The following is a 144,179-nucleotide window of genomic DNA, read 5'->3' on the forward strand; positions in this document are numbered from 1 at the left end:
GTTCCCATTGAACATAACTGTTCAAAATGAAATTCAGTCAACTCAATAGTAATCTTAATAATTTCCTGTGAAATGGATATACTTTTCAGGATAACCCATAGGAGCCACTTGGATATGTGTCAACTTCAGGGCTCTCAAGGGTACAGTTAGAATGGCTTTGTTTACCAAGGGGCTCCTCATTAATGAGGGATTATGTGGAAGAGTCTTTTTTTAGAATAGATGTACTGGAAGAAGTATGGATTATTTTAGATACAAGACATTTGTGACAGTCTTAAACCTCAGCTATGTCATGCTGTCTTCATGGGTCTTGATCTGTTCAGACCGTTGCTGATAGGTAAACTCTAAAATGTTAATAAGTATGGCTGCGAGATTATACGGAAAGAGCCTGAAAAATTGTGCATAATATTTTTAGTAAGATGATATTTTAAACTATAAAAAAGATTGGTGTCTTTAGATTAATGTCAGCTCTCATTTACAGCCAATTCTAGTGCAAGGACTGGTGTAGTACTTGCAGACTATTTGTAACATGCAAATACATTCACAAATACTGTTCCTGTTGTCATGACTGAAAGTGATTTGCACCACAACTTTAATTCAAGACATTTGCCTGACACTGTGCCAAGACTAGTGGGGTTTTTTTGTTGTCGTTGTTGCTTTTTCCCCTAATACTTTTTAGTAATATTATTGGAAGTGGTGTATGTCTCTTTGTGGTACTCTCTTATGTTATATATAATAGTCTTAGGTGATTATTAATATTTGTTTTGAAACTGTGATTGATTTTTCTAACAGTAACAGGTTAACAAAAAACAGAGTAAAAGTTTGCAAGAAGAGATTCTTGCAAACCAAACCAACCAAAATTACACTGATCCTATCCAAAACAAACAAACAAACAAACAAAAAATAAACAGGCACATGTTTGACTTTCTACATAGAAATGTGCTCTGGGTTCCAATTCTCATTTAATCCTGGGAAAGGACGACTAACCTAATCAAAGTAATCGCAAGAGTGTGGAGCAAGATCTTAAAGATGTTCTTGCTTTTTAAGGCCTCTTTAACTGCAGTTGACCTATAAGTAGAACTAACAGAGTAACTTTCAACATCTATATGCCACTAATGTTCATCTTAGTTTTGGGCTACAGGAAAAAAAAAACAGGAACACATCTTTCTTTGGATGTTATTTATAATCTGATGCTTCAAAGACCAAATTATGATAGCTTCTTTTCTGAAATAGATACAGATGAAGTCCAGATATTCAAACCTAAATGAAAACATTCTTTTTATTAATAACATAGAAGCTTCCATCTTGCCAAATATTGTCACTTAAAATGCTGAAGATACAAGATGTTTTCATTATTGAGAATGGCAGTCTTACAGAGAGATAGTGTTGCATGTAAAAATGAATAAACCATTGCTTTTTAGCTCAGTAACTGTTTTACAGTGATTAAAGTTTTTGTGGCAATGACTGTTGCTGTTTGAATGTTGAATACAGGCAGTAATGTTATTCTAGTAAAAGAAATAACTACTTTTAGATTAGAATGGAAAATTATTAATGTGAAAAATTGGAAACAATTGTTTTTTCAGAATGGGATAGACAGTGTTTATAGCACAATTTCAGACATCTTCCCTGCTTCAGGTGTGGTCTGATGAAACACTAGTCACCTCACGTTGCTGTATCAATCTGCTATCTTGAGTAGCGGTATTCTTGTGGAAGACACTGTTATTCTTAGGATATGAGGGTGGACAGGGGGAAGAAAAGGTTGTTTCTAATGCTGTACTTATTAATAGCAGCCATATTCTAAGCATACAAAGTAGTGCCTCATTCTGCAGCCTTCTCAAGGGGATGTTGAAAGATACACTTCCAACAAGATACTTCTTGTACACTTCATTGCAGTATTTTTCAAGCATTTCCAAAAAAATATATTTATTTTAGAATTGATATCTGAGGAGGAAAAACTGAGAAATCTGAGCATATGAAAGATTCATCAAAGAATATATTTTTCCTGAAACTGTGAAGCTTCGTAATTATTTTAGTGTGGGACCTTTCCAATTTTTTATCAGAAATATATGTAGAAATTACTTGTTATCTTTTATATGAATGCATTGATTAGTACTGATTCATTCAAAGTCAGACTTTTGTGTTTGAAGGTGATAAAATGAAAAATCATGCCAAGACTTTTTCTTCTTTGCACCCACATATGCAAGTCTTTCAAATCACTGCTTTCCTGGACAAATCTAAACCTCACAGCAGCATCCCACCTGTGTGCTTAATGAAAGGTTTGGCAGTGCAAAAAAAAAAGAAAATGCCTCATTTATTCTTAATTTGATTTAATTTAAAATTCCTCTAAATTATGTTGCTGCTATTTCAACATTACATTATTTCAACACTAAACCATAGTCATAAATATAAATTATGAAAGTATAGTAGTATCGTTTTTCCAATCAGATGTACTAGAAATTTGTAATTATATTTTAATTGAAACTTTACTTGGAAACTATGCTGCTGAGTTATTTTTAAAGTATGGAAGGGGAAAAATTTATTTAGGTATTCAGTAAAAAAAAAAAAAGTATCTCTCAGGAGATCAATTGCTCCTGCTTTTTTACTTTTATTTCTCATCTTAAAACTTCTGGAGTGTCAGGCCACTTAGTCCACTCCCCACCCCCTCCCCCGCAATGAGCCGAGACATCTTCAACTAGATCAGGTTGCTCAGAGCCCCATCCAACCTGGCCTTGAATGTTTCCAAGGGTGAGGCATCCACCACCACTTTGGGCAAGCTGTTCCAGCATTTCACCACCCTCATAAAAAATCCACTCTCTTATATCTAAATCTAAATCAACCCTTCTTCAGTTTAAAACCATTACCCCTTGTCCTATTACTACATGCCCTTGGAAAAATGACCATCAATTGGTCAGGAGATACCTGGAATAAAATCAGGAACAGCTGAACTAACTGAGGTGACTAATCCTGATTTTACTTTTTTTTCTTGACCATAAACCACTCAAATTTTGGTACCATGTGGAAATAACTTCCCATGCACAGGAATCTTCAAATTTAGAGCCTATTTTTACAACCTACTCAGCTGATATTTCTGCTTTTTGGGAAACAGGAGTAGTTCTGCCAAACTGAGGCTTGTTGAAGTATACTTATCTATAATGAGCAATCCATTTTCAGGTGTTACATGTTAATTTTCACTAAAGAGTGTAATGAAAAACAGAGAGTTAAGTTTATATTTACAGAGAATCTTTAAGCACGTAAGTAGTTTCACCACAACTTTGCTTACGACATATTTGCTACTGCAATCCGAGCTGAAAAATATTAATAGCTCAACATCAGCCAAATGCAATATGTATTTTTTCCTGTTTCACTTCTAATAAGCAGAGAAGTTCAATCAGCAGCATGAATCTGTACAGGATAAATTGTTTACATTAATCTGCTATCCCTGTTTGCACCCATGAATTGATCTAACTTGCACAAGCGAAGTCAGAATTGAAAACTGAGAAGCTGAGCAAACTATTACCTCTGGACAAACTTCTTCCTGTTATACTTTATCACTGTGCTAGAATAAAAGTAAGAATTTTTTTAAGACGTTACTGTTTGATGTTGCTTTTAAGAAAGTTATTTAGCTAGGTTTGAGGTGTTACATGCATAAGTGGTTTTATTAATGATATCCTGTTACGTCTGTGTGTAACCTGTTGTTGTGGATTAACCCTGGCTGGACATCAGGTGCTAAAACCACTGTATCACTCCCCTCTTCAGCTGGACAGGCGAAAGAAAAAACAATGAAAGACTCATGAATTGAGACAGGGACAGAGAGAGATCTCTCAGCAATTACCATCGGGGTAAAAGAGAAAACTCAGGGAAATTATTTTAATTTCTTACCAACCCAGTCAGAGTAGGGTAATGAGAAATTAAACTAAATTTTAAAAACACCTTCTCCCCACCCCTCCCTTCTTCTCAGGATTAAGTTTATTCCTGAATTCTTTACGTCCTTCCCCCAAGCAGCACAGCAGGACAGGAAATGGGGGCTACAGTCAGTTCATCACATTTATCTCTCCTGCTCCTTCCTCCTTGGGGGAAGGACTCCTCACATTCTTCCCATGCTCCAATGTGGGGTCCCTCCCATGGGAGACATGAAGTCTGCATGGACTCCTAAATGAACTTCTCTAACTTGAGTCTCTCCCACAGGCAGCAGTTCTTGATTAATTGCTCCACCCTTTCTAACGGGTGTAGTCCTTCAGGAGCAGACTGCTCCAGCATGAGTTCCCATAGGGTCACAAATCCTGTCAGCAAACCTGCTCCAATGTGGACTCCTCTCTCCAGAGGGTCACATGTCCTGTCAGGAGACTGCTCCAGTGTGGGCTTCCCACAGGGTCACAGCATCCCTCAGGCATCCCACCTACTCCAGCATGGGCTGGAGGTATGTCTCTGGTCCCTCGTGGACCTCAATGGGCTGCAGAAGACAGCCTGGCTCACCATGGTCTTTACCACAGACTGCAGGGGAAACTGCTCCACTGATTGGAGCACTTCCTGCCTCTCCTTCTACTGACCTTGGAGTCTGCAGGGCTGTTTTTCTCACATATTCTCACTCCTCTCCCTGGGTGCAATCACCGTTGTGCAGAGCGCACTTTTTCCCCCTTAACTACAATTATCACAGAGGGGTACCACCATCAGTGATGGACTCGCCCTTGGCCAGCATTGTGTCCATCCTGGAGCTGGTTGGCATTGGCTCTGTCAGACATGGGTGAAGTTTCTGGCAGCTTCCCACAGAAGCCATTCCTGTATCCCCCTCCCTCCACTCCCCCATCTAAACCTTGTGAAAGCAAAGCTTTGCTGGGTTTACTTGTTTAGTACGTGCCAGCACTTGGAAGAAAATGAGAGAAATATGTTATCCCTTTTTTGCATTTCTAATTTTATGGAGAAATTCTAGAAAATATTTAGCCTGTGTCTTTTTCCTAGTCTGTGTATCAAACAGAACTGCGCTATGTTTTCTTACACAGAGTAGTCTGCGTAAGACTCATGAATTGAGATTTTGGTGGTTTTGTTTAACTGTTTTATCCTTTCTGTAACTAACTATATCTTCATAGGTTTGCTTTTTTGTTATATAAGTTTGGGCTTCACTTTTGCTGCTGGAGAGATGGGATTCAAAATCACATGACATTTTTTGTCCCCATTTTCTTCTTCAGGCCTTGGAAGTACCTTCTGTGTCAAATTGTCTTCTATGTGTTTTCATCATCTAAGGAAGCATGTCTGGGTTGAGGTACGGTAAGGGATGACCTCCTATCCTTATACTTTCAAAAGCATTGTGGTGTTTATTGTTTCACTTGTCTGAAATTGTGTGGAATAATATGAAATAGTAAAACTAAAAGTTAGTCTCCTGAACAGACAACTGAGTATTTATATGTGTTTTGAGAACACTTGAGGAAACTCAACTTCAAAATGTTACAATTCAAAAGGTTACAATTTTAGTGCTTCATACCCCTCTCAATTTTCCAATTCCCCTAATAGGAATGTTGCCATTTATTGCCATTTGTACTTGAAGTACTTTATTGCTTTTGGCTTTAATAGTAATGTAATTTAATTTCTTGTATCTGCTAAGGAAATTGCATCAATGCAGTAAATATTCTATGTTTTGAAAAAGACTTGCTCTAGCTTTTTCCTCTGAGACAAATTATTTAATCTTCTTCATTGGCTCAATAATCCTAAAAAGGATCTGGTCTCTTCCTTTGTGACCCCAAAGGGATGAGTCTTGACATTTAAAAATTCGGAATTTGGCTTTCATGTTCTCTTAATGCTTCTCTATGGATCTTGAAAAAAGCAGGTCAGGCATGCTGCCAAAGTTCAAATGTACTCAAAGTGAAGGGATACTAACCCACTCTAAACAGGGGTGCAACACTAGAGTTTACAACTAAAGCCATGTATGAAAACACATGTTCTAGATTTTTGGTGCTATCTATAGTATTTTTCATGTTTTCTCAGTAAAATTTTCTTACAAAAATAGTGACCAGAGTCTCATTCTCTTGATGAACGTATGAATGTTCTTAGTATGAACTAAGAATTGTTTACATACTCAGAGACTTCTAGGAAGACAATTCAGTTCCCTAAGTGGAGGACAAGTGTTAGCAAGCTTGCTTTTGGCAATGTCTTTTCCACAATTATTACGGTGACCCAAAGCAAGGTCAGTGGTCAAATGAGACTGAAAAGGAAGAATATATTTCCAAGTAAAAATACAAAAATACCTAACTATTCCACTTATTTTTTTCAATAAACATTTACAATTGCTTATCAAATGTAGCACCATAGGTGTGTCAGGTTCCTTCCTGCCTTTCCCTAATAGTATCTCAGAGTAATTTCCCTGGTAATTCCCTGGATTCATGGAGGGAATTCAGATACTTACTTAGTTTGGAAAGCTTTTGAGTTTGCTGAGTTTTGATTTTTACTTTTTTTTTTTAATTTGATTCTCTCATCAAAGTCAATGATAGTTTTTATCAAAGTTTAGAAAACCCAATTCATATAGTAACTTCCCAAACTGACAGTATAATTTTTTAATTAAATTTGAATGTATCTTTTACAATGATACAAAATAAAGATTCCTCCAAGAATTGGTGATGACTACAGAATGTAACAGAATAGAAGCTGATTTTTGGTTCACAGAGTCACAGAATATGCTGAGTTAGAAGGGATCCACAAGGGTCATGGAGTCCAACCCTTAACCCTGCACAGGACCATCCCCAAGAGTCATACTATGTGCCTGAGAGTATTATCCAAATGCTTCTTGAGCTCTGTCGGGCTTGGTGCTCTGACAACTTCCCTGGGGAGCCTGTTCTAGGCCAACTACCCTCTGCATTCAGAGATTGTAGTAAGTGAAAAATGGTGGAAAGTGAATGCCATGGATGAGTTTAAATGTGAATAGTTACAAGTGAATAACATAATGGCTAAGTTATGATGTGTGTATAATTTGATTTCTAAAATGTGAAGAGATTTCCTAAAGTAGGGATAATGGAATGTAGCCAGAGAGTATTCTGGTGGGAGATGAAATCTATGTAGTTGCTAAAGAAGCCATGGAAGAGGCATAAAACAGCTATTGCTTTATTTTAATTTTTGGATTTGGGTTTTGTTGGATTGAGGTTTTTTTTTTTGTTTCTTTTTAATTTGATACAGACTTGTGGTTTGGTTTTATTGTGGGGTTTAGGTTGGGTTTGGTTTTTTTTTTTTGCTTTAGTTTGGGGTTGTTTTGTGTGGAGTCATTTTTTCCTCAGGCTTTTGGGGGATTTTTGCTTTGTTTTGGGGCTTTTGGTTTTTGGGGTATTTTTAATATATGTCTGGGTGGGTTTGGGTTTAGTTTTTTTGTTTTGTTTTGTTTTACCTATTTTAATGAATGTCTTTTGTCTCCTGGGAGTGGAATAGATTTTGTGAGTCATGGAACTCACAGAATACCCGTGTAATTGATGAGAGTGAGAGGATTTGCTTGTTCATTTCCTGAAAATAAATTTAAAAAAAATTTAAAAAGTCTAAGTATCAAACAAGAGAAGAGTCCTGTAGCTATAGCTACTATTCATGATGAAAAGACTACCTGCTATATTGCTGCTAAAAGTGTTGTGATGTTAATACAGAAGTAGAGCTATGTCCGTTAAAGCTAGGAGAAAGGAAATCTGGCTTCTCCGAGATTGTGACATAGGAGCTGTCAGTGTTCTGTATATTATGAGGGCTTTTTTGTTTTAATGAGAAATATTTAGCTTTTCACACCTATGGCAAATCATTTCAGCTGTGTCTAACTAGATCAGTTTTATGTCTTGAGGACCTACTGTTTTGGTGGCCTGTGATATCAGCCTTGGGACAGTGGTGTCATATGTTGTCATGTCAGTTACAAAAATCTTGAAGCTTGTATTCTGGAAGGAAACATTCCTTACCTTCTATTTTAATATGTAACCATAAATTTTATTGCAAAATGAGCTTTTCAAAGTCTATATTTTTTTCAAGTTTCCTCACCATGGTCTTTTCGTATCTCTCATAATCTAGAGTTTTTCATAATAATGTCCAACAGCCCCTGGCTAATTGCTGAGTTAATTATGAAAATGCATGTATTTGCAGGACCATATATCATCTAGCTGACTAAAAACTTAGTCTTATAATAAGATATTGAAAACTCAGGAGGTATACTAAGAGCAAGTAGTGGTTTAAGAATCCACTCAATTTGGTTGGGTACTAATACCTCTGCTTAAGTACTGTGATTCAAATAACTAATTTCATTTTATACATAATATTTGGGGGACTCAGTTCACAGTCTTCAGTTTAGAAAGGGAAGGGGGGGGCAAAAAAAATAAATATGTAATGCTCAGTGAAGAACAGTATGTCAAAAAGTTTTATTTTCTGTAAATTACTTTACTTAAAAGAAAAATGTGGTTTTAGTTTTGATAATGTCTGACCAATGAGAATCTTTTTCAAGTTACTGTGGAATGGCCTTAATGCTGTAAATAATCCAATTGGCCAAGTCCCAGTACAGTGCAGATGAGAAAAGGATGCAGGAAATTCAGTTGTTTACACATGTGTCTGTAACACTGAGAAGCAAGAGGAGCCCAGAAAACTCAGAGGGTAAGGGGTCTTAAGCTTGTGGGTTTAATGTTTAATTTCTATATTTCTCTTCAGGGACAAAGCATGAGTTACTATCAGGTTGATGGTAAGGAGGAAAATAATCTGAAATACCCAGCAAAAGTACTGAAGATCAGAAAGCAGTATTGGAAGTATGTGGCTAAGTTATATCTAACTAGATTTTTCTCTTCTGTCTATTAGATAGTATTAGTATTAACACCCCATTAAATATAGCTTGTTCTTCAAATCCTTACTTAATCAGGTAATTTTTCAAATTTTTCATAGTTATTTCTTATTTTTCATTTATAAATTAGTATAAATGCAGAAATTTCAAGGATTATACTCTTTTAATACTAAAACCCTTTTTTAAATTACTTTGTGAAATGAAATCTTTGTTACCTTTTAATAAGTATCAGTATTATGGATAGAAGTGTAGTGAGAATACTGTTAGGAGTTTGCAGAAGTTCATACTGCAATTTTTATTTAGAAGGCAGTGTTTACACAGTGTTTCTATTTTCATAAGTTATAAAACTCAATAATGAGTTGTAAAATCCTGACTTCCTTCAGAAAATATCTGAAGATGGGATAAGAAAGAAGTGCATTCTTAGCTATATGATACTATTCTAATGCAATGAAACATGTTTATTCATACTCTGATTTGTTGATATTGGACAGAGATATTTAGTTCGTCATTTTTTTCAAAGTCAAGTAACGGAGATGGTATGAGAGTGTGGATGATCCATCACCAATGAGAACAAGGGTCAAATTCCAAAATTAATGTTGATGAGTTCAGTAAGTATATATAACAAGTAGTACGAATAGGTTTCCTATGGACTATGTAGATAGTTGCATTTTGTTTATCATAGTTCTCACTGATTCTTAAAACCCTTTTATGAAGCAGACTCTGTTATAAATAGTCCTATGGCTAGAATCCTAGCTTTGTTTTAGACTACCTATGCTAGAAAAATTACTTTTGAGTTTCTGAATGCAGTTCTTTGAGTAATAAAATGAAGATAGATGGATTTCCAAAATATGTTAGGCGTCATTTATAGAACTAGTTGTATCGCTTCCAGAGATATCTACAAAAAACTAGTGAAAAATGTGAAATTAGTTGTCAGTCTTTTTTTATGTATTTGTATGTAGAAATTTTGAATTGAGGCCACTCTTTCACCTTAAATATAAAGTACTAATATCAATCTTGGGTAGATTTGAAGAATAAATCACTTGAAAATGAATACACTAAAACAGCTGGTAATGAACAGACTTAAAACACTGTCATTGACTTCAACACCAAGAGGGGTAGATCTTGGTATTGTTTAAAGTGTATCAATTGACATTGATGGAATCATAGATTCACAGAATGGTTTGGGTCGGAAGAGACCTTAAAGATCATCTACTTCCAACCCTCGTGATACAGGCAGAGACAATTCCCAGTAGTTGGGGCTGCTCAGGGCCCCATCCAACCTGACCTTGAACATTTCCAGGGATGGGGCATTCACAGCTTCTCAAGGCAACCTGTTCCAGTTCCTCATCACCCTCAAATAAAGAATTTTTTCTTATATATTCTACTAGCTGACTCTTCTGTGAGTTGAAGAGACAAGCGTTACCCACAATAACAATTCTATATTGATAGCCTTTATTCCATTAGAATCTGCTAAATTTAACAAAAAGAAAATAATTTTTTCTTTTCCAAATAGTTTTTCAGAATAAAAAAGCATATCTATTTCCACTTTTATTAAACAAGTTTTATTTTAACCTTTTCCTATATATATAGTTAACAAGAACATATGGACATTTAAGGCAACATGCTATCAGGAAAAAATTCTAGTGCAAATATAGATTTTTGTTGCCCATAAAATGTTCTTACAATGAAGTATGTATTATTTTTATTTAAATACCACTTTCTTCTTATATTCCTGTAAACTCTTGGTGTCCATCCTCTTTAATGATTTTCTATTCACTAGCTTCCTTGCTCTTACTCTTCACTTCTTTCTCAGCTTTGAATCTTCCACTCCCCTTAAATCAGTGAGTTACAGTGCTAATTGAAAACTGAACATTAATCTCACAATTTCATAAGGGCTACTTTAATGTCAAAGATTTTCCTGCATCCCCAAACAAAGAGATATTTATTGCAGTTACAATGATGTCTGTTAAGTTTTCTATATAACTAAAAAATTAGGCAAATTAGCTTCTAAATAATAGTTTTACTGTTATTAATAGTCCACTTCATTTGTAAAGACCCTTATTTGGCTTTTTTTCCACATAGTTAGAAACCCCATTTTCTTCCCCCTGGGTATTTTAATGTGGTATTAATATAATTGTACAACAGAGGTTTACTTTTTATTTAACTGGGATAACATACAGGAATATCAATATATAGTAACCACATTATCTTGGTATTAATATCCTGTTAAATCTGCTAGAAACAATATTCATCTTTCCTTTGAAAAAGCAGGTCTCTAAGCAAAGGCTGCTTTCGCTGCTATTCCCTTATTAATTCAACCAATAATCTTCAATAGACTGGTTTATTGTGAAAATGATCCTCCCTGAACAGCTTGATTCTCTGCTCATGCTGATTTGAGTAATCTTGGTCTGATTTACATCGGGTTAAATGAGACTCTGTTTATGCCAAATCCAGTCTTATTTATTGTCAATCACATTACTGGAGGAATACCAGAGAGGAAATGCCATGAAAGTTCCTATTGTTTTGATTATTTTTTTTAAAATGTATTTTCAGTTGACTTGAAGTTTTCTCCATAACTTTTGTAGGTATCCATGTTGGCAAAAGGATACCAGCTTCCCTTCTGTCTAAAGGACAATATTCAAAAGAATGTATACTGAAAGAGTCAGGCTGAATAACCACCACTTATACAATTAATTTCTTCACTTTTATTGGGAGTACTCGTTGCCCTACAGTGAGTGGTCACTGAGAGAAAAAAATAGAGATTCTTCTCTATGCATTTAAGTGACCTCTAGGATGCAACAGAAGGTACTTTGTGATTTATTTTATGTGACTAGTCTAACAACTCTGGAATCATGGTTAGAGCGACAATATGAATTATTTCTTAAGTTTTTTTTCCCTCAGAGAAGACTTACTGAATTTGGAGTCAACACAGGATGGTATCTTGCAGTATTAAAGGAGTCCTTGAGCTGTTGAAAGACATAAGATGGTGTTAAAATACTAAAATATTTAAGAAAAATCAAGAATAATTACATTTAAATGTCCAAGTAACAATCTATTTGTAAAGAATATTCTTCAGAGACATAATTATAGAAAAGATTGCTTCTAAAATTGTTCTGATAAAACTGAGAACATCTCTGCAGAACAGAATTGTTAATTCTGATGCAACTATATCAGAGTAGTTGAACAAATCAAAGGGATATGCTCTGACCCAGGGAAAGCATGATATTCATCAGCATTCTTACTTGTCTGCTTATGTGGGTGGGAAAATCACTTGTTTCCAGATTGAGCAGTGTTTTGAAGAAAAAATGTTTTGTGTCCTAATAAGCATTGGAATGTTTTATGTTGTCATCTGAGACAAAGTTTCAGATATCTGTGATTAGTTTCCCCAACTCCCAGTGTTATGAAATTTCTTTTTGAAAGTAGGTCATGTTTTGAATAAGAAAGTATCATAAATGATTTCAACTCTAACAAGACAGTTCCTGATCTCTCATACCATAAAGCATATGGTTTTAAGATACTGTCAAGAGTTTTAAAAGCCTGAAGAATTTCTCAATGTATGAGCAAGGACTAGAAACTTAACTTTTTCAGGGATATACTATTACATCTTCACACTTTGGAAAAAAAACAAACCATCCACCTCAGTGTTGTTTTGTTAGTAAGTAAAAAAGCACCTGTAAATGAAAGTGAAGCTATCCAATCCAAACAATCTTTCCAACTGAGTAACATAAAAGAAGTTGTTAGAAATGTGATATAAACTCTAGAAAATAAAATTGTCATCATTTTTGTCTAAATTATGAAGCTTCTCTGCATTTAAGTGACCTCTACTGTTTGGATTGACAGGTTTTAATATTGCATCTGAACATTTACCTGTTCAGTAAAATGCTCTTCAGACTGGATAACGTTTGTCTTCAGTTGCCTTTTTCAACTTCATTTTGAGAATGAAAGAAGAACAGCTGACCTGATCTGTAGCTCAATCTGAAAAATGTGAGAAAAAAACCCCACAGATCTGTGAAGTCCTCAGCACCATTTGGAGGTAGCTGAGCCTCCTCAACTATACCCAATAAGAACTTACAGTTGTTCTCACAAAGAGATTAATTTGGCTTTTAAACATAAATAAATAAAACAGTAAATAGTAGAATGCTAATATTATCAATAATTGGGAAAGGAATTTTATCATTGGGAATGCAACATGATAAAATTGTCTTTGGTCTAAATAGTGTGTTGTAAGCTTATTTATAGCTTACTTGCAAATATTGATATCTAATGTATCTTAAATTTTTTAACAAACACCCTGGATGAAAATGACCAGCTGAATGAGATGTTTTTAGATTTCTTGTCTTCTTTCACTTTTAACTTACAACTGGCTTTAATGCTTGCAAATTTTAAAGTCTTCTAAAACCAATTATGAATCACATGCTCAAAGGCAGGTCTAACCTTGTGGAGGATGTATGTCTTGAATATTATTTCCCTGCATTTCTGGAGTCTTCCCTCTTTCTGAAAAGCTCAGAGCAAATCTACGAAAGATGCTCTTCTATGTCATGTTGAAGGGCCGTCTGTCAGTTTAAGCCAGATAGTGCATGTGTGTGCTGACTGAATTGCATATTCTGTGATAACATACTGACAACTTGGATTGTGTGGAGACTTTTCAGATTCTCTGTTGTTGACTGATAACTGGCTCTGTTGTAACTGAGCTGAGTGGTGCAAAAAGTTACCTTTCTTAGCTTCCTTGTTCCCTGTAAAGGGTCTATGACCCCTTTAGCACTGCAGTTCATTTCAATATGGGTAAAAAATTGTCACGTTAACACTCACTGAAACTAACTTACTCTGCTTTCTATGGAAACAGAGGAGTAAGACTCATGCACTTGGTTATTCTTTACCTTAGCTGTGGAACTTCTGAAAACCAAAACCAAACCAAACAAAAAAACAGATACCATTTTAATGTGATTAAGAGCAACTCTCATTGTGCCTGAAAAATAGGATACCTACAGGTGTTTTCATAAATCACACAGAGTTCACTTGCATCTTTAGCCATAAGCATTAAAAAGGTGTGTTTCAGTATAGTGAAATAGTATTAACTAATATGAACACTATTCTTCTGAAGCAATATCTATTTCAAGTTTGAGTACAAATACTATTGTTCTAAAGAAATCTCTCTATGCTATTCAGGAGACTCCTATTAGACCAGATATTTAACTGATATGAATTAATTTGTATGAATTACCATAGTCTTATATTAAATACACTCTGAATTCGTTATCAGTTGAAGTTATTATTCAGATTATTATTCATAGCTTGTCATTCCTAATAGTCACACAGAGCATCATTCAGGCAATATATTCCATACGAAAACCAATCTCCACATAGAATCAATGAGACTAGATTGGAATTTAGGGGACTTGGCTACTTGTTTAGTTCAGAAGTTTACACTAGGTTTTGTAGACCTGTTTGTAAGTTGGTTACCCTGAAAAAATCTAAAAATTTGACAGTTCATACTTATCCTAATTACCTAGGAAATTTATTTTGCCTCTTTTTTTTATTGATCATATCCTAATTAAAGGTGATAAACAATCTCAAAGGGCAGCTAGCCAAGAAAACTGTTGTGTCTCAAAAGCCATAGCTACATAATTAAATCAGATTAAGCTTGGTTTAGCTTTTGCTTAGTACTTAATTCTGTTTGAGACTGTCTGGGAAAATTGTTCATTTCATACACACTCCCATCCCTTCCTGTGTAGTCTGATTATACAATATATTTTTTCATATGTAGTGACTGAGGAATGAGTATCAATTCTACAGACTCAAATGTATAAAAATTATAGTTGATCTATTATGAAAGTTTGTAATCAAATGAAAAATTCTTGAGGAAATGAAGTTACTATAAATTATGTTTAAATAAGTACTTCAGAACTTCTTTTGGCTTTGTGGGTATTAAATGACAACATCTCTATGTATAAATATTTATATTACTCATATTTAACCCTAAGGATTTGAATACAACTTCAAAGATGTGAAAAAATATCAACTTGTCTCTGCAAAAGATTTGAAAGATGTTGCAAGGATACGTAATAGCTTGTATTAACGAATAGACCTAAATCAGAGTAAGTATATAATACTGGTTCTCATCCTGAAGAAATAGTATCTGAACTGGTTAGAGTTTATTGAAAGCGGCAGACAAAAAAAGGAAAGAAAGAGTAACATCTGTTTACATTTACTGGAATCTGACTACCTTCCAAGTTGTCTTTTTTATGAATGTGTATGTCTACAGTATGTATATATAGTATGTACACAGTGTATATAGTCTGTATAATATTATGTAAGATATTCATGGCTGGGCTTCGCGAACAAAGATTTGGGAAGGGTTCTACCCGCGTTTGTCACAAGCGCATTGGTGACTAAAAAGGTCAATCCGAGATAGGCATGACTGGTTGCAAAAGGCACAGCAGAAAGACTCCTTAGATGACATATTCTGCAAGGCACGATTCTTTCTGTGTTGTCTTTTCTCCTCAAGGGTGATCCTATGTGCTTTCTCAAAAGCATCCGCAGTGTTATAGATGGTGTGTCTCCAGGCCTCCCGATTTGAGGCCAGAGTAGACCAGTTATGATGTTGATCAATATGGCCAAGGCTGAGATGTTGTTTCGGGGAGTCCTTGTATCTTCTCTTTGGGGCTCCCCTCTTGCAGCAGCTGTGGCAAGTTCACCATAAAGCAAGATCTTAGGGAGGCGGTGGTCCTTCATCCTGGAGACGTGTCCTGCCCAACGCAGCTGTGTTCTCAGCAACATGGCCTCAATACTTGTGACTGCTGCCTGTGTTTTAAAACTAATTGAAACAGTGAAGAGGATTTTACCTTAAAGTGAATTTTGAGACATGGGGGAGAAAATGGTCAAAATGAAAAAGAAAAAAACAATACATAGGACCACAGACAAGTGGACCAAGTTCTTTTCTGGTGCATCCCTTTTCAAAGAGAATTACAGCATTTCATTTTGAGCAAGAACCTTTAAGACCACCCACCATTGGCAACAATAATGTAAGATTTGCTGTGGAAGAATTCTTGTCCTAATTTACTGCTTTTAATTGTTGGTACCTTATGTCTTAATGTAACTCAGTAGAACAAATTCTCTTTACCTAGGGGTGTTTTTGTTCAGTGGAAAGAAAAAAAATGGTCAGTCTTAAAAGCTTTTAACCATGCTAGTTTTACCTCTTCTGTGGTCAAGTTCTATTAGCATAGAAAGTTGCCACTATATTTTACAGAAGCAACTCACACATTGAGAGAAATATATAATATCTCATGGTTAGATGAGTTACAGTAAAGGTATTCATTTCAATAAAGGCATCAGTCCAAATACAAAATTTTTCATGGAGAAGTAAACGCTTCCTGCAAGTCACTAATAGTTGCTGTTACAGGCATATTTTTTTCTGGATTGTTTCCACCTGTGCATAGAACTGACCATCAGCCTGGGAAGTATCTGAAAATACTTGATTATCTTGTTCACCCTTTTCTTTCACACACAGTGCTCTCATGTTCTCAGTGTCTGTTGGCAGAACAGATTTACGGGGATAAAGCCTTCTTTCTTCTTTTTCCATGTGCCTTACAGCTGGTTCTTGACAACAGTGCACAATTGCTGCTTCTAGGCAGTTCAGTATTGTTTCAAAACTGGTTTATTTCTTATGGCCTTCTCTACTTACACGGTGTTTTGTGAACCATTTGGCTAAAAGTTATATATTCTGAGATTCACAATTTATTATCTTCATTTCCTCTCAATTCCTGATTGTTATGGCAACAACTGGAAGTAACAGGCAGAACTCCTCAGAAATCACACTGCTCAGAGAATCATGGAACGGCTGAGGTTAGAGGGGACCTCTGAGATCATCTGATCCATCCACCTTGCTCAGAGCATCTTACTCAAGACTTCTACGTAGCATGCCTTTGATTCAAAAGAATTTCTGTAACACTAGAGATTTTATTTTCTCTGAAATGAACAAGACTACTTACGTTTGGAATTGTAAATCTTATTTCAAAGGAGTAAGTTATGGGAAAGGATAGCAAATGAGAATAAACTGGCAATGGGACTATCATGGCCACCCTCAGGGTCACTTTTTTTTCTACTTGAAAAAAGGCTACTTCATATTTCTTTTTGTAAAATTATAAATGATAGATATGTACTTTTAACCTACATGTCTTCATGTGAATTATTAAAACCTTCAGGAGAAGCAAACTATGTTAGTAGTAGAAAGAATTCTTCCTCTGGAGTCAGAGAATTTTTGTTTATTACAATGAATACTGGAATATCAGGTAGCAGTATACTTAGTACTGTTGTATAGTGTAAAATGCTTATTTCAACATTATGGTAATTGCTTTCTTTTCCTTTGGTTTCTGGATAGTCTGACTAAACCAGAAAAAAAAAGATTAAGCCATTTCTGAGTCCTCGTTTCACTTATTACTCCGTCTGTGGTTTATTGTCTTTCAGTACTATCTTTACTATGCTCATCCTTTGCCTCTTCTCCTGGGAATTTAGCTATACATGGACAGCTAATATAATAATGTACTTTCTGGGGGTACTTCAGAAACACCTTGTCTGTCACAAAGTTTTATATGATAGTAAAATGCAATTTTCCCTGCAGAAATGCCACTTTCCTGAAGTTACTTTCTGGTATTGAACTTTTTAGGTCTGATAGAGCAGTTAACAAGCCTTATTTATGGATTTTTCAATAGAAAGACAAGTTGAAATGTGGGTCTCATTTTTGCCTTCTCTCTCTCAGTCACATTATTCTCTCTCATCATTTAGTGTTGATCAATTCAAACATGAAGTCTGACTCCATTTACTCCATTTTTTGCATAGATTCTACTATTGAGTGCTTACTGATATTTGATCCTACTCTTTTTACTGCCTCTGGACTTTTTAACATCTCCTGAGATTTATTTATTTGTTTTAAAGGCAAAGGTGTTTATAGCATAATGAAATAAGGAGGAAAATAGTGAAATTCACTTTTCCCAATATTATATATTTGGTCCTATAGGAAACATAGAAGACTACTCAGCACTCCTCTCTTTACTGCTTCCTCTCAACCGGTCTAAATATTTTGGTTTTTTTTCTCTTTCAGTTCTATCATTTTTTTGATTAAAACATTCCTGTTCTTTAGGAACTTTGAAAACTAAAGAACTTGGAAATTAGGATTTAGGCCTCCCATTGTCTCTTACACTTCAAAAATTCAGGCTGAGGATACATTACAGAAGGAAGACATGGTTGCATAATTTTAATTGTGTGTATCAGGGTATTAATGAATCGTGATTTCATTTGATCTCATAGATTCACTTAACAATCCATACTGTCTGAACTGATGTGGTAAGAAAACCATTTTCTTTCAGACACTTCTAAGATTTCATGTTTGGACAAAAAAACCCAAAAAAACCCTCACTGAAACAAAACCTCAGAAACCCATAAATATTTATCTTTGGGAAGTTAGAAACATAACTTTATTTTTTATTATTTTCATAGCATAAGTGTTTTTAGTTACTGGACATGAGAAGTAAATAAAGCAGGATTTGGAAATAAATTAGGTTTGTATTGATATTTTGATATTAAAAGGAAGCTAGAGAAATATAAATAGGAGGAAAAAATTATCACATAACTTCCAACAGGAAGTAAATAATTTGCATTATTTGTCTCTTCAGGCCATTTTTGACTTATTTTTAGTTATGACACATGTAAGGAATACAGTGTTTGGAAACAATATAAACAGCTTAAAAATATAACATATGGTTTAATATTGTTATGATTTATAACTGTGGAAAAAAATAAACAGAATCATCTTTGGCTGTGCATTGAAAAGTCTTGAAATCACTATCTTTTCATTTTCATGGAATTGTGATAATCTGCATACGATAATCTGCATGGTCTCTTTGGATCTTCCAAATTTACGGCACAGTGTACTTTGTGAATTAAAATTAATTTTATGAGCTTATGACCTCATTAGAAAAAAAAACATAAAAAAATATGAAATACTCTGCCTCAGAAAACCCCACCAAAACATGCAAAGACATCAAACAGTGGTGGAATCATCTTTGTACAGACTGGTACAACACATGAACTCACTAATTTATTATTTCACTAATTCACAAACTCTCTAACTTATGAGTTCTCTAAATCATATTTTCTCAAATTGGTTACCAAACTGTTGGTGAGAGTGCTCATTTTGTCTTCTCCATCATGGTGTGAGTGCCCCTCATATCACACCGACAAGCGCAAAAGTCTCAAAAGTCTGCCTGCTGTTGGGTCTGCTTCAAAAACTTTAGGAATAAGCTTAGGCATTTACACTTTCCAGGTCAGAAGTTTAGTCTATAGCGTTTCCATGAGTTAGCAGATTCTAAAGAGACTGTCAAGTAGTTACATTTTGAAGATGCAGGAGATGATGGCTGCAGGTGATAGCCCTTATCTGTCCCTATCCACTGTGTTCTATATACATGCTGCTCTCCCATTGACCTAGTGACACTGCTCTCAGCATATGTCAGACTTTAACATGAGCAGTGTGATCATTATTACCATATTTTTACTTTTCTTTCCTTTAAGCATTTTCCAAGTCATTCTAGTTATCCTGACTTCAGTTTCTCTTAATACCGACAATTTTTTTGCTAGGGTTTCAGTAATAAATTAATTCAATTCATATACCAATTACAACCAACAGAGTTTGAATAATATCTCTTTGGTCATTGCCCTATTGGTCAATGACTTTGTAGCCACCACCACAGAGATGGTCACTGTTGTCAGTACCAGTTTTCTGCCATGCAGGAGTGTATAAATTGGTAATGTTCAATGTACGATCATTGTCGTTAATTTTGGAACCATAATCATAGGCTCTTGTCCATCATGCAATTGCATTAAGTGAAAGGAACTTTTATTAATAAATTGTCCAGATTGTTTTTTAAGATTACGTAATCAGGAACAGTTGGTAGCTTAATTTTGTCCATTTACATTGACTTGCACAGCGATTTTTCGGAATGTTTATGAAAAAACTGACATGTATTGTTTTCTCATTGTGAACAGTTGCCATAATTTTTGTGGTCCACTAGTGCATGATTACTTGCCTTACATGCCAGCAGTGCCCATTTCACTCTGTTGTTGTCACAGCCACGTACAGCTTCACATCCAGTATTACTACATATAGTTAAATTCAGGTTAAATTTAGAATTTAGGATTAATGTAATATTATTACCTGCTGTCAGTACTCACCCTTGTGGTGTTGCAGATGATATTCCTTCTGTAGCTGGTTTCGAAGTTGAGTTATGACTGATCTGCGGTACCTGAGTTGTGCCATGGGCAACGTTAAAAGGCAGGATCTGTTAGAGACAATTTTTGGGTATATGTTCCAATTAACAGTGTTGTCATGGTGATGTGGTAAGGACAGTGAGATCTTGGACATAATCCAAATCTCAGTTGTAGTTAACTTGTTCCCTTTTTCATTGTAAAAGGAGAGGGACACAGATAACCCTTGAGGTGGATATTTAACTGCAATATCATTTTACAGATTTCAAGAGAGTTTTACTTCTGTTTGAACAAGAATTTGAGCAGCTACTGATATGAATCCCTTATCTATGGTTCTTCTTGGGGGGGGTTGTCACTTGTGTAGCCATCTTAGACGTTTTCACAGATAGGATCTCCACATACAGTATTAACAGATTCATTCTTGTGTAGCTGCTGGTTTAGTAGTTCATTCCATCTATCTACTGTCATGTTATTTTGAGGTTGATACAGTAGGCAGAAAATCCATGGTACAACATTTGAAACACACCAAGCTTGTCCTACTTTATTCTTAAAATGTTATTCATTATAAGATTGTGTTTCTCTGGATAAGGGAAAAGTAGCAAACCACTGACTTAAAGCAGTAACAGTTGTGAGACCAGTAGTAGCTTAGGCAGGGAACACATTCCCTACACCACTATTTCTGCTCTTTTAAGGATGTGTTTCCACCATCCAGGTGTTTGTTCTAAAGGATCGATATAATACACATGAGAAGTTTCCCAGATTAAATTACCTTCCCTGAAGATGGTAGAATGCTTGTAATGTACCACTGTTTGACAAAAAATGGCACGAATATACAATTTGTTTTCCCAGAACTTTTGCTACTGGGTATTCTTTCCTATTGAAATGACCTTGATAGCCTGTTGAAATGAATCCTAAATCCCAGTGTGTCTAAGCCATTCCTGTAAACAGGTAGTCATTCTGCCTCAAAGTTTTGTGTAAAATTTTTCTGCACAAATGATAAGCCACTTGATTATGTGTTGCCAGGATTTTTAGGGATTTGGTAATTAGATACATTTTTATGGATATGTTCTTAGGTTGAGCTATATCATAAATCGCTTTCCAGTGTGATGGTTTCTTTCTGCCATAAATTTCAGTCACTTACTTAGCAATATTTTTTCATCTCATTCTCTAGCCACTGGTTGGAACCCTTAAGGGTTACTAATTAAAACCAGCTTTACAACAGGAACAACCATGCATAATTTGATCTCCATTTCTTGAATCGATAGCTTGGTAGTTAGCAGCCCTCAGTAAAGAGCCAAGCTTTTTGACTGACTCTCACTCCCTTTGTTTTTCCATAATGACCCTGTCATCCCTGGCCATTTTCTCTAAGCCTTTGTCAGGCTTTTTGATTGAATGGTGAACTGCAGCAATACTATGGAAAGTTCTGACTTTCTAGTATCACTTAAAAAAGAACACATACAGTGTCTACATTTCATTTTGTCCTATTAAATTTATAGATTAGACAAAAGAAAACTAACTGGCTCACTCTGAAGCAGACATTTTCTTTAAAGACAGAATGCCTTTAAAAAAAGGTTGGCTGAGGCCTTAATAATTAAGAGACATGTAACTAAGGGTTAGGTCATGCAATTAGTAAAAGGGTGTTGAAAAATTATCCTCAAGCTGCTGCCCTAGCTACTGAACTAACTGAAAAAGCTTAGTTCAGTGAGCAGGTATTAACATGGGGAAAGTGCACTAATACTTTTGTCTCATGGTAATTTTGTTAACTGTGCTACCAAGGGTTAATATGCTTCTGTTTGCCTACAACAATAGCTGGCAATAATAAATCAAGAGCTCTTCTTTTTCTTACTGGTGTTCAGAATCATTAAATGAATAAGGAGAGGTTTCAATACAGTGAAATGTGGTTTAGAATTATGTTCCTTATCTTGTTCAACAAATGTTTGTCTTTTCTTTTTCTGTGAGAACTATCAGTGCTCTCACACATTGTCCCCACCCCACTCACATGGTACAAGGAATGTTGCTTCACATATTTTGTTCATACTTATTTTAAATTATTCAGTTAAGAAAAACTACTCTAAAAGGGAATTTGTGTTCCTTCAGTTAAGAAAAACTACTCTAAAAGGGAAGAGAAAACTCCCACTTTCATCCAATTCTTTAACTTTATCTTGTCTTTCCATCCAATTATCTTTTATTAAGTAATTAAGCTCACTGAGCTCCATATGTTGTGCTAGCTAGTCTGGTGCTGCAAACTCAAGCTAACAACTTTAAAACTAGCTGCACACAGGTTTCTTTTTGTCAGTTTTCAGACTTATGGAATTTCTGATGTTTAGGCATCTTTGTCTAATAACATTAACATATAACTTTCGTCTTTTAATTATCTTTAACATACAAGTTAGAAATTATTCTTGTTCTCTCCTGGAACATATATGGATATTTTATAGATGAGACCTTTTTGAGTTCAATGTAGATATATGAAATTTTACAATTAAATACTTTTCTATAAGCTGACCATATACCAGAGAAGAGAGGGAGTTTTTTTTAAAATATGATAACTACAGGGATGATTAAAGATTCAGTGTCAACTGATTCAGTATTACAAGAGTCTTCAGTTAGCTGGACTACTTTTACATATTATTGAATAGCGCAATATTTTTTAAGAACATGAAAGAGCAAATAGATATGAAGCGCAAATAAAATAAAACAAAAAATATATTCTAATCATCCCATTGGAACAGTGAGATTTTTGACCATTTCAGAACTTTTGTAAAGATTAACACATTTTTCTAATTTCTAAATCTTTTCTTTCTTTCAAGAAATATATTTTAGACTACTTCTTTAAAAACAGATATGAGCACAAATCTCAATAATTCATAGTTGTAAGAAAATTCCTGTTAACAACAATATTTCTATTATTTTATGTTTTAGTCTTGACTCAGCCAGCCACTTAAATGGGTTATGTTGAGATCTGTGTCTTGTAGTGAAACAATTATATCATTCTACCTCTAGTAATCTTAAAGAGGATTGCTACAAAATAGTTTGGATTAGATTTTCTGAAAAGCACATAGGGAAGTTAAGACTCCTAGAAACTTCTCATTTTCCTTATCACCTTGGACTGAGCCAGTACTTCTGTTTTCTGGAGGAGGAGCAACTTATTTTAATTCCTAATTTTTTTTTAATTTTAGGTATGGAGTTGGAATCATCTATCCATGATGAAAAGTGCAGTCAAAGTTCAAACTATTAGAAGGCTAAGAGACTACTAGCTTGTACAAGCCTACTTCAAATATCACACCTGCAAGTTTGATCCGACTGGCAGTGTCCCAGTCTTGATAGCACTTGAGCCATCACAGTGGAGAAGAGCAAGAATTCATGACCAGTGACTCTTTTTTTCAGTAGGTTACAATTAAGTTTCTTCACACCCATAATGAAACCATGGTACGAAGATATTCTGATTCATGAAGATTTCCCAGGTCTTTCAGAGTTTCAGCCACAGAAAAATATTTCCATTCTTATCTCTCCAAATATTTGTAAACTGGGCATTCCCCAAGGTCTCCCTTCTTTTAGTGAATACGCAAAGCTGCTAACAAGATCCATTAAAAAATCTACTGATTATGAAGAGTGTAATAAACATTTCTGTAGATAGAGATAGTTTGGTACAGAAAAAAATAAGATAAAATTTACAACCTCAAAAGTTTCAACTACTTCATTATATATTTATTATATTATGTAATATATTTATATATATTATTATATATCTAAAATTTACTGTAATTTTGTTTGAGTTTTTTTTCATTAAAGCTTTAGGAAACAAAGGCTTTATCACAACCCAAAAGTTAAATTAACAGCTTATTGCAAGAGTTTAATATGTAGTTATTTTAGCTCTACTGAGCCTCATACGAAATTGTGGGTGGCAATATCTTTGTATTTTGGATAAGATATATTCAAATTAAGTTGCTGGAAGTAGGTCAAGAAACATAAAAAAGACTTAACCTTGATGAAGCCTTGGCAGCAGCTGTGTTACATCTGTGTAGAGTTGCTCTGGGGGTTGGTGCTGAAGGGAGTTTGGAGTGTTTTACTGTCCTTTTCCTTCTTTCATATCCATACTTCACTACAACAGTTCTCCATAAGCTTCTAACAAATGGTAAATAAATGTCCTGGAAATCATGTAAAAGTTGAAAACAGCTGGAAAACTGGAACACAACCTGCAAAAACATCTATTTAGCTGAAGTGAAACGACTGAATCTCAATGCCAAAACTGCTTTTCAGAATTTTGTTTGCAGCATTGACCTTCTACATTTCAAATGCAGGTGCTAATACTAACTGCAGTAACAGATAAACATTATATTTTTTACAAATGGATATTGGAATATAAGAGCAATTTCTTTTCTACTTTAAATAACTTGGTCTTCTATTGAAATAGTAAGATTTTTAGGTTTATTTATTTGTTTGTATTTTGTTTGCTTTGTTGGTTTGTTTTGTTTTTAAGATAAACAAGAGGAAAAAACTCAAGGAGGTGTAAGTGATTAGTCTCTACAGACTGTCCACATCAGCATTTTCTCAGCACAGGAGTAGGAAAGAAATTTCTGAGATAATTTTTTTCCTCTGGCCAAATGAGTAATAAATAATGAAAAGATAAATAATGAATAGGAAAGCAACAAGATTTACTAGCAGAGTCGTATCATCAAGAGGAAGGCCGTACAGTACAGTAGGATAGCGCTACACTTTCAAGAATATTGTAAGAATATGCTGCCTGTACGTCTTCTGTAATGTAGACAACAAAATAAAGCCCCCTGTAAAAAAGCTTGATTTTTCTCATGAAACAAAGCAAATGCAAAGGCTGGGGGGGGTTGATCACATTTTTTCCTTAGGTATGCAAATCACAGGGTACGTTTTCCTAGCATGAAATTCCACAGTTTGGGGAAGAACGGAAATGAATTGTGATTGTAGTTCTAGGCAAATAATCTCCTCTTACTATATATGTATAATATATATTGATTCAATTTAATCTTGTCTTGAAGGATGAAAGCTTTTGTCTGGTTTCTTTGGACTAAAAAAATTTTTGACAGAACTATGATTGTTTAATGACGCTTCCTTTGCTAGCAATTCCTAGCCAAGTAATAGGTATGTCTGTTTATGCTGTACTAGAAAAGTATTACACAAAAGATATTTTAATAGCTGTTTCTTGTTGATTAAGCACATTTCTAAAACATGAACAGCATTATTAAAATTAACCCATTATTATAGCAGTAAAAAACCCATTCTGTTGGAGGTTATTCCTACAATCTAATTGAGTAAAGCTAAATTATTCTCTGTCTTTGTCTTTTTTAGAAGTGAAATTAGATGATGAATCAAAGCATGAACTTGGGCTCCATTCAGAAACAAATGGAAGAGACATACATTTTTGGGACCCAACCAAGACAACCTTATACATTAGGTGGAGATTGCCAACCAGATGACCATCTATGTAATTCAAATCTGCCATCTCAAAGTTTCTACCCATGTTCATCTCATTATACATATATGCATATGAATTACAGCAGTGATTGGGAAATTTTTGAAGCAGTAAAAATTCAGGAATTGGAAGAAGTCAAAGCCAGAGCTGCCCAAATGGAGAAGACCATGCGCTGGTGGTCAGATTGTACTGCTAACTGGCGGGAGAAATGGAGCAAAGTTAGAGGAGAAAGAAATAAAGCCCGAGAGGAAGCAAGACAACTGAGAATCAAATTAGACAGTGCTATAAAAGAAATAAGTATGCTTAAAAAAATAAATCAAAATTTAATAAGTGAGAAGGAAAACTTAGAAAACGGAACTGCCTGGAAAACAGAATGCAGTTGCTCAGAAATATATTATGGTAAAAAAGACCGAAACCTGTTAACATTTCTGGAACCAGAACCTGTGAAAGAACTGAACAAAATCATCAAAATTCCTGGGGCAGAAGACACAAAGAAGGTAAAGAATGGGGAATCTTTTTTTAGTTCATGAAGAAGCAGCAGAATATGGGATTTTTCAAGCATTAGCAAAACCATTTTTCTTCAGCCATCTAAATATTCCTAATATAGAGAAATACAGAAAATAATTCATACCCATGCACTATGGCTAAATATTTAAGTAACAGAGGCAGACTATTCTATCCAATAACTTACAGTATTGCTCTGACTCTCACGTTTTAAGATAACAGATTACCTCTGTAATCTGAATTCATCATGTTCTGTGTACTCACTTTTTCTTTTCCCCCCCAAAAAGAAGCAAACTAGATTCTTAGCTTTTAAAATAAAACCATTTAATTCTCTCCGAACTTCAGAAATATGGGAATAGATGAGGCAAAGTCTTCTGCAAATTTGCAAGAATTTTTGTTTGATAAGGAGGGCAACTAAATCCTGACTTAGAATTAAACAATCAGGCATCATTTAATCAGCTCCCAGTTCTATACAAAAGATCCAGTTATATTCATCAAAAATGGAACTACTTACGCATGTTTCACCACCTTTAATTCTGTGCCTTGGTATGCATTGTATAATCTTCATAGACAGCATCATGTCAAAACTGTATTTGTTGTCTGATAGATAGTAGTCATTGTAGATATAGGTAATTTTTTCATACATTGCAGAAAAATGGTTCTCCCTACATTGTAGTACATAGGAAATTTTTTACTTCAAGGGAAATCGTTGAGATTTTAGATCTGAATATGTTCTGTTCAGAATTTTCATTCACTCTCTAATGTATATGAATTATACTAAATTCCTGTGAAATCTGAAAAAAAATATAGTGTTAGTATGGAGAATAAATTTTGCCAAAAAATGCTTGCCTTTTATATTTTTGGGCAGACAAATATGCCACATGAAGGAAATAACACTAAACATATTTTAACTATTTCTCTTTAATATAAAGTAATTTCTACTTAAAAATTGAAACGTTATATGTGAGTGGGAAACAGTGGTTTCTAGTATTTTCTGATGTAAATTTTGGGCATCTACTCTAAAAAATCAAAAGAACAGAGTGGTATGAAATCGAACTTTCGGTAATCTGCTAAAATGACATTAGCTTTTAAACACTATTCCTCAGAAGTGGTAAAACAATAACATTTATAAAGGAAACTTGTTTATAAGAGACATTCAGTCTTCCTACTGATTATGTATTTTACTTTTTAGTTATTTTTCCTAGTTGTTGTTAGTGTTGCTCATTTTTTCATGTGAAACATTTGTCTTCAAAATAGATATTTATATACTTTGCTCCTTATGAAAAACTTGTATGACCCTATCACCTGCTTCAACACAATTTACATTAAAAGTTTAAGAGTTCATAAAGTAGAATTTCTTTATATATTGTTTATATGCATTACTTACATTCTAGGTTTTATTAGTTCCAGGATTCCGTCTTCACCATAGTTATAGCCAACAAATGATAAATGAAATCTATTTCTTTAGTAAAGACACATTAGAAATATTTTGGATACGAAGTCATAACAGAAGGTGTGAGACATGTCACAAAATTACAGTGATTCAACTTTTTCTTCCTATGTGACTTCACTGTCTAGAAGAGCCTTGGTAGGCTCTGCAGGAATTATCTCAGACTTTCCCTTTCATTTGTGTTTTTCTCAGATGCCATATTTTTGTTTTCTCAGGATGTAGAGGTAAATAAAGTCCAGAGCAATCACAATAAAAAATTCTCTCCAAAGTCCCCTGATTTCTTCCCTGATGGACTTCCCAGTATCTATTTGGAGGAAGCTAAAAAAAGTTTGGACACTACAGCTAAGACAACTGAGAATGACTTAATACATGTTTCAGTCTTACATTTGCATTTGGCTGAGATTAAGAAAATCTTACAGAAGGAAAGAGAGTAAGTACAAAATATATCCTACTTGGGGAAATCTCTATTAAAAATAAAGGGGTTTAAGACACTTTCTAGTATAGATATGGTAATTTTTGCGTTTATATCTCACATGCTCTCATTTCTAAGCTTTAATCATTGCTATTTACAAGGCTCTGATAAAAATTTAGAGAAAGAATTCAGCATAGTGACTATGTGACTGTAATTTCAAAATCAGTTGAAGTTAATCAGAAAATCAAAATGAAGGAAACCTCAACCCTGTCTATTGCAAATATATGCAACCATGTCCATTCAGAGAGTGTGATGGTAAACTGTTTTGAAGAATTTCTTTACTGTCAGTTCATTTCACAATTGTCCTGTAGATAGCACAAACCTGAGTAAAAAAAAAAAAAAAAATCTTTAAATTCCCAAGTAGTCTTTAATGTGTTTTGTTATATGAAATAGATAGCTGTAGAAAGTATACAATAATTCTTTACTTGAATCATGTCATGGAAGATTACCAGAAGTATGTTCTCTCTCCTTAAAAAGTGCTTAGGTTTTTTGTGGTAGCAATATGTATATGTGTGTGAGGTAGGAGACTGATGCTGCACAAATTTAATTTTACTCCAGTTGAAATATTTAGGGTCTTAGGTACTTTATCTTTCAATAGCAATCAAGGATACATACATGAGTAGGTATGTATAATAATTTTGTTTTAGAAACATGATGATTTTTCAACTCTTGTTTTTAGTCACTTTTTAGGCAAAACTTTTATAACCCATGCTTTTGCTGACTGGTTTTGGTTTTGGTTTTGGTTTGTTTGTTTGTTCACATGCTTCTCTAGCTGATTTGTAACTGTATTTCAGAGAGACAGATTTTACCATTTATGCCTGGATGTATACTGACTGGCACAAAGTAACAAATTTACTGGCACAGGGTAAGAATTGAGGCATATCTAAAACATGCAATATGTGGCTGTGACAACCTCAGGCAGCAAATGCTCACAGAGCAGTGATTTCCACATAACAGCAGGCATTGATATAACAACTCCCTCTCTAGGTCAGTTTGGGCAGCATTTCCTCTGTGTAAAGATGCTATATTAGCAGAATATACACAACTTCACAGTATGAAGCAGTTTTATTTAACAAAGCACACAATGAATAGCTAGGAATAACATTACTGGGAAAAGTGATATCATAGCCACTGGTCTCTTGAGATAGCTGGTGAATCTTCATTGGGCTGGCTGTCATCTGCTGGCTCAGAAAGGGTTGGTCTCTGCTGCTTAGTGGAATTGACTGATTTTGCTGAGTTTCCATCTTCAGATTCCCAGTTTTCCCTTTTAGGTTTTGTTCTTGTTCATAACAGTAATTTTGCTTCTGGATTCTGGAACAGTTAATAATGTCTATCTCAACAATCTCACCTCTGCATTTTTACTTCCCTTATCTTGCATGGCTCTAGCTTCAGTACTTTCTCACAGCTTCTTCCTCACAACTTAGCAATTTTCTCAGTGAACTTGAGCCAAGGACACACACAGCTGTGCTTCATCCAAAGCAAGCAGATCACAGACAGCTTGAACCCCAAGGCCAAAGGTTACTTTGGTAGTCAGTATGATCTTACTCATAGACTAGAGGACTTCTCAGTAGTTTTCTGGTTTACATGCAGTACTCTGAACTGTGGCTGCATTTTTTCCAGAGCAAAGTTAGCTTAAGCAGATCCGGTGTTTGGACTTGCCCTTGTTAGCTATCTAATTTTCCTACAAGATGTTTTGTGTCTTCACTCTGAGACGACCTATGCCTATTGCATTTTGTTTAGAGCTATCATCAGTAGTGCTGGTGTACCCTTACACACACAGATCAGGCTTTGCAAAAAACAGAAAGAAAAAAGATCTAAAAAAAATAATAAATAAAAGAAAGAGATGAAAGTTTATATTTCGCCTTTCAAAACATATCAGGGTTGGATTTGCAATGTAAAATCACACACCATCATCCTCTACTAGGTACTAATAGCTCATATCAAATACACATTTGAGGTCCTATTGACATAAATGGAAATTAAAAACCTTATGAGTTGTTCAACACATTAAATAATAATTTGCCTAAAATAGTTATCTTTGGTCATTTTTTGGATCAGTGATCTCATCTAAATGTCTTCTAGTTTTAAGATTGTAGCTTGTTTCATTTTGGACTTAAAAATATTTCTTTCCTCTAAAACCAAAAACCCACAAACTACACTCATAGTTAATAATATCAAAGAGGAATTTCTTAGAGCTGGATGGGTAGAGTTAGATAGTGGATACAGAAGGCTCTGTCTGAATATCAAGAAGTGCTTTTTAATTTTTTTTCCCATGAGAGTGACTGAACACTAGCACAGATTCCCCAGAGAGGTTGTTGTGTCTGCATCCTTGGAGACCTTCAAAAGCCATCTGAACGTGTATCTGAGCAACTAGCTCTAGGCAACCCTTCTTGAGCAGTTATAGCTGGTTACAAGAGCCATTAAAATGCTATGACCTTGATCTTTTTACCTAGTAGTAAGCTGCTTCACTTATTGTTGTTATAGTCTTTTTTCCACTCTTTGTTTTCTTTATTTAAATAGTAAACTTTATGTAGTCAGGATCAGTTGTTTCATTTAGTAGTATCAGAGGGACCTGATCGCACTTAAGAGGTACTGTAACATAAAATAAAGCTATTGTCTTCTAAATAAGCTCCTCATACTGGACCTTCCTCTTTTACTTTTCAGATTATATCATTTCTAAGAACTTTCACTGCATTCAATAAAGTCAATAGGCTATTATTCAAAGTATTAAGCTGTCATCTTCCATGGTTTCCCTTTCTACTGTATTAAATGTCCCACTTAATTATTCTTTTAGTTCCCCCATGAAGTCATGATATCATTCCAATGAGATATTCCATTACTTTAGAAGAAAAAATGTTGAGTTGAATTGCATGACATACATCTTGCTCCACTTTGCTTTGTGAGTGATGGTGTTTATTTTATTATTATAATCTTATGGGAGCTCTAGGTGTTTGCTAAGAGAAGATGTATGATATGCTAAATCTAGGCAGAAAAAGGAGATCCTTGGTTCAAGACCAAGAAGATTTTTCACTGAAGTGGATTGCTTCATTAATGTAGTTAACATTGCTTCCAGGACCTGAGCCAGTCCAGTTAGTGGTAACTCTTGCTATCTTTGTGCAAGCCTGCAGTGTGCTGCATAGAAATGCCCCAGACAAATCCCATCAATACACTTTGCTTTAACAGATGGATTTTAAACCAAATGTTCTCAGAATATAGTTCTAGGCTGGCCTGGCAATAGCATGTTTAGTAAAAAGGCTGACAAATTCCATTAGCCTCAGAATGGAAAATAACTACAATCTGGTAAAACAATTTCTTTAATTCCAGTATTGGAATTTTTGTTTAAACTGTTTCAATATTTTTTTTCATTCTACAGGCATAGTACTTCTGAGCTAAATAGTCCATTTTCCTAAAATTCTTCTAGTATTTTCTTTCAAGAACAATTATTTATTGAAACATGAAATATACATATTTTAAAACTTTTTTAACATCTAAAGTCAATCAACTTTGATTTATGTTATGTCTTCATGCTGTATATTTTCCCCTGTATATGTATGTTTAAACTAATCTTCTGTCTATACCAAAAAAAAGGATGGAATACCCTTTCTCTGAGGATCTTCACTACCCTGATATAAACTAGGTGATCTGAATCACTAATTGAAGTCAAAGTTCAAATTTCTTCAGTTTATCCCAAAATTTTATTTTATTAAAATTTTAATTCTGTACTACTGGATTTCTTTTTTTCTCTGTAGCTATTAATTTTGGTAAATCTCTTGGAATAATTATGTGATGATAAGCTTTTAATAAAATCAAGATATATCATTGATAAAGGCAGCAAAATATAACAAGCTATGGAAAGGATATTCAAAGTAATTTGTCTTTTGTCAACTTAAAAATGGTACAATGCTGAATTTTAAAATACTTTTTCAGAATGAATGCATTTCTGGAAAAAGAAATGGAAAAGATGGAAAATGAATTATTTCTTTATAAATGGAAATATGAAGAACTGAGGCAAACCAAACTGGAAAGCCTGAAACAGGTATGTTGGCAGTATGTCATTATCACATGGAATAAGAAAGAGAATTTAGACCTCTGATTTCCTGTGTTATAACTAAGAGTAACTGACAAGGAGGGGTGGCAGCACTCTCAGAGGTGGTGGGGACACTTTGAGATCCAGGCTGTGGCCAAGAGAGGTAACTCCTGCCTAGGGAGAGCTGAGTGCCAGTTCAGGCGCAGTTGGCAAGCCCAGCACATGACCCGGGTCTTTGGGGAGTGGTGGTTTCTCCAGCAGTTTGCATGTGGGAGGGAGCTGATGGCAGTACGAGACACAGCAGCAGCTGTAGCAGCACAGCCTGGAGCATGGTCTGCAGCACCAGCTGGAAGAACTGCTGTTGGCACGGCAGAGACCTCAGCTCAGAGCTGCTGAGGGAGGATGCAGGTTCCCAGGCCTTGAGCTGCAGACAGCTAATGAGGAGAGCTTTGAACTAGGAAAGGAGGCAATGAGAGATTACAGACCATAGTTAAATGAAGAACTGGTGGTCATGTGGAAAGTTTGGGGCACAGGTTGATAAGAGCAAGAAAGACTTCAGGAATGATAAAAGAGTGTGAAGTGACACCTGTCTCAAGCATTGGTGAAGAAATGTACACATTCTGGAAACAAGCAGGAAAAATTAGAGCTGTATGGGGTTACAGGACTGCAACATAGTTGGAACAATTCAAATACTGTGTGAAGTTCATGCAGCTGGAGTATTATGAAGGACTGCCAGAAACACTGGCAAGGAAGGGCTGAGGGGGTGGATCTATAGGGGATCTATAAGCAGCACAGATCTTTTGAGATCTCCAGTAGAATGGAGGTTAATCACATTTGTGACTCAGGATCAGAGGAAAAGCTAATAATGATGTCATTATGGTAGGAGTTTGTTACAGACTACCTGATGGTGAAGCAAATAAAGTGTTTAAGGAACCCAAAACTCTTGAGTTGTAGACTCCAGTTCTCACGAGTGACTGACTAGAGCTGCTAGAAAGACAACATGGCTGTTGCAATCAAAGAGATTTCTGGAGGGTTTCAAAAATAAATTCTTCCTGAAGATATTAAAAGGATCAACCAGTGGTGATGCATAGCTGAATCTACTGTTGACTAATATGAAGGAAACTAGTTAGGGTTGTGATGATGAATAATTTCCTTGTCTGTGGTAACTTTGAAATAGCAGTGTTGGTGGTCCTGAAGGAAGTCAGAAAGATGAGCAGCAGAGTACAGACCCTGAACCTAAGGAAAACAGGATATTGGCTTACTCAGGGAACTATTGGAATCATTGGAGGCAGCTCCAACAGGTAAACAAAGGAGTCCACCAAAGCTGGCAGGTCTTGAAGTACAGAATCTTCCAAGTGCAACAAATGTTTGTCCTAGTGCTCAGGAGAACTGGTAGATTTGTCAGGAGATTGATTTAGCTTATAAGGGCTCTCTTGGTAGAGTTCTGATGCCATAAAGCAATATGTTTTTATAAAGAACATCAGCCTTCAAAGGAGTAATTTAAGAACATTGCCTGGTTATGTAAGATTGGTGTTAGGAAAGAAATGTTCATTTCAATCTGAGTTCGTGAGTAGAAGAATAAGAAATATTTGTGTTGCAGTTTACAGGATTTAGCTTTCTGAACAATGAATTGAGGACCTCTTAGATCCAACAAAACTCAAAATGTGTGTCTATATAACTAAACATAGATAGTGAATTTAAAATTTCCTATGAATTTAACATCTTAGATTTGGAATAATGCAGGGAATTCAGCTTTCTTTCATGTTTTGGAAAAGATTTCAAGAAGTCTATTAAATCCCAAGTTCTAGTTAAAAACTGGTGCATCTGTAAATAGAATTTCCTTCGTAGATGAACATATGCAGGAACAAATCAACATCTATCTCTCATATTTGAGTTCCTTCAGATTTTAGTTCTCTATTTTCTGCTTGCTCATTAAGTAGAATTCTAGCTTGTTATTTCTACACAATAGAGGAAGTCTAGATTTAGATAATTATAATTTAGAAATGTAATCTTTGTATTTTATGGTGCTGTCAGCAGGAATAACACAAAAAGTAGTAAAAATTTACTGAGAATTTGTTGGAAATTGATAGATAGCAATTTTTATGCATGTGCATGCACACATACATGTGTTGTTGCTTTTTTTTAGAAACATGTTCAATTGCTTTAATTGCTAACAGGAGATGATATTTTGAGCATTCTATTAATTTTCTGAGATTTATAAGACATATCTCTAATTTTTAAATTATAGAAGAACATTGGTCTTGATGAATCTGACTAATGAATGAAATCTGACTGTGAATGAAATTACTTATATTAGTAGAGTTTTTGCAAGTGAAAACCCTTCCTTTACTGAAAAAACCCAAATCTTGTTTGTTGACAACACATCTGTGAATATCATTCACTATATATTACTGGTGAGAAATGGCTGCTGGAACACCATACAAGACTTTGACAGTGAAAAATTTGAAAGTGAAATAAAGGCTAAATGAAATGCTCAGCCTAGTACATGCAGACATGTACTAGGCTAAGCATGAAATCTGATTCCTATACACACTTGCAATATTAAATCACAAAGAAATTTCTGGATTAATAACAGATCAATCACTACATCTGGATTATTCTCATGCCCTTGACTAAGAATTTTTGGTTTTAGTTATGCCTAAATTAATCTGCTATTTCCTTTGGTAGATTGCCTAATGGTCCCACTGGGAATGTGAAAAAAGTGCTTGGTTTGCAAGTGACAGTGCCATAGTAAATTACACCATTTTTAAGAATGTACAGCTCTACTAGCCTTTTGGAAGTTTGAGAGATTTTGTGGAATGATAGAAATTTCACAGCTGCCGAGACTTGATTATTAGTGCTGCCAGTAACTAATTAATTTCTGTTAAAAGATGAATATTTACTTTCCTTGGAACAAACTAAATACAGAAAGCCTTGGTGATCTTGATGATCATCTTTTTAAAAAATTATGCATTCTGCATAAGCTTGTAAATTGTAAATAAGTTTTCAATGTATTGAGTTAACTAAAAAAAAGTAGTAAAATGGCAATTTATGTTCATAGTAACCATGAGCACTATCGAGAGCTTTGTGTGACACTAGCATTGAATTTGTTTGGAGTCATAAATTAGATCATTTTAACAGATATATCAGAAGACTGCATTTAGTGTTACAATTGATAATTTCCTATTCTGTTATAAGAATTCTGTTGTCCCATTAAGTAATAAAATAAAAAGTTAAGACTAACACTAAGAAGTTCATTGTTCAAATCTTGATTATGTTTGACAGGCCTCTTTATTTTCAAGCAGTCAGATATCATCTGTTTTTACTGCATATCATTTTGTCTGTTTCTCCAAGGACACTCAGAATTTCTCATTCATTTTGCTTTCTCTAGCCCATCCTTAATTTCAAGTATACTTTCATTATGACAGTTTCAAACTGAGTCTTAATTGGTTATTCTTAAAATTAACTCCTCACTACCGACTAGGGCTTAAGTTTTCCCTTACTCGTCTAAAAAACTGAAAATTGTGTCTTGGCTTTCTTTAAAGAGCCAGTGAATGAAGACTTTATGTCTGCCAAATATTTTTCCAGGAAGGAAAATGGAAATTGAGTATACCTTCCTTATACTTTGTATTTATCCCAGGGAAAATGTATTCTACCATATGGAGACTACCTTAAAAATTATTGTGAATTTGTGGCCTAAGATTGCTATCAGTATCAGAGATTGCTAGATACCTTTGCAGCTTTTGAAGAGACTTATTTATGAGCTTGTTAAACAATATTCAGTCCATAAAATCACATCTTAAACTGAGATTTATGTGTCTATATTTCTTAGCTGTAAAAGACATTTTGTATGTACTGTCTAGTTAATAAGCTTCACTTATACTCCTAGAGGAACTTTTAGCTCTTAGTGGGATACTAAATCAACTAATATTTTCTATGCCTTGCTTTCCACATATATTAAAAATAACATATTAACAGCTGTAAAACACTGACATTTTAAAAAAGGGGAAAGCAATTACTCAGTATAAAATTACATTTATTGTTGTGTTTGCATGAAACTCCACAGAAGGGCAAAAATCAAGTTTGTAAAACTATAAAATAAATGGTGTTGACATTAGATATATTTGGGGTTAAACTACACTTTATTGGAAAAACCAAGAATCTAAGTTCTCTGAAGAACATGAACATTTCTACATCAATAACATTATTTGTTGAACGTTCCCAGAAATGGACTGCTCAATTTTGTCAGATAGTTTATTTTCCAATCAATTAACCAAAAGTCTGAGAAACACAAAAAGTGTATCTGAGTCTGATTACTTAGCTGTTTGGATTCCTTGTTAAACAGAGCAAATCCTTAGTGTGTTGCCCTGATGTTTGTAAACACAGAATTGTAGTTAGCAATTAGAAAGGTCACTTAATCTTACAACATGCACAATAAAATGTTCTTGTTTATACTCATTGTAAGTCTTCCTCAAAATTTTATATCTGTCTTTAAAATTCCTGTAGGAGATGATTTTCTGGTCATTTGAAAATTAAATAAGATGGAATATTTACAAAGCAATTTTATATTAGACTGAAAAGAGTAAAAAAATGCATGTACTACTGTATTCCACTGGTGTGCACTGTAGACTTACAAATGCCACTGTAGGCAGCAACTTCTGTGTTGCTTAAAGTAATTTTCAGCTAGCTGAAGTGAAGAATGTGCTCTTACTCTGCATTATCCAGTGTTTTGGTAGTTAATGAGGGAAATTCATATTCCAGGTTGTGGGACATGAGACAAAAATTACTCTAATTGGTACTTAAAGCTTATCAGAACATCAGTAATGAGAAAAGTATCCCTATATAAAAAGGAAACCAGGCTAAATTAATATTTTGTATCTTTGGTAGAGACATTTCTATTGTTCCTCTTTTTTATACTGTTGAAGGTAAGTCACCAGCTATTGATTTTGCACTACAGCAACAAAAATAATCTTTAAACATCTTTTAAAACAAATGTTTTCTGTTCTCTTCCTCAGTATACAGACGTTTTGCATTGTATATTACAGCAATCTATGTATTGTTACTTAGAAGCATTATTTTCTTTAAGAGATCATGAATGGTTCCCTACCCGTTGTTTTGCAGGTGGAGGAAGCTCCACTGATGTGAGTGAGGCTTCTGAATAAATCGAGTCTTCTACTATCACTGTAAACATTTAAACGCTCTTTAAAACGGAATGGTCTTTTTGGAAGCTCAGGTTGTTAACAACTGTGTCCTGTTGAAGATTCTCTGTGATTTCTACCTTCTCCAGAAATCTTTATTCTGAAATTACCTTATAGTGAGAAGATGCCAGAGTTGCTTACCTATAATTGCTTTTTTTCATTCACTTAGTATATATCTGAAATAGAAATAGTGATACTCTGATAATCTTATGGGAAATTTAGATACATGTAGAACAGTCATCTATTCTGTCCCATACTCTTCACCTGACTCAAAAAATGTCTTCTGATTGTCCTCTGAATCCTGCAAAAAACATAATAATCAGGCATAACTCAGTAGCCTGAATGGCTATACTGGTTACTGTGAATTTTTCTGTTTAATTTCTCACTTAAAATGCACAGAAGTATTGTGTATTTTGCATGGCTATCATAGGAATAAGTGTCCCAAAAATTAATTTTGTGGTGCTTTTATATATTACAGAAGAGCCAGTAATCTGTTTTAGCATGTTAAAGGGGTTTTTATAAAGTTTGATATCAGAAGCCTCAAGGTTGAGCTTTAAAATATCAATAGGTAATTTTGTGAAAACAACATCTGAATTATTTGAGAACTCAAATGACTTTATAGAGTGGAAACTCGTGTAGGTAATTTTCCTATGATAAAATCTCATTAGTTTTAGACTAGATCTAGAATTTCCAGTGTTCCTTACTGGTCTCAATCCTTCATTAGTTTGAGAGGCTGTTGCAATTTTCAGACTGAGTGAAATGGGATGGTAATGGTGCCACACATCTGATTTGTACTTTGATAAAAGTATTTTAAAATTACTTTTGATAGACATATTTTTTTTCCTGTCCAAATTAAAATAATTGACAGGTAGTTAGAGAGTAAGGAAAGAATCTGCATTATTACTTAAGCAGCAACTGTCATGAAGTCTTAACTATTCTTTCCACTGTTTTCATAAATCAAGTCCCAGTTCATATGTAGTCTTATCTCTAGAAATTATGTACTTAATGTGAATGTTCTTACTGTCCAATATGAAGTATAATTTTTCATGCTGCATAACATCAAGGTTCCATTTGATGTTTATTTTCCTAGAAATCTAATTTGGAAAGTGCAGGAAAAGTCTACTGTTTTGTTGACATTTTTCCCCCATACTGGCTTCCAATAAGATATTTAAACTCTATTGAGTTGCACTTGCCAATGTTTTCTCTGTTTACAAGTTTTGCAATGAACATAACGAGAAAGAACATGATTTTTTAATTTTTTTTCAATTACTATTTATTTAAGGACATTCTGTTGCAACTGAAGGATGAAAACAGTTTTATAAGTATGTCTGTGCATATTGAAACATATCTGTGCATACTGATTTCTGTGAAAGGAATACCATGCCAATATGGCATCATTTTAGATGTTTATTTACCTGTTTTTCTGCTACTGGCAGAAAGTATAACCTAGTGAGGAAATGAGTTGAAGATGAAGGATAAATATGCACGTGCATACATTTAAAAAAACAGTTTTTCATAGTTAAGATTGAAACCCCCCAAATTAAGACAAAGTTACTTCTTTATAATGTGTTAGTGTGGTTAGTTAACCATTTGGTTCTGTACCAGAAATTAATACTTTGCTGTGTATAGCTTTAAAAAACACCCTCAAAAAGGCTTTTTAATATTTAATTTTTTCAATATATGTTTAAATATCCTGAATTTACCTTTCAGTATTATATTTTAGCATTCTCTCAGTTTCTTGTTTAAGTAAATATTTCTGCTAGTATGCTTATTATTCATTCACATAAAATCAACTTGGGCTAAATTTTTTTTAAAAATAACAAACCACTGAAGAATTAAATCTAACAACAGATAGAATGTACAAAATTGTATTTAAAGTCTGACATTAAACATATTAAATTAAAGATACAAGCATTTTGCACTTGATGTAGTCTTTTTCTTTCTATCCTTAACTAGATACGGATAGCAATGGGTCATTTAAAAACTAACAATCTAATTTGGGGAGAGGGAGAATAGCCTTAGATCATTCTCTTTCATTGTTTTTGAAAATAAAATGCTCTTTTTTAGATGTGAAAAATCATAAGTGGTCCTCTATTTATCCAGGATCTAATACCTTTGTGATTATGAACAGTTTCTATTGCAGACTCAGCAAGACTGCTAGGAATCACTGCTTATGCTAAGGCACAAGTCTGTGCAAGCCTTGAAGGCTTGTGAAATCCATTGCTGTGTAGTAATCTAGAGTTTCAGGTTTATTATATGGTAAATGGATTAAGTAATTTTTTCGCATGCCTTTGAAGGGAAAACACATGAGAAACTGGAATTAAGTTTCTTGGATTTAAATATTCTTGTCACATTCTACCAGTAAAGAAGGTGCCTAAAACATCTAGTGTTAGAATTATTGTAGCTTCATGCCTACTGTCTAGGATACAGTTATATTCATACAGCTTGCAAGATGGTTAGGTACTTTTGCTTCCTAACTTATATGTGTGAAATAAAAGGTTTCGCTGTGGCTGCTGAGATGGAATTTTCTTTTTGACTCAGTTGTAACATACAAGATAGCTGTATTACTTCTGGAACAGAGAAGTAGTGCTTTCACAGGAGGTAGGAAGAGAACCCATGCTTCCCCCTCACCACTCCCTACTTTTTCTCTCTTTTTTCCTGCTTTCTTTTTTCTTTCTGTTTAATGTGTAATAGGAATTTCCTCTGATCTTGTATAGAGAGAACTGTCTGGCACAGTAAGTGCTGTTCCACTGAAGCATTGCATTTTCAGATTACTTTCAAACAAAGGATTCAATCTTAGGAAAAATTAATGAGTGTCTTTTTTGGTTACAATCACAAAACTTTCCTTGCTTACATTAGTGAAGTACTGTCTCTAACAGCATGTGTGATACCCTGAAGTCAATGAGAAATCTGCTTTGGGTCAGTTTCTGAATTAAATTCTGTAGTAACAGGTTATTAAGAACTGTACCAGAAGATTCTTCAGGAATGTTTGTAACTTCAAAATACCAAGATAATGTGTTATGATGGGTATGGCTCAGATAAAACAGAAGAGGTGCCGTGTAAGCTGTACTGAAAACAGTAGAACTATTGCTACAGGCACTTGCCACCAGACCACTCTGCTATAGAAATTATCTTACATAATTTCTTACCTAGGTCAAGTGACTAAAGCTGCATATTTCAAGTTCTTACTCTGAAAGGAGAGTTTTATTTAGACAATGTTTTATACTATATTTACCTGAAGTCTAAGCATCACAACACTTTAAAATTTCTTTCACTTTTAAAACGGTGTGGAGTGTTTTGACTACAGGAAAGTAATGATTACGAATTCTAGTGTGGACTCACACTATTTAGTATTCTAGTAGTCTTAGATATACTTATTTGTAGAGACCTACAGTTACAGGAAACATCCTATTACCAGCATCCCTTGTCTATTAATCTGAAAAGTCAACAGACTTCATCTGTAAGATAAGTGAAGTAGTGAAGTTTCCAAGTTAAATGTAGAAGGCTTTGAATGCTGCTCTCAGTTTTGATGTATTTTTGGTACAATTCGCTAGCTATTACATCAAAAAATATACTGTAAACTGAAACAATTTTAGTTAGCATTTTATTTTCCAATTTATCAATTAGAATTCTTCTTATATTGCTAATATTATTAATTTAATAATTTCTTATCAATTAGATGGAACAGTGCTCTGATCTGCAGCATGTAATACTAATACTGTACAGGAAATTCTTGAGACTGATGACAATTTGAACTTGCTTTGAGTGTTTCCAATCATGCTGACCACTATTGATTTTTCTGTTTCCTGACAGTTCCTTATTTAGTTATATATTTGTCTCAATTTGGTGGTATAAAGTGAGGATGGAAAATTAGATTAGAAATCGGTTGGAAACAAGAGTTATTGACCTTCTGTACAGCAAATAAAACTAATAAAAAAAAAAAAGGAAAGATTTTCCATCGCACTATTTACTTTTGTATGTTTGTTTGTTTGTTTTTTTCAGAACATTTCTGCATGTCTGCATTCATCTTGTGAAAAATCCCTGTATTTCTAGATGAAAGGTTATCATCTTCTTCTTACAGTGCTTATTAGAAAGGCTTATGGCTTATTCTAGTCCCTGAATCAATTACTAATAATAAATAACGGTTTTATTAAACACACAGCAATAGATAACTACTTGCAGTAAAGGGAGGCAAGTTGTTAAAGTCTGAACTAAAATTAAATTTATATGCTAGTTATCTGTAAAGTACCAAATTTTAAAATTATCTTTGGTAAATGATAGATAAATTGTCATTGCTCTGAGACTTAAGAATAAAAATTTAATTTGCTATTCCTATCCATAGAATAGAAGCTTATTTTTCCTTTCAATTAAGTCTGTATGTGAATTTCTACTCATAGGCATACCAACCAACAAATCTATTCTTTATCATGATATTAAAAAAACGTTTTGCATTAATCAGTCTCATCTCTCTCAGGGGATAGTCTGTGCTCCTTGTTTTGGGAAGGAGATTGTTCTATTAGGTTTAGGTAGGAAAAAAAACCAAAAAGCCACACGCACACATGATCCCCACCCCCAGATAAGAGAAGTATAACAAAAGTAAACTAACTTCAGATCATTAAAACTCTTAAACTGGGCAACTTCAGTCTTGCAACAACACTTGGATGAAAAGGAGATTAAGCGGAGTTTAGTAAGAAGATTCAAGAGTCACTAAAAATAAAAAAAAAAAAGAGGTTCTCAGCAGAGGCCTATTACAACTTTTTTTGAAACATCAGCCAAAATGTCTGGAATTGAACCTTTAAACACATAGTGAGCAGTCTTTCATTTCCCCCTTCCCTCCACCTCCACCCACCATAGAACTAAGATGTCACTGAGGCAAATTAAGGGATGAAAGTTCATGGTTTGCTTCAGATCATTTTGTTTAAGAATGCTCCAAACCAGCTGCCTGTTGAGATTTCAAATTAAATTAGGAAAAATAATTGCTGTAATCCCTCTGTCTAAAACAATCTTTGCCATTTACCTAGGTTTTTTAACACAGTTTGTTTAATCTATTACCTCTGTCACCTCTGCTGTGTTCTGTCATAATCCAATCAACTGCAAGAAAAGCATGCTACTGTTTGTAAAGCAAACAAAGCAAACCCTTCGGTGTAAATGTCAAGAGCTCTAGCTTTCCCTTGCTTGGTAGTGAAACAGAAATATTAAGGTATGATTTTTTATTTTTTTTTCTTTAATAAATGGATTTGAGCTACATTTCTTAGACCAGTTGATTGTTAGGCAGTATGGGAATTTTTATTTGTTCATTTCATGTATTAAAAATTCAACCTCTCCATGTGTAGTAGCAAAAGCGACGAGGCATTTGTTAGCACATTGGAATTTTCATTCACCACATGAGTGATGGCTTGTCAAGTTTTGAGAGTTTTGGTTGATGTGTGTCCCTTATAAATTTCAAGCAGTATTCTTCAAGGGATTAGCTGAAATGTGAATTCTTTCCTTGACTGAGATTAGAGAACACTTTAAATTCACCTAAACCATTGTATAATGTTCATTTAGATTAAACTTGATTGGAACTCTAATTACGAAGTTCATCTCTAGGCAAAAAAGGAAATACGGTTTGAGAAATAATATTAATCCCATCTCAAATATCACTTGCATTTAAGAATATAGCAAATGGGCATATTGTACATGCCATTTTTATGTACGGTCATACTTATCTAGGCACCAATATTTTGCTAAGCATAACAAAAAAATGATAATTTGAAGAGCTTGCAGTAGGGGGGATGTTGCAAAAAGATGTCCAGTGCATTCAGATGAGTTTAGATTCAGTCTCTCTGTAATTACAGGAAGCACAGAAAGCACTTGAATCTGGTTGTTTTTGTCTTTACCTTTATTAATAAAACAGCCTTCAAGTCAAAGGCTACTTAAAGGTTGCCTAATATTAAGGTTATGAGCAAATAGTTGTTGAATTAAGTTGGAACCAATGCTTCAACATTTTTTTTCTGTAATCAGGAATTAATCAGAGTTGCTCTCTTCAGATTTGTACAAGGAGAAATGAAAAGTATTTGACTTATGAGCAATATCAAGGAACCAGGAAACTTTTGGAAGTGGTTAGTATGAAGAAGTAGGCTAGAATGGAACCCAAATAGAAAGCTGATATTAGATGGTCTGAAAGACCACAGGAAAAGGGGACTTTCTTAAGCCATATAGTATATTTGCAGAGTCAAATTACTAAAGTAAGCTAACGAAGCATCTTTTTGGGGCAGCTGGGTAAGTGACCTTTGATGTAGACGTTGGCGTATTTCATAGCATGAGCATTTGTTAGTGTTTGGACCTGGCTCCCTGCCAAGTCCCTGAGACTGTAGCAAAAACCTCCAACTCCCTTCCCCTTTGGGCAAAGGAAAAACTACAGAAACTGAAACAAAACCAAACCCAACTGAATTATATCAAAATATATATATATTTACATATATCACGGTTATATACAGTTAAAATACTGTGTACATATAAAAAGGAATCCCAAACACCTCCGAAAGGGAAAGGAAAAGGGAAAAGGGACAAAAAGGAAACCAAAACAGTTATGCACAATCGAAATCCGGGAACAATCAATAAAGAACTAGCAAAGAAAATCTTACTACTCTCCTTGAGACAGCAGAATCACACCAAATGACCACCCGCACCCTCCGTCTCCCAAGGCTTCCAAGGCCCCACTAGACATCACTCCCCCACATGAGCAGGACTGACAGCAGAGAACCTGTGCCTTCAGACCCACCAGAAGGGAAGAGGGAAGAGGCATACGTAAAAATCGTATGGAATACCGGGAACATGGCCACTTCCTTGGTTACAAACTAGTCACCAAGGAAGGCCTAGACCAAAACTACCACAGCATTGCTTTTAAAACATGGCAAAGCCACAGAAGTAGGAGGGCAATATGTCTGAACAGCTTCTAAAATAGGAAACGTAGAGCAGGCAAGGTTGTGAGTTATGCTGACAGAAATTCTGGAGATGCAGTTAGTTGCCCCAGCCTGAGACAGAATTTTGGGGTAGGGTTAAGCAAAAGAGAAAGCTTAGAAGTGTTGTTGGAATGGGGCTAGAATAAGGGGAGCGGGAGTCCAAGGAAAGTTAGGAAAACCAAGAGATCTGTACTGTGAGGGCCTTTATGGTGTGAGCCAGAGGTGAGGGTCTTAGTCCCAGACAGAGCTGGAAAATACTGTTGCTCATATTGTAATATAGTTATAACGTCTGCATAAAATTATCTATGTGTATATGCATTGGGTATATATAAAATGAGAGAATATGAGTATTTTTTCCTAAAAAAACAGTAAAAATTTTAAACAAAAAATTACTTGATGGACCATTTATTATTGGTAATTTAATTATAATTAATTTTTTTCAGTAAGTAAATAGCTCGCACTTATCACATTCATCTTATGGAGGAAAAGAGGAAATTTTCAGGATGTTTCCCAGTATCTTGATAGACAAGATATTTGTAACTTTTAAGTAGCTTTAAAAAAAAAATTATTATGGCAAATTTTTCAAAATGTAGGAGGAATAGTTATAGATTTCATACCTTTTTTTCTAATTTAGAAATCTTGTGGGGCCATTTGTTCTGAGATTCTGCAAACAGCAAACCTTCCTCTGGCAATTTGTATCAGCAGATGGATGTCCCCATTCCCCACAGTAGGGAGTTTTCTGTTGCTATTATTCACCACTTCCTCCTAGTGATCCTGAGTGGCTCAGCCTCATTCACCAGAGAGACTTCTCATCAACTTCAAGGGCAGTGAACCTGTTCTGAAGGGACAAGTTATCAGGTGAGGCATAAACCTAGTGCAAGAAGCCACCAGTTTCCAATCTTCATCATGAGAGTTTCCACTTTCCAAATTCATAAGCATAGGTTCTTCCTACTGCTCCCCTAAAGCTGGGGGTTCAGACTCTTGAAGCTGCAAGATCTCAGAGAAGATCTAGTCCATCTGTTTCTCATCCTCTCTGATTCTGTGCAGTTTGGTGGCCCCTTCCCATATGTCTTTCACCGTATGAAGGAAGGAGAGCCCCTTGACAGCTACACATCTCCTGCAGGGTATGAGTGAGAGGCTCAAGAGGCTCATAGGACTCCCTGCAGCCTGACACTTTCTGTGTCCTCCTTCTGAAGCTTTCTGGTAGTGAAGGAGCAGTTACTTCAGTCATTCTTTATGTGACAGCAGCAGAAACCCACAAGTACCTTATGGGGTTCCCATGAGTTCCTCAGTGATCTCTGAGAAAATGCCCAGAAAGTCAAGAAGAGACTTAAATCTTTCAACTTCACCTTGGAGAATGTACTCACAGTGCTTATTTCATCTACTTAGAAATTCAGTCAATATCAATAATAATGACAAAACTGAGGAATGGTTCTTACCCAAATATTTTATTTTGAGGTATGCAAATATATGGCCTGCTACCTTTTTGGCAATATGGGAGCTTCCCAACCAGAAATGGTGATAAAATATTGATATATTAGCAAATATCAGAGAAAGCTGCATCAAGAATGGAAACTGAGATGAGGTTGATATTCTGTTCTATTCTGAAAGGTACGAGAAGATGGTCATGTTTAGTTTTTATTATTTTTATTGTTTTCTTAATTAAATTTGCATATAGAAGATACGTTAGTGCTCATAATAATCAAGCGTATGTTTTCCTGTGACCGGGGAATCCTTTTTTTCTGTGTTTCTCTCAGCTGAAACACACTTTACTCATAACAACACTTACAGGTATTTGTATGGACTAGTAATGTATGAAGTTTGCATCTTGAAATACAGATTGATAGTGTTCTGAAAGATAATAAGGTATGTGGTTCATTTTTCATATGCATTAGTAATTTGGTTGATCAGGACTCACGGAAAAGATTGATATATTACCTGGCTATAAAAATGAATAAAGCATTTATGCATTTTTTTAAGCCATATGTGAAAGCCCTGCAGTTTCCAAGACAGCCTACAAATGGTTTAGCATTTGGATTATATCTCAGTAGAACTGCTTTCTTATGTAAGAAGACTTCATTCTTCAGTATTCTTGTCTGGAAAAATCCTTATTGCTATGTAGCTCTCAAAATACATGTCATCAACCCTTTTCCCTGGATAAACTCTAAACACTAAAATAAACTACATGAGATGTATGACTTTTTCCACATAGTGTGAATGTGAATATTAATTTCAGAATTTCAATAATGTCTTGTATCAGATTGCTATATAAATATATATATATATATGTAAGTATATCTCAAAACAAAAAAATTGAATAGAAACCTGTCTTGTTTGGTAGTCTTTTTGCTTGTTGTTTTGCTTTTTAATTTAATATATGATTGATATCTCCTTTCAGTACCATTTGGTCTGCTGGAAAACTGATTTTCATATTGATTTAGGGTTAAGTATTCAGGTGCTTGTATAATTCTTTTTTGATCTGTAGCTTCTGATTATGTACACTAATGAATTGACAGCACCACTACATAAAGCTTATTTATGTGAGAAAAAAGTTATATTACTTTTGTATTTAAAAAACAATTTCTGTTACTACTACACTGTTGCATAGTTTATTCCTATACTGAGCACCAGCTACTAGAGAAAGAATAAATAGATGCTATTGCTAAACAGATACTACTTGCTAAAAAGGAGTAATGTATTTCAGGATCCTAATTTCAGACTCTTACAAATAGGGCTGTAGAGTCAAGGACCAAAGTATTATGGAGCTACTATGTCTTGGAGAGATTGTAGAAGTTTTTCAGGGGATCTAGTTTTGTTAAGGCTCATTGAGTTGAGTTTAGTCTCAAAATGAAATATACTTGTAACAAACCTCTTAACCACTAATTGTAATTATCAAACAGTGCAGTGTATTGCCTGTGTAAAATGTATTTTCAGTTTCTTATAGGAGCACCTTTCAGTCAGTCTGGTTCCCACCAGGTTTTGTGCACTGGCAGTTATTGTTCTTGTAGACTGTTTCTGGCCTGAAGATAGTAAAAGTGCAGACTTCTTTCTCCTGCAGGTGTAATTAAGGAAGATTTTTTGTCTTTTAATTTTATTTGATGGATGTAGATTTCAGAAGGAAAGTAACTACTTCCCTTCAGTTTTAAATCCTAATTGTCAGCCAGGTCACAGTTTACCTGGTAGATTAACTGTTCTCTCTCCATCAACAGTAGAATCTACTTTGGGGGCCAATGGGAATACAGCATTTTTTATTTACTTTATGTTATAATAAATCAGGGGAAATCTGAGACAGTGAGGCTCTAAGAAAGTTCCTGTAAATATGAAAACAGGCATTATGTGGGAGAAGAGATAGCTAAAATAGCACAAGATTTATCAGACAAAAATAATCATGCTCTTACTTTCCAACTCAGAATATTCTGTGATTTGTTTTTAAATATTCATTCAAATATTCCCATTTTTCTGGCATGCCTATAGGAATATCTACTTGACAGAATTGTCCTTACATCTTTTGACTATCAGATATTTTTTTTACTATCAGATTTTTTTTTATCTTCATTTTAACAGTCCTTTCTAGTTCTAACTGGTTTCCTAGATAATTTTTGTAATAGCTCATAATTCATGAAAAAATGTTGAATAAATAATCAACACTTTATAACCTGGGTAGACAATGACAGTTTGGACATTCCTCTAGTGTCAATATTGTTATGAATTACGGATCATGGTATTACTTAATTCACTGAATACAGTGGAGAAGGCTCGAGTGGGGAGGTTGGACCAGATGGCCAACTGTGGTCCCTTCTAACCTTACCCATCCTGTGATTGTGATACTGCAAGAAACTTTCAGTATTTGCTTAGTCATCTTGACTAATTTTTTCACCTGAAAAATGTAAATATCTCTTGTTTAAAATGAGATAAAACACAAAAACACTCCATAACTTTAAAGTAAAAATGAATGCATGATGTGCTGATAATCTCTTTACTGATCTCAACAGTTTAGAGAGTTAAAAGTAGTTTCTCTGAAGTTTTTAACTATTTTCAGATAATTAGTGAAAGCAGAATTTTGATCAGGTATTATGGATAATTTTTTCTGATAGTCATTGACAGAAAATGTGTTTTCCTTGAATGCATAGTAGATTCTCCTGAACCTGGGGGTGTTAATTTTAATGAAATACATAGTCCATATGAAATTGAACTTACAAGAAACTGATAAAAAGCTGTGCCAGAATCTACACGGAAAGAAAGATCTCTGAGATCAAGGGTAGTTTTCCCCACCTCGTTCCCAGCATTTTCCAATTTTTGAACTTATTTATGCCTCTCCGCATATATTATTCACAATTGTTGTAAAATTTCAGGTTTAAAGTTTTTTATGTATCTACGGACAACTTATATTCCTTCATAAATCACTTCTGGTAAATTAGTCATACGCACAAAAGAGTCTTCTCTGTGTGCAGATGAGGGAAAGGAAAATAAGCGCTGGTAAATCAGCCACTTTTCTTTTAGTGTCAACACAGTGCAATGATATCAGCTTGCAGCAGAGTTAAGCAACTGAGTAGCACCAGAAGGAAGAAATATTTGATTACTAAATATCCTGGTGCTCAGCATTGTTATGAATATAAGCATTCATTAAAAAAAGTTGAATTTGTTGCAGGGCTTGGTGTCTCAAGATATTGTCAGGCACATAAACATTTATCATGCTTTCAGTATAGTTTCTGGTGGACTAAATGGTGTTTTTGGCAGACTTGCTCACAGTAAGAGAAAAAGCAGAGTAAATTTTTTTTCCCCTATATTGAATATTGAAGTACTTGTCAAATAAAAATGTAGCCAACATTTGTCTTCCCTTTCCTGTGGAAGGACTGCTATGGATTCTGGTAATCTCTGATTGCACCTTTTAGATGAAGAAGGAAAAGAATTCTAGAAAAGGTCAGATATACTGCAAATAGTCACTGCAAAACTGCCCAGTGTCACACATGCTAAGTAATAATTTGCTTGCCAGCAAACATCACAGCTGCATACAGCAGTGCAGGTTTTGGAAGCAGGAAAGTCGATGGTTTCCTTTCAGACTTTAGGAGCTTTTGCAGTTATCATGTTCTTACAGACTTCTAGCAAAAGAAATCTCAAAACAAACAAAATAAATATAATTTAAAAAAAAAAAAAAGGCAAAAAACCCCCAAACACAGCCATCCCATATCCCAACAAAATAGAGGTTACTTTGCAAGTAATGAAGATTCCTGTCTGAGTTGCAGAAAAGGAAAATGTACTTCCTGTGCTGAATTTTTTTACTAACTGTGGGGAAAAAGATCCATAAGAATCAAATTTACTAATTTCTTAATGAAGTTTTATAGTTATTTCAGTAAGTTTTCTTTATTAGGAGGGTGACATGATCCTTAATTCATAATCAACCTGTGGCTTATTAAATTTTCAGTTCAATATCTGCCTTGCTTAAAATGTGTAGAATAATTTGTAGCATTAGGTAAATGGAAATTACTTCCATGCACAAAACAATGAGGATATTAAGAATCTTGAAAAAGTGTATTCATTCATCCTGCTTTGAAATATGAAAAAGACTGCACAGTTATTTAAAGCACAAAAAAAGCATATTGATTTAAAATCATCATTTTTGATCTGTGCAAACTGAAACATATTTTACGTCTGCAATTGAGTGAGTCTGCCAGAGTTTTCTAATCATTAGTTTAAACAGGAATTCTTGTCTCTCTGGGTCACAAGTCCATAGGCCATATTTGGCTTGCCTGTAGATTCCTGGTATAAAGACAGATAGCATTAGAATTTATTTTTTGGTGTGGTAGTGTAAGGTTCAGATTGTAAATAAATAAATCAATAAAACTCTACTAGTTTTAGTCAATTTGGCTGTGGCAAATGCCATCCATGAAATGTGAAGTATCTTGTATAGACAGCTTTTATTTAAGATGTTGCAGGATCTTTCTCAGAAAATGCTGTTGGCAAAAAATGGTAGTTTTGTAGAAGAAAAACTTTTGCAGGGAGAATTTCTGGTTGAATTGTCCTTTTTTTTTTTTTTTCTGATATCACTGCCAGTCAGATCAGATCAAAATGATAGGTTTTTTTAACCATAATACTTGTGCTCTGTCCAGTTCTATTTTAAGCGCTTTTTTTATAAAGCTGAGGATCATAACTCTCTAAATACATTTTCCTACCATTTCTGAAGTTTTATAGGAAGCAAACAAATTTTTGTGCTAAAACAAACAAAAAAATAAATTGCTGATGTCTTAATCTCCCTTTCTCCTGAAGGATGTGTGGAAATTCTGTTTTCTGTCTGAAATCATATTGACTATGTTTCTTCTTCATCATCTTTCTTTTTGCTGTCATTACACCTTAACTGTTGTCCTCCATCCTTCTCTATCTTCTCTTGACTAAGGGGAAGGAGAAAAATGTTGTTTCAATAAAAATTTCTGAGCTTCAACCACTGTTATGCTGCCTTAAACTGAACTAGGGCATTAAGATTTTCCTGCTAATGAACTGTACAAAGTAGAGTTCCTTTTTCTGTGTCTGGCTTTTTTTCAGGGTTCTGCCTTTCATGGTAGTCATAAAAGGGTGTAGGTTAGCTCTAAGATGTAATTTTCCAGTTTCAAAAGGTCAATACACTCTACTTCATTTCCACTACTCACCTTTGCAATTATTCACTTCACTGACAGTATCTTGACCTCTCTCTATACTTCCACCATTATTCGCATCTTCGTATTAAAAGGTAAAATTCAGTGGAGAAAAGGTAAAAAATCCATGGAGACATTTCATGGAGTGAAAATATTCACATTTGAAGGGAAAATTAAAGATCTCAAGATTTTTTTCCAATGTTGCAAATAGTTTCTTATCTTTTGCTTCCTTTATAAATTGAATTCTGGAGTTCCGCATGAGAGCATCTAAAATACTTATTCTCTGTACAAATATGACAATGTATATTTTCTGGGGGAAAAAAACCCCTGAAATTCTTTTCAGTGGAGATGTGAGAGAGGTATCACTGCTGTTCAGTCAATTTGCGTTTTTAAACTGAAGTTTCAGTAATACATTTCAAAATGAAAAATAGGTATTACTTTTCCAGTGAAGTATTTTTCTGTGAAAAGTAAAAGCAAAGAGCTGAATTTAAGGCAGCAATAGATTCATTTAAAGCATGTTTGTTTGTTTGTTTCTTTGTTTGTTTTTCATGTAATGAAGTACGGGAAAAAAATTAAAAATGCCAGGTTCCATTTAAAGTAGCACAGGGACATAGAATCAGAGACATAGAATCATTTTCAATTGAAAAACAAGCAACATTTCAGATCATGTTTCTGCAGATAAACAGATAAGCTTCTTTTTTTTTTTTTTTTGCTTCTTTTGTTTTGCCTTGTTTTAATGAGAAGAATACATTCTCAAAAATCTAGTTAACACCTAGCATTGCCTTTGGTAATTGCACTTAATCTTTCCTGAAAGATAAAACACACATTATATAAAGAACCTTCTTACAACATATCAAAGAGGACTGAACAAACTTGGATGTGTTCTGAAAGACCATAGCCCTACAAGATTTTTTACAGAAAATTACATTAAAGAGATCACAAATTATCTATTTTTGTTTGTTCTTCCTAACTTAATTCCAGACTTGTTTTTTTGCTTTGCTATAATTTCCCTACTCATTTGGAAGACTGACATGAGTGACTGAGAAGTAAGGTAGATTTTATTTTTCCTACTTTATTCTGGAGTTCTTTATATGTTTGGTACATACACAGGTAGGGAGCTAAACACCACACAAGCGTTCACTCAGTCCCCTCCAGTGTGATGAGGGAGAGAATCATAAAAAAAAGTAAATCTTGTGGGTCGAGATAAAGACAGTTTGATAGGACAGAAAAGGAAGAGAAATTAAATAACATACAAAACAAGTGATGCACATAGCACCAGGTGACTGATGACCAGACTCTGAGAAGCAGTCAGCCCCTCCCAGCCAACTACCCCTACGTGTCTTTTTTTCAACATGGCATCATATAGAATAGAATATCCCTTTGGCTAGTTTGGATCAGCTGTCCCCTCCCAGCTTCTTGTGCAGTCTCGGCCTGCACAAGAGAGAAGCTGAAAAGACTGACTTAGTGTAAGCACTGCTCAGTAACAATTAAAGCATTCCTGTGTTATCAATATTATTCTCATACTAAATTCAAAACACAGCACTGTACCAGCTACTAGGAAGAAAATGAACTCTATCCCAGCTGAAATCAAGACAATTAAATATGTAAATTTATCATTATTGGACTCATAAACATCTTGAGTGAAATGAATTGAAATTTTACGGACACAGAGGTAAGTAAATTTATCTTTGACATCAGATCTTGGTTTGGTAGTCATCTTCTGCTTAATTGCCTGATGGAAATTCAACCTTGGATGGTTTAGTGATTTCTCTCTCTTTGATTCTGCCAAAAATGAATTTGTATTGATTAGTGTCAACACTGGGAAAAGGTGATCTTTCAGGCTTACAATTTTAGCTTGGTATTTTGGCAGATGCTTTGTAAGAACGCAGGGTTTCTCATGTCCCAGAACTTTCATGGATACTTGTAAGACATTATGTCTGCATATTTATTTAGGAAAAAATATAAGATTTGTGATCATAGTCCAATAGACAGTATTTGAACAACTATAAACCTACATAATTTTGGTAGGGAAGAAACAATATTTGGTGCCTAACAGAGGTATGTGACTCCTTCATTTCCAGCTATTGTACAGAAATTCAGTGATCGGAGTTTAAAGACCTGATTGGGAACATGTGAACGTCAAACAACGTTGTATGCATTGGAGTTAACACCTTGTAGTCTATCACCAGCTGCTACACCATGCCAAAAGAAAAACCAAGCCCAAAAGCAACAGTACAAAATTATCCTTCCCTAATTCCCTGCTTAGAATCACAGTATCACAGAATATTGTGAGTTGCAAGGGACCCACAAGGATCATTGAGTCCAACTCTTAAGTGAACAGCCCATACAGGGATCAAACCCATGACCTTGGTGTTATTAGCATCATGCTGTAACCAACTGAGTTAATATCACAGTTTAATCCAAGTACAGATGTTTATCATATTCTAAGGAATTTAACTTGGTAAATAACCTATAAAACTTATGAAGTAGCATGAATCTAAAATACATAGACCTCTCACTCTGTTGCATTTTAATCAGGTGGACCAGCCCCCAGAACTAGTAGTTTTGTAGCTGCATTAGGTCTTTTCATACAAGAACAAATACATAATGCAAAGAAAACTACTGAATACTGTAACTGTTTAAAAAGTTAAATTAGTTCCCAGTTATTCAGCCAATACCATACAGAATATGAAAACAATGTATTATTTTCTTTCTATCTTGTTGTTTTCCTTAAACTTAGATCAAAAGCTTTAAGAACTGCTTCAGATTTATCTCCAAATACTACCCTCCAACAGTGTATCATGATGTTAAGACTTGCCAAGGTTTTAGGAATACTATTGGGGTGCGGGGGAAGAGTTGTACACATGTTGTTGTTTTGTTTGTTAAGGGGAGCACATAATCCATGCTGAGAAGGAACAACCTGTGGAAATATCTGTTGGTGATAGAATAAAATGCCTTTAAACATAATCCATTCACTTTTTAAGTCTTTGAAAATTTAGTTTTCTGAGCGAAGTAGCTGGTAGTTAGAATCAAAGAATCTCTCAATTGGAAGTGACCAATAAGAATCATTGAGTCCAACTACCTGCTACTTGAAGGACTACCTAAAGTAAATCATGTGACTAGGAGCATTGTCTAGACACTCCTTGAACTCTGGCAGGTTTGGTGCTGTGACCACTTTCCTGGGGAACTTTTTCCAGTCACCAACCACCCTCTCAGTGAAGAACCTTTTCCTAACATCCAACCTGAACTTTCCCTGATGTCACCTCATGCCATTTTGAGTTCTTATCATGTGTCACCAGAGAGAGAAGATCAGCACCTCCCTTCAAGGATGTTGTAGGCTATGATGAGGTCACCCCTCATCTTTCTTTTCTCCCAGCTGAACAAACCAAGTATCCTCAGCCACTCCTCAAAAGCGTTGCCATCATGACCTTCCAACATTTGGTCATTCTCCTCTGGACCCAATCTAATAGTCCAACGACCTTCTTATATTGTAGTAGCCAAAACTGCACACAGTGCTCGAGGCGAGGATGCACCAGCACAGAGTAGAGTAGAATAATCTCTTTTACTGTCCTCTAAAAACCTGTAGGAACCTCTTTAACTTTACAGAGTTTTTAATTGTTTTTATTTACTCAGAAATAAGGTGGTAACAGACAAGTTTGCAGTTTGATTCAGCTAGATAATCACTGTTACTATTCACAAGGTCTAAATTATGTTTCTCTGATGCTGTAACAACTCATTCTCTTTGCCTCACATTCAGTAGCTTTTCATTGTTTGCCAGAAATTAATTTTAGAATAAAAGTAACCAATGTCTTAAAAAGTACACCTCTGTGGCTCTTTCTAAAGCACAGATATTCTGTTTCTTTAATGAAGAAGTGCCTCACAGTGTTATCAGTCTCTATTTTTATCAAACAATTGATTTTAGTTCTTACAAAACTGAAAAATTGTAAAATGTTCTTAAAATTCTGAGGTTTATGTATTAACATTTCTGGTGTTTTTTTTCATCTCAGTTGAAAGAACTGGAACCTTTTATTTTCACAGTTTTTAATCTATCTTAATCCCTTTTAATCTATTTTAAGAACCAGTTAATAATGACTTGTTAATAATAATACTTAGCAATAACAATCTTCTGTTCAATATGTATTAGCACCTGATAAGTACCTGTTTTGTGCTATAAAAACAAATTCATTTTACTATTTTTCTTTTGAAATGTGAGGAACATTTAATGCAGTCTTGACAAAACCTCTATGTACTTGTCTCTGAAGTATAACTCAGTTCTTAAATAATTACTTTATATGACTTAGGAACATGGCTTTTTGTTGATATATATAATTCTTTCTATATATGGATCTGATGAATGAATTCATAAAGTTATCCTAAATTAAGGTCACAGCATTGGCCATAAAAGATAATATTTCCCTTAAGCTATTAACTGCGACCACAAGAAACAGATTAGTGTGAAAATTTAAAAAACTTCTTTTCTCTAATTATGAGGTTAGCAGTATGCAATACTGAAGACATACTTTAGAACTTCTTCAGTTTAATGAATATTCATTATCATCCTTCTAAAGTGTAAACAGAGTAAAAACATGCTGATTTTTCATCTTTTGGAGAATAAAAAGTGAACTTTGACAGTGTCAAGCCAAAATCAGTCTAAATGTTACTTAAAAAATTTCATTATTTTCTTTAAACTCTTTATTCCATAAATAGCAGGAAAAGAATAAGATTTTGTTACCAGTTGCTATATTAAAAAATTATTTATACTTTACTTTTGTAGAGGTACAGTTGATGAAAAACTGACTGTCTTTGTTATTTTCTCTTCAAATTCAGATATTTAACTTTATGAAACATGGAAAACTTACAGCTTGGACTGATTTCTAAGACACTGACCTTACTTTGAGGTGAAACCATTAGACTCACTCAGTGAAGAACAGGAATTTTTAATTTTGTTATTCCTCTTTCTTTTTTTCCTTTTTTGGTTATTCCTCCTCCCATTCCAACCCTTCCCAGCTGGAAAGAATGCAGTGGGAGAATACTTCTGAATGGGGAAAGAGAGAACGACCTGAAGCAGAAAAGCACAGTTTAGAAGAAGAGACTAGAAAACTGAAATTACAGGTAAAATAAATAGAGGGACATCTGGAGATGAAAAAATAAACCAGCAAAAACTAAACTGAGTTGTGATCATAAACACACACAAAATAAGCTGTTGGTTAAAAATAAGGTATGCGTAATACTTTGATTTTCTGGGGAGAACTCGCTCCCAAAATTACTGTTTCACAATGTTCAAATATGTCCCTAAAACAAGGATTATACAAGACAGAACAGCCCATTCTCAGACCTGGAAAATTGGAACTCAGTGACTTGGAATTTCCATAGGGTACAGAAGCAGAATTAAATATCTTTTCTTTTCTAAAAGGAGCAGGGAGACATGACAAGTCTAACAAGACTAGGAAACAAAAGTGAAGACTAGGAAGAACAGAAGAGATTAAGTAAACTTTGGTAGCTACAGAGTCCTGATAAAGGTCAAAGCAAAAAAAAGCTCTTAGACAAAACATTTCTCTGTCTTATTGAACATTGAAACACTTCTTAGGGCAGGGGGAACAGAAGGAAGTCTTACTGCTTTTTTCCATATTCCTCTAAAGATCTGTTCACTTTTAAACCTTATTGTACTGCTAAAAATGATGTGATAAATTATTCAAAGACTCTTAGCTGAGCATATTTCCTTTATTTTATGCTTTTCTATGCCAATAGCTAAGCAGTAATCCAGAAGGCTCCTACTTTCATTAACACTCTGAAAGCTGTGTAAGAGAAAGCAAAAAAAACCAAAAACCACCAACAAATCAGCAAGTGTGCATACGTTCGAGTTGGGCGGTGAGAAACAGTAACATTTTTTTTACTTACCTAAATAACAAATAATTTAATCTAATTTATGTGCATTTATTGTTGAATAATTGATCCTGAGTAACTAGATTTAGGGTTTAGTTACAATAGATAACTCCTCTTGGGAAAGACTGAGATCTCTACTTGATGTCTGCTTTTAAATGTAATTTTATGATTTTTCTATATTTCTGTGGTGGGTAAGGAACAGCAAATTGAAGTTCATGCATATAACATACCTTTCTAAAATATCTCACATAGCACCAGGTATGGACTTTTCTTTACTAGTATTTATTTTATCATAATATATCATACATGTCAGATAACATCATAACATACCACATCAATGTTTTTTTGATTTCTGTGTAATGCAAGTTATTTGACGTTGGAGATACGGCCAGAAAGATGCTCACCTGCTAAGGCATGCTACTGTTTTTCAAATATCTTATATGACTGTGCTAGTTTATTTATTTGATTGTTTTTTTAAAAAACAGTTGCTTGCATAGACTATTAGGCATCTGTGAGCAACTCCATTAGTATCAGCACTATCTGTCAGCATCACACCTCTATATTTGATATACAAGAAATGCAAAACATGGAATCACAGAATAAGCCAGACTGGAATGGACCTCAGGAGATCTTCAGCGCTACTTCCTGCTCCAAGCATGGTCAGCTCCGAAGTCAGAATTGGTTACTCATGGTTTTGTCCAGTGAGGTCTCAAAAACCTCCAGGACTGCACAACCTCTCTGGACATCATGTTTATGATGGGTTGACCCCAGCTGGCAGTTAAGCATCCACCCAACCCTCATTCACTCTGCAGCAGTGAGGTGCAGGACAGAATTGGAAGGGCAAAATTGAGAAAAAAAACTTGTGGATTGAGATAAGGAGAGATTAATAGTTGGTGAAGGGGAGTGAGGAAAAGCAAAAAAAGAAAAGAAAAGGGATGCAAAAGTAATCACACACCACCAGCAGACTGACTGCCTAGCCAGTCTCTAAGCAACAGTTACTTTGGAAAAGCCATAACCCCTCTGTTGTTGCAAGGGACTCTTCTACCCATGGTGAAGGACTTAGTCATTACTCAATTTCAAAAGGTTCCTGTTGGCCCCTTCTTTCAGATTGGCAACAGAACTTTTTGATCCCATCTACAGGCAAGAATATTGCCTCTGCCTACCCAGCCTCAGAGGGAGATAACAAGACCTTTATGGGACATCTGTTGCAATTCTCCATTTTGGGCTGAGAAGCATGCCCTGGGGTGCATCATCACCAAGGCTGAGTGGTCTTGTAGTCTTCAGTAGCGCTACCAGCCAGGACATCTTGCCAGGGCCTGCCATAGTTTCCTAAGCATACTTGCTCACTGTGTCCAGGGCTCCTGGCCTCTAGCTGCAGGGAGATCAAAAAGTATCACCATAAAACAGTTTTCTGTGACACTGAGCACCCATTGACAACATGGGCAAAACAAAGGTCAAGAGTGTTAGAGGAAAGGACTGTGGTGAACCCTTAATGACAAAATTAACTCTTCACAACTGGAAAAAGTAAGGTAGAAACAGTCTTATGAGGAAACTGCTCTAGCAATGAGTTCACGTCCAAATCAGTCATGGCACTGGGGGCTTGGCCAGTCATATGTGGAGAAGGCAGAGATTTGTAGAGTTAGTTAGCATACTTTTTAAAGTTGCTGCTGCTGTTAAATGAAAAATGAGAGTTAAGGAAGGACAGAGTTTCTTTTTCAAGGATTTCAGCATAATTTATATCTTAGATGGAACCTCTCTATTCCTATGTAGACACATCCTGATATCACCACTGGACCTTTCTAAACTCTGAGACTGTTTTTCTCTAAATTGCCCTAATACTGTAAATAACCTGAAAAGAATGGCTTTAACTTCTAATTCAGGAACCTTTTATTTCTGGGGTGGTAGCCTGAGTCCAAATAAAATATCACATCATATGTAGGGTTAGAAGAGTACAAAAGGATGATTTCTGTAATATGGGTTATGGTTAGGTGTTTAAATTAGCAAAGATTGAAATTACACATGCCTAAAGGTCTTTGTCCATACTGATCTCTATGATTATGGCTTTATTTAACAAGTAGACAAAAGAAATACACATAAGGTGTTATAGAATGAATTCCAGAGCAAAACACAGTTACCTAATGTCCTAGCTTTTCCAAAACCTGTATCTGGGAGATTATTTGGGAGATTCATTGTAGTTGTATAGAACAAATAGTGGTATTAACCTATAAGTGGCTGATTCATACTTGTAGAAGGTATAAGCAAACAATGGCAACATTTTTTTTTTAATAACAGATTTAATAAGATCAAAACCATGGTATCAAAATACAGAAATTAAATCCTTACATCCTTTTCTAAATGATTTCAAGTTGACAATTATCTTGTTCTTTAATATCTATGTCTCCACAGAACACAGAATTTGTGCCATCTCTTGCCATTTTTGCAGACTGAAGTTCTGAACCAGCAGTATGTTAGTTTAAAAAATTTCCAAATGTAGTTTTTGAAGGTTGATTTCAGTTGTACAAGATGAGCTGAATTGATGAAACAATTGAGATCAGACATTGTTATTATGCAGTTTTATCGACTGTACTTCTTGGAATGGAAAATACAGTTTGAATTAATAGCTATATTATTTGACAAATAGCATGGTGACAAATATTAAATGGATCTAACTGGTTCATCTAGGAAGGGATAAAATGAAGGAAAAAAGATCCTTGTTGGTGGTACAATTCAATACCCAAAACATACTGTTTATGGAAAAATACTTTCTATTTCATCTGTGACTATGACCATTAAACAAACTCATAAATTAATTTTCAGGAATAATAACTGGCTTTTTGTATTATATCTAATGATTATGGTAAATAGCTAGTTATGGAATACTGGATTAACTGAATATGTTTTGCAGTGGACTTGTGCAGAATGCTGAACTGTGGAGCTTGTAGATGCATAGACTAATTTTTTTTTCTAAGTTTAATTTCTAAATTTACTATGATAAGATTATCTTATAGACCTCATAGATCTTAAAATGGATTGATGAACAACATGTATTTTTAAGAGTAACCCAATTTATGTTAACATTAGCTAGCAAGATATTTTTTAAATCATCAATATTTTAGACTTAAATTTTCAAAAGTAGGAAACACTCAATTTCTTTCTGTAAATTATTTGAAAAACTATCTGTGTCTGGTTTACACAGAAAGGTTTTGGTAGCAGGGGTGACCTCTATGAGAAGAGATTCAGGAGCTACCCCATGCCAGCCACAACTAGCTCCAACTTGTTCCAAAAGGAACCCACCACTGGCCAAAGCTGAGCCTTTGTGAGAGAAACAGTCCTGCTGACACTGAAGTCAGTGAAGGAGAAGGAGGAGGAAGTGCTCTGGGCACCAGATTAGAGATTCCTCCTCAGTCCGTAGTGCAGACCATGGTGAGACAGACCGTCCCCTTGAAGCCCATGGCAGTCCATGGTGTAGCAAATAGCCATAGCACAGTCCACGGATGACCTTTTACTGGAGCAAGTGGACTTGCTCTGAAGGAAGGTGTAGCCTTTGGAAAGTATATGCAGGAGGCAGACTCCTGGCAGGAGTTGCAGTCTGTTCCTAAAAGACTTGCTGCATGGAAAGGTTCCATTCTTGACCAACTCTTGAAGAACTGTGGCCTGTGGGAAAAAACCATGTTTGATCATTTGATGGAGGAGTTGTGTGCATACTTAATTCCTTTTTTAACGGAACAATGTAGGAAGTTCTGGTTTAGGTATTTACTGTCCTTGTTCCAAGCCCTAAGAGAGGGGATGGGGCTGGACCACTGACAGTTTTTGAGGTGGTGTTTTACTACACGTGGATTAAGGGCCATAGGAGAAGCAAAGTCTAGACTCTTGTGTTTGTGCATGGGCCTCAGCACCTGCTGCTGTCATCTGCTTACCAACCTCTGCTCTCCTGACTTACTGGTGTGAATGGGCCAAATGCAAAAGGAGATGGAAACTGCTTCCTTGTCAACAGTGACCACAGTAAACAGTGATCTGCCTATCCACTATCTGAATGCCTGTGGACTGCCAGATGTACTTGAGGAGGCAGCAGAGTGTGGAGTAGGAGTTATATAAATTGCCTGGATGATAAGAAAGGAGTTTGTATAATACGGTCTTATACTAGTTGACACGTGTTTCATTCCTGGTTTTGTGTCACAGATCTCTTGGACTGAGTTTTTAATATATTTTTTACTCTTCATCAGAACAAAGTTCAAGAAAAGATATATTTATGGCATTGTACTTAAACCCTTTGATCTTCATCTAGCACTATTCATCCAATGGAGAATTGTACTTATTACAATGTAAACCTCTGGGGCTGATTGTTGCAACGATAAAGCAGGCTGCATGGTTTGCTCCCTTAACAGATTTCTAAAACACAATATATCTTGTCAGAATTATGACTTGGGCTACAGTTGTTTCTATATGATTTTTTTTTCTAATTATTTTCTGGTGAAATGCTCATTTCAATTCCTAAGAAAACCCACTTAACTGTAAAGTTAAAGCCAAATAAAAAGAGAGTTTTACAGATGTGTTCATTTCCTCTAGCAAGTTATGCATATAGTTAATAAAAAGGAGAAAAAAATTACTGGATTACAATCTGCTATGAATCAACTCTCAACACTGTACTTTTCTCACCAAATTATTTCCAGTTTCAAAAATATTTTATTCAGAACTCTTGACAAGAAAAGCTAAAAGTCCAGGAACAGATTTAAAAATTAATCTCATTTGCATCTGCCTAGTGGTATAATTTAATATGCTTCAAATTTTTCATTTAAGTTTAGTATTTAGATCTTTAATTCTGTTTTTCCCTATTTTATTCACTCCTGAAATATGTTCTTTATATTTTTGCTGTTGATACAAGGTCAGGAATTTTCCCTTTGGTGTTTTTGGTGAGGGTTTTTTGTTGTTTGGTTTTTTTTTTGTCTGGTGATTAAGTTGTCAGTTGGTAAAGGGGGGATATATGTATGTTGATATAAAGTGTGTTGATGCTCAGTTCAAGTATCATTCCTTTAAATTCATCCTGTCAAATGTGACAGTTCCAGTGATTAATCTTTCCAGTTAAAAACTTTGCCCCTATGTGGAATATCTGTAAGCTTGTCTCAGTTGGCAAGGTAATTCTTACGCTAACTGAATATTTGAAAAGAGTTCTTCTGATTAACATCAGACTTTGAAGTAGCAAACTTTCAAATTCACTTGTTGCAGGAACAGGAGTTGGACTTTGATGATCCCTGTGGGTGCCTTCCAACTCAGGATATCCTATGATTCACGTTCCTTTTCAAGAAAAATAAAATAAATTAAAAAAAATTAGAGAGAGGTTAACTCAGCCTTCAGTTTTGGGTATCTTTTAACAGTCTTGGAAAAAAAGTAGAAGGCATTGTTCCTCAGCAGCATTCCTCTTAAGAATGCATACTCATGGATTTGAACTCTGTTTTGTGATATTTCTTATCAACTTTGGAAATTTCAGTTCTTTAAACAGTCAGCAGTAGGTGCTCGGAATACCTTGAGCTATGCCTTGCTGTGCTATGCATACTGCATTGCTTGCTTCCTTCCTTCCTTTCCCTCTTTCTTTCTCATCTATTTATCCCAGTATATTACACTTGAGAAATGAGCCAGTGGAAATCTCACAAAGTTTAACAAGACCAAGTGCAAGGGGATTGGGCCATCTCCTGCTATCAACACAAGCTGGGGAATGAGCAGATTGAGAGCAGCCCTGCCAAGAAGGACTTGGGGGTGCTGGTGGATGAGAGGCTGGACACGACCTGGCAGTGTGCACTTGCACACTTGCAGACCAGAAAGCCAATTGTAACCTGGGCTGCATCAAAAGCAGTGTGACCAGCAGGTCAAGGGGAGGGTATCCTGCTCCTGTACTCTGTTCTGGTGAGAACTCACTTTGAGTCCAGGTCTTGGATTCCCAGCACAGGAGTGACATCAACCTGTTACAGCGAGTCCAGAAGAGGGCCACCAAGATGATTAAAGGAATGGAACACTTATCCTAGGAGAAAAGACTTAGAGAAATGGGATTGTTCAGCCTGGAAAAGAGAAGGTTTAGGGAGGGCCTGGTTGTGGCCTTGTAGTACCTGAAGGGAACTTACAAGAAAGACCAAGAGGGGGTTTTTACAAGGGTGTGTAGTGACAAGACAAGGGGGAATGGCTTCAAACTGAGAGTAGGTTTAGATTAGATATTAGGAAAAAATTCTTTACTGAAAGTGTGGTGAGACACTTGAATAAATTTCCAAAGAAGTTGCGGATACCCCATCCCTGGAAGTGTTCTAGGCCAGGTTGGATGGGGCCCTGAGCAACCTGGTCTAGGGGAAGGTGTCCCTGCCCATGACAGGGGGGTTGTAACTAAATGATCTTTAAGGTCCCTTCCAACCCAGACCATTCTATTATTCTATATGGAAAGAGTAATCTAATTGGAAATAACCTGGTTTTTCTTCATTGGACCTTATAAGAAAAAAAAAAAAAAAGAGCAGTGCAGCACACCACCTTCAAGGATTAAGAACTGCATAAAAATTAAGTCTTGTGCCAAAGAGATAACAGCAATAACAGCCTTTATTTTGTTATTAGATAAAGTAATTTTGTGTAAAGATTTCTTAAAAACACCAGTTGTTGTTTGTGTACTTTGGAGACAGACAGTTGCCAAATGGCATGAATACTTATCTATAGATCTGAACACCTCTTGTCTGACCCCATCTGTTCCCATATGCTTTGCTTTTCTCAGTTTAGGAATATTGACCTCTCTGTCTTTCTTCATTCCAGAATATTTGTGATGAAGAAAAATGATAGGTTATGTAAGGTAACCAAAATTATTTCTCTATCTGAAGTTAAAATTCCCTTTTTTTTCATTTTTTTTCTTTTTTTTTTAAGATGCTATGAGCAAAATTTTATTTTTACTTGATGATGATAAAGGTGTTCCTTAAAAGACAGTGTTGTACCCTACAACTGCCCTTCTAAATGCAGAAATATTGTGAATGAAATTACACTTTTTTTCTTTTTGTAAAGTGAAGTATATTTAATATTTCTGGTCTCTTTGTTTAGATATAGTTGAAAAGTGAATATCAAAGAAAAATTCAAGATATTCTCAATATGTTGTTGTCATATAAGAGGTAAAAGACTGGAAACAAATTGCAAAGGAAAACAAATAATCTTCAACGTTATTGCACTTTTTATCTGCAAGCAGAAATATCAAACAAGAAGTCATTTAGCAGGAATGCTTAGATACCATAATAAATCCTTACTTCAAACCATACATTTTACCAAGGATATTTATTTACACATTACCAAATGTGGCAACCATGTTGGAAGATGCAATTTCTTTAGTACCAAATAGTGTACTATATTTAATACACTATTGTACACCTTACTTAAGCAAGTTTATAGACATCTTTCCAAATGTGGTCTAGAAAATATTTTTTTGTCACTATAGAGTTAGGGGTCCTTGTAACTTAGTAGGTGATTAGTCAGTGGGGACTACTTTTTGTGCCAGTATTGTATGGATACATTGTGTCTGTAAGTATTTGGAATCCAGAACTCCTCTTACGTTGTACTACTGTAATTCTGGTATCAGCGTCAAAACCAGTATGCTAACGTCTACCCTAACATGTCAGAGGGACTGGACACCTGTTCCCCAAGGGAAGGAAAGCCAGGAGCTGAGCAGCGCTTGCTTTTGATTTCCAGTAGAGCTTTCTGGAAGAGCCTTACTTAAGGTCCTTTCTGAAAAGGGAGCAGGGGCATGCCCTCAGCTAAACTGTCTCTAAATTGACCCAGAGCTCAGGTAGCCAAATCTCTGCCCTTGGAGTCCTATTGCTCCTCACGTAGTATCAAATGACAGTATCTGTATTAAAACACAGCTAAGACGCTACAAAGCCGTAGAAGAGGGAGAGTGTCTAGCCTAATTCACCAAAATGTTAAGTTCCTTCTGCTCAGAATAATTAAATATGAGCTGAGTTTTTTGGGAGCTTTTTTGTTTGTTCTTTTTTTTTTTTTTTAGTATGGTTTTGTGATTATTGGTTGCTCTGGTAAATTCATCAATTAACAACCTTTATGTCATGTTGAAGGTCAACACTAGTGATTGCTGACCTTCAAATGGAAATGACTGTAATGGGTTTCTGTATAGTTGAGTGGAAATACCTTTTACCAAGCCTAATGGCCTAGAACTGATAAGTTTAAATCAATTACTCTACATTCACACTCTTGTGGTTTTATGATTACTAGGTGTAAAGGTATCTGCAGTTCTGAATTGTCTTAGTCATTTACAACTCATCACACAACATATAGAAGCCACATACCATGATTTAAGAAGGTGCTTTTTCATGAAAACTTATATTTCTAGCTAACTGAGTGGAAGTGAATGCTTTTGGCAGTTCTGCATCCCTGGCTCCCATGGTATAAGGTGGATCAATTTACATGAAGAATATTGTTGGTAAAATCTGAAAGGTCATGGTACTCAGACATACATAATAGTCTGCCTTCTGAAAAATCAATCTGTCTGAATTGATTAGGTGAAGAAAGCTATTGATGTTTCTGTTTGTTTCAGAAACTGATGGTTGTGTTGAGAGTGAACTTTATTTCCGTTGACCTTATTGGGACTTCTTAAATCTAATAAATAGAGGTTTTTGGATTTAAATACAAGAATAATCTTTATGGTTTAGAAAATATCAATTCCATAAATCTAAAGTTTTTAGGAAATTGTGCTATAAAGACAAAGAACATAAGGTCTTAGAATAAAATAATGAGAAATAGGAAAACTAGTCTATAATCTACTCTGGGGTAGATCCTCTTAAAACTATTTCAGTGATGCTCTTTCACATAATAATAAATCACTGCAGATGTGATTGAGGTGTTCAGTTCTCATCCAGCCTAAAGTCTAAGCTGCTATGAAGACCATATTATTTTTGTTCATCTTTCATTCTATAGCTTTTCATACTGAGAAGCATATAAGCAACACTCCACTCAAGTCTCTGGACTTATTCCAGCATAAGTGGGCAAGTTTTTGTCTTTCAGTCTCCTGGGCTGTTAATGCTCAATTCCAACACTGCCAAGCTCCTCAGAGAAATATTTTAATCTTACAGATTTGAAAACAACATTAACATGAAACATAATAAATAATTTGTGAAAAGAGGCAGTCAGTGTTTGGGATCAAGGAGATTTATTTTCATTCTCTATGTTTACTTGAACTTTTCAGAAAATAAGAGTTTAGATTCTTGAGAGACATTGCATTCCAACTTGAAAATTAGTCTTTTGCCTTAAAGACATGCTTTAAAGTTTTGACTGTAAAGGGTTCAAACTGGATTGAGGTGTAAAATTAATTTGTAGTGACAATGATAGACTCTTGACTTCCACATTTAGAACTTTTTTTTAATTAAAGAAGACAGAGTGATTGTTAACGCCGAAAGTTGGACTGTTTAGATCAATAGGTGTTCATCTCAACTGTTACCAATAGAACAGAGGCAATTGTATAATTTTTTAGCAGTACTTGGAACATAAGCTTAGTGTTACTGTTCAATTTATGAAAATATTTTTTGTTATTTTATACTGCATTAAGATACTTCAGTACTTTATTTATTTAGTTCTGTTCTGATGTTTTTGTATATAATAGTGGAATGTTTTAAAATGTATTTGTCACAGCAAGATTTAATGAGAGGATTATTTTTTATCTCATTGAGATTTTGTGAATTTGCATAGCTGTCCTGTTGTGGTTGTACTAGTCACTAGTTACCTTCGTGTATAACAGTACATACTACTACAGTACCCCAACTTTTATACTTCATCTCAAAATAAATGGCCTTAAACTTGTATCATACTAAGACACCTGAATCTGCCAGTATGACCTCTGAGTGCAGTTATCCAAAACATGAGAAATTATCTAGTTATCCTACCAGCTTCTTCAAGGTGAAAAAAACCAGAAAGTCTTTGCTAACCGTGTCTCAGACTATCAACCTTTGTATGATAGGGACTATACATACTGTTTTTATTTGGAACATTATTGTATTTGAAAAATTGGTGTGGATTCATACGGATACAATTAATTACAACAATAGTATTATAGTCAGGTCTGTTAGATGAAGACTTGATTGTATTAGGTCTTTGAATAGGGTTTAATCCTGTAGCTTGTGCATCACTAGAGTTTGAGCATTAAATCATATAAAAAAAAGTCTGTGCAAATGTATTGTTGCCATAGCATGGTACTAAACAATCAGTGTTCTGTAACAAAGGACACCAAGAATAAATGTATTTTTAGCACTGTACAGAGCATAAAAACAACCTGGGCACTTTGGGTTTGATGTTCATCGACAGTTCCAAGGTTCCCTTTTTTTTGAAATAAGGTATTGATTATTTGATGAGTTCTGTGGACTCTCTGAAACTCTGCTGGAATTCTCAGTATTACTCTTTACGTTCATACAAACTGTGAGAATAAGCTGTATTTTCTTATATATTTTTCATATGTCTCAATGTCTGCTGTCTCAATTTCTTCAGATTCGTGTGTTAGTAGTAATCACTCAAGTCTTAAGATTATATACTTTTAATAGGAAGATGTAGGTATGCCTAAGTCTGTATACATACTGTGTGTTTCTGCTCATCTGCATATTTATATAAAAATATGGGCCATGTATTGTCACTTTAAACTATAAATCATAAGTATCTTGCTTTTCCTTGGAAGGCAGTACAATTTAGCATTTTACACATTGTTCATATTGAAAGAATTTTTATTTTCATTTCCACATGAGTGCAGTGAATGCAGACCTCAAAAATCAAATCAAATCAAATCAAATCAGAGGCAGTACTCAGATATATTCTATTTAAAGGTTTATAGATTTATAACACATCTTAATCTAATCTTTGACAGTGAACAGTCCTTTTTCTTCATTTTCAGCTATGAAGGAGGTAGAGAAGGCATGTTGGAGGTATTAAACTCTTTGAATTTTATGGGATTTTTTTAGAAACAATACCAAAGAAGTTATACTTCAGACTTACGATAATACAGTGATATGACAGAAGTAACACCATTGAGATGCTCTGCTCTAGAATAAAATATTTCAAATAATTTTTATCAAAAATAGTTCATTACATGACAGCAAAATCCAATGGTTTTGTTGGTGTAAGAAAAAATTATACTAAAGGTATAACTATAAATCTGCATGCTTTTAAGAGATAAAATAGTCAAATGTTTTCACTTGAAATTGAAAATTGAGCTCTTACAATTTAATGAAACAAAAGGAGTCATATTGTCAAAAATAAGTGTTCTGTCACTATAGAAATTGACAATTTAAATTGGGATGACAAATAAATTTTCTTTCAGTTTTTCATACAACTGAAACTTTTAAGTCACTTTAGCACCATTTCCCTCATCATTCAATATTATATTCTGAACTAACTCAGTTAAATATTTTACTTAGGTGGTTATGTCATTAATTTCTTTTTCACTAATAAATTTAATTCAGACCTATATTCTTAGTAAGTGTGTATGTGGAAAAAGTTGTGTTATCTGGCTTCATTCCAATGTTTCACTGTTTAACTGAAACATTATTAAAAAGATTAAGTAAAAATTATTTACACCAAAAGTAACTAGGGTAGCTTTTAAAAAGTAGAAAAAAATCAGATATTTTAGCGTGTTTGGACATGTGTTGGAAGGAAAGAAAATTGAAGGGAAGGGAAGTGTAAAAAGAATAAATGGGTACTCTTATCAAGTACTCTGACAAAAGACATGACATAAATTACTCTATTGAAACGTATTTAAATATTTTCCAGTGGTGTTACAATCTGTGGAAGCACACATACTATAGTATAGAATGCCTCAAATTTTGCCATAGGAAGGAATAAAGAATAGCAGATGGTTAACACTCTTTGAGATATATGTCCCATTTTATTAAACTCTAAACTTCATTCATTTAATGAATTTTTATTAAACTTTGAAAATTCATTAATGTCTTTTTTTCACAGGTAATGAGGTTTAATTTAGGAAGAACTCTAGGTTCTTAAAAGTGTTTCTGTGTATTGTTCTGAAGTGTAAAAAAAAAGATCAATGTAGGATAAATTAAAAGAAGTCTGGTTTGCAGTGTCTGTAATGTGATTCTGGACAAATGCAGTAGCTGTAACTGTTACGAATTGTTTTCTACTCCACATGTGTTTGATTCAGTGAAAATAGAGCGTGTTGTTTTGCTACAGAAAAAAGAAAAACATACAATAAGATGTGTGTAGCTATAGCACAGTGCCTACAAGGTAATTAATTCTCTCGCAGATATTCAGAGTTGTTTACGATACCACCGTTGGTCCCTAGTAGGTAATGGACGGTAACTGATTTTTTATATTGTGTCTTACTGTAACCTCAAGTCATCTCTTGAGTGGCAACTCCTGTAGAAAAATGAGGAGAAAGCATTTGTTCCTGTTGATCTATAAAAAAAAAAAAAATTGAGTTATGGGCTCATACAGCTGTCTTGTTTTGTCATTTCTGCATTTGTGGCTACATGTGGTTGCTTTTTCATCCTAAAACAATAAATCCCAGTGTTTCTGCACTGCTTTCTTCCTAGTTAAGAGAAATGTATTTGCAGCCCTATATGTATAAGAAATCACCTCTGTCATATATAAGTACTGTAGAAGAAAAAATCCAGCTTGGCCATACCTTACATCATAATTTATTCTAATTCAATTGAAGTGATGGTGGTGATATTCAGGAAACAGACAATAACAGAATTCAAGATATTGATCTAAGGAAAGGAAAGATGTGGTTTTGAGATTTGGAGGGGGATTGTTTATTTGTTTGTTCAAACAAAGAAATTGTTAACCCCCAAATAATCTAGCATCACTCATCTTTCTGCACAAAAATAAATAAGTACAACAAACTCATAAATCAAATTTGCCAAATTCAAACCCAACAGATGCTATTCCATCACTGTTATTAGTGAAAAATATTTTAACATTCTTCAATACCAAAATTTGTTTTACTTGTATTTCTATAACTATGCTATCCTCAATTACTTTATAGCACTGCATAACACTTTAATGTGGCCTTCAAATGCTTAAGAAAGAAGATATTATTCTTTCTTGGATCAGGGTTTATTGTTATGATAATGAAAAATTATAGAATCATAGAATCAGCTGGGTTGGAAGGGACTTCTGAGATCATCAAGTCCAACCCTTGATCCACTACCGCCGTTGTTACTAGACCATGGCACTAAGTGCCACATCCAGTCTCATCTTAAAAGCCTCCAGGGACGGAGAATCCCCCCCTGGGTAGCCCATTCCAATGCCTGATTACCGTTTCTGTAGAGAATTTCTTCCTAAATAAGTATGGATTGGATGTAACGTAAACAACAGTACACAGGCCATGGTACTAGAAATAACTTGACAATGGAACTATATTTTTGTAAGGATCTTTGTGATTCTCTTACTATTTTGCAGGAGAGTAGTGAAAATCTGAACTAATGACCATAGTGCTTTAGAAACAATTGTTTTTCAAACGTGAGTCATTGATTTTTTTTTTTTTTTAAAGAAAAGACTTTTAAATGTGGGAAAAAAATCCCACAATTTCAACAAAAGTTAATTTTATTCTGGTCCTCTTTTCTGATTTCAAAACGTTCCACAAAAAACTTGCAGCTTATAAACTGTTAAGTTTGTTTCCATCAGGATGTATTGAATGCTTCAATAATGTAAAAAAAATTGTGGTGTTCACACTAAAAGATGAAGGATATTGAAGACAATTAAAAGCCTTGAATGTTTATAGTTTTTTGATAAATGTATGCATTCTCTGAATTAGGAAGAAATAAATTTTCATGAAATTATATGCCCTAACCCTATTGTGACTCCAATTTAGCAATCTGTTACTAATTAATTAGGTAATGAAGGATTAGAAATCACATTTTATGAATTTCTAGGCCTATTTTTCACTGTCCTAGTTAGTTCTTATCCAATACCAAATTATTTTATTTTTTCCAAGTGCTTTTTTTTTCCAAAATGTTTCATGTCATGAAATTCAGCTTATAATTTATTTATAAAGAATTTATTCTTAGTGACCCAAATATATGATGACAACTCGCAAGAGGTTTTCAAGGAGATCTTTCAGAGTGTGTGGTGCTTACTAGGTTCTAAATGCAGATAGGTTAATTTCATTGAACAGTGGACACAACTCACACAGAAATGTTAAATCAAATGCTTCAGGATATGCTTATATTAAATTTCATAAGAACAAATCAGGCTTGTGTGCATGAAGCAGAAGTTTTGCACTCTGGAATGCTGAAGGTCATATGCCAATCAACAGAAGTTGTGAAAACAACTGGAGTTTATGAAGAGCAATGACTAGAAATGTTTTAAATTCCATTTTTTCCTCCTATAGAGGAAAAAAATGTTTTTCTTCTTAATGAAAACAAGATTTGTCTCCAAATCTTGGACATGTTTCCCTAACTTACATATATTACTTTGGAATATTAGAGTATGTCCTATATCATCTTTTATAATTTTCTGAATAGGTATATTCATACCATGCATTTGTGTTTTGTCCATTATAAAGATGTGTTCACATAAGGAAATAATAAAATAGAATGAGTTGATGAAAAAACCCAACATATCTATAATCAAAACAATACAATATTTGAAAAGGAGTTTTAAAAATATTGGTATTCAATACTGTAAGCTAAGATTTCATTTGTTCTTTATGTTAAATACAGTACAGTAAGCGATTTTTCCTTATGCTGAAAATAACTTCTCTGAATACGGTGAGACATGGAGAGTACAGAACTTTGGGACTTTTTTTTAACCTACAACATTGATATCAATGACAAGGCAATTTATAAAACACAGCTATGTTACATAATCCTAAGTAGTATATGTAGAATGACAGAATAATAGAATCATAAAATGGTTTAGGTTAGAAGGGACCTTAAAGATCACTTAGTTCCAATCCCTCTGCTATGTGCAGTGACACCTTGTCCTCGACCACGTTGTTCAGAGCTCCATCCAACCTGGCCTAGAACACTTCCAGAGATGGTGCATCCACAACTTCTCTGGGAAACCTGTTCCAGTGCCTCATCACCTTCACAGTAAAGAATCTTTTTCCTAGTATCTAGTCTAAACCTGCTCTCTTTTAGTTTGAAGCCATTCCCTCTTGTCCTGCCACTACATGCTCTTGTAAAAATTCCCTCTCCAGATCTCTTGTAGGCTCCCTTCAGGTACTGGAATTAGATCACCCTTCTATTAGGTCATGCCTTCTATTTTCCAGGCTAAACAAACCCAATTCTTTCAGCCTTTCCTTGTACTAGAGCCGCTCTATCCCTCTAATCATCTTGGTGGTCCTCCTCTGGACTTCTCCCAACAGATCAATGTCCTTTCTGTGCTGGAGACCTCAGAGCTGAATGCAGCACTCCAAGTGGAATCTCACCAGCACAGAGTAGAGGGGCAAAATCCCCTCTCTTGCCCTTCTGGCCACACTGCTTTTGATGCAGCCCAGGACACAACTGGCTTTCTGGGCAGCAAGTGCACATTGCCAGGTCATGTCCAGCCTCTCATCCACCAGCTCCCCCAAGTCCTTCTCGGCAGGGTTACTCTCAATCTCTTCATCTCCCAGTCTTTATACCGGGGATTGCCCCACCCCAGGTGCAGCACCTTGCACTTGGTCTTGTTAAAACTCATGAGATTCCCATGTGCTCACTTCTCAAGCTTGTCCGGGTCCCTCTGGATGACATGCCAGCCTTCAGGTGTGTCAACAGCACCATTCAGCTTGGTGCCATCTGCTTATTTCTGTGGCTGCACTTGATCCCTTTGTCTTTGTCATTAATGAAGATATTAAATAACACTGGTCCCAATATGGACCAGTATATAAAATATAGTTTGTTTACATAAATAAATATAAATGATATAAAAATTAACATAAATAAGCATGTTATGCAGCCACGGAGAATTATCGGAAAATTATGGACCATCCAATTCATGGCATGTTCCAAAACTCAGGCACATTGGTGTGAACTCACATTCTTACACCTTCACACAGTAAATCAGCATAATAGCAGAATCAGAAATGCTTGACAGATGCTATTCATGAACACTAAAATAGATACTGTGCAACTCTTATTCTACATGGTGTATAATTCTTTTAACAGGAGAATTACTATAAATTCTGATATTCAGTATCTGAAGTTAAATGAGTGCTCTGTGTATAAATTACTAATGAGTGGGTTTGCAATAGTGAAGGTAGGCTGATAACGTCTAGCTTGGATGTGCATCTAGGCTGGAGCATTTAATATCCGTCTTGGAACTGTGGCCAAAAGGATAAGGCTTTGTATTTTTCTAATACTTAAACAGTGCTGCTGGGCTAAGGAACTTCACTTGCACTGGAGTATTTGTTCAGTTTGGCTCCAGAGAAACAAAAGCTGTGTTTCATAAGATCAGCTAAATTGATATTTAGAAATGTCACCCATGATATGGTGGCCTTTTCTAATATATCCCAAGGTAAACATAACCTTTCACTCAAAATTTTTGTTGTTGAAATTATGTGGTCATATAGCCTATTTCTTATTTGGAACCTTTAATATTTAAATGATATTTAAAAAATAACTGGATTTATAAGCAGATTTGCCTTTTTTTTTGCCTCTCAAGATCACTGATTTCTACTATTTATACATATGGTAGAAAGCATGCCATTAGCATGGTAGGAAATGGTTGAGCAGAAGTTAAATGTTTGATCAAAGAATTCCCACTGAGGAGGGGAAAAACGAATCTTGTTAGACTAAACAAAAAGGAATTTTTGGTATGAGAAATATATATGGGTGGAAAGCATACATACCAACTAAAACTTTTTGTGAAATGGTGCTATCCTTCTATGCATAGCCTTCAGAAGCCAAGAAGAATGCTGTAATATTTTCATCTTTAAACTTTTTTACTTTTTTCTGTGTATTGTGTCTTCTTACCCTTTTGCCCCGACCTGCTGAAAACTAGGCATAATTTCCCTGATGACACCAGCAAACGTTGACATAAAAATTATGCTCAGAATAGTCCTCAGGTAAATTGCTCAAGGGACCTGTCAGAAATGCCTTACTGTTCTTGTAGCACACACATTAGAGTTACCTTCTGGGTGATCTGAGGGAAGAATAATGTTGCATATTTTCTTTTAGAGATTGGAAATAACAATATTATCCTGCAAGAAGGCTTTAGATGTGCTTTGAAAATTTCTTATTGTGAATCCTTTCCACTACAGTGTACTAACTCAATGGCTTTTAGGAACATATCAAAATTACACAGTTTTGGAGTGGGTTTTTTTAAACCTTTGTGCCAGGCAGCATTTCCACATAGTTACTGCAGAGGTCTATTCTTCAGGAAAAAAAAAAACAACAAACAATCAAAACAAAAGGAGAATCAACCCACCAAGGTTATTACATTGCTATGAGGTAGGCAGCTCTCAATTTAAAAATCTAGTCAAGTACAGTGTATCAGTAAGAAAGAAATTTTAACTATAAAATATGAATAAATTAATATATTGCGCTAATATAAAGCGCTAATGTGTATTTAGAACAACTTTATGAAGTTGCTTAAACAAGGCAGTAGGGTAACCTAGGTGGGAATGTTGCTTTTAACTTATCCATATGTATTAAATACGTAACACCTGTATGAAATGGGTAAACTGAACTAGACTATGGTATGCATGAGATATATAAGATAACATATAATACAGAAGGAGTGTATTTACAGAAGGACTGTAACTGGCAAAATTAATGATTTTTTCAGTGTGATAGCAACCATCTCAAGATGCAGCATGAGGTTGCAATAAGAAAGAAGTGAACAAAAAATATATTGATGTTTTAGACAAGGTTTTCATATCTCTTCTCTCCCCCACCCACAGAAATTGTATCCAAGTGGTATTCAGAGATCTTGTTTATAGATGTTTGAGAGTGGTCTTGTTCAAAATACAAGTCCTGAATGGATTACAGTATTTCCTAACTGAAAATATGGGATCTTGGACAAGTCCATTATGCAGATCAGCTTCATAAGACTTGTGCAGTGGCACTCTGATTTTGGGAAATGCAGAAATTTTGTTGCAGTGCTGTGCATCATCGGTCTGACTATACACTAAATTTGACATGAGAAAATTATGTTGCCTTTCCTGAGTGTACGCATACCATTTGTGCACATCATACCCAATAAATCTGACTTGGAAATTTTGATTTGTCGTACTCATTTGCTAAGTAGGACAGCTATACATGTTGCTGAACACTTGAGCAGTATGACCGCCTAAGAAAGGTAAATTGTGATAAAACTAGGTGTTTTGTAGTTTTCCTACTTATTCAAGGTGTGATAAAATGGATTAATTGAATTATTTTCCTAGTATAACTTGTTACCTTAAATATGTGTAGCTCTTTGTTAGTGGCGCAAAATCATATTTTAAGAAACAGAGCTTCAGGGCATGTTGTGGCAGCCAGGGCAGGGGCAGCAGATTTCAAGGAAGGGCTTGTCTCCCTAGAAGTCCATTCCACTATCTGAGTGGGAGACCAGGAATAGGACCTGAGGGAATGGCATGAAGCTGTTTGGTTTGGCAATGGAAAGGGGTCACCAGGGAAGTGGTCGCAGCACCAAGCCTAGCAGAGTTCCAGAAGCATTTGGACACATGGTGTGATTTTGGGGTTATCCTATGCAAGGCCAGGAGTAAGACTTTTATAATCTTTGTCGGTCCCTTCCAGCTCAGGATATTCTGTGATTCTGTGTTTCTGTGACATGGTGCATGAATGTTTCTTAAAGCAGTTTAGCACTTTTTTTCCCCTTTCTTTTCATGCTGTGCTTTGGGTTTATGACTGTTATATTCTTCCATTTTCTGTGCAGTCTGGCTTCTTGATGCTACGGTTAGAAACTAAAAATTAAATTAATAATCCAATTATACATCATGTAATTTATTGTTGTGGTTTAACCTGGGTAGATAGATCAGCCCCACAAAGCAGTTCACTCACTTCCCCACCTGGTGGGATGGTGGGGTGGAGAATTGTGAGGTTAAAAATGAAAAAAACTCATTGGTTTAGATAAAGACAGTTTAATAGATAAAGCTGCATACACGAGCGAATGAAAAAATTAAATTAATTTCCTACTTCCCATCAGCAGTCAAATGTTTAGAGTCATTCCAGGAGAGCAGGGCTATATCACACCTAACAGTTATTTGGGAAGACAAACTCCACCACTATGGGAAATTTCATCTTGAAGGAATAAATCTAGTTGTCTCTGAGGTAGGAATAGTGGGCAGGGAGACAAACAGAGTGGTTTCACTTCCAAAAGGACTCCACTCACTTAGGAGCTCCTGGTTTCCATGTAGCCATCTATAAACAGGAACACACTGTACCTACAGAGCCAATAACATAAGGTTAGTATAACCGTGTAATCCAAATATCTAGTTACTAACCCAGTTACAATGACATTAAAATTTACAGGATGAAATACCTAGGTAATAAAGAAAATCTTCTGTAGGAATACAGTTAAATTTGTGGTACCTGAATGTCCTAGTTAGGACAGCTGAGATCAGTTCATCATGGTGGGTGTAACCCAAAACTGTATTCTATAGCCTTCCATGTCATTTCCCAGAAACTAGACTATTGTTGTCAATAGACTATTCGCACCCTCTGCCCATAGAGCCTGACTCCTCAGGCTATAAACTAGGTGTTAAGAGGCCTGTGAGATAGGAGGATGTTTCTGTCCTCACACCCTTTGTGAAACTCCCCGCCCTGAGGGGAATACCAAGCATTCCTGCCTGAACTGGAGGTTATATAATGGAGTCTGGGAACATTTTTTAAACCCACTCCTGGGATCCCGAGGAAGGCTGCATCTCATTACTCTCAACCAGACTTAGACCATCACTGGACTGCGATCACCAGTTCTGACCAGACTGCAGCAGCTCTCCCACCAGCAGGTTCTTCCCCTCTCCCTTTACTTTGGACTCAAGCGGGGCCCAAGGAACACCACTTTGTTCATGCCCCAGGGCACTGGGTTATACATTTGGGTTTTTGTGGGTTGAGACCAATTGTTTGTTTGTATTATTGTACTTACTGTATTATTTTAATAAATTGTTATTCTGACTTATAATCTCTCCTTTGAGTTGAGTTCATTCCCCCTGCTGGCTAACTCTTAAACCAGCACACTGAATTACTCAGGTTTTCACTTTTTTTCTCTGATATTTTGTTCATCTTTCTGATGTCAGTCTAGTATCTAAGGTTGGTACTCATCCTCGAGAGGGATAGGGTGGGGGAGAGGATTACAGGAAGTTATCAGTCATGAGTTCTTTTCACAAAGTTTATTATTGGTGGCCATTTCTTTCTTCTCAGGTGTGAGTCTGTCCTGGTATTATTCTTTTTTAATGTTTTCAAACACAATGCTATTGTTTAACTTTTATTCATTGGTTGATACCTAAAAAACTGCGATTGTCTTTGCCCCTTAGTGAAGACATTTTGCAATTATCAGTTTAGGTTGTATGATACCCTCCTTCAACTCCAGTGTAACATATAGGGTAGTGTTTGTTATTCATCAGCTTTGTATATTTGTTAGACCTTTGCCATAAATAATATTCACAGTCAACAGTTACTTGACTGCTAAACTCAATTCTGGTGAAGATAAAACATGATATATCTCACTACCAAGATAATAGAAATCCTGTGGCCTTCCACTAAAAGGTCAAACTACTATATGGACTGGCATCACCACCACGCTCTCAGGATAAACTTTGGAACATATTCCATGTAGACACCCTTTACTGTATGGATATTTTCATTTGGGTTTTGTTCTGTTTGGTTTAGGAGTTTTTAGTGGCTTTTTTAGAGGGTTTTTTTTTCTGATTTTGAGGCTAATTAATGAAATTAGTTGAGACCTGTTGATCCTCTAGCAGGTAATTATAGCCAAGCTATCACTACAGTTTTTATTGTATTTAGCTGAATGTTCCAAATTAAGTTACGTAAGATTCATTGTCAATAGTGAAAGAGCATTTGGAAGAAAAAGATTAATAAAAATTTAATCTTTGAAAAAAATGAAAGTAAAGTATAACTCAATATAGAATGCCAGAGCATATCCACCGTGAGCATATCCACACTCCTGTTCTGTAGCATATGCAAGGCTTGATATTCTAAAGCCTTACTCAGTGACCATTTTTCCTGTTTTAACTTTTCATAGAAGGGAAGTGAGGGACAGTGGTGTCTTCAGTGATATATTATGAAACTAAACATCTTCAGTGGACAGCCTGCTTTTCTTGTATTTTGCTTTCCCAGCTCCTAACTGATAACAAAACAAACAAAAAAATTGCCTCTCCCCATGCCCTAAAATACTTCCTTTCAGAGTGAAATAACATTTAGTTGTAGTTATGTACCTGTCCTAACACCTGTTTTCAAAATTCTCCTCAGGAACATGGGGACTTGAATAAAAATTTTTGCTACAATACTGTAAATCTCTATAACTGAATGGCCTGGGGTCTGTGGGTTCTTTTGAAGGTGGTTTGTTTAAATCCATACATAACTGATTATACCACATCCTGACAGAGTCTGATCACATGGAAACCTGTAAAAGCTGTGAAGTGGTTCAGGTAATACCCATAAAAGAAAATGATTGACTTGGGAGTAGAAGGAAAGGCTTATCTGGTCACAAATAAATTCTTTTCCAAGATATTGTGAAGATACTACTTGTAAAGGAATTTGCTGGGATTGAGGCTGAAGAGAAAGGTTAAAAGGACAAGTTCATATTAAAAGTTCAATATTAAGAGTGCTTATTGATAAAAGAGGAAAAAGGTTTAGCAAGAAGCCTTACATAGTAATTTTAACTCTAATGGCTTTGAATGGATTTAAACATTTGAACAATATTTACTGTTTTTTAAAAGAGAAATATGAGAAGAAAGACAAGAAAAGAAGGATGTAATTCCTCTGTGTACGTATTACACACAAGCTTTAAAAGTTAACTTTGAATATCCTTTTTGTACTATTAAGTATTTTTGTAGTGGATGGTTCTTTTTGCAATTTGTCTTTCCAACTCATTAAAAGTCAAGAACTTTTGGAATCAGTAAACTGACATTTATGTCCTCAGAGCAGAGAGGATAATAAATCTTTTTCCTTGAAAATCTAGTTGTTTGATGCATCAAAGTCCTGTGAGTAGAAAAACTAAGGTAATACTGTTACTTAGGTCATATATGATGGCTTCTGCAGATATAGAACACTGTACACCATGGATGTCTGTACCACAGTCTTAAAAGCTAAATTTGCTGTTGAGTTTTGTTTTCTATTTCTGTGAATCGGATGGTTGCACAAGACTTTTCATTGCTTCTTCCTCTGACAGTTGTTGTCAACAGACCTGAAGAACTGCTAAATGAAACATAATGGTCATTTCTGTAATTTCCAACAGGAAAAAGGATTCATAATTTTAAAATATTTGCATCAGCAAACGTGATAGTGGTGTGATGCCGTCGTCAGTGTATGCTTCGTGCCTGCTAAGCAGAATTTCTTATTTGGCATTTTAAATCTGTGGAGACCTGCCCTTGTTTAATAAAAGACAGATGTAAAGTCAGGAGTGTCTTAACTTGAATTCAAACTCCATGTATACATATTTACTAAAATACAGGTAAAGCAGGCAGCTGCTTTTTGACCCAGTTTAAAGGTATATGGATCTACTCAGAGACTATTTTATGCAAAGAAAGTTGGTAACATCCATTTCTTACACCCTTTTTTGCAAATTTGAGGATAAACAATCATGCTGAGTAAATAATTTTCCTGCTTACTGAATTTTGTTAGTCTTCTTGACATATCTGTTAATGGTGTTGGAAATACCACTGGGTATTAAAGTAAGTAATTATTAGAAGTAGTTGATAGCTTAAAGAAAATTTTCAGTGCCTTAAGAACAGTAAACTATACGATGATATGAGATTTTTATTTGCTGCATCTATCCAACTGACAATCGATAAGGATGAAAGGTTTTGATGTACACTGTATTTTATGCCTTTTATGCCTGCCCTGGAGAATTTTCAAGCTATGTGAGAGGAATTTTATATAAGTTACATCAATAAATAGACTACTTTCAGTACTTTTTTTAAATTACTATTACAGTACTCTAAAAATTCACTATTCTTTATTTGTTTCTGACCAAATATGAAAGCAATTATAATGACACAGTCTTTTCTGTATCATTTTGAAATTCAGAACCATATTGCAGAAGTATCTCCAAATTTCTGAAACTATGTGAATTTAAAGAGGAGAACTCCTAGCTGAGCTCTGGAATGGTACATCTCCTCTGCCATCCCCATATAATGATCTTATTGAGAGAATTTTTCCTTGTTATAATGCTGTTGCATTATAATGCATAATATATAAATATTATTTCTTGTCAATCCTTAATGAGGTGGTCATTTAGGAAAAAAGTACTGGATTAAGTCTTAACAACATGAAATTCCTACTCACACATCTTTCTGTAAAAATTCATGAATGGCCTAAAGGGTCAACAGAGACTGTTTACTCCATCTCAAATGCATCATTCATTCAGAACAGCTTCATCTTTTGTAATACCGCAAATTCTCATGATGGAATATTTGTATCTCATAAAATTAACTTGAAAATCATATTTAACTCTTCTCAAATCTGTATATGAATGCAGAAGGCCTAAGAGAAACACTTAGAAGGTAAAATATTTTAGTTAATTGTTGCTCAGTAGTTGATCTTAATCAGTAATGATTAATAGCCAGCATTAATATACTAGATGAGTACAGCTAAATTATTTGCAATGTTTCCTGTATCTAAAGTAGCTTCAAGATATGATATCTGAATAAAGATTTAAAATAATACCCACACTAATAAAGTTTAGCTTAGAGATTATGTTTATTTCTCTGTGCTTTAGGGGCGTTAATTTTGATCTGCATTTACACAATATGTGATCTGTAGCTGAGAAATCATTCAAGGCTAAAAAATTACAAAGAAGAGATGACTATGAGTGCAATAGGAATAAAAGTGAAAATGAGATTCTTGGCTTGGTTTAGCTTTGGTATAGTGTACTGTAAGTTACTGGAATAAACAGTAGGTCTCTCAAGCACTAAACTTCTTGTTGGGTAGGTAATTTTAGCTAATGCTACAATTCCTTTCATGACGGGGAAATTTTTTAATCTCCATGATTTTTTTCTGAGTGTTGCTGTAAAAACTCAAAGTAAAATAGGGTAAAAGAACACAGGATCCTTTGGTGTGAGTAGCTGCCATATATATGCATGTATTTATGTTCTATCAAAGTAAATAAGGAAGAATTTTCATTTCAAGAATTTTAACCATACTGGAATATCATCAGTAAAACTTCTACACTCAGTTAAATTTAGCTTGCTGTATTTTAGTAGAGGAATCTTAGATTTAGACTTTCTAGATCTTCAATGACATTTTTTTAAGTAATCAAAGTGTCCCTGAATATTCTTATAACAAGAATTAACAGGAAGTCCCCCACTAACTGAATAGAATAGGTTCTGAAATTACTATATTTTCATTTTCATGAAAGCTTTGCTTAGCTAGCCCTAGCCTCCCCTAAAGGTTTTCCTAACCAGAGAGGCATTTTTTTAAAAATCGTGATTCTTAAAATAATTTTATTTGTAAAGATGTCTCCTTATTTTCATTGCTTTGATTTAAAAACAATGTTCACATAAAGTGAGTTATAAAAATAATTTAAGTATGAATAAAGCAGCAAATCTGTGGGTTTTAACTTGTAAGAAATACATGGTTCATTTGGTTTCTGCATATTGATCATGCTGAGAATATAAAAACCTTGATAAAGTGGCAAAGATTGCAATTTGAACAAAAGGAAATGAAGCTGAAAAATTAAGAAAGCCTTTGGATTAACATTGGCAAATGAAGTCTTAAAAATTTATCCACATTCTGAATCTGTGTTTTGTTTCATATAAACTGTGAAACATCAAAGTTGGAAATTAATCTAATCTATTGTGAACATAAAGGATATATTGTTCATATTGACGAATATTCAACACCGAAATACAGCTGCTAAAATCAAAGAACATGGAGAGAATATTAGCTTGTGCATAACAGTAATTTAAAAAGAAATGCAGAGAGGGTAGTGACATCATCTTCCTGTGGTATTTAACTTCAATACAATTGAGACTGCAGATGATTTTAGGTGCCATTCAGAGCAGTTGCAAAAAAACCTGTTGAACAGATTAGAAAAGTGAAAGACAAAATTGTTAAGAGTTTGGAGAACCTGAAGTACTGCCCTACTAACAAGTGTCTCAGTTGGCTCAGAATGAGCTTTTTGGCTACTACCAAGTAGGAGCAGGGCTACTGCTGAGTAGTTATGGCCATCCTGCAAGAAGATAAATAGTTCAGCACTGTTCTACCATTTCACCACCACCATTTCCATGATTACCATAGAAACAATCAAGTATGAGATGTTGCTGACAAAACTGCAGACTGCAGCTACAATCCTTAACTTCAGGAAAGCTGAGCTTCATGATTGATCAACCTGAAACTTAACAATGGGCATTTTTTTCTGCATTTGGTAGTCTGTACTTTTTCAGTGGAATAAACAGGGGCTAAAAAAAGTCTCGAAGTAAGTGTGGATTGATTGTTGGGTATTCAGGGTTTGGCTACTAGCTCATATCTCACTTTTTCTGCTGCTGCATTTATGTTTGCATGTGGTCACGTTTACTTGGCAGAATCTCAATGGAATATAATTGTGTAATAGTTTTTATGTGAGAAGAAATGAAAATGAGATTTCCTCATAGTTCTCATGATTGATGAGATTTGTAAAATAAGAGAGAGTCCAATTACTAAACGGTGTTTCAGGCAAAAAGATCACTGAGTTTCTCAGTCACTGCTGACTGCTAATCAATTTGTTGAGTGATGATTAAAATGTTTTGCTTTGACCTAAAATGACTTTGCAGTTTGAGTTCTAGCTAAATGGCTCTTTCTGATAAGGAACTGCATTCCTCTTCTGTATACAAGTTTCAGGTCCCTGTTTTAAGACGAAAAATTATGAATAGCTCTTTTAGGGTTTTATAATTCCCTTCATTTTTTACCTATTCAAAACAGGAATTTGTCATCTTCATAACACTTACATAATTTTTTTGTTTGTGAAGGTAAGAAAAGAGGATGAAATACATCAAAGATAAAGAAGATGCTGATGTTTTCAGTCTATTTTTTAAGATCTTTCTCCTTAACATTTTGACATACTCATTTTCTGTTTCAGAAAGGATGGTTGAGACAAGGGTGTAAAAAAGTACTTATGTAAATGCAGGTGAACTTCTATTCACAACAGTGGAATCATGTTTCTTAGATAAATGAAAAAAATGAAAACACACTAAATTGTAATAAGAATCATTTAGAATTTTTTTTTCCGTCAGTAAGATTTCATGGAAGAGTTTACTTCTATTTCTGTGGTTTTGTCCTCATTAGGTTTTATTAAAAATACATAATGGTAGAACATTTGCATTACTGTATTACGAACTGCAACTTCCAGAAGAAAAGAAAATTCTAATAGAGTGGTATCCCATTTGAAGGTAGTCCAGATTTCAATGCAAACTCCTCAGATGCATACAGGTGATGCATGGGTAAGATCCAGATAAAATTTTGTAGAACAGAGCCATCATTCCTAATAGTCTCAGTAATCTTTTTGCAAGATTTATCTAACAGGCAGATACGATCATATCCAAGTTTAATTTGTTTGGTTTGGGAAAAAAATTGCTAGTACATCAAAATGTCAAGGTAACTGATAACACTGAAGATAATAAACCTTTCTCTCATAGTAACATATGAAACCCCTGAACCTATCATTTTCCAAAACAGATTTATGATATAAAAGCTTCGTGTAGAAGTCAGTTATGATTCAAACACACAATTCTGGCCAAAGTCCCAGATTAAATACTGTAGCATTAAATCTGTTACTAGTCCAAAATTCAGACTCTTATAAGTCTCCGTACTGTTTGTGAAGTGATTCAAAACCAAAAAAGTCTTAATACTCTTAGGCAGGTTTACTTAGGCAAAGTTAAATTTGCTTTAATGTTTTATTTTGAGTGACTGTTAGCTTAAGCAGGATATTAGGATACTAGGATATATGCTAATTAGAGAATTAATATGTGCTAGCTTAGAGAATGGAAATGTCTTTGGAGAGTTCTAAAAAATTTTTGATAATTTTGTACAAGTTTGTATTTAACAATTAAAATTGCAGAGAATAAAATTATAAATTTTTAGAATTATTTTTGGGTTGATTTTTCTTTTGTATTGATCGTATTTAAAGATCGAATAGCTCAGGGCAAATGGAAATCTATAAGAGTGTATCTTTCATTAATTAGTAAGGAAAAGTCATATTCCATATGCAGGGTTGTTTTGTTTCATTCTTTCTGGATTTAACTGAAATCTTTAAACACCTTAAATATTCCATTAAAATAAAATGCAAAAAGTCAAATGCAGAAAGCAGTATCGAGTCTTTAACTGTGTAGGAACATTCATGAGAGCAGAACATATAATATACAAACTTTCTTGAAAAGTGCAAAGGTGGGGAAAAGCTGAATTAGCTTATCCACCTCCTAGTAGCAGAGTCAAGCTGTTATTTGGAAGAGTTTGTTTTGCCCACAGGCAGAAGTAGTGACAGTGTTCCCTCTCGACATTTACTCTGGGTAGCAGAGCTTTTTGGGAAAACACTCTAAGCAACGCTAAGCAGGAAGTTGGAAATGCAGAGCAAGCAGACTGTTTGCTTGTGGGGAAAAGACAATCTGTTGGTGTTCAGAGGGGTAACATCTCACTTTAGCAAGATTTATTGAAGTTTCAAACTGAAACAAATTTCTTTATATGTATATATATATATGTATGTATATATATATATATATGTGTATAAAAGAGGATGTGGTTGTCTTGATCAAAGCACTCTCCTAATGATTAATTGGTCTGTGCTGTATGTTCAGTTTTGTTCAGACTTGAAGAAGACAGGTAGTAGTTCCCTGCTTCAAATTCCTCATCAATCAAAATGGATGATAGTTTCCTACTTTGTCAGTTTGCAATGACTGAAAATTATTGCTCATAGGTTTCTAGTATTGTTGGTCCATAGTTCCATAAAGAAACTTAAATATTAATATTCAGTACCTCTACATACTTTCATACTAATATTTCTTCATTGTGTTGTGATCTCTGCCAAGTGGTTGTCCCACTGCTTTGTTTGGATTTAGAGCAATTTACCTGTATGACACATAATAGGCTGTGAGTAGCTATACCTTTCATTTGTATATACATACATGGAAATTATTTTTTCAGCTTGATTTTAGCTATATGTCATTCAGATATGTAATTATATGACAGCTGTTGCCTTTTCAAAACTGCAAATTATTTCAAAAAATCAGAAAAATATATATAGACCTTGTTGACTACAGATATATACTTAATAGACATTATGAATGAATCTATAAGGTAAGATCATATGAGATAAAAATTCTCTATATTCACTACATGATGAGGTATGTCTCCTTCTGTGTATTACCAAATATTTATAATTTTTCAGTTTTCCATCTTAACCTTTTTGCTGAGAAGTGCTGTAGCTTGAATATCTTGAGAAAAACCCAGGTGATCTTCCAGCAGAGAAGTATTTCTTTAATGAATAAGCCCTTTAATTATATTCTTTTTCTGCTATATGCTCAAGATTGTAAAATTGCTGAAGAGAAGAGCAAGTAATTGAATAGCAATTTAAGTGTGAATTTATTAAATCAATTAGATTTACAAAAGTAATTTGAGACACAGTGCTGCTATATTGGGCACACCAAGTATATAAAAAAATTAAAATAGATGCTGATAAGTGTAGCATAGTTTCTAATGGGAATTTGTCTTGCTTATAATAGTAAAAATGATTGATTCTACATGTCTTGTAAAGCTTATTCTGTAAGTTATTCTTATCCTAATAGCACCTCAGAGGTAGGCTATTTCATTTCAGATTGCTGGGGAATCTCTAGGCATAATAAAAGATTTAATAAACTGATGAAAATTTACAACAGTGATTGAAATATTTCTGTGCTTTTATTTTCCTGTAAAACAAACATGTCTTCTGTATTAACTAGTTTGATAAAAGTATTAATTTCTCTACACTCTGAACTTCCATGAACATTATGTTAAAATTTTATGTGTAATGTACTATGCAATATTTTATGTGGTACTTTAGAAAGCTAAAGGAAAATGTTTTTGTGTAATTTGATGGGTCTGTTTACTGTAACTAGCCAAACATATGGACAGAAAATGGTTACAAGGGCTTATGTGACCAGTTGCTGCTTTAGCCTTCCTGAAGACATGAACTCATACCATGGTGTTATGTGCATTATATCAGTGTGAGAGAAGTTACTAGGTATCAAAACCCACAAAGACTGAGTCTAACATGATGAGTGTGACTACTGCTCTTTGCTTACCTTTTCTACCTTCCAAATAGTGGGAAGGGATATGTATGTTCAAGCTTTCCTTAGTGTCAAAAAATAGGATGCAATCAACACAGAATTTATTGTCTCTTAATGGAAGCAAGACTTCATGATACACTTTTCATTGTTCCTCCTGTTTAGTAACAATCTAAGTCCTCTTCTGCCTCCCATAAAATATCAGCAACGCTTCAGATCATCTTGACCACACGTCCTATCCCATGAGACACTGTTTCCCTGCTTGCTCTCCAGAGATACGCAATACCTTGAAATACACCTTTATTCTTAGGTTTTGTTTTTTTTTTTCCTCTCCACTTTCAACTGTCCTTTCAAATCTGACAATTAAAACTCCAGTCACTGTTGTTATGTTCTTTCCTCTTTCTCTTACTTTATTTCCACCAGGTTGCTTGGATATTCAAGGTCTTCACCCTTTCCTCTTACCAATAAATATTTTAATTGACAGATTCTGTACGTTAATTTTTCACTATTCTCCTTAGTCATCTGAATTCAGAAAAGTTTCAGTCTGAAGAAGCAAGTTTCCTACTTGATGAACATTTTTTATTACACAAATTTGTTCCTGATTACTCCACTGTTTACAAGGTCAATGTGTGGGCTACATGTTAATGTTAACATCAAAATAGGATAGGAGAGTGAAATCAATAATATTATTTGTTAAAGAGTACATACATATTCCCATGACATTCAGTGAAGAATCATACAGATCAAAGCAGTGATCAGTATTAAATAGATAGATTAATCATTTATTTAACTAAAAGTGAGATGCGAAAAACTTTTAGTTTAAAAGCACAAAAATGAGTAGTGAAATATTATCAACAGTTAAATTTGTCCGCAGAAGGTGGTCTCAGAATACTAGTATAGGTAAACCTATTCACTATCTCTTTTTAAAGTAATACAAGAGAAGTATTTGTAGACTACCACTCTCTATATAAGCTTGAATATTTTTTGTATGGCCTCTTTGGGTATTAGGCAATAATTTTTGGAAGTAAAGTAATAAACCTCTGGTCTTAAAATATTGCAGCTCAATGAACAGGAAAATATCCTAAAATTCAGATGTCTATTTTTTAAGATAGGAAGTGTTGGAGAAGCTAATGAAAAAAAGTAAACTTGAACTGGTTGGCTTTATCAAGGTTCCTGCATATTTTGAATTTATAACCACAAAGAAAAATAGTGAAATGTGGAGAATGGAAGACTTACAATGAAAAACTTCATAATGTCTAATTGATTTCTGGAACAGCCAATAGAAAAGCTGATTTCATGTTTTCTCTTGAACAAATCACAGAATCACAGGATGAGTAAGGTCAGAAGGGAGCACAGTGGGGCCGTTTGGTCCAACCTCCCTGCTCAGTCAGGGTCATCCTAGAGCACATTGCACAGGATTGCGTCCAGATAGTTCTTGAATATCTCCAGTGAGAGAGACTCCACAACCTCTCCTGTCAACTCGTTCCAGTGTTCAGTCATGTGCACAATAAAGCAGTTCTTTCTCGTGTTCAGGTGGATCTTTGGGTACATCAGATATTGATGTTCAACCATCAGGGGTTGCCTGGGTAGTATTTCCATACTCAGGAAATATTATTAGCAGCAGGTAACAATGACGCTTAAACACAGAAATGTCTGACTGTTTGCCAAGTTGGGGCATCAATAGGTAGAACCAAGTCTACAGCGTCCACAGTCCCCACACTCTGCTTTCACATAACTCATGAGAGTAAAATGAGTTATATTCCAGATCTCACAGCACCTTTTAGACCTGGCCCTACTGTCTTAAATTAGTAATCGGTTGCCCCATCTTGCATTAGGACCCAACTCCATGCATCACCTTGTGTACTCTCACTACACACACCCCAGTCTCTGCCTCTCGCTAATTACTTGATAGAGCCATTGCCTAGCTCACTGGATAGGGTGTTATGTACTAAAGCATAAGAGCCCTTTAGATCAGCCAAAGAACACTGGTGGCTGCAGCTTCTTTTCCCCAAGAAGTCTACTTGTTTAAGAATTCAGAAATATATGTTCTACTGTGAAGTAGACAAGTAGGATGCTAGTCACTTTACAACCATTTTGTTGACCCTTTTAAAGGAATTCACCTATTAGTGGGTGTAAAGTAAGTGATGCCTATTGGAAAACTTTCTGGAAACCAACTAGTGATACTGACCATCAGGAAAAACTGAAAGAGTTTTATGTACTCACCAGAGTTGGGAGTAGGGGGACAGCCCTAAGATTTTATTCTGTTTCGGTAGGGTCAATGATTATTTTTCACTTTCTCTTTTCATCTGGAGTCCCAATGCACCAAAATTTGGCAGTATTGTTACTCAAGGAGAGAGTAAATTTCTTGGAGAAGATAACTATTACCGCTTCACTTGCATATAAAAGGATCATAGACTGAAGAAATGTTTTATTCTAGTGCAGTCTTACTGAACATGTGACCAATATCTTACTAACTAATGTATTTTTGGTATGCACTCTTACTTTAGGCAGAAAGAGTGCCAGTTCTAGGGCTAGTAGTTACTGAATTTGAATGGACATTCTTGTGAAGGCTTGTATCCTCTATACATAAGATATTTAACAGCAGGCTTTTTAATTAACATCACCCTGATGGCATGTTTGAAGCCAGGCAAGGTATGGTGTGGTATTGATATAACAGGTAATAACAACTCTGTCACTCTTCAGGCAGGTGTAGTAGGTCACTTCCAGACATAAAGTTGAGATATTGCACATTTCTCAAGGGAATGGAAAATAAGAAGACGATACTTCCTATAAGAAGATGATACTTCTTTTCAACTGACCTCAACAATAATGGTTAAAATCTTGCTGAGAGCAGTGTTGAGTCACAGTAGATATAGTAACAATCACAAGGATCCTGGGTAAAATGTGGGAAAATCATACTAATGTGCTGTGATATGCAAATGTGCCAGCTGAACCATTTCAAGCAGTGAACTATCTTCTTATTTCTCTTCTTACTGGATTTCTTGGGGATCTCCAAATACTTATGGAACATCATGGCTAGGCTTCGCGAACGAAGATTTGGGAAGGCTCTATCCACATTTGCTACAGGCACGCTGGTGGCTTATGAGGCCAATACATGACAGACATATCTGATTGCAAAAGGCACAGCAGAAAGACTCCTTAGATGGTGTGTTCTGCAATACACGGTTCTTTCTGCATTGCCTTTTTTCCTCAAGAGAGATCCTGCGTGTGTTCTCGAAGGAGACAGCTGCGTTATAGATGGTGTGTCTCCAGGCCTCCCGATTTGAGGCCAGAGTAGACCAGTTATGGTGATCAATATGACCAAGGCTGAGATGTTGTTTCAGGGAGTCCTTATATCTTTTCTTTGGGGCTCCTCTCATGCAGCAGCCACTGGCAAGTTCACCATAGAGCAGGATCTTAGGGAGGTGGTGGTCCTTCATCGTTGAGACGTGTCCTGCCCATCGCAGCTGTGTTCTCAGCAACATGGCCTCAACACTTGTGACAGCTGCTTGCTCTAGAACAGATGTATTGGTCACATAATCTGACCAGTGGACTTATGGAACATAGTAAAAGAAAAAGCATTACAGTTACAGTCAGGATATCACTTAAATCTTAATGCATGTCCGACTTAGTCCAACTGTCTTAGTCTTATCTAAATGTTTTTTGTATACTGAAGTTAATGTTCAAACTTGACACTCACTTGGAAGTATGTCTTTGTCTCACTTTATCTTAACTGTTCCGCAGTAAGCAATTGTCCTTTCAGATTACCTAGTAAGTAACTAATAATAAATATTACCTTAGAATAGGTAATCACAATTATAACATGCACTTTCTGGTATCACAGAATATTCTGACGACTGTAAAGGGGACCAAGACAGACAACAGGAACTCTGCTGTGACAGGGATGGTGGATGCTATACAGGGTTATGAAAAACACTGCAAGTGTGCTGATGTTCTTCAGTGAAGCTATCTTAGCTCAATGTGCTAGTGCCTTTATCCATAGTACAAGTGGCCTGAGAAGAACTTGGCACTTTTGCCTGAATCCTTTTAGCAAACAGACTAGCATAAAAGTTCGAATTCTCACCAACTTCACTAACAATTATGTTTTGGAGTCAAACATAGACATGTACATCTGTCTTCAAGTTCTGTCACAGGGATGGAAACCAAAAGATGAGACGGTCAGGAGTAGTAGAAACTTCTTCAAATATTACATCTAAATGCACCAGAGCTGAGCTATTGATGCTGATTTTTGACAGCTTCTGTTTGATGACTTATTTCAACTTCAGTAGGATATATCTGTGTACAGATTTGCATTTACAAAGAATTGCAAAGTTTAAGATGAAATTACTATATTCTGGTCTGTGAATACTGTAATACAGACCTTGCTCTCTGTGTGGACACACATACACATGCACGTGTACACGCACACGAGTGCACACACACACACACGAGTCTTTGCTTTTTTGCATTCCCAGAGTTCTTTGTGACCATGGGCTGTGGCATGGAGACTTTTGATAGAATTGCAAACAGCAGTCAGATTTTGTTGCTGCTCTGTTGTTGCTGGTTGAAATTCTTTTTTCAGAAAAATGTTAGTTTCAATGTAAGACTTATTTTTTACACACTGGCACTCAGCACTTCATGGCTTATCTCTAATCAGATACTTTTTGTGCTGGCTTCTCCAGTAGGTAAAAGGGATAAAATTCTTAGTATTAATCACTGGTTTACCATTTAGTGTAAACATCCAACTTGCTTTGAGAGAAGGATATTAGCAATGTTAGGAGATAACAGATCTAAGGCTATCATGATGGTTCATCATGATAGATGATGTAGATTGATATGATTGAATCCCACACCTGTGACAAAAAAGGAGGCGGCAAAAGAGAGTGTTTCTCCAGTTACTTGGTGTGCCTAGACTATCCAGTATACTCTGCATTTTTCAAAACCTTGGCAAAACTTGTGGTATTGAACAAAGGTGTTCTTGCTGTAATTTACAGATTGAAAATTAGATACATGTTGAGAGATCATTTCTGTTTCCTCCTTTAGCTGTGACTTCAAAGATTAGGTTACCATGTGTTGGTAGGACTAAAACACTAGAGTGTTTTAGTCTCACTGCATGACAATATTAAACTTTCCCCATTTCTTCACTTATGGGCTTGACTTACAAAGCGGAGGACACTCTCAGAAAAATACTTATTTATTCAGTTACCCCAAAAGTAAACAGTGTGTTCATTCCAGTTAATAAGGGAATTCTTATTTATTTGTAATTGATGCACATTTTGCTGCTTTTCTTCTGGGATTGATACTTAGGTAATTTCCTGTGACTCTTTAAGATCTTATGATGTTCAAAACATCTATTATGTTACGTAAATTTCTAGGTCACTACAGAAATAAAGACAGTTCTCCTCCTCTAGTCAATATTCTTGCATCAATCGATATGGAATGCCGAACTGATAGACAGAATACTGTAACCCATTAGCAGCCAAAGAAATTTACAGCAGGTAAAATATAGATATATAGAGGAATAAAAATGATTTTTTAAATTATACATCAGCATTCAGAATTCACAGACAAATCTTGTATGGTAGTTTTTTGCAAGGCTCTTTACTTAATCCTAACTTTTTGCAGATAATACTATATCTAAAGTCCTTTTTGATTCTGTCAGAGAATCAGACATGTTTTCAGGTTGGAGTGAATCTTGTCAACTTTGAAAGTCATAGATACAGTAACCTATTTCAAGGTTCTTGAATTATTCCAGACCATCTTTCCTGACAATGCTGTCTATATATATTTATCTGGGGGGAGGAATGGAGGGAATTAAGCACTGTTAATAGCAAATTACAGTAGAATTCTAATTTATGTTTGAAGATAATTAAATATTAGTTATAGGGGTCTACTCTCTGAAGAAAGGTGAATATTTATACACCTTAGCTCAGAAAAGAGTGGATAGTGTAACTCTGGTCTTCTGCAGGTAAGCTGGTAACAGAACAATTAGCTGAAAAATAGACTGTATTTAGAAAAGCTGTTTACTATGTAATAACTGTTTTCTATAATAGTAGTATTTCTCAGTTACTTTTAATTGAATAGAAATATTCATTTTGTCTCTCCTTCTGTCTCCCAAGTTTTCTGCCTGCATGAATGCAGATGAAATTTCAAATGTAACTTTGGATACAAATAATGAAACTCATTTAACTTAATTTAGCAGAATGGGCTATTTTAAGATACAGTTCATTTCATCCTAAAGTGGATGTCTCTCTGAAACTTTCTGTTATCTAACAAGTCACACATGCAACATAAATATAGTAGATGAGGTATGAGTGTGCAAGGTCTAGAAATTACTAGTTCACTGCATTTAGAAGCTCAAAACAAATTTTATTCAGTTCAGTCATTACAAATGTCATTCTGACATATTGTTGTCCATTTGTGAACTGCAGGAGCTGAAAATTACAGTAATAGATGTTGGAGATGGGAAATATGGACCATTTCTTTCATATAATCACCAATGTGGTTTTTTTCAATACTAAGAAAAATTAACACTATGGTAGTCAATGATAATTGTTCAGTTTTGCACCTAATGGGGCAGATTTCTTCAAATTTTACTTTCAGTCAAGTTGCATTTTATTTATGTTCTAAATTGTTCAGGGTAATGATTAATTTTTCTGTTTGCTCTTACCAGAGTGTAATGGTACTGCACTGCAGTCTAATGGTGCCAAACACCAATACGATAAAAAACACAGCTTTTGTTTTTAAGTTACTTTAACACATTTATAGCCTATTTTGTGTTGTTTCTTTTGAAAATTGGTTCCATACTCTGCCTTTACAAACTAAAAATATTAAAATTTTTGACCAAGCTACAACATTATCACAAGGAGGGATGGTGTTGTCTCAATGTACATATACAGTATTAGTGGTGTTCGGAGGCAATAGAAGACTGTGACTAGTAGTAAAGCACAAGGTAATAGTGATAGAGAAATATTTCTGCTCAAAGGACTATTCTTTCTTTGTCGGTGTCTGGAACAAGGGAACAACTGTACTGTGATAAACTCTATCAGTGACCTTTGACAATTTACACTAATTGCAAACAAGTCACAGTGGGTTTTTTAAGTCTCTTTTTTTCCCCCAAATAACCTCTCGTATTACTTACATTTCAAATACAAAAACATACTAACAAAGTATGAATAACCTTTATTAGTATAAATAGAGTATGAATATTTTAAAAATAATTCTTAAGCAAGTCTTTGTCTCTGAAAGTCTTATCCTAGATAATATAGCAAATGTGGTCAAATATAGATTTAAAAAAACACCAAACAACACCAGTGTGTCATTATACAATGTCTTTGTCCATATCTACTTGGAAACGTTATAATGGTGTTTTCTTTCCCCAGCAAGAATCAGATTCTTCTACGTAAGATGTTGGAGTCTCAGTTTTATTTTTTTTTCTTAGTTAAACAGTAGCTTGAAAATCTGCTGCATGCTAACACCAAACTAAAAGCAGAGTATCAAGAAAAAGTAGGAAAACCGATATGTGCAAACAAAGTAGTAGAACAGCATGAAGCTGAAGTTAAAATGCCGACAATTCTTAGGAAATCTTAGGGAGCTAAAATATTCAAAAGTTGAGGCAGTATTTTGAAAATTTATATATTTATAGGAAATTAATCAAGCCATTTGAATTTGGACAAGGATCAGTCAAAATCATTGTTGATATTGTCCTTTCTATATCTTTCCTCTCTATACATATTTGCTTTCCTATTACCGTGTGTGTATGTGTGTGTGTGTCTATGTGTGTGTGTATGTATACACTTTGAAATGTCTGTATTCGTATAAGTAATTGAGACCATGACAGGCTGATTTGTAAAACATTGCACTGTTTGATGGCAATATCTTAATGTGTTTTAAAACATATTCAGTAAAAGTTGAAATAAGCTGATTTTTTGCTCCAGTCTCAGGATTATTTACTTTGAGGGGAACTGAAGGAGATATAAATTAAAATTGTTAATGAGAAGGGAATTATACAGTTAGACATCTAGAAAATGGTATTGGGCAGAGGCAATGCACCCTTGTTAATTAACTGCAAGCATATATAATTTTTAGCAGGTTTTTTTTAAAATTCTTCATGAATACTTTATACTTCCCTCAAAAGAGACATTATGTGAAAGAGATCAATCTTTACCTTTTAAAACTGTATGTGCAAGATATGCATTCTTCCTTCTTCTCCATCTGTCCCCCTTCTGAAAATAGCCTTCCTTAATACATGTTTTCTCACCAGTCTCAGTATAAGGGTTTCATCTTCTTCTTCTTCTTGTGATGTATAAAGTATCCTTAGTTAGATGATGAAAGTAGCTCTCTTTCCCATTCTCTGGAAAATGGCTGGACTTACATTATTACACCTCATTTAAAGGATTACCCTTCCTCTGACAGTGCATGGAAGTCACATGTTTAGTTTCCTCTGAATTCATGTAAGGGACAGACAGAGGTGAATCACTAGCTGTATTTTGAAAACTATAATAGTCCTTTCTGTAATCATAGTCATGATACCAGCATAAAGAAGACCCCTCCCTACCATTCACCTTTGAGTTTTTCTTTCTTGTATAGAAGTGTGTAAGGTTAAACATTTTCTTATCAAACAATATGACCCTTGTGGAACAACACAGTGTTTAAAATCTCTGGTGAAGAGGAATTAAACAAATAAATTCTTCCCTTATTCTGAAGGATAAGTGTCTTTTTTACTTGAGCTTTTGTTAGGTTTTTTCATTTCCTGTGATTGAATTTCTGACAGTCAAATACACCCAAAGACCAGAATTTAGCAAACAGATCTCAAAGAAAAGATAGGAATGGTAGGAATAATAGGAAAATACAGGATGGTGAGCATTGACAGGATTTTAGGCTTGTTTTGAGTATTTTGGAATTGGGTTTTTTGTTGTCGCTTGTTTGTTTTAAGATCAAATCCTTGCTATATACATTCCTGTGTAAAAACTTCAATTGCCTCACTTTAGCTGCAAAAATAAACTTTGCTTTTTCGTGATCTTCTTTAGTCTGGACATCACCTCTCCTTTAACCAGTGACCCAACAGCTTGCTTGGAGATGAGGTACACACATACAACTGCTCATGACTTCAACTGCCACAGGTTACAAGTTCTTTAAAACTCAGAGTGACAGATCAAGAATCACTACAGTCAGTAGGATTATCTTTCAACAGAAAAGACTCTGATTGCAGAATACATTAGGAGCCTTATCTTTATACTTTTTGTCAACAGAGTCTTCACAGTATCAATAAAGTACAGTAATATAATACAAATAGATACACACATAGTTGGGATGTCTGCTCAAACATTTTTTTAGTAATAAAAGTACCTGAACAAAAGTGTTTGAAGACCTCTGGGCTAGACCATCTCCAGAGGTACCTTCCAACCTCCACACTTCCGTGGGTCTATGATTCTGAAATTACTTGGTACATTTGCTAGAAGTGACAGGAAAGAGCTTATATAAGAAATTAATACAAAATAATTTAACTTCCTTTATTAAAACATTCGTGTTGTGGTACTGTGTTTTTTAATAAAATTACTGCATATCTGGAACCTTTTTTGTTGTGTGAAAACACAGGTTTCAAGTTCACAGTTGTTTACCTTCTGAATTCTCTGATCTTCAGTAAAAACCTTCTCTCTGATTTTTCTGGGGTAATAAGTAAAACAAAGGAAAAATGCCTTCAGTAGTGAAGGAATATGTTTTCCTTTATTGCTTAAAAAAACCATGGTGCCAAGGGAGAGATAACTTGTATTTTGAAAGTATCGCATTTACTTAAGTTCTTTTCCTTAACAAAGCAGTTTATCAGTGATTTAGCAAAAAGCATGAAGATCCTGTTTTCACTCTAAATCTCAGTGATAGGAATAAAGGGATAATAGTAAATGCTAGTGTAATTTTCTTTAGATGGCACATAGCTATGGTATATTCACTGTTAATATACATTGCGCAAAAGAATTGTACTTAATGGTACAGGCAGTGTGTCTTTAAAACACCACAAAAGTAGTTTGTTGTTTTCTCTGTTTCATTGCCAGGAAATTATCTTGTGTATTCAGATGAAATGTGCAATGTGATTATTTGTATTCCCAGACTCACAGGAAAATGGAAAGTTCTCAGATTTTTTGACTCTGCTACTTTTTATTTTACTATATGATCCATATTAATTTTCACTGACTCCTCTAACCATGCCCTAATCTAGCAGGTTTTGAAGGGATATTTGACATGTAGTTAATACTCAATCTGATTTATGCAGATTACTGCAACTGTCTGATGAACCGTCAGATATTCTCATTATTTTATGTACTGCTTAGGACATGAATCATTGAAGTGATCAAGGTTTTTCTGAGGTAAGTGGGATTCCAAACACTTATCAGAGATTCATTAATAAAGCATATAATTTCAAGAACAAAGGGGTTCATTTTACAATGTGTGGTAAAAATATGTAGCACTAAGTTTTGTATGTGAAATTATGTTTATGTGCAGCTCTAGATATTGTTGCAAATAGTAATATTACCTTGTTTCCAATGAGCTAATAGGTCATTATTATAATATCTTCCTGCACAATGTAGTGTGTTTTCCTTTTTTTTCCTATGGTTGTAAATTTTTAGATTCTGATCATGTGGTTGATGATTAAATTATTTATGATGAGTAAGGAAAACTCAATTTTTCTCATGAGAGACAAGAAAGAGATACTCCTTTTAAGATTTACATCAAATATTTTTTGCTGCATAAAAACACATTTATACAACTAGACTATACATGCTGAACAAGGTGTAAGTTATTTATAAACAAACAATGTTTAATCCCCAAAACAACATAATGTGGTGCTGGTTAGAAACAAAGAGAATTTTGCTGTAGCAAATGTTTCCATCAATAAATAAAATCAGAAACACTTATCTTTTTCTAACACTGCTAGGGATACTGCTCCATTAATTTCTTTTGTAAGCAGGGATTTTAATTTAGTCTCTACTCTCTGCAGGGCCTTGTGGTCTGTTTTCTGAAAGAGTAAATAATTGGGGCATTTTTTTCACGTAGTCATTTCAGAACTTTGTGTAATCATGTTGTGTTTTCACTTTACACCACCACTACCACCAAAAAAAAATAAAATTAAGAATGGAAATGTCAACAGTAATGTTAAGCTGTCCTCCTGTACCTTCTGACAGTAATCTGCAGTTATGGATGCAGTGAGATCTGTGCTTCCCAGAAGTAGCTGAACTGATTTAAATCTTTCAAAGACTGGAAATATTCTTCAGCATCATCTTTTCTGTGTTTTATCTCAGTGAAAAATGAGGCTCTTTACACTTGGTAACTGGTGATTGGAATGTGGTAGAGAATAAAGAAGGAAGAAGAGAATAAAGAAGAGAAAATTTGAGTATTCTATGAACTAAGAAGCAGCAGAACAGGGCATGGGTAGAAAATGAGATCAGCTAAGATCTTGCTTTAGGGATACTATATGAACAAGTGGATAATGACTTCTACGGTTAGAAGCAGTCTCACATTACCAGATCCTGGTTCCTGGTCCTTAAGGGGGACTTCAATCACCCTGATATTTGCTGGTTAATATTCAGTGATCTTCTCCTCTGAGCTCAAGAGCAGTCCACCCCATTGAGCAAGTCAGGTAAAAGTTCTAGGAAGTCTGAGGGGATGAATATGAAACTCCTGGCAAAACTCAAACACAAAAAAGGATTCTACAGAGGGTGGAAGTAGGACAGGTAATTTGGGAGGAATACAAAGATACATTTAGGAAAGCCAACACCCAAGTGGAATTTAATCAGGCCAGGAATGTGAAGGGCAGTAAGAAGAACTTCTATAAGAACATAGATGACAAAAGAAAAAATAAGTAGAATTTGAGTTCAATACTAAATGGGGCAGGGACCCCAGTGACAAAGGACATGGAAAAGTCTTTAGTCTTGAATGGTGCCTCCATCTCAGACTTTACTAGCAAGATCAGCTTTCAGGAATCCCAGGGCTCAGAGACAGAGCAAAAGTCTGGAGCAATGAAGACGTACACTTTCTGGAAGTGGATCAGGTCCAGGAATACATAAGAAAACTGGACATACATAAATCCCTGGGGTCTGATGGGATGCACCCAGAAGTGCAGAGGGAGCTGGTTTATGTCATTGACAAGGCAACTCGATAATCTTTGTAAAACTATAGTGGCTGAGAAAGATGCTTGAGGACTGGAGAAATGCCAGTGGCAGTCCTATCTTCAAGAAGGGCAAGAAAGAGGACCCAGGGAACTACAGGTTACTCAGTCTCATCTCAGTCTCTGGAAAGGTGACAGATCAAAAAATTTCCAGGTGTGGTAGGTTGAAGATCATTGGGTGTAGTCAGCACGGATTCACAAAGAGGAAGACATGCTTGACTAGCAGAGAGAATCTGTCAAACCTATTGGGTTTATTTTATGAATACTAGGATCTAAAGTAGAGCAATATGCAATGCATGTGCATACACATGAGGTGACAGGACTGTCTTCATATTCAAAAAATATTTGAGAAAAGAGACTGGATTGCACGAGAAATATTGACTTGTGGGTCTTCTTTCATTCGGGACTTTTTTTGATGAGTTTTGCATTAGTTAGTTGAAGGATGGATAACAGCATATCCCCTTCTCAGTTTCAACTATTTCTTTTCAAATACCTCTCACAGCTTCTGTCCTTAAAAACTCCCATCATTAAACTGTTTTATTCCTTTTCTTTCTGTAGATTAGCAACTTTTCTTATGGGTTTTTCAATTTGATCACATGGCACATTTCAACAAAAAAACACTTATCCTTTCACAGAAGAGAAAAACTTCCAACACTGTGAATGTTTCCTTTCCTAGATGCATTTGCTTACTTTTGATCTCAATTCTGCTTTTTACTGCAATAGAATCTTTTTCTCTCCTCTACGTGTTTTATATCACTCTATACTGATGCCTTTGTAAAGTAGTCTGTTCATTTTAATTTCTATCAAATTTACACCTCTTAAATGATAATATATGTAAACTAGTAATGTAAATTTTAGTCATTCAGTTCAATTGGGTATATTAAAATCTCTGTAGACTACCACCTAAAGAACTGTCAGAACCAGGTCATTCTTGTGCATTTGTTCACAAACACCAGAAACCCTGTTCTATATATTCCAGAATATATGTTAAAATAATCGCATAAAACCCCTTATATTCATAAAATAATCTCATATGGTAGCACATACATTCGTTTAAAGTAATGCTGATATACTCATAGAATAGCTGATAATAATTGTAAGCATAACTGTTTTAACTACCCCTGTTGATCCCACCCCAGTGAAAAATGGGCAAGAAAAGTGTGGGATTCTTTCTGGGAAACAATTCAGGGTGAAGCCTTGAAGCCTTCAATTGCAAATGAGATAATTAAACTCCTATTAGGCAGGGTCAATATTCGTGTTTTTCAGATTTTGGTCTTGATTACAGTTTATTTGCTAGATATTGTGGCTCCCAAAGATAAACAAGGTGGGATAGATAAAGTAAAGGCAAATAATTTTGGCCTGCAGAGTGCAAGGGAAAAAAGTGCAGATGGCTAACTAGCCAATTAATCACTGGGTCCAAATGCAGTTTCTCATTGCTTTTAGGTGAGAAAGTCTATGAAAGGAATAAAAATTTCTTTTGTTTTCCTTATTTCTTTTTAGTAGGATCACAGAGTGCACTAATATACCATGTAAAAGTGTGAAAATTGTCCCAAACTATTGCACAGTTTGAATCCATCATATTTATAAGATTGTTAGTTGTGCTGATAAATAATAGACATGATAACAGCTCCATATCTTTCACAATGATCTCTAGCACAGATCTCAGACAGTTGAGAAAGCTGAAGAATTGTGAGGAAAAGTTAAATGTACAGTGTCATGCTAGTATTTATTTGAAAGGAAGTACTCAGCCCAACATATTTGAAATCTTTTCTGCAGGATGCCAGGTGACTTAGTTTGCATAACAAGTTCAACAGAAACTTCTCTGCACATACTTGATTATTATAGAGGGAAAATAATCTAAAATATTATATCCAAACATAAGAAATGATTGAGTGATCCTAGGCATTACTGAGAGGATTTGATTTTTATAAATAATTCTCTTAGCTGAATATTTGGCCATTCACAAAGTTCTTAAGATCAATATTATTCCTGCAAAGTAAGAATAATAATAAAAAAAAGATGTCTATACATGGAAGAGTACAAATAAATTGTTTGTATTCTGGAGTCGTATCTTGTTATAGGTGAGCAAATTAATTGGCACTGTTTCTGTTCTTAACTGCTTTCCCTGAAAATAAGTAATAATGTCTGTCATAGCTAAATATATAATACCCCTTGAATTTAGATCAATATTGTCTGAGTAAGCTTGCCAAGATCTAATAGCAAAATCCCTACAGAGTTATATTTTTATCTTTCACTGACTTGAAGGCCAATACAACTTTATATCCTGTACATTTAACAAAAAAACTGGACCTATGTATTTTCTTTTCAATATTTCCATAAAATACACAGTGTGAATATATGCTCAGTATACAGTTTACCAAGTTCCTTCTTTACTTTGAAGACAAACAATATTCAGGTGTGTGTGAAAATAGTGCAGTTTTCTATATGTGCAGTTTTAGATTTTTTTTCCTATGACTGTGTGGATGAAGGCTTAAAATAAGCTTAATATCATGGTCTAAACAGTTGTTACATAGACAAAGCAAGGTCATCCCCCTTGTGAAACTCTCTCCATAAAAAAGGTCACACTTGTCTATTTGGAATTAAAATTTATTGTCCTATTGTTGAACCATGAGTCCTTCAAAACAGTATGAATTCACTTGACAGAGTGAAAGACAAGAAGTTTAAGAGGGAAAAGAAAATTTAGAGATATGTTAAAAGTAAGATTAATCAAATATTTTATTAAATTATGTTTTAGATAAATGTCATAAAAACTTCTAAGAGACAGTTGAGGTCATGGATACCACTACCATGCAACAGATGATACAGTACTGAATTAAGGCTCAGAAACCTTGAATTCTCATTCTGTTCCTGTCACTGAGATATCATGATGTCAAGAGAGTCACTTGTCCGTACTTCAAAATCACAGCCTTTAAAATAGAGATAATTACATGTCTTGAGTCAGGTATCTTCTGATATACTCATGTTTTATAATGTACTATTTCAACTGACTACAAACCATGGAGCAAAACCAACATAGAAATAACAGATTACTTTTCTTTCAGAATTTTAATTCTATGAAGAACTATTATCAGTCTAAAATATAGTCCATTTCAGATATGATACCTGGTTCTCCTCTCCTATGTCTCCAACCTGGAAGGTCATGCTCTAAGTCATTTCTGTGGCAACTGAAGATTCTTACTGTTTGGAAGATTGGAAGGATTTCTAGGAGGGTCAATTATTTAAAGATAATCTATCGAATGTCTACTCCTTCGAAAGAGGCACAGAGCCAAGGTTCTGACCACTTGCAGTGGTTAGCTCCCATGGCTCAAAGGGTTTAACTGGTGTTGAGCCAAACCCTGCCCATCAGTTTTAGTGAGATGATATGACTGCAACAGATGGCAGAATTTGTCTTTTGTTTCTCTGGCCTCCTTTCAAATTATGCAATTACATTCTATATAACTACAGTTATGTACGGTTTTGGTTCAGTTCAATATTTTTCATCCCCTTCATTGCTAAACAGCCTTCATACTTGAAGAACCTTTATTTCTGTTTTATGGTTGCGTAGATGATATTTTTCTATAGTTAAACCAGTATTTTTTATTTATAACAATGCAGCATGCTTATGCTCATATTATTGCTAAGACTCTCTCTACACAGAACTGAACACAGTGCAAGTCTTGAGGATCTTAGGGTCTGCTTAGTTTGTTACACTTCTAATGCATTAAAGTCTATTGGGGACATATGTTTATACAATGTCAAATGTATTGGCACTGTAACAGCCACCACAGTCCTGCAACCAAACTAAATTAAGGATGGTGTACTTTGCAGAGGGATGTAAATAAATTATTTCATCATCAAATAACATTTATTTAATCTCAAAAAGCCAAACAAAAACCCTTCAAACAGACAAACAAAACCTCCCCCGCCAACCCAAACAAACCTACAAAAAAATCCCAAAAGAAAATAAAACAAAATACTTTTTATTAACAAAGTAGTATTATGTTCCAAAATGCATTACTAATGGCTTGCTTCACTCTTTTCATAATTGAAGTTGAGAAATAGAGATGCAAAACAAGAAAATTTTGCTCTAAGTTCTAGCCTAAAATATGATAGGAAAATAATAACCAGAATAAATCATCTAAAGATATTAGAGTACAGAAAATTAATATCTCTGCGTGAAGAAAAATTTACACATTTAAGCATAGGCTAGCAAACTACTTGAAAAAGTAGTTATAATAATTGCAAATCTTACTAGAACTAATTCTTGACTTAGTGAGAGTCTTGATCTCATACCTATTAATGTTAGAAACTTCCTTTTCAGAGTCTTTGAAGAATTCCAACTCCTTCTCTTCCTCTAATCTGTCATAAGACTCAAAAAAGAATTTTCATTTAAAGGAGCAGATTTTTACCATATATTAGGCTAATTATACTCTTTTGAGGTGTTTACTATTTAGACTTCACTATTTAACTGTAGATATAACCTGAGTTTTAATTAAATTCAGCAACAGTGAGATGCCTGTGTTCTCAACTTTCTATGTTCTTATAAAAGTATACTTTGAGATTTTTGGATTTGAATGCTTACAGTTCCAATAAACATTTCAAGTGATTTGGAATCTGTCAAATTGGAATACTTTTGATCTTTTCCAGTTTCTTCGTATTTAGATACTTGTTTAGTTCTTACCTTCTTAATATCATCCATCGCTGCAAAAGTCCTCTGGTTTAACTTATACATTTAGTTGATGCAATCAATATAAATTTGTGTAGTTATACACATGATCTCATGGAGGTATTAAGAGTGACTACATTCCTTTCCTTGCAGCTGAAGATTCACTCCAGCAAGGAATGAAGTTGTATATAGTATGCCCATTGAACCCATTTATCTGAAACTACTCAGAAATTCACAGTATGTCTACAGGGATTCCAGAGGTCATGATTAGGAAAGACAGTTACATTTCTTTAGGTTTCTTAATTACTCCTGTTTTAAAGAGTTTTATTCTCTTGACTCCTTTACCGTGACTAAACCATCTGGCTGGGACGTGTTTTATTATTTCTTAGGGACTGTGATAACGTGGCTCATTTTGTGGCTTTTTTCCACAATAAACTTCATGTAATGATAGTTAGATCTTCCCAGATAAGATCATGATGTTGTCCTAGTGTGAGTAGAACTTACAGTAAATGATGCAGGCATGCTTTGGACAAAATAAGCTATTTGGTATGTTTCATGGAGAATGAAACTCCCTACATGTGTTATGTGTAGGAGAAACCCTCTTGTACAACTCTTAGAAAGGATATTTGATTTCTCTCTCCATCAGTGCGGTAGCCGTTGTCATCAGTATCACTAGGTATTGCCAATAACATTCGTGTAGAGTTGGAGAGGCAGATGAATCATGCTGCTAATTGTTGGGAGGTAATTTAAGAAATTAAGATAGAAGCATTTGAGCTATTACAATGACATTAGCCGTTGCAATGGTCTGGATGACCCTTGCACCTAGAAAAGAAGTTGGAGGGCATCAAAATCTTTACACTGAGTTTGTTTTCTGCTTTCTCCAGTTTGAGTCTGGTGAATACCCTACCATGACAATTGCTGACTTTCTAAATACTGTTTTGAATGGTTCTTAAAAAAACTTTTATTTGCTTTAAAGTCTAGGTTGCTCATGATTATTTAATTAGTTTTTCTTTTAAATAAATAATTTTTAGTCTTCTGAGAAAACTATAGAACAGTACAAATGTTTCCTTTCTCTCTTCTGTTCAGATCCTGCCTGTTTATTGATTTTAATTCTTGAGAACAAGAAGTATTATTTAATTATTATCAGTGAGCATCATCAGTTTTCTCACCTTTCCTTCTATGAAGAAAATTCCTTTCTTCGCAGAGTTACTAGGATGGTTATTACTGTTATTTCTGTCAAGCTCTCACAATGAATTTTATTAACAAGATTTAGTTCCCTCATGAAAACGAGTAACAGTTCAGTTCTAGGATATGTACAAGTGACAAGACAATAAAAAGTTATTAATATTTTTGTACAGAAATGACCCATATAACTATTGCATATTCATGATTATTATTTTTTTTCCCCCCAGTTTCTAGGGACCTATTCAAGTTTGGTCAAACCATAAAAGTGGGTCTGGTTTTATTTAGAAAAGAAGCCAGGCAAAACTGCTACACCTAGTGGAAAACTTAATGAATTCTTTGTGCCTTCTTTTTGTAGATCGAATAGTTTAAAGAAAACAACAACATGAAAATTGTATTTTTGCTTCATGTTCCAAATTCGTTGAAGAGGTAATACTCCTTATACTGAAATATGCACATTAAGCAGAGCTATCAGTCTCTTTTCCCATCCACTTTTGAGTGCTCTGTTAAATTCAGTCATTCTATATTTATATCTCATAGTTCCTCAACTAAGTACAATTTCACAAACAATTGAAATAACATTCCCCATGTCTCCACTAGGCATCAGGTCCTTTGTTCTTTTAAAGTAACTGGACAAAAAACCTATTTTATCTCATTCTGACTGTACACAATAGTCTTAAAAGTTTTATTTAAGCAGCAAAAGAAGCAGAACTCACTCAGAGTGAATGCACTTTCAATTCATGACCTAACATTGTCTTAGTTTTCACCAGGTTCGTACATGTGTTTTATGTCTGATAGATTTATTTGTCTACAGTGTGTAAATTATATGTTTAGAGGTTTTTTTGCCATAATTATAGAAAAGATTCCTTTATTCAATTATTTAAGAGGAATCATTTGCAAAATTCCTGAAGACAAGAGTTTATTCTAATTATTTTTTTCAGGGTTGTTGACTACTTTCAGTTCCCGTCTTCCAGAACTAGCATATCATCTAGTAAACAAAAGAGAAATTATGTTGCTGAAATGATTATGTTCAAGTTTTGAACAAAAAAAGAAATACATGTAATAGTATTGCAAAGTTAGAAATAGAAATAATTGTCCTTTTCTGGAGGAAATATTGCCAACTATGTCAATGTCACTAACCTGTCAACTGATGCTATAATATTTTATTCTTCTTTCCAAGGTAATCAAGTAACAGTATCTGTAGAACAGCAGTTTCTACTGTGATTGATAACAGTCAGAAATACAGTACAATCATAGTAACTTAAAAGTGTGTCATGTTTGTATGGAGTCATAAGAATAAAAGAATAGATATGGAAGACAGTTTTTTCAATGTCCTTTTTCTAAAAATACATAATTATTCTATACAAATTATTTCTCTTTAGCAACTAGTCGTATAAAATTTGAACAGAAATCTGATTTTTCCATTGCAATTCGTATTTCAAGTCACATTTTCAATATGGGACCTTCTGCAAGTCTGATTCATATTTCCTGTAATGTAAATTTGTCTCATGTAATGCTGAGTAACACAGATAGTCTGATTAATGAGAACATACTACACTATGATTGAGTACCTTTCCAGAAAATCAATATTTTTTAAACTAGCGTAATATATAGAATTTCATGTCAGTTTATCAAACCAAACAAATGTTATTTTTTTTTATTAATTTTGGTATCTCAAACATTTTTGTTTCAGTAAAGTATGTTTTCAAGAACTGTAGTTTATGACACTTTATGCAGTATTGCAAATTATTATGTGCTTTTGAATTATCTTGGAAAAATGACAAATGTTAACCAACAAGAAACAATTCAGTATGCCAGCATCATCTTCTTCTACTGCCTTTGTCTAGGACAGAATTAGAATTTTTTACAAGTAGCTTGATACTGATCAGAACAGTTTCTAAGCCATAATGTCAACTCTCTCATTAAAAGCTTCTCCTCTATGTTATTAAATGTTGTCATTATGGGTTTGTATCATTTTCAGAAATAAAAATGTAAGATTTTGACCCCATAGGTTATGCTTTTTAGAAACTTAATTGCCACATTATATTCACTTCACCATTCAAGACTCATATTTGTTCTTGAGACTAAGAATACAGTCCATCAACAGCCTCTGAAAGTACAGAAGGCATTGAGCATGGAAACCAGCTCAAGCTCAGATAGAACCTTTACAAAAATGCTGGTCATACATCATTTGCTAATGTATCAAAACCAGAAAAGAATAGTTTCATCCATTATTAGTTTTCATTGCAGAGATTTCATAGCGCTCAAATTAAATTTCTGTAATGGAAGTTAAATGTGTCCTATTTCTAAACCATCTCTGTACTATACTGCATTTCCAGTCTTGTGACATATGTTTAGTTGGCAGTGACACAGAAACTGGAGAAATACATTAAGATAAAGAAACGTCCTTCTCTGTGATTAGAAGGAAAGATCTATGTGATGTCCTGTTGTCCATAAACTGTTATATAACATTTTAATGAAAGAATTTCAAGGTAGCTAAGACAATGGGATTTCTGTGGATAGCCTAGAATATACTGTGCAATGATACACCTGCCATAAAATCTGACAACTTTAATTTCAGGCATGAAAAGCAGGATACTACTCTTTGAAGTTAAACATTTTAAAAAGTGAAATATGTACATGTATAGAAGACAACTTGAAATATTCTTGGATGTTACTTTGCATTATAACCAACATCAAAGTAAAAATGTGCTTAGGATACTTGAAAATTAGTCTATTTATTTTCAGCTTGATGTTTTGCTAAATTAGATTCAAAAACTACAACAGTGCCTGAATAAGCAGAAAGAAGCAAAAGAAAATCTGCAAATTCAGTTTAGGCATTTGAAAAGTACATAGATGACTTTAATAGCTGGGTCTTAATGGGTAGATTAAGGGAAGATGTAAGTCAACTTATTCTGCAGTTTACAGCAATATTTATAGTGAAAATATTTTTTTTAATTTTCTGTTCTGCATCTATGTTTTAAATACAAAATGTTGGCTTTAATGGTGAATGGATGTAACAATGTTAAGACAAAGTACAGGCAAACAGTGGTGTTTCTAAAAGGAAGATAGATCATGGTCCTGTGTCAGGTTCTTCATGAGGGACAGCTAATTGTGGATATTCATATTGTGCCTATAGATGCTGTTCCTAATTGCTCTTAGAGAAAATAAAATTATTTGGCAAAGATATTACATAACTGGTATAAAAAATTAATTGCACAGCAATGAAAAGACTAGTTGAAAAGAAGTCTACACAGAAAATCATAATAGATAAAGTCTGATATCCCTTTGTGTTAACCCCTTTAATGATTGGTTTGTTTCTCAGTATAAGAGTACAGCCTCAAGGGGATCTTACACTGAATGAGGAGTGCTGATTCTTAGAATGGTTAATCTAATCTAATCAATAATATTAAAACTGTGTTTCTTTTTGGGAATAAGAGCATTTGATTTTCCAGGAAGTTGATTGGAATGAAAGTGTTCTGGAATAATATCCCTAGGAAGAAATGTAATAATCTTCAAAAAATCTTCTCCAGAAAACCTCAGTCCAGACAAACCTGTTTCTCCTACAGGTTATAGCTGATCCTAAGACTGAGCAGGTTCTCCTGTGTTGTCATGGAAATATACTCAGTCATTATATTGAGTTTACTGTAGCATACTTTTATTGCATGGACATGGCTAGGCCACATCAAATAGCAGATTACTCAAAAATTTGATGTCCTTTGTATTATCACATTCAGAATTAATTTCAATATATTGGATGCAATGCAATAGTCAGTTGCTTTATTCTTAAGTAACAGGGTTTTTTTTTCTTTATTCTGTGGATTTTCTTTATGAAATCCAACTGTTCACCTTCTAATGCCACATAATCCTAATAAACATGACAGCATATTTTTTGACAGAGATGGATATTCAGAACAGCAAACAGTGAAAGAGCAGAGAAATAGCATTGTGTGTGCTAGCACATATGTTATTTGTGACACAATAAAGTTAACAGCTGCTCTTTTCTTTTTAACATCATGTTTATGTACTTTGCAGCTTTATCAAAGTCTGAGTGTTATAGACTAGCATTTAAACCAAGAAATGAATGAAAGCTCCTTTGTATAGGAGACAATTAGCAATGTGTTAAATCAAAAAGATTTAACATTTACACCATTTCTAAATATCCCTTCAGTTATTTTCCACTATCTTATGAAAGAGCAGATCAGCTGGCTATGCAAGTTTTTTGATGGCAATGCTGCCAACCACGTTACAGAAACTGGTTACCACAAGTAACCAGCTAAGCTCTTAAATGCAATATTCTTCTTGATTTTGTGGTGTTACCTTCTCAGGATAGCTGAAGGCTAATGTATTTAATAAAGCAAGAAGGTGTTAATTAATACACTAAAATTGGCAGACAACTTTGTGGGGTCTGAGTGTACTTTGGACAGAATCTGCAGGTATTGGAAAAGCTCCAAACCACATAGGAGACCTCTATATTCATGCCAGCAGATGGGATTTTGTTTGAAAATGCAAGGTTGCAATAAAAATTTGGGCTACTGCTGGAGTTGTTTGGTTCCACGAGCTTTTAATGACCAGCTGTTTTCTGTATCTATGGTTACCTTGAATGTTAAAACATCCTTTTTCAAACAGTTTATCTGTATACTACTATTTATGTATTTTGTAGTGCTACATATAACTATTGAACAATATTAAAGAAAGGTGTGAAATAGTGCAATTCTGTTTTTACCTAAGAAAATGCACATGGGTAAAAAAGCCTAGGTGTGTAGCAATCCAAAATTTGGATACCAGAAAAAGAAACTACTGGGCCTCAGCAGAAAGGCTTAGCTGGGGAAAAAACCTGCATTTGAGGACCAGACAGAATGTCACCTCTTTGGAATGTCCTGCCAAGATACAGAGACACTGTGCTGTGATGTTATCAAGCCTCTATATAAAATCCATTGTTGTTTTCTCCCTCTCTGTGTATCCTGTAAACTTGAATATCTCTCCCCCATGTAAATCCCCAAAAATGTAATCCTAAGATAAGTGGGTTTTCCCCATGATGTAAGTGCTAAACCCAAAAGGTGTAACTTGGGTTTTTCCCTTACCTCATTTTTGCAAAACCCCCTGTTTATAATAGCTTGCCCCCCCTATGAATATGTAGACTCGAGACCCTTAAAATATCAGCCTGTATGTCCAATAAACCATTTCAGTTTTTGCCCCATAACTGGGATCGTGTTAGTTTTCTTCACTCCCACATAGGTGCATCTAAATGAAAAAAAAGAAGCTTATTTATTTATAGGTCTTTTATTTGACTAATTAATACTCATGAAGAAATCAGTTACTGTATAGTCTAATAATGGTCTTACATAAAAAAAAATGTGACCATAAATGAGAAATTCACCATTTCAAGAAAAGGAATATATTTAAATATTACACAGTACAATGTGTTGGTATTTTTACTTAAGTACTGATATTAAGTTATAGAAGTTATAGGCTGAGAGTTATGAAGTCTCAATAGACAATAATTACACATGGAATTGTCACAGAACATTATGTGGCTAATAAGACACATAGAGATTTTTGGGACTACAACAGCCTTAGTCTTTTGTATACAGTTTCAATTAAGTATCTTTTTAACATATTTTTTTAGGAAAAAAAGTTAATAGTATTTGTAGGATGCCAGGTTTTTTGTATCATGCACTTGAATTATTGAAGTTAAGCACTGTATTTAGCACTTGCCTGCAGCTTCTTGTATACTCAATGATTTAAACTTTTAAAATATGTTTATACGCTTCCAACCAGTTCAAGACATTTTCTAGAGGTTTTCTGCTAAAAGTGCCCTGTTGTGCCCTGCAGTCAACTAAAAACCGCTTAGTATTTTAAATTGAGTTAACAGTGAGGAGAAGATAGTATATCTGGAAGGAATCAAGATGCCTAAACATGTATAATACAGTTCTTCATAAAAGAGAATATCATGTTTAATCTGCTTCTCTCTGAGTCTTGAGGGCAGCCAAGTGAACTGCCATCATGCATTTCAGAAGCAAAATCTTCAAGCCTTCAGAAGACCATTTTATGACAATATATTTATTTTTTCATCTTTGGACAACGATTCCACTTAACACCATAAAAGTGTTTTATAATATATAAGAAATACAGATATTATTTAGATTGAGTCATTATTCATTTTTTATACAAATCAAAATTACTTTGGAAGTATAGTTTACTTCAGAGATCTTTCCAACTTTGGCTGATATTTTTAAAATTTTTGTGGTTTATATTTTGAATAAAAAAAGAATATTTTCAAAAAGATGTGTTTTAATGCCCACTAGATTTAGTAGAATATTAGTTTCTGTTCAAGAAACTAAACTGCAAGGGACAAAGTTGATATGCAAATTTTGCCCTACTTTGCACATTACCCTTAACTAGACTGAGTTTATAGTTTTAAGTAAATGTTCACTGATTTAATTTGAAGGAAATTTGTATTTCAATTTGAGGTAAATTTTTATTGACACAAGGTGTTCACAGTTTAGCCTTTATGCAGGTATGATCTTGGCTGTGTAATTGTCTAATTTAGTGTCTTCCAGTATTTTAAGATTGATTCATTTTGTAGTGTTACTCAGAAAAACAGATTTTACTTTCCCAGTAAAGATGTGAAACAGCATACCTACGATAAATTTAGGTTTCAATATCAAAAAAGTGATATATTTATGTTGGGAATTGTACTGAAGAATGTCTGAACTCAAAAAATCTACTTAAAACTAAAAAACCTCCCTTACACTTGCTGTGACATTTTGGCAAAGGCAGATCCCAGTTAATTTTAAGCTAAATAGTTTTGAAAGATTCAGGTAAAGCATACTAATGTCAAAAAGAAAAAGAAATAACTTGATAATAATCTTTCCATTTCTCATTATGTCTAATTATATATGTCTACTGGATAAGATATCTTCATTAAGTTATGGAAGCACCATTTATTGTTAGTGACATGAATGAACTGCTCTGGGTTACAAGTTGGCTGATTAGACTAGGATTTGAGACATGCTGTTCTCTGACAGTGACTCTGCAGTAGATCTTGGATCAATCACTTCTCTGGTGATTTTCACTTCTTGAATCAATCACTTCTTCCCTCTTCTACATCCTCTCTTTGTCTCTTCATTTTAATTTTCTTGTCTTTTTAGACTATGAAGTACTCCTTATTATACACTTCTGTAACATCTAGAACAGTTGGGATTTGAATTCGGCTGTAATTTTAGCGCTTCAGCATATAAATATTCCTGAAGGACTTCAAAATCACTGAGGCTGTGATAATTACAATTATATGAAGTGTTTAAGATAAAATAACATTCCTGAGTCAATGCTGTAAAAATTGAGCCTGCTGGGTTCTAAAATATTTAGCATGAGGTTTCTCTCAGAACATTTCTGCATTTTATTATTGGAGGACGCACCAAATCTGATTTTCTTGTGTTCTCATAGAGGAAAAAAGATATTGCAGCCAATTACTCTGTTGGCCTTTTCCTTTCTCTCTCCTCTCCTCCCTTGTGTTAACCCTGTCTTGGCTTTCTTTTTTCTTTTTACAATTGTAAATTTCTATTCCAGATGAGAAGGAAAATTGTTAACACTTCACTCTCTTCTGCATGGTAGCTTGCTGGTTGCTCTGCCTCTTTACTGATGGTGTTCTGGCAGCAAGTGGGTAGTAACCCATTATTCTCTCTCTCAGTCTCATTTTTTGGTGGTCTTGTTTTGGGGTTTTTCTTGGTGCTACTTTCTGTTTTTAAGACAGGCAAGAAGTTATCAGATGTCTTCTGATATCATGGAAATGGTTCAATGAAATTTTGACTTTGCTAAAAGTCAAATAATGTAAAATTGATGTTTTCTTTAATTCAGGTTATCATAATACTCCATTCAGATGCCAGTAGTTGACTAACTGTTCCAGAGCATTTAAAAGTGCATAAAAATAAGCTCCATCAATTCAAAGGCTGTTGCTGGTTTTGTGAGTTCCAGATCATTCAACTGGGAACACGATGAAAACAAAAATGTCCATATATTTTACTCTGCACTTGTTTAGACATGTTGGAAATGAGAATCTGTCTCACAGTCAACTGGAGGTAACAAAATGCACTGATAGTGTATGCTGGGAAGGAAGATGCTTCAGTGTTGTTTTGGAGAAGTAGCATTAAGTATGAAGAAAGTGCTTGTATTTTGAACTTCGATGTTTTATGTAAAGTAGAATTTTGATATTTAAATGCAAAATATAAAAGTCAGTTAGAGATCACTCATGGAAAAAAAGCAACCCACACACAAAAAACCCCAAACACTAATAAAATTTGAACTATTTTGTGTAAATCTTGTTATAGTTCTTAATGATTACAATATTACGACATCATGGTTCTTATACATTCAGTCTTCTGGGCAGTCAGATGTGGTACTTTTAGCAATAGATCTTATGCCTAATATATGGTAATATCTTGATTTCAACATCTTGACACAACCTAATCTGGCTATATTTAAGTACATCTAGTACCAAGAACCAAAAAATATTTTGACTTATTCATTTCAGTTTAAATTATATTTATCTGTAACTAATAGTACATAGCTGTAGCAAAGAATCCCAAACTTGCAATAAAACATAAATTCTAGTAATAATTGAATTATTAATACATAACAAAATAAAATTCAAGAATATTACCAAATTCAAAATGAGTCTAGGAAGGACAGCTAGATGATGTTTGAGAATTGTTTTTGGCTCAGTTTTTCTGTATGGATAAATTTTCTGTGTGTTCTTTACTATAACTCTGCTCACTAGATTAAAAATTAGAGAAATAAATGTGTTTAAAGTTTCTATTTACTTCTCACTGACTTGTTGTAGAAGGTTTCTTTGTAATACTTACTCTCATATGAATTTCATGTACCAATAATACTCAATACATTCTGGTTTTACTAACTTTACTAAGTACTTTAATTCACGGGGTAGGATGACAACACTACCTAACCATTCTTCTAGTAAATGAAGTCAAATAAATCATAAGTATGTTATTTGTCTCCTTTAAGAATGGGCTTTGTGGTTCTGCTGTTCATATAAAATATCACAGCAAGGTCAGGGAGTAGACTCTGTATCTCTCCAGGCATTTTATCTCATTTTAGAGGGGGTGCTGATAATAAATCATTCAGAAACAGTTTTACTCCCATTTTCTCACTATGGTACTATTCTGCCAACTTGTCTTCTTTTTTAGTAGCGAAGCATTTATTTTTGCATGTGTACTAAAATATTTTCCTTCCTTGAGCTCAGGGTCGGAGTCCATGAAAATGCACCTTTGAACACTGACTAGTATGCTGCTTCCTCTGTGAGATAGCTCTGAACTTCAAATAATTGACTGTTCATATTTGATAGATTCTTACCCCTATATCTTCATATATTTTGAGTCTGACTTTTGAAATCCTGCTATTACAATTATTTGAACAGTGTAATATTTTTAGGTGAATCATACAAAAACAGATCAACTTGACATATTTCACATTCACTTATGTGTAATAAATGTTGTGATCGAGTTTGTTATGCTGTTTACAAAGGTAGTAGTTGTGACTTAGAGTCAGACTTTGGAAACAGTATTTATATCTTCAAGCATAGAAATTTTTAGAAGAGGAAATCAAGAAATTATTACTAATAGGATTTTTTTTAAAGTCAGTAAATATGACAAACTTCTGATGTTTCCAAACTATTAGGAGTGGGACAGGGTAAGAAGGGAGTTGTTTGTATGCTAGCATGTATGTGTAATACTTTTGTGTATTACTGTACTTTTAAATAACTTTATAGAAAACCTAAAATAACTTGGAAACTGCCAAAATAACAATTCTGATAGTTGGAATGATGCCAAATTTCTCCATGAAAATATGAAATGCTTCAGTAAAAAAAAAGTTTTACTTTAAATTAATGATTTTTCCATTTATTTCTGGCTACCTCATTCTCTTCTTATGCAAAGCACTGTCTCCCTGTGTAACATTTATGCAACATTTGAAACCAAGGTTTCCTTTAACTTCTGTGTTTATCCTAAATCTTACCCTCAGGTGAAGTTTTAAGAGAGATATTTTTACACAAATGTCATTTGACTTATCCTAACAGACACTTATCCTAACTTACTTACTGTAAGTTTTCTATTATATTGTCTTTAGAAATCTAGAACTGATGTTCAATTGTAATTAAAGTTCTGGTGAAAAATGGGAACATGCCACTGTGTGTGGGTGCTATTGCAACAGAAAAGCATAGACGCAGTGAGATCTCTCATGAAAAAGCCAGGCAATGAAGAACAGGAGTAGAATAATAAAAAGCAAAATATTCTGAAAATTAATGAAACAAATTTCCCTTTGGACATTCAGTAGGCTGTTACAAGTCTGTGGATGTTGATTATTTAAGGTGAAGACAGAGTGTTGAATACTTTGTCTTTCAAAGATCTTTGTCACCAACACCAGTAAAAATAGAGCAGATTTTCATTGAGCGTGTTTGATCTTCAAAGTGTATGGCTGTGCTGAGTAGATGAGTATAGATTTGTAGATGTGTGCATGGGAGTTCTGTTTAGTGTTTGTTACAAATCTCTACCTGCAGACAAAGATTTGTGACTAACAGAGGCTTTGAAACATAAATATCAGAAATCTCAGCAAGGAAGAAACTTCTCTTTCCATTATTTTGTAATTGTGTTAGGAATTGGGCTTCCTTTTTTTTTTTTTTAATAAACTTTTTTTTAGCTTTATCACAAGAGTTGGTTGGGTAGAGTGCATAAAGAGAAACCCCACGGTCTACTGGTTAAGATCTTTGTGTCACAAAGGAATTAAAATAAAAATCAGACTTAATCAAGCCTCATGAATGAATAATCAAGTTGAACATTAAATCTTAATTGCATTTTCTAAAATATAACAAAATTATTTGAAGTCATTGTTGCAGTGAGGCAGCATTTACGTTAGCACTTCTCAGTCCAATAATATTTCATGTTCCTTAATATGGTTAATGAGTGGCCTTTTAATTCCTTTCATTATTTATTATCTTTCATATATCAAAATGTTTATGTATTTTTTTAGAACCATGTGGAAAAAAAAACCTTTATGGGTTTACACTCTCTGATACATTTCCATGAACTACTCAGCAACATGATCCACCTGAATTATTTCAGTAAAATTTTCTTCACTGTTGTTGTACACTTGAAATAATTTATATTGCCTGATCCTACAAATGCTGCATCTTTTTTTGCAATTGATCAAAAAACCATTTAACAGCTTTGGAAAAGCAGCATACTACTAATGAGTTATGAAGATTAATAGAGGTGTTCTGTCTTGAAAAGAATAAATGTACAAATGACTTTTTTAACAAAAATTTCAGATTTAAAATTGAATTTGTGAAATGTAAGGAAAACTGAAGGTTCATATGTCCTATAAACAGAACAAAAAGATTATTATTAGATTATTAGAAAGGAAATAACTTTGTGTTGTTTGCAGAAGAAATTTTGATGTGATGGTTGTAAATGACAGAAAATGACAGTAAAGCAAATAGAAGAAGTGATGTGACTGGTTGATAACAGAAGTTGAAGATTATTTTAGTTAGAAATGCATGCATTATTTTTTAATCATAATTTGCAGGAAATATATCTTTTCCAGAATAAAGTAGTATTCAAATTAAAGAGAGTCGAATCTAGCTACTAAAGGAGTTTTTTGGGGGTCGGGGGGGGCAGAGTGGGGTGTGTGTAAGTCATTTTCACATTGCTAAGCAGCTCTAGATGAATACCAACTGTCTCTAGGGTGGCATTAAAAGTTACTAACTAGCAATTGTCTAACAGATAATAAGAAGTTGCATTTGTCATGTTGAACTGAATGCTAATATTCTCACATCTATCAAAAATAATAAAGAAAAACAGATGCATAACTTGACTATGCTATCAAACTTAAATACAAATATAGTGATCTAGCCAAAGATGATGTTTGTGCCATGCCTGCAGATGCACATTTTTCCTTATAATTCTTGAAATTGGAATATTAATGGTTATAATGACATAAATTCCACAACCACTATAAGAAAAAGTTAATCATTAACTGGAATCACTTTCTGATAAATACACTTTTTAAAAGTACACAGATTCTAATGGATTAAGTACTTTCACTGAAATATTTCTGATCAAAAGTAGAAACATCTGAATGCTTTTATTTTTTCTGTTATCAAGAAAACTTCTCATTGAATACCTGGATAATTCTAAGAAAAGAAGATTTAATTAGCCTAAAAGTTTGTGGAGAAATGTATAGTAGCCCTTCTGTCCAAGCCACTGAAGCCATTTATTAACACTTTTTTCCAAAGGGCTTTTCCCCTTGTCCATTAATAAAGCTAATTTGTTAACTTTTAATATTCAGCATAGTTTTTACTGTTATTTTTAATTTTTCTGTCACTGGCATTTTGATGAGAAAAGTATATTATCATAGGTGCTTCACTCTAATTTGCATCAAACTAACTGAATTATTTGGTTTACTAGATATATTCCAGTTTATTACTAAGAAAAAAAATATTTAAATAGGTTTTGGGAAAAGAGGGATCAAACTCAAATTCCCTTACACATTCCGGTTTCTTTGTATTCAAGTCAATTAATAATTTCATGTAGAATACTGAGACAGTTCTTCTCATGGACAGAATCAAAGAATCTGTCCTCTTAGATGAGTAGCATTAGCCATGAAGTTCCTGTATACTCTTGCCCTGGATTTCAGCTTATTCATTACAGAATTAAATTATTCTGACACACGTGGTCTATCAATTTCACTTTACTTAGACATTTACTTTGTAACTTACAGTTTCATTAGGCAGAAAATGTAGGTTCAAACCCATTTAGACAGAGAAAGAACTTAATCTAGTTCTAACCTTCAAATAATGCATACTAATCATAATACAAGAGTTGACTTTCCAGGCCACCATAAAAGCACTATGCATTTTTCAATCTTTTAAGGGTAATGAATTGCCACCAAAGAATGATCTCCTGGTCAAGTGATCTGGATCTGTCAGTGGTGTATGGTCTGCTTTTTTGAATTACTCATGACAAGGAAAAAAACTTCTGATTATAATGAAACTTTTCAGAACTGAAATTTGTATTTGCAAGAAGTGACTCAAATTTGTTCTAACTTCATAGTTGTGCCCAAGTAGTGATATTTAGTGTGCATTTCACATAACTGATACTTAGTCGTTCCCAAGGTGACATCGTATTTGGCATAAAAAGATAATATTGAGTTGTACAATGTATTCAGAATAGTTCAGGGTGTTTATGGATTCCGGTTCAGGTCCTTAGGATGAACTGTGTAGACATCAGTAACCATTGTTATTTCTCTATTTTCATGTGTATTTAACACATTATCTCATCTAGTTGACACGGTAATGGTGGGGTTTTTCCTGCTTTCTTATGGCAATTGCTGCTTTGGGATTACTAGGTTTGTTTGGTTTTTATCACATCCTTCATAAAACATTAAATACTGTGACTTTAGTTGCCAAGATTCAGCTGTAGTGCACACTGTCTGAGATTTCCAACCTCAATTTTTGTAGATCATTAGTTTCATGTAAATCTGCTCACTGCATATAAAGCCAATGTTGCTTTGCAGGTGATGTCATAAAAATTGAAACATAATTTATCCAAAATGCTGCAAGTTCATGGTTCTCTTACTTTTGTGTTCAAGATTTCCAAGTTCAATGTTTGTTCTCTACAGTACAGCTTGATTATACATGTTTTCTTCTTGTTTTGTTGTTATGAAACAGTGTTTCCAATAAATGGATTTTAGTGTCATTGCTCTAACACACCAATTTGTTAGTTCACTGATAAATGTCTTTTGCTCTTTGTTATTGTGAAGATAAAATGGTTATAAGTGCTAAGTGCTTTGAGAGCTTTGTCTATTCCAATACACTGTTTCATGGCTCTGAGAGTTCAAATTTTGGTAGTATGAACCTGTAGATCTAAGGATTACCTACAGTAACAGAAAACTTAATTGTATTTCTCTTTGCTTGAATATCTGTGTTTATCTCTTATTGTAGAAAACAGCATTGGTTATTGATACTTCTTTTTTCTGAAGAGACTACTTTGTCACACACCAAATTCTACCAGCTATTTTAGTCAGTTAATAATCCCAATCCACTTCCAGAAATTGTTGCAGCCTGGAACAAAATCAGAAAGTCCTATTTAGATCCAGGTTCAAGGCTAGGTTGGTACATGAAATCACTGATGATACAAATTCATTTATTTTCAGTCTTTTCCCTTGGTTTTACACTATCTTGCATCCTTCCTGTATGCCACTCCCTCCAGAAACCAGCATCGTTACCTGAACATATGTCTATTTCCATTATTTCATAGTGAAAAACCAGAACTCTGACGCCTTCATTAATTTCATTTAAATATTAATATTTCCATTAGCATTTTTTTGCCTGCATTTTTTTGGCAGGAAACAAAAGTGCCTCTATTTTAGTAAAGATAACACCAGAAAATATTTGCATTATAATGTACAATGTATAGAATTGGTGACTGGACTTGTTTAATTTATTTTATGGGGGAGGAGGTGTTGGTTTTTGTTGTTTGTTGAGAGGGTTTTTTTAATAGTTTCATCACGGTCCCTGGGACTACTGGTCTTAGCAAAAGATATGACATACGGAAAAATGGTAGCAGAGAAATTTTGAGAAAATACTTTTACTGCTGTCATTATATGGATAAATAAAGAATATTAAATGTAATTTTATTTTAAAAGGGATAATTTCAATGTGACACTGTCATGCTGTATCTGTTACCCCTCTTAGAAGAATCCTACTTGTTGGATATCTTTTTATGTGTGTGAGTAGTCCCTACCACTTAATCATCCATTGAACAAGATTAGTCATCAGTATTTCTTAATTGTTTTTAATAAACAAGAAGAGATTTTTTCTCTTTTTTTTGTTTTTTTTTTCTCCTTCTCCAGACTTCTTCCTTATTGGACTGATACTGCTTAAGTAAAAGAGGGCATATTTAGTATTTCAGGCTCTATTTGTTAGAAGATTCTGGTACAGGATTCTCCAAGAATTCTGTGAAAAGGAGTTCTGTCTTCAGTAGAAGTTGAAGCACATTGTGTCTAATTACTCTATGTTGTTACTCCAAGATGCTATCAAAGTCTATAAGACTTCTTGGTAAACATAAAAATTAGGCTATTTAAAGAAGGCAACTTTGTGAACATATTTCTCTAAAAAAACCCAGTTAACTGTTGCATAAAAGTAAATTCCATTCAGAATATTCAGGAGAAGTAACTAAGAATTAAACAGCAATTCTAGACTTAATTTTGAGAGGGGAGAAAAAGAGAAAGACTATATTTTTATAACATACCTTTAAATTACACATCACACTTTTTAATTTTCTGTTTAAATTCTGTTTATATCACTATTTTTCCTTTATGTGAAGTAAAGGTACTGTAAAATTTATAACATAAAATTAGATATATAAAATAAGGTGTTCAGTTTGTACAACAGATCTGACTATTCTTAGTAAATTATGGCTGCTATCTAAGCAAATCAGTACTCATGCCTTGTGTCTTTGGATAAATGCTATGCCCTTCAGGAATTAATAGGGAAGATTATAGATGTTCTGGAACTCTTGTAGATTTTAAATAATGAAATTATGTTTTCAAGATTTTTCAAACTAAATTAATTACAACTGATACAAATCTTGGCTTAAATCTGATAGTGTTTGGTCTTCAATCTCAAACATTGTACTTAATGTCTTCAGCAGTAACTAAGCTGTAAATGATTAATCATCTGCATTTATTCTTTTTTGTTATCAATCCAGTATATTTCTTTAAATCAGGCTGTAAATGTATACTATGTGAACAACTTATGCTGGAAAATAATCAATGTACCTAAATGCTCCTAAGAGTCTCTGTTGTAGAATACAGTATCATGTCCTATTTCTAATTAAAATATTTGGTAACAAAAATCAAACAGCATGCTGTGTTTCCCCACCATTTCAAAGTGATTAACAGTCATTACCTTTTCAGCAGTAGGAAAATTGAAAAATGAAGTTTTGTATTTTAGTCAGACCTAACTATTCCAGTTTTAGTAGCATTTTGGAATCACAGAATAATTTAGGCTGCAAAGGACCTAAGAACCACAGGACATCCTACCCAACCCTGTGCTCAAAGCAGAGTTGACTTCAATGTGATTGCTCAAAGATTCACCAAGTCAACTCATTGGATGTTTGCAGCAGCAGAGATGCCACAACCCCAAACAAGCTCTTTTGTTGGAAGATGTGTGCATTCAACAACAGACTTTATCCTGAATGCAATAGATGGTAAGCTTCTGAGACTAAGCTCAATACTAATGAATAAATGATTAGTAAATATTGTCTGAGGGAACAGACACAGCGTGCTTCTGAGATACCACCTATCTATATATTTGCAATAGTTCTATGGTAATAAAGCAAAGATAAGTTTTTGAGAGGATTCTGAAAGACTGAAAGAGGGTAAAAGAAATGACTAAATTCCTATCTTGGTTTAAGTAAGCATAATGCTGTTGACTTAGTCAAAGCAGTGCATTTTTATCTCAACCCAGGAACTTCCTTAAACCTTGGCAATTGTAATCTCAAACTTAGGGGTTTTTTGTTCAGTGGTTTTTCATCTACTTATTTTTTCATTTAATGTTACTTTTTATTTATTCAAGATCTCTTAACTCTTATATAAATAATTTTTTTTCTCACTGTATTGGTTATGACAACTGTTGTTCATTTAAAGTTCTGAAAGTATGAATCATAGTCAGGTTTCCAAGTCCAGTGCTATAAAACATGAGCAAAAATCTTTGATAAAGCGAAAGAGGTGATTACATTATTTCCACAAGATATGAGAGTGAAATATAAGTTCCATTTTTTATATGATACCACATAAAGGGATTAGGGCTAATACTGTTTCTCTTACAGTCATGGAGAAGGACATTTGTCTCTAACATTGAGGGAAAGGGTAAGATACAAATGTGTCTGAACTGGAGCTAGAACAAGAGGTTAGATATACAATATCTTTGTATAGACTTTTCTGCGGTCAATGTGCGCTCTCGGTGCAAGCCAAAGTGAATTTGTCTCTCGGGGGGGAAAAAATTCTGAAGTCTGTGTTCCAAAAGAAACAATTACCTTGCAGTCAATATAAACAGACAACATTTCTGCAGCTGTCTAAATCATGGGTGTTTACTGTATCATTTTTCCCTGTAGTACAAGACTAAATGTTCCATCTGCAAAATGATTAAATGGATTTCATAGGTAAACATATTTGCCATTCCATTTTAATGAGTTACCCTTCATTAGAGACTGTCATTCAAAATTAATATGAGGAGCTATTACTGAGGTGTCTAAAATGAAGAACTGAATGTCATAGTACTCATTTTTCATAAGTACGAATGCTTTTGAAATGGGAATTGAACACTGATAGCAGATTGATGTAATACTTAGTTACATTTTATGTCAATTGCTCCTGTCAGTCAAAGTGTGAAAAACTAAAGGAGAAAATACAACAGAGGAAATATTCAAAGCAATAAGCACAAACAAAAGAATGTCCTTCTCTTGTCCATTTTGCTTCTAACGCTTCCACAAGCATGGACGAATGTTCTGGGTTCACTGTTTTTGGGTTTTTGTTTGGGTTTTGGGGGTTTTTTAGATAATAAAAACTCAAATTATTGACTACTGAATTAATTTGAATTTCAAGAGAAACAAATGGGCAATGAGCCTATATGAGCTTAGTGAGTTAGAAGACAATTTGTATATCACTGTTGGGACATGACCAATAGACATGTTTGACATTTATATGTCTCAGAGGAATGAGTCACATTTTATTCATTTAAAATTATTTAATTTCATTATAGTTTTTAAATAAAAATAATAATAAATTGTGTTTTAAAAGTGTTGAATCCCTTACTATTATCACAAAATATGCAAGGCAGAGCACTGTATAACTCCTGCATTTTAGGTTTTCTTCTGTCACTGTAACCTAATTACTAACGAGGTTAGTGATGGAAGGCTTTATAAGCCTACCTTTATTGCAAACCTGTTTGGCCTAATAACCACTTCCTAAAACCATTTGAACTTGTATGTAACATTTTGCATTTTTTTATCTCAGCTTGTTTTCTATAGCAAAATATTCTTGTGTTTACTTTGTACCATTGTTTGACAAGAAGTGAGTATAGACAGAAGAACAAAATATGCTGAGTTGGAAGGGACTCACAAGAATCACCAAGTCCAACCCTTAGCCCTGCACAGGACTATCCTCAAGATTCACAGCATGTGACTGAGAGTATCATCCAAATGCTTGAACTCTGTCAGGCTTGGTGCTGTGACCACTTTCCTGGGGAGCCTGTTCCAGTGCTCAATCACCCTCTAGGGGAAGAACCTTTTCCTAATATCCAACCTAAACGTCCCCTGACACAACTTCAGGCTATTCCCTTGGATTCTGTCACTGGTCACACAGAGAAGAGATCAGTGTCTGCCCCTCTTCTTCCCCTCAGGAGGAAGTTGTAACTGCAATGAGGACTCCCCTCAGTCTCCTCTTTTCCAGGCTGAACAGTCCAAGTGACCTCAGCTGCTCCTCATTTGGCTTCCTCTCAAGGCCCTTCACCATCTTCATTGCCCTCCTTTGGATGCTCTCTAATTGCCCTTGTTGAAAAGATACAACACGTAAAAAAAATAGGAATGTTATTGAAATGATGTTCTAAGACTTCCTTTCTTAACTTAAAGTCAGAAGACAAGGGCAAGTGCTTGATATAATTATTATCTCTGGTCTATATTTTACCTTACTCCTTCTCTTCCCTCCACCCACAGACTGAATATAGAAGAGGAAATATAGAGAATATAGGAATATATAGGGGAAAGGGTTTGGTTTTGTAGAATGGAATGTACATTTCATTACTTGATAATGGTTTCTAGGTTCAAACAAATAAAAAATTGGCACTACCTATTCTTAGGTAATCTTCGGTTCTTAATCTAAGTGTAGATTAATGGTAAAGCAAATCACAGATAAATGTGAATGGCTACAGTGACCATTCTGCTTAGTCTTAATCCATTGTCATTTTTTTTCCTTCCCCTACTTTACTTTTAAAAAATACACATATAAAAGCTGTGTAAACATAAGTGATGAGAAAGGAAAACACTCAGCAGTATTTCCATCAGAATTTAAATATGCATTACTAAAGTGCTGATCCTTCCTGATTCTTGACAGAATTCATCAGAATAAGTTAAGATTGATCTAGTGAAAGTTTATTTCGGGAAATCGGAAAGATGAAAAATGTCCACTTAATAAAAGCACTGAACTGCTAATTTTAGTTACGTTCTGTTGGTTTCATAAAGCTGAAGCCACATGTTCACATCAGTATTCAATGAGCATATGTAACTGATGAGTAAAAATGTTATTTCTATTAAACATTCTTAATAAACCATAAAGACTAGATTGGAAAAATGACAGTTGTCCAATTTTAGCATAAATAAAGGAAAAGCATGAGAAAATTAAAGTAATCTAATAATCTTTATAGTGACAAATCAATTTTTTAAAATAAATTTTCATGAAGAAAAGCTAGTATTTTGCTGATAAGCTCCAATTTTCTGCATAATTATCTTTTAGGGAACAGTCACATTTTACTAAAATGACTAATTAACTCACTTTGCTGCTGTGCTAATAGCGAAGGAAGCAAAATAGCTGAATATTGATAGTATGAGTTTTTAATAAGAAAAAAAAATTAAATAATGTGTGCCCCATATTCCATAGCAGCAATTTAAATGCAAATGTACAATACAAAAATGGGCCCCCATTTTCACCCTACACAGAAGGGATATGCATTCTGGTAAAGAACACTTTTATTCAGGAACTGCTCTGAGAAAAGAGACGAGTTAATGAGGAGATATCTGTTGTTAAAACACAGTCGATGAGTTCATCAGGGGGAGATTTCAAGCAGAGTTATCCTCCTTGAAGTGAGAATTCAAAAGCACTAATCTCCAACAACCTAATTTCCTGAGTTCTTTGCTTCTCAACAATTGCAAAGTCCACTTGTCATTTGGAAAAAAACTGGGACTACAGATTGTTGGAGAACAAAAATCTTTTCTCTAGGAATGTAATAGATTGATATAATATTGGACTAATCAAGGTCTCATTGCTTCCAGCTCACTTCTCTGCCATAATATTCAGAATTTTGCTTTACTTAAGGAACAATGCATAGCACAAAGGGTGGCTACATTGAACGTAAAATAATGGTAAGAAATGGACTGACTGAAATTTTTGCTGAGAGAGAGAGTCTGGAACAAATAGTAAAATAAAAGTAAAATGGAGATTTTTATCAGTCAATATTTTCCCCTGTCTAGTCAGAACTGGGTTTATCTTATGCACAGACCTGTGTGAATAAGAGCTCACACTAAAGAGGAAGGCTAGAATAACATGGTGCTTCAAGATATATGTGATCAACAAATTAGAACTGTTTTATACATTATTTCAATATTCGTTTTCAGAACAGCACTTACCTTCTATAGAGAAAGACCTGACACCCAAATTTTACATCCAGCTAGATATTTCAACACTACTATCATATTTATAGCTTGATAACCTTACTTTGCTTTGGCATTTCTTATTTATAACTAGACAGTCCTCTAAATAATTCATATTGAATATTTGCACTTGCAAAGTGGAGAAAGTTGAAAGACTATGAAAGAAAAATCTTTTTCTAGCATCTTCAAGTCATGCTTCCAGAATGATGAAGGGAAAAACAGATACTAAACTGACATTTGGGCATATTAGTAGATTTGGTGCTACATTGTGTATCAATAAGATATATAATCCCACAGTGTTAGTTGTGTCACTGCAAAGGTTGCTAACAAATAGTTTCCAAGTATGAAAATCTAGTATGGAAGCACTTGCATCAGAAGGCGAGCAAAATACAAAGAAATACTGGCTATGGAATTTTCAGATGGTATTTTAGATTTCTACTATTATTATTAGGTTCTGATTTTTTTTTTTAATGAAAAGGTGTCCTAGATTCACTTTCATTCTCACATTATGTCATCTCTCTAGCTGAGAGGAACTTTTCTTCTTTCTTTTATGCCTCGTTTTATTTCTATTACTCTTGTTCCTCTCTAATTAGAGTAACCAGTAATCTGAAAACTGTGGGGTTTCTATGTGTATTGAAGCAAGAACTGATGAAGGGACTTTCACACTGAATTTATAATGGGCATTATAAGAACCAATTTCTTCACAATGTTGCATTTTGCTATAATAGTTCATAGCTAAAAGTAGTGAGAAATTATTCATGTCAAAATTAGAATTAAAAATGAAACTTAAAACTGCAGAAAGCAAAGAAAGCAAGAATTTGACTTTCACAAAAAACTGTAACCAAGACTAGTCCTTTAGAAAGTTGGGTGAGGATAAGGATGGAAATTACACCAGAACTCAAAAAGTATTATGAATGGTTCCCGGGGCCAGAAGTATGATGAAATACAACATTTCAGATAAATAATGCTGATAATCAATGTAATCTTTTAACAGCAGCCTCAGACAGGATCATACTAAACATAATGTACTATTATATACTGTATGCCTGCCAATCAGCCCCACATCATTAGTTAAATAAGATTTATGTCTTTACAAACATATCTGGAAAGAAGTTTTTCACCATAATTTTAATTTCAATTATATAATTAGTAGCTACCCATATTCTTAAACAATACCTGTTCCTTAAAAATGTATTGTATTCAGAAATGTGAAATTTCCTGTGTTCTTGTCACTTTTTAACAGATCAGTGATGAGAATCTCCATCAGGAAATGATGAGTTGGGTCCCTGCTTTGCTTTATTCAGATTAGCTATTTACTATTCCATCTATAAAACTGAAAAAATTCCCAAATATTTGAACTCCTACTTCAGTGCATTTCTTCAGCCTCAGTTCTCTGGTAACCTTTTCTGTCTGTCAAATCATATTCCATGTGAGTATTCAAGTACAGGAGATCTCTTATTTTGCAAATAATAATTGTAATAAGATTTCAAGTATAGACAAGTGCTCATTTCTAGAGCCATTGGTCATATTTTTAATTATCTCTAATGCAGCTGAGTTGCTTGCCAGCAAATTAATTGAATAAATAAAAAGAGACCTTTTCATATACTGGTACTTCATGAAGAGGATTGATCAGAGCTTTGGTTGTAGTTTACAATTTAACTATCAGCTTTAAGTAGAGGTCGGATTTTGAGAGATATTGTGGTGACTAAGAAAAAAACGAGAAATTCATGCTATGTCAGCCTGTAGCCTTTCTTCAGTGAAAGATTAAGTTGTTGTGTCTCTTTTTGAGTTTGCATTTTTCTTACAGTGGGTCATCTTCCATCTTTCTTCATTTTAGCCTTTAGGAAAGTACTGATGAAGAGATTCGTTTGAGATACAGAAATAGATTATAGGTCGAAATATTTGCTATACAGGTCAAATGCTTTCAAATAATGTAAATGATCAAATCTATCAGCACTCTTTTCATTCTCCATTCTTTTGATCAGTACATAGGCAAGAACCAATTCTTCTGAGCTTTTTGGATTCAGAGTTTCTGTTTGAAAAAACAAATTGGGTTGTTTTTTTCTTCTACTGTTAGAGCTATGTGTATATATTAAACTGTCAGACTCCCTGATTAAGTTATTATTGTTGAGATTGCCTTCTCCAGACCCAAATGATTTTGGAATAACTGGGGTGCAGCCTTTTTGCTATGTTATTGTTAGGGTTTTTTGGTAACACCAAAACCAACAAACCCTCAGCCCCTTTCATTTCTGATGATGTTGTGGAAGTATATTTGCATCCCATCATGGGAAAAGATTTTTGCATTTGTTGTATTGATCTTAGAAAAAACCATAAAACAACATACTGCAGGCTGCTTGACTAACTTCCGCTGTTGACATCCCCTAGTGATATCTTATGCTTCCAGAAAAGTTTCTAATTTCTTACTTGAATTTTTAATCTAATGTGAATACTAATGTGATTTGTGAAAAACATTCCTGGAACAAAGATTAAACCTAGGCATAAACCCTTTTATGACAGGCCATTGAAGAAAGTCAGATTTTATTTAAGGTTATGTAAAAATATAAAGGAAATATCTTACAAAGCTCTTCATATTCAAAATTAAAAATGTTTTGAATAAACTTCATTGTAACATACACACATGCACAGAATACAGGGAAACAAAAAGCCTGAAAAATAGTTAAAAGCACTTCACCAAAGAAAGAATTATTGCAATTAAGTAACTTGTGAAGTTAATTACAGAATAAGTTATTTAAAGAGTTTAGGTGGATATTACTGTGTCCCTCACAAGAAGTGATTTCTCAAATGAGTTAATTGATGTTACAACTGTCAAGAAATACACGGATCCCAAAAGATCTTGACTTTGTCTCATTGAAGACTAATAGACACTTTTATCATAGAGTTACAGAATACCAGATTGGAAGGCACCTCAAAGATCATCTGATCCAAATTTTCTTGTTCAGAGCATGGTCTAGACAAGATGACCAGCTGAATCTTAGAAGAGTCCAATGTTAGGGAATCCACCACCTTCCTGGAGAGATTATTCCAATGGGAGATTATTGTTATTGTGAAAAATTTTCCTCTTGTGTCCAATTGGAATCTTGCCAGGATTAAGTTGCACTCGTTGCCCCTTGTTTTTTCCAAGGAAGTCTCCATCTTTGTATCCACCCTTTAAATACTGGAACACAATGATAAGGTGTGCCCTAAGCCTTCTTTTCTTGAGGCTGAACAAACCAAGTTCTCTCAGCCTTTCCTCACATAATGGGATTCTCAGTCCTTTGATCATCTTTATGACCCTTCTGTGGACCCTCTCCAGCCTGTTCACATCTTTTTTTTATATCAGGGATCAAAACTGAGCACAGTATTCCAGATGTGGTCCAGTGCCAAGTAGAGTGGGATAATCACTTTCTTTCTGTAGGTAATACCCTTGTTGATGCAGCCCAGCATCCTATTGTCCTTTTTTGCTGCTGCAGCACACTTTTCAGTCTTATTGAGGTTGTTTACCAAGATCCCCAGGGCAGTGGGAATCCGTATCAAAAGCCTTGGAGAAATCCAGGTAGACAAGATACTGCTTACCTCACATCAACCAAGCAGGTTACTTTGTTGTATAAGAAGATTGAGTCTGACAAGCATGATTTGCCCTTGGTGAACCCCTGCTGACTTTCCCAACCACCTGATTCATCTGAGTTGGGAAAGCCTCCTGGAGGATTCATTCCATAACTGTCCTCAGGATTAAGACTGATGGGCCTATAAGCTCCAGGATGCTCCTTTAAACCATCTAAGCCCTCTTCTTTTCTTCTAGGATACTCTCTGATCTGCACAACTTTTCAAAGATCATGGAGGGTGGTCTCGCAATTACGTCAGTCAGCTCCCTTAACACTCTTGGGTAGATAATGTCAGGGATCATAAATTTTTAGGGGTCATGCTTGTGTAATAGCTCACACACCAACTGTTCCTTTGCTGATGGTGAGTCTGTGTTTTCGTCAACCTGGATTTTTGTTCCCAAGTCAGGGGGTCTAATAGGAAAAGGTGAATGGAGTGTTGAGAACGTTTATCTTTCTACCTCTCCTTTTTAACATCAGTTATTTATTTCAACACCCAGAAGGATTTTTTCTAAGATCTTAAGGAAATACCATCTTCTAGGCACTTTTTTATATCTCTTGGATATGTTATTCTTAGTCAAAACTTTTAGAAGTTTGTCACTAATAACAATCACATAAAAATGGAAAAGAATCCAAACAATAGCATGTAGTACTTACACGTATCTTATCTATTTAGATCTTGCCCCTTGTAGTTCGGCATGAGTTCTGGATTTGTCTCAGGAGCTAATGAAGGGCAAAATACTCTGGCAGGAATCTGTCTGTATGGCAAGTACTGCTTATTTTTATCGCAAAGAATTGAAGTACCATCTTTATTTCTTGCCTACAGTATTTTTCATAGCATTGTTGACTACTCCTGATTATCCTAGATTGTCTGACTGAAATGAGATATTTATTTGCTCGTTGGCTCAGAACCTTCAGCAGTGTTTTGCTTCTCTGAAATTGGCACTAATATTGCCCATTGGCTTTGATAATTAAATTGTACACCTGCTCAAAAATAAGCACCAGATTGTTAATGATTCTTGGCCATCACACTGTCGGTAGTTTTCCAACAATATTTCTCTTCAAATTATCAGAACGTTTTTGTATTCCTCTAATTGTGACATTAACAGTTCTAACATTCTTCCATGGCAATATATGGGTAAAAGAGTAAGGGTCTGTATTCTAAATCAATAACACTGTAGCTGGAGTGGGGAATGCGCTGTAATGAGGGTTATTATTATTAAGGATTTATTTAATTAATAAGCTCATAATTACACTTTATAAGACATATGTAATTTTGGTTATTTCTACAAAGATATGACAACTCTACATGTAACTAGAACACTGGAAGTTAAGAAATTATAGTAAATCAAAATTCATCATATCAAATTCTCTGAAAAAAATAATCTCTTATATTTAAATTTCTCTTTACTGAGTAACTATGAAGAGAACAGCAGAAGCAGAGTATAATGAAGAATAAACTATCCCATACATAAATGTTATTGATCAACATCTTTTTTAAGTAATAGGTGCTATCATATACTATCACTATTAACATATTAGAGCTTTATGAATAAGTCTTGTAAATTCCCTTACTAAATATGTTATTATGAGATTTATGAGCTTTGTGTTTCATGTAGAACCTTTCCACCAGGTCAGGGCTTCATTGCACAAAATGATTGTTGAAAAAACAAAGTACAAAACGGACTAATACAGTATATTAAAGCCTTTCCCTATCCCCAGTCTTTGAATTTATTATATTATTATAGTCTGATTCATTTCTAGAGACCAGAAGGGCAGAAAGAAGAGTCATTGGATTCTTCCTGAGTGTTATATGAATTAGAGTGTTGTCTTCTGTTGTCATTCACTCTTTGCAAACCTGAATTCATTGTACAGTTGAAGTTTGGCTTCTAAGGGATTGTTCAATTTTTAAAATTTTTTTATGGCACCTTGCCTATAAAGGAATTTATGTTTACTTTCTTGTGAGCACAATTCTATCTCTCCTTCATAGCTGATTTTTTTATCTGATTACTTGTGGTCTGTACAATCACTAAAGCATGAACTGTTTTGCTCCCTATGGCATCGCATCCTGTTCAGTTGGGTCTCCATTGCTGGGCCTCCCAGACCTAGAAACAAAGATACAGCAGCATGTAAGCATGTCTGTCTGTTCCAAAGTGCCATCTGTGTGGTACTCTGAAGCTGGTTACTGCATCTGGCAGCAGTACTGCTTTTCCTGGGCTATGCCTTATTCTCACCTTGCAGAGCTGGAATCTCAAGAGCTGGCGCTGCAGCGAGATGAACATTACATTCAATAGGGTCATCTCCACAATATATTTTAACAGCTTCTGCTCAGACTACACATCTGCTGTATGGTCAAAGGCGAATTGATGAAACAGTCCATGCAAAACAGCATAACCAGTAACTCTTTCTCCATCTTTCATCACTTTTTATATGCCTTGATTGACTCCTGATGTCATACAGAGCACGAAGGAATCTTGACCTGTCCCAGGGGAAGTCTTACTGCTTTCTTCCTACTGATTTTTCATCTTTTTTTCTGGTTCAGTTTGTACTACCTGTCTCAAGGTTCTTCAAGCTCCAAACAAATAGAGAAAGGAAAATTTCCGTTCAGACCGTATGCATCATTAGACTGTATTCATATCTGTAACAAAAAGATTTATACTGTAAATGGTACACTACTTAGACATCTTTCTATAATGGTCATTGTTTTAAAGGAAGGCTTATCTGGTTGTATGCTGCATCAATCTGAACTTCTTTCTGTTTTGAAGCTGAGCCTCATTTTACCTGAGCAAAAAGTCCTGCGTAATCTACAGAAGAGAAACAAATTCTGTACAGAGACAAAACATATAGTTGTGGGGTGCGGAGTTGAAGAGTAGATAACTTGCTTCCACAGTTCATGTATTTCACTAGCCTTATGTTAAAGTTACATTACATATATTCCCACTTTTACCAATAAAGTTTCCAGAAATAATTACCTACTATATTGTCTATATGATGAACACCTTTCTTATTTCCTTGTTGCTCTCTCCACTATATTGACATGGCCCTAATGTCTGCATTCTGATTTGTTTCATGCCTGTGATATCTCTTGAAGCCTGTGAATTTGCACCAAATCCTGTTCCCTTTACTTACATTCTGCCATTTTTACATTCTGCCATTTGCTTGTCCAAAGCTCCCCAGAATCTGTGATGTACACTGGAATCACACACCCTTCAAATAATCCTGTCTTTTACATGTTTGATACATGTTTAGATGTTAGATTCCTCAGTTTTCCAACACATGCATTGAAGTCTTTCCCATTGGATTATATCTTGCCTGTTGTCATATTAAGGGTCTCAAGGGCAAGACTTATGAGGAGCAGCTGAGGTCACTTGGCTTGTTCAGCTTGAAAAAGAGAAGACTAAAGGGTACCCTCATCAAAGTCTTTGACATCCTCAAGAGGGTCATGGAAGGGGGAGATGTTAATGTCTTTCTGGTGACCAGTGACAGGACACAAGGAAATGGAATGAATCTGCAACAGGGGAAAGTCGGACTGGACATTAGGAAAAGGTTCTTCCCTCAGAGGGTGATTGATCACTGGAACACCGGGGAAGTGGTTCTGTCATGAAGACTATCGGAGTTCAAGGAACACCTGGATGATGCTCTTAGTCATGTGTTTATATTTAGGTAGTATTGCAAGGAACAGGGAGTTGGACTCAGTGGTCCTTATGGGCCCTTTCCCACTTGAGTTATACTATGATTCTTTGTGACCTTGTTGATATTATTATTCCTTCTAGGTGGTGATAATAAAGCTCAATATCAGGTCTTATTCATAGAATCATAGAATCATAGAATTGTTTGATTGCCCTTTCTTCTGTGTTCTGACTTTCCCTAGAGTGACCACTTACTGCAAGTTTCATGTCCCACAGCGTAAGAGCATGAAAAATTCTTACTTATTTAACTAAATGGGTTCCATTTTTTTAGGGAAAAAACAGTTTAAATAGACTTGTGGCTACAACTAGTATTTCAGACAAACTTCCTTACATCTCCTCCAGTATTTTCCCTTGTGTAGTATGGGATGTTATGGTCTTTCATTTAATCTAAAGGCAGACTGGTGTAATCCGTGGCAGTAAAATAACGTCCACACCCTCTCCAAAGCTTTAGTCTGAATCAAAATGGAGAGAATAATACTTCCTTCATCCCATCATAGGCCAAAGAAAAGAAAGTATGTAAGGGAAAATGAGTTTTGTTAATCCTGTAACTGGAAAAGCCAAGCTTATTCACTGCTTCTGATATTTTGCAGTTTAGCATAGTAATTTGCTACAGGGTCTGTGTTGACTACCATCCCTCTATTCCAATTATCAAAAACTTTTTTCTTTACTAATTATTGTCTAACACATTAGAGACTAAAAATGAAGTTTTTCTTCATGGTCAACATTTGATGCCTTTCCAAGCCTTGATTACCTAGATAGTCAATATATATAAACAAATCATGAGAAAAGGGTGTATAAAACTATTAAATCCAGGATTAAGGCAAAAAATAAAAATCTTTTCTCAAACAAATAGATTATTCCCAATCAGACTTTGGTAGAATTAATACATATTGTTCTAAAATGACTGATACTCTCTGAAGATTATGAGGAATTTTCACACTAGAAATATACTGGGTTGATCAACAAAGACATCTTGTATAGCTATTGCAGTGCCCAAAGAAGGCTACATTTTCAGACACAAAATCATTTTTGTCGGAAAACAAGTGACATGGTTACATCTCTGTGTTGGAAACATACTGTAACTTGTTTTGTTTATATGATGTTTACACTAAGTAATATACTAAGTAATAGAAAATTGAAAAATTTAAGAGATGTCTCATAAAATCTTTAAAAAACTCATGCTAATTATAGATATTGCTGGCGCTTAATTAATATTTTTGAAATTTTAAAAAATTACGTTTGGAGAAAATAGTTTCCAAGTATTTCACTTGTGCATGCATTTGTACTGAAAACATGAAATAACAATTTTTAAGTCAATTTAGTCTTCATGGGACTTAAATTTGAATTCTTGAACTGTAGAGTTTATTCAGTGTATTTACCTTTGGTTAATTTTTAACTCAGTATTGTTTCTAATCTTTTAGCCAGTGAGTGTCCCACTTCCCACTCCCTCCTTGCCAGTCTGAAGGCTACAGCTCTGGCACAGTATCTTGCCTGCACTAGCATGTGCTCCTTTCTCTACTGTGCAGTGGGACCAGATTTAGCACCAGTACATTCAGCCCAACAAGGAATTAAGTCTGGGAAAGAGTCAGCAGGCTGTCAAGATAATGGGGCGAGTGGGCCCCACTGTCCCTGGTAGTAAGAGCCTTCCTCTCCAGTTAATTAAAATTACTTTTGGATAAATCAAGTGAAACAGAGTTAAATTCCATACTAATTGATAATCCCTTCATATAGACATGGTGCTGGTGTTAAATATGTTGAGATGTAATGTCATAAAAATATAAAATTCTGTAAATTTTAGAAAAACATAAAATTACATACTATTAATAACAGATCTCTCAAATTAATTTAATAAATGCAAAATTTTCACATTTCGTATGTATCCATTTTTGTTAATGAATTCAGTGCTTACTATATGTGCTGTGTACTGCAATCAATAATTCACGAAGAGTTATATGACAGGTTCTACATCAGCAAGGAGCTTAAGTTGCTCAGATATTATTTCTAAATGTCTTAAAGATATCTAAATATCTTCAACATTGAAATCAGTTTCTTAGGAGATATTGTTATAGTGTAACCCATACATATTAACATATATAAATGAACACAGAGTGCATACAGGCACAGAGAGCTGTCAATGCTTTCATATGTGGAGATCTACCAACTGACACCTTCCAAAAATTTAGCAATTGTATAATAAACCTAAAGCAGTGGAGGAATATCCCAGGTAATTTTCCTGGAAAAAAAAAAAATTATGTACGTACAGATTTTATATTTTCTTCTAGTGTTATTGCTTTAGTTTATTCTGTAGTTTAAGAGATTAAGCTGATATCTACTGCATAAGTTTTTTTCATCTAAATTGCTACAACAGCATAATTGCCACCAAATAAAACTTGGTGAAAAAGGAAACCCAAACCACACTACACTTTCTCCGACACTGTTCGTGCCACCCATTTGCTCTTCATCAAATACATGATGTAATTTTTAGTGAATTTGAAGCAAGAGTTCAGCAGCTAGTTGACAAATAAATACTACAGGGTTTACAGGAGCACATTTTTCAGCCCAATCTTGTTTGAACTTTAAACTCTCGACTCATTTGTCATTTCAAATTCCTTTTGAAAAGCTATTCATCTACTGTATTTCCCATTCACTTACAAATATAAATAATGACCAAAAAGTTGGAAAACAAACTAAACAAAAGCAAAAGATCTCCAAATTAATTAGAGTGGTAACCAAATGCAAAATATGATACAATAAAAATACAGATTTTTAAAAATATTACATTTCAGAATATGTGTAATATGTATTTGCTCTTAGAATTTGCTTAACAAGAAAGTGCCGGTCTTTACCCTTCAAAATCAATTCATCTCTTTTGAAATACATGAATCAACATTGTTATTTTCTGGATTCTTCCCACTGTAATTTTAAGTGTAGCATGTACTTGTGAGTTTTATTGCACACTGGAAAGAATGTGATAGCTTCATGTACTGTCCTGCAGGTTACAAGGGAAGAATAACAAGATTTTAGCTCCTATATTCACTTTAGACTTTAAGCCAGAGCAGGCCATGGAGGCTATTAAGAAACATGCAGTTCTCTGAAATTAATGAAAAATGAAGATGTGCCATGTTTTATTTCTGTGTTTAGTAGATTAGAAAAAGACTGTGAACATCAGTAAACCAGTATCCATAAATGTTGAAAAGCTTTGCCTTAGCACAGTAGCATGCATGGAGAGACCAATCTTGATATTCAGAATATTGGATGGATCAGACCCTTATAAGGTAGACTATTCCATTTGCACAATCTCCTATAGTTGCTCATATGTAAAAAATTAACAAATTAAAAAATATATTAAATTATATTATCCTATATTGCTTTGCTTAAAAACAGGTTATTTTTATACCAATCATTGCACCTGGATATGATAATGATAATAGTAATAGCAATTAAAAACCTTTGCCTGTCATCATCTTATCAGTTTGAGAAACTACTATGGTAGAGCACTACATTGTCTGTAAAGACCTGAAGTTACAGGTGTATGTGTCTCTCACATACACACACACACACACACACACATATATAGCTATACAATGCTGCTGCAAGGATTTGGCAGCCTCCCAGAAAACATACTGATTTGCTTACCTTAAAATAATTCTTAAGTTTAAACATTTGGACTTATAGTGCTCTGGAGTATATACTTTAAGTAAGGTAAATTCATAATTCTGCTGTCAGATATATGCCTTTTGCCATCCCCATGAAAACATGCAATATTCTGATGAAGCTTGCAGAGGTCAATTTCCCACCCTGGAGACTCATTAGAGTTTTGAAGAAAAATGTTTCTTGGCTTCTCTGTCTACCTTGTGTACATCAATCCTGACTCACTAAATAATGTAATATTTGTTAGAACTTCTTCTTCTAGCTGCAAAGGACACCTGCAGTGTTTTGAGGCAGGTTCTGATCTGTTTGCAACACTCCCCCTCTGACACCCACACCTTGAGGAAGAGCAGCGAGGCTGAGATGGTCAAAGGTCAGTAGGACTGGGCTTGACATGGTGCAGAGTTGAGGAACTGGGGGGGCAGAGGCAAAACAGGAAGGGTAAAAAAAAGTATTAGGTAGTAGGAAATGGGAAAGAGGGAGATTGGGAGAGGAAGCAGTAATTAACAGAGCAGATGGGAACAGGGAAACAATCCTCAACCATGCATGTAAAACTATATAATAAATAAAATTTGGACCCCCCCAAAGAGCTGTGGGTCTCAATTCTGCAATTTTTAGCTTATGAGATGTTTGATTTTGCAACTATACCCTTGCTTGGATGTTGTAGCAACGGGCAATAGGACAGCCTAACTATAAGTCTTACCTTTCCTTCATACATTTCCTCCACCATTTGAATTTTTCACTTTTTCCCTGTGCTGAGCAGAGGATAAATTCTGAAGTTCTGTATTGCATCTCTCCACCCAAAATGGTTGTAAGGCCAATTCTGTCTCTGTCCTTCTGCCAGTAACAATTTGTTTTCCAAGAGTAAAGGAGGAGGAGAAGGCAGACTTAACTTTTCAGAATAACCGATGTGAATGAACTGATTAATATCTCTACTGAATAAAATTAACTTTGTTTTATATATGATTGAAAGAAATAAAGTTAGTGGGTTTCCTATATTAAGGGTTTTCTTAACCGCCAGTCTGTGATCTTACGAGGCAGTTATCTCAGTTCTATAACTCAGTTCTTTGTTGAACATACATGAGTTATCTCCATGGGAAAACAGTTGGAAAAGAATATGTAGAATTTTCATTTCTTGACATTTATAAGGGCAGTAATCTTATCTTCTTTCACTGAAAACTTGCTTTCCCTAAGAGCCATCAAATATTCAACCAATATTTAAATTTTAATTATTATGAGTTTGATTTCTTATCCATGTGTTGTGTTTACTGCATAAAAGCTTTCAATGAGGATTTGATCATATTTAGATATTCAACCACAGAGAGGAATATAAAAAAATTAATTAAAAATTATATAGTCTATTAGCTTACCTACAGCATCAAGCAGTAAACCTATAGAATAAACATTAAAATAATAGTTTAAATAACTCTTTCTTTTAAAAATAAAAATGTATTTAAGCAGATCCTCCTATTCAGGGAATGAAAAAAGGTGGAGGTTTCAATACCATAAAGCTAGATACTTGAGATTTGGAATGGACAGAGCCAAAAGGATGTAAAATCTGATTGGTGTGCATGCTACAGTATTATATCCTGCAGGAACAGTAAATTATGGCTACAAATTAATACATTGTAAAATCAACAAAGTTGCTAAACTTTTATGCTTATGTCGAATTCAAAGTGGAAAGTTTATTTGAAAATTGGCTCTCAAAAAGGATTTTCTTTCCCCTTAGCAAAACAGTGTGAAGAATTGCATTTGATGCTGTTGCTTCTGCAGTGGAGATATTAAGTACCTTGAAAGGATATCTAGTTATTTTATTTTTTTTAATGGATATATATACATTTTTCATAGTGGAGCTGACGACTCAAAGAATCGTGATTCAGTGGGTCTTGGGAAATGAGTCACTTCATGGGGATTGATTGATTCTAAACTTATAGTACCATAGCAACGCTTCCTCCAATCTAGAGTTTAAAATAATCACATTTTTGACCTACCAAGCTGGCAGCCAGGAATCACCAGGGTACTATTTCAATGAATATGAGATATTACATTGTGTTGTGCAAAATGAATGTGGGAAAAGAATATTGAATGATATGTAACAGTTTTGTAAAGACAAGATCTTGCATGCTTCTTCTACTAGATAAAAAAATCCCAGGTAAAGGAGAAACTGCACAACATCCTGATTCTATTAGCTTCTGTAAAATAAGGAAATACTAATATTCTTTCTCTAGAGCTTTAGAATTGGTCTTCCAGAAAATTTATATTCATAATTACATATATTTTCTATGTCCTTCATTCTCAAAATTGAATCTATTTTCTAAACTGACATCGACAATGAATTTATGTCATGTCACATTTATTAAGACTTTGAATAGCTTGTTTTCATTCACAAAGTTTATTCTCATCTCTCAAATGCAGATGGGAAAATGCATTTCCCCAGGTCCTTAATTTAATTAAGAAATCAGTTTAAAAAAATAAATCATAAATTTTTATTCTTTTTTATATATTCTATATTTTCTATTTAATTATAAAGTGCCTAAGCTAAGTTGCTGTCCTTTTTGAATACTTTTACCTATAGGTCTTTGAAAATGAGAAATACATTTGTGCAAAATGGTTTTGATTGATACTTCTACAATTTAAAAAGGCAGGCTGATCTTGAGCAGGAATTTCATGAGACACTACTGTGTTGTTTGCATGCTCACAATCCCTAAAAAAGTCTCTTTATCACTAATTTTTAGGGTTTTGTAGTTCAGTAGAACACACACAGAAGCAAATGTAAGGAGATGGTGGATGGATTACTTATGAACATTTAGAGGAAGATAACAGAAGGAGAGTTTCCATGTTGTTTGACTTACATAGAACACTACAATTGTGTTTGCCCTCTCTATTAAATTGGAAAGCCAAAGTGTCTTTGATCAATGACCTGCTGAAACTATAGCCCTCTTTTCTACACTTTCAGTTGCTAAACTGTTCATATTAGTTATTTAATGTCAGCACAGAAATAGCTTTCAATATTAGAAAAAAAGATTTAATAACCAAACAGTTCAAGTCTTCTTTTTTTTTTTCATTGTGACTAACAATGTAATGCCCCCAGCATCAACCACATTGCTTCTTATAGGTTTGGAAAAGTTCAGTTAATGAGGATATTTTTATATTATGCTGATTACGTCCAACAGTATATTATATATTATATATATTGTTGGTGTGTGTGTATATATATATATATATCAACAGTATATGTATTATCTGCTTATCTACAAAGACACTGTTCTTAATATTATCTTCTTTTGTATTTTGTGTCTGAAATAAATATCCACCCCACTAAGCACAGGTATTTTGACATCATTCTATAAATGTTCCAAAAGGAAAAACTTGGCATGTGATTGCATGAACAAGATGCACCATTTCTATTTCACTTTTGTTATTTAGAAGTGATTAGGTCACTAGTGGAGCAAGTATTTCGCTAAATCGCCAACATTTTTTTAGGCAACAAACAATTCGATTTCAATATGTGATTTTTTTTCTAATCTTCTTAATTATGGAAATAACACATTTTTTATTCCAATGAGATTGAATTCATTCAATGACAATTATGTACGGTAGAGATAACCATTGTATTATTCTGAAAGCTAACCTCAGGTATTGCATGATTTTCTGAAATATTGATAGAGTAGTACCATGATTGTTCTTAAAATGATCTTTCCTGAAATTTTTCTGTCACGGAACACCATTAGTAGATCGATTAATAATATTACTAGCTTGTATTAAACAGCAAAGTGCTTTACTGATGATAATAAATATCATAGTCCTGAAATGTGATTTTATGGAGAAGTTTTTAAAAGATTAATACAAGTTGCAAAACAGTTGTAAAGGAAAGGCCCTTCTTTTTACAAATCATTTGGAATTTCAACTTTTCTGAATGTATCAGAGTAAGTGGATGACTTTATGCTGAACATTATAAATGTGTATCATTGCCCAGATTAGCTAATGGTCTTCAGCAAGAGTTTTAAAACATTTTTTCTAGTCAACTGTGTATTTTCTGGTTCTTAAAGATTCTACAAAAGATAATTTGTCATGACAGTTTCTGTGTCAGCAGCTCTTTTCTTTATTCCTGAGAGCTTTAATTAAATCTTTTAGATGTGCTTATCACTTCCCAGCACATATTTCAGTTATATTTTATTCTGGAGATGAAGAGTAACTTTCTTCTAGTTTTCAGACAGCAATGTGAAGCATTTTTATGACACAGCTTCTTTCAACAACATTTCCAAAAAGTTAAAGCTTACATTGCATACATTTTTTTTAGGGTAGCAGGTTTGTCATCCATACTTGAAAGCCTTCTGCTGTGCTTTGCACTTAGTGTCACTTGCAAAAAAATATTAGTGTACGTTACTCATTTTTCTTGAAAGAAATTTCTGAGATGCTTTTAAAGAATTGATTTTGTCTGCTTGCCCACCCTGGAGGTATGTTTAAAAACATAGAAGCAAACAAAAAATGTGGAGATTTTTGAAGCATCATCACAGATCTGTAGTGACCACCATTAAAATTCAACAAGTTTCACATAGTACTGAGAAAAATTCCCCAGAGTGTGGTATCATCACATCACAGCAGTAGCTGGACTAAAGTTACATTTCAGTAAAAATTCTTTATTTGCAATCAATAGACTTAAAAAGAGGAAGCCATATGATCAATATTTAGATTTTGAAGAGGTATAGATTTTCAAAACTTAGGCCAAACTATTTACTTGAAACACACAGAGCAGTTTTTGGTTATAGGGAATTTCATTTTAGAAAACATTCAGTAAATATAAGTGTATATTCTTTATTGCATTGTAGTTTCAAATAAAAAAATTGGAAGCACTAAAAAAATTCAGAAGCACTAAAATTTTTGTGCTGGACATCTAAATGAAAAATGAATACATCTACCCAGAACTGATCTACCAGAAAGCTTGCAATTTGCTGTAAAGTATATTGCTTCAGCATAATTAAGAAATTAATTGATATACTCACAACAAATAGACACAGTAGAAAAATGAGAATGTGGAAAGTAGTGTAAAAGAGGAACATTAATTAGAAAGTGATGTATGGCCAAGTGCTGGGATTTATGAGTAATAATGCACTTTGCAGAAGGTCCTGCAAACCTGTCATTTGAATGATTAATTATTTTCATAAGTACCTAGAAGACTTACTTCCATATTTTAGTGAAATGAGATATCTTTGGATGGGATGATGGGAAACTGTAGTGCTAGAGAAGCAATATTGTAAAATTTGTGCCAAATAGGCTATCTTGTGTGAAACTGGAACATACATCAAAAATTAAAAGAGAGTTCTGATGCTTCCAGTGTTACATACTTTAACAAGGTGCAGCTTTGTTGGAGTCCATTACTATTATAATGGATTTTAATTCTTAAGGGACATTTATGGAGATGTTATTTCAACATTTTTTAAGACCATATTTGATCTCAAAAAAGAAATAAAATATGTTATAATTATCTGAATTACTTAAATTCAATTTAGCATTGATTACAATGAAATGTAGGGGTAATGATAGCCCAAAGTCTCTGAAAGAAGAAACTGTAATTTCGCCTCATCCTTGAAGTTGTAATGCATGCAAAATACCACTGGACTTTACTGGACAGAGAGAAACAGCAATCTGAAATCAAGTAGCCTGAATTTTGTGTTCTCTTTTGCTGCACTTTTAGACATTGGTACTGCTTTAATGTAAAACATAAACCCATGCTTATGAATCTGAAAGTCTCTCCCTGGTCAGTAAGGCTTTGTGTCTTAAATACAGGTTGACAAAAAACCGAGCAGAAACAAAACATCCTCCAAGTTCTAGTAGAGTGCATTTCACACTTATAATTCTTCTTGTGCCACTTTAAACACGGGCATGAAAAAAAAACCCTTAATTTCAGATGTTGTTCTGTATGCTCAGTACTGCCTAATGAGTATAACAGAATAATATCACACAAAGTTCCATCTAAACTGGTGTCCTCTTTCTAGTGGTGGACAAAAGTGGGTCTGTGCAAGAATTTAAAAGCAAAGCAGATAGGTAGACATATGTCTCAGGGGTATCGTGCAAGATTCCAGGAAAATCCAGATCAAGGATTCTCAGTAAGAAGTGGTATCTTTTAAGCCTTATATTGAGTTTTCTTTTATTAAATTGTTCAATTGCTTTCTGGACCCCTGTAAAGCTTTTATAACAGCCTAATACAAGAGGTCTCAAGATTTAATTGTGTTCTGTTAGAAGTTACTCTCCTTCGCATCAAAGATGCCTTTTGCCAGTTTCATCCGCTGCTCCCTGCTTTCATTTTTGGTAGAGATTGTGACCTATTCCTATTCACTCCATCATATACATCCTGAAGTTTGTTTAGTCACCCCTGCTGTGCAAGCCAGACCAGACATTTGTTTACATGTATGTGGTTCTGCAAATCTTTCCTTGATTTGGTGTGATTTCTTCTCAGATACTGTAAATATTGAGCTCAGTATTCAGGATGTGGTCATTTTATTGGATTAATATAGCAGCATAGCTATTGTGTCCTCTATTTCTTTTCTAACAGTTTACTTTTTTTAACAACTGTTTTTCTTTCAAGGAAGATAATAACATATTCTCAAAACCAACAGGACAACTAAAAAAATTATTAGTTTTCTAAATGAAATAATTCAGAAGTTTTCAACTTCAACTACAGCTTATTTAGATTATTTAAATCTACTTATCTATAAGTAATCAGAAGTTAGTTATTCCTGTATTAACTTTTTTCTTCTTTCTCTGAATACTAACAGTCTGATGATGCTTTCCACTGAATTGATCTCACTGTCACTACGTTGATCTCAAACTATCATCTTTAGAGATCCTGAATGAGGATGTGCTAAATTGTTTCTTGAGCCTATTTCAAACTCCAAATATTGCACTTCTATTTTACTTCTATCTTTTTATTCAGAGAAATAGTAATGTATTTTTCTATATCCATTATGGTGTGCTTTAGTTAAAAAAAAAAAAAAAATAAAAAGGAAAAAATAGTGTATTTAGCTGCAAAAAATTTAGTGGCAAGGAGGGTGTGTCAATATGGGCCTGTCAGCATTTGTGGTGCTTACAGGGTGGTACTTCTTTATTATTATCTGTAAACTATTTGTCAACATTACTTTTTCATTATTGTTGTCATGCTTCAACTGAGATGTGTTTCAAAATTTAGAAAATATATAGTAAAAAAGAACATTCTTATAGTTCTTAGATTCATATCTCAGAAGTCTGTTCTTCCTCCAGACATAAAATGTTTTAAGTCAAACAGCATCTCAGACTTGGAGAATGCTAATGTATGCTTAGAAGGACTTTCAGGGCTTCATTCTGGAGATGACAGTGCCACTAAGGAAGTTCTTTCCTTTCCCAGTAGAGTGATACTTGTCATAAAAATTTCCAAGTGATAATTGTGTCAAACTGAAAAACTGTAAAGTTTAAGATTATTCATATTATTTGCATACTGTTTCTAAATTTCTAGGTTATAAGGAAGGAAGACTTAAGAAAACTTGGAAATTCTTACTAACATTAAAAGAGTTGTTCCATGGAAATGATTTATGTATGCTCAGAATTCGTGTTAGTTTTGTGAAAATAGCTCTGTGAATGTTAGATACATTCTAGAGTGTGGAGCTGTCAGTGGTACTTCTTACACAATTTTCAGGGGGAAAATTGTTTCTCACATCAGGCTTATGAATAATTAAATGCTGTGTCTTCTTATTCAGATACACATACACTCATACACATCCATCCATTTGTAACAAACAGACTTCTATATATTCATATATCATTATATTAACCTCAGTTTTCTAATATAACTTGAAAGAGATGAGCTACTTACCTTACCAAAATGTCATGGTCACTCCTTACTAGAATCTAATAGAGAATAATTCTAATACTCTCTGTGCATCAGTTGATGGAGTTAATATAATTATACTGGCACAAAACTGAACAAATCCAGCACCTACAACACAGCATATGAATAGAGTTCAGAACAATATGATGAAACAAGGAGTTTCATTTTTTGCATTTCCTAAATTTAGCATAGAATATGTATGTGCCTCTGACTTCTACATATTCTATGGATTTCTCATCTTCTATAAAATGCTGCTAAACTTCCTAAAATCTAAGAAAATCTACCATGTAATATTCTCAAACTGATTTTATTTCTGATCCCGGTAGAATGATACTTACTCTAAATCCCCTGCTGTGATTCATAATTTTTAGGAAATAATGAGAATACATTGAATAAGCTATGCTTGGTTTAAGGACATAACAAAAAACTGGATTCTATTTCCGATCACAGAAAAGCATGTCAGTCCAATACCCTATTAATTTTAATGCCACAAATAGAAAGATTTTATTTTTTATTATTATTGCATCAATATTTTGAGAAGCAGAGATTTTCAGGTATCAAAAGAATATTGTGGCAAATTTGATCTTTGGAAGCAGCAAAAGATTTAGAGATCTGAAAAACCAAGGAATTGCAAAGCAACAGCCAGAAGGAGATTTGTAACAGCAACAAAGTTAATCAATCCAAACAAAAAAGAAAAAATATAAGATTTTTGTATTGTTACTGAAAGACAGAAAGAATGCTCAATATATAAGACCTTTTCTATTATCAAAAGTAATAAGTAAAATTGCAGCAGATGGAAAATTAAACTCGACTACATATAATCAGAGCTACTAATATTCCATCTTTATATATATGCTTTTTTAAAAAACTTTTGAGTATAAATGTACAATAAACCAACAGTTGTGTACGCTTCAGCTTCTGAATATGTCAAATGGATGGATGGGCTGCTTTGC

General features: G+C 34.4%; 1 protein-coding gene and 1 long non-coding RNA gene across 2 annotated transcripts; one reads left to right on the forward strand and one right to left on the reverse strand.

Moving 5' to 3' along the window:
* Window positions 1-8,502: 8,502 nt before the first annotated feature.
* CCDC102B (coiled-coil domain containing 102B) lies at window positions 8,503-55,966 on the forward strand. Its single transcript, XM_029959403.1, has 5 exons — window positions 8,503-8,586; window positions 25,346-25,966; window positions 27,639-27,853; window positions 31,823-31,931; window positions 55,698-55,966. The coding sequence occupies exons 2-5, from the start codon at window positions 25,358-25,360 to the stop codon at window positions 55,809-55,811; spliced, it is 1,047 nt and encodes a 348-aa protein (XP_029815263.1). The 5' UTR covers window positions 8,503-8,586; window positions 25,346-25,357; the 3' UTR covers window positions 55,812-55,966.
* Window positions 11,663-12,731, reverse strand: LOC108640372. The gene is made up of 2 exons (XR_001921130.1): window positions 12,635-12,731; window positions 11,663-11,733 (listed from the first exon to the last, which is right to left on the reverse strand). It is a non-coding gene; the product is annotated as an uncharacterized LOC108640372 (long non-coding RNA).
* Window positions 55,967-144,179: the final 88,213 nt, after the last annotated feature.

This window comes from Manacus vitellinus, unplaced genomic scaffold (genome assembly GCF_001715985.3).
Source record: "Manacus vitellinus isolate BGI_N305 unplaced genomic scaffold, ASM171598v3 scaffold_1_pilon, whole genome shotgun sequence".
NCBI lineage: Eukaryota > Metazoa > Chordata > Aves > Passeriformes > Pipridae > Manacus > Manacus vitellinus.

What these genes read in the sequence shown, in the direction of transcription:
- CCDC102B (XM_029959403.1), top strand. Translation starts at nt 25,358, where the DNA reads ATGATGAATCAAAGCATGAACTTGGGCTCCATTCAGAAACAAATGGAA. An exon ending in GGGCAGAAGACACAAAGAAG is followed by an intron (nt 25,967 to 27,638) that starts GTAAAGAATGGG and finishes TTGTTTTCTCAG; the next exon opens with GATGTAGAGGTAAATAAAGT. An exon ending in AACTGGAAAGCCTGAAACAG is followed by an intron (nt 31,932 to 55,697) that starts GTATGTTGGCAG and finishes AACCCTTCCCAG; the next exon opens with CTGGAAAGAATGCAGTGGGA.